Source organism: Lepus europaeus, chromosome 18 (genome assembly GCF_033115175.1).
Source record: "Lepus europaeus isolate LE1 chromosome 18, mLepTim1.pri, whole genome shotgun sequence".
NCBI lineage: Eukaryota > Metazoa > Chordata > Mammalia > Lagomorpha > Leporidae > Lepus > Lepus europaeus.
The window spans coordinates 16,166,735-16,310,913 of NC_084844.1; the positions used below are offsets into that span (position 1 = coordinate 16,166,735).

Consider the following 144,179-nt stretch of genomic DNA (forward strand, 5'->3'; position numbering starts at 1 on the left):
AGTTGCAAAGGGACATGTGTCAGTGTATGCGTGACTGCTAAGCCCACAACACACAATGCAGCATGTCTCCCATGCACCAGCTTACAAATGTGCAGGGCCCCCGAGGTCGGCGCTCAGTGCTGTTTTCTGCAAGGAGTTGGGCTTGTGCTGCGGGGGGGGGGGGGGGGGGGCATAGGGCTTCCGGGTGAGGGCATTGACTGAGGCCTTCCAGGGGAGAGAAATGTCTGGGAGGCGTTTGGATAAACTAGTTGAAGGTTCAAGAGAGAGCTTTAGCTCGTGACGGAGATTTGGAAATTATCCATGTACTTGGCGGCATTTAGACTCAGAGTGGATCAGCTTGCTCACTCTCTGCCAGTCTCGTGGGGTCCACACCTTTAAGCCATTCTGACCCGAGCTGCTCCCTCTGTGGGGCTGCTCCCCGATGCTCTCCGCAGGCGTGTCCCAGGTTCCGGCTTCTGTGCCCAGCCACACCGTCTTTCAGCGGGGGCAGGCTTGACTTTCTTCACCTTGGGGGCTGCGGTTTTCTCAGACCCAGTTCCTAGGTGACTAGGCAGTCACCCGTGCCCTAGCTATTTGTTGAACATCTGTGTGTCTGGTGCTGTTCGAGCTCCCGAGCAAAGTAGGCACGGTCCTTGGTCCCAAGGGGAAGGCACGAGGCAGGCACGAGACGGCACACGTCCACTGGGTGCCAAGGGAGCAATGAGGTCCGTGGCACGGACGGGCTGAGGACTCACAGAGGGACCGTGTCTTGAGAGGCCCAGGCTGGATGTGTCTGGAAGATGTGCCTGACCCATACGCGGAGCAGGGAGCAGACAGCAGAGAGCCTGGGAAAGGCAGGAAGAGCTGGAAGCAGCCCTGGGTCCTAGGGTTGGCTGTAACAAGGCCCACCCTAGATGGCCTCACTTGGGGCAGCCATGGGTCAGCAGTAGACATAGTGGGGAGGAGAAATACAAGCCAAAAGTCAAGAACAACAGGGGCTGTCTAAGGAAGAAGGGAGGGGGGTTCAAGAAACAGGCGACAGCAGCCTGTGTAATCTGTGGGGCCCCTTGTTAAAAACAAAACTATCAAGAGGTGGGTACTGTGACAAAGTGGATCAAGCTGCTTCATGGAACATGCGGGAGAGCTGGGAGCGAGGCCTGCCTCAGCTCCTGCTCCAGCTCCCTGCTCGTGTGCACCCCAGGAAGCAGCAGGTGATGACTCGGGCACTTGGGTCCCTTCCACCCACGTGGCAGACCAGAATGAAGCTCCTGGCCCAGTCCCAGCAGGTGCAGCCGTTTGGACAGAGTCAGCAGATTGCAGCAGCTCTCTCTCTATTGCTTTGACTTTCAAATAAATAAAAATAAAAATTTTAAAAATCTACCAAGGCAGTGACAGCAGAACACGGAGTCCATTGTGGGCATGGACCACAGCCCACGATGTCAGTCCCAAGCCAAGGCGGGCCCCTGGGGAAGATGAGGTGTCCCAATCCTCGTTCCCCTTGGTTCAGGCTGAGCTGAGTCTCACAGGCAGGGCCCCCACTTCAAGGTAAACGTGGGAGACTTCCATTTTCTATTTTGAGGAAAATGTTATAATCTGGACAATGTTGCAAAACATTTATGAAGACAATTCCACGTACTTTAAAAACTACCTATTTGAGAAGCAGGGGTAGACCGTCTCCCATCTGATGGTTCACTCCCCAAATGCCTGCAGCGGTCAGGCTAAGGTCAGGACCCAGAAACTGAATCCAGGTCTCCCAGGTGGCCAGCAGATTCCCGATCACTGGGGCTGTCTCTGTCACCTCCCCAGGTCCGCAGTGGCAGGAAGCTGGATGGGACGCAGAGGTGAGACCTGACCCCAGGCACTCCGGGATGGGTGCAGGCATGCCGAGCAGTGGCTTAACGTGCTACATCAAACGCCCTCCTCGACTTCATCTTTTTCAAATTATGATTTAAATTCATTTTATGTTTTTAAATATTATTTATTTGAAAGACAGAGTTCTAGACAGAGAGATCTTTATCTGCTGGTTCATTCCCCAAATGGCACAATGGCTGGAGCTGGGCCGATTCAGAGCCAGGAGCTTCTTCCAGGTCTCCCACATAGGTGCAGGGGCCCAAGTGTTTGGGTCATCCTCCATTGCTTTCCCAGGCCACAGCAGACAGCTGGATTGGAAGTGGAGCAGCTGCGACTCTGGCGCCCATATGGGATGCCAGTGCCGCAGGCAGAGGCTTAAGCTACTATACCATAGCGCTAGCCCCTAAATTCATTCTAAAGGAAATTTTAAATTGCTACAACATATCACTTGTCAGGAATAGATGTCACAATGAAAACAAGATAGTATCTGAGTTCTAGCTGACACCTTTGCCGCCAAAGACTGAGGACTAGGCCTGACAACACTGTTGGACGGAGCAAAGGCACAGCTTCCTTGGGGCTAAGGTTCGGGTGGGGAGATTCCAACAGTAAACCCGCAAATCGTGCCAGGTGGGTAGGTGCCAGGAATTCCATGTGTTGTACACTTAATACCCAAGGTCCTCTGTCACTGGCATTTGAGAGGTGGGGCCTTTGGGAGGTGACTGGATTGTAAGAACTCTGCTCTCATGCCTGGGCTCTTGTGTTAATAGATTAGTGGATTCATGGGTTACAGTAGGAGGGGCTTTGTGATGAGAGCTGCTCCCCTGGTCTGCTGGCTGCCTCGCCATGTGATGGCCTCTGCTCTGTCACCACGCAGGACAAAGTCTCTCAAATGCCAACCAGATGTCTGTGCCGTGCTCTTGGGCTTCCCGGCCTCCAGAACCTTGGGCTAAACAGACCTCTCTACTCTTAATAACTACCAAGATCGCGATGTCCCACTGTGGCAGGAGAAAACAGACCGAGGCCCTCTGAGATGGGGTAGGGACAGGGGAGTCCTCCGGAGAAGGCCGTGTCCCTCCTGGGACAGCTTTCAGGCGGAAGGCACAGCAGTGCCAAGGCCTGAGGGCCACCATGGCCTCCTCCACCCCCATCATGCATGTCAACTACTAGCACCACCTGCCCTCTCAGCAGGTAAGTGCAGGCGATGGCTGTGCCCTTGGCCCTCCCGTCCGGCGTCTGGTTCACCAGGGGCTGACGATGAAGCCAGCCCAACCCACACCATCAGGCTGATAAGGCAGGGTTATTGATCTACGATCTGAAATCTAATTGCCAAAGACAAGGGGAACTCCCCAGGAAGGAAAGCTGAAGTTTGTCATTAAGACCCCAGCAGAGGCCGGCGCCGCAGCTCACTAGGCTAATCCTCCGCCTGCGGCACTGGCACCCCAGGTTCTAATCCCAGTTGGGGCGCTGGATTCTGTCCCGGTTGCCCCTCTTCCAGGCCAGCTCTCTGCTGTGGCCCGGGAGTGCAGTGGAGGATGGCCCAAGTGCTTGGGTCCTGCACCCCATGGGAGACCAGGATAAGCACCTGGCTCCTGGCTTCAGATCGGTGCGGTGTGCCGGCCTTAGCAGCCATCTGGAGGGTGAACCAACGGAAGGAAGACCTTTCTCTCTGTCTCTCTCTCTCACTGTCTAACTCTGCCTGTCAAAAAACAAAACAAAACAAAACAAAACAAAACAAAACAAAACTGCAGCAGAGCCGAGGGGGTCTGATGGCGCCAGGAGAGGTTCCATCAGGGTGCGGCTGCCCAGGATGCCCCCTCCACAGAGTAACTGGGGCACACCTGTGCCCAGCTGGCCTTTGATCCTCACAGCGGCCCTATGAAATGCAAACATAATCATCTCCATTTTACTGATGGGAAAACCTGAAGTTCTGGGAGGGTAAGTAGTTCGCCAAGGTCAGCCAACTAGAGTTCACCTGAAAGTCATCAGCCTCAGGTTAAGGCCTCAGGTTAAGGTGGGTTCCTGCTACCCACCCGGGAGACCTGATGGAGTTCCTGCCCTCAGCCTGGCTGCGGTGGCATTTTGGGAGTGAACCAGCAGATGAAAGTTCTTTCTTTCTCTCTCCCTCTCTCTGCCTTTCAAAACATAAACAAATGAAACTTAAAATAAAACGATGAAGTAATAATGGTTGTACACTTAGCTGTCAGTGTTTGGGAAAACGAAACAAAGGCAGCTGAACTCTGGGAAACGTGTTCTGTGGATGCCTTCTGGGGACTCTGCCTGGCCTGTAAGTCCTTCCTGGAAACACCCACACCCACTGGCAGACACACTGTGCCCCCATTTCACAGGGAACTCAAACCTCAGCAGCCAGGCTATGGCTGCCTCCTGCAAGGGGACTGAAGGAAAAAACAGGCAGCCCTCAGCTGTGGGGGCACGAGGGCAACCAGGCACCCAGGCCTCCCCTGGAGCCCCTCTACCTTTCTGCCCCAGGGCCCAGGGGTCACCTGCGCCCCTCTCTGGTTTTTCAGTGTGCATCAGAGCTGTCAATAATTTTGCAACCAGAGTCCAGTACAACATACTCTTTCAAAGGGAGAGAACCTTCAATCAGTAAACAGTCAGGCTCCCGACCGCCCATGGCAGGAGCAGGAAGGGCAGGACAAGGCTCGAGTCACGCAGTCCTCAGCTACTGGCACTAACGGGCCCAGATGCTCTGCTAAGTGTTCAGGATACAAAGTCGGGTCCAGTGTTGTGGCATAGCTGCTGCCTGTGATGCTGGCATCCCATATGGGCTTAAGTTTGAGACCCGGCTGCTCCACTTCCAATCCAGCTCCTTGCTAATGTGCCTGGAAAAGCAGTGGAAAACGGCCCAAGTACTTTGGCATGGGAGGCCTGGAAGAAGCTCCTGATCCTGGCTTCAGCCTGGCCCAGCCCTAGCCATTGTGACTATTTGGGGAGTGACGAGCAGGTGGAAGATCTCTGTTTCTTCCTCTAATGCTGACTTTAAAATAAATAAATCTTAAAAAAAAAAAAAATACAAAGTCCGCAAAGAAACTCATACCCCACAGCTGGTGCTGTGGGGTAGCAGGTAAAGCCGCCACCTGCAGTGCCAGCATCCCATATGGGCCTGGTTTGAGACCGGCGGCTCTACTTCTGACCCAGCTCTCTGCTGTGGCCTGGAAAAGCAGTAGAAAGGGCCTTGGGCCCCTGCACCCACGTGGGAGACCCAGAAGAAGCTCCTGGCTCCTGGCTTCAGATTGGTGCAGCTTTGGCCATTGCAGCCAATTAGGGAGTGAACCAGTGGATGGAAGATCTCTCTCTCTCTCTCTGTGTAACTCTTTCAAATAAATAAATCTTTTTTTTAAAAAAAGAAACTCATAATTTGGTGAGCTGAGCCAACATATTCACCTAATAAATCTTGGGGGATGGGCAGTGCATGCAAGGGGCTCACAGAGAGTGGGTACTGCAGGCTTTCTCCATCCCGTCACTGCCTGCAGGTGTCTCTCCAACATGCTGCTGCCGCCTGCTTCCTTCTAAGGACAATTAACATTTTTTAAAAAGAATTACTTTATTTAATTGAAAGATAGAGTTACAGAGAGGTAGAACCAGAGAGAGAGGTCTTCCATTCCGCTGGTTCATTCCCCAAATGACCACAAAGGCCAGAGCTGAGCTGAGCTGAAGCCAGGAGTCAGGAGCTTCTTCCAGGTCTCCCATGTGGGAGCAGGGGCCCAAGGACTTGGGTCATCTTCTACTGCTTTCCCAGGCCACAGCAGAGAGCTGGATTGGAAGAAGAGCAGCCGGGACTCGAACAGGTGCCCATATGGGATGCCACAGCTGCAGGGTGGGGCTTTAACCTGCTGCGCTACAGCATGCAATACGGCGTTCACATCAGAGGGAGAGGCCCCGCTCGAGTCTTTGTGCCAGGCTACTGGTTCCTGTGTCTCAGGACCGAGGAGGGCACGGCCTCAGATGGTGGCTACTTGTCCTGACAGGAGGTCAGGCTGCGTGTGTGCCTGAAGGAAATTCATGGAGCTAGCCTGAGCGCGAGGCCAGCAGCTAACTGGGAAACCCATCATCAGCATTTCTTCCACCTCCTGACCAAGGTCCAGAAACAGGACGTGCGGACCTGATGCAGAAGCAAACAGAAATTTGTGAAGCATCGACGCCGCCAAGCCCTGGGAATCGCAGCTGCAGCCAGAGCAGAGAACAGGCCTTTGTGAACAGAGTGAAAGACACTGTTTGTCCTGAACTCATCCTTTAAGCCACAGACAGAACTCCCCACTCTTCTCGAGAGAGGCCTTGAAGTAAAGATAGGAATGGATTATGTGACAGCAGGATGCCTTCGTACAGCTGACTGTGCTTTGCCAAGGGCCCAGTTTCCCAACCTGAGCCTGAGAAAGCATGAGATCACTCACCAGCAGGCGGCAGGCCCATGGCAAAGCCTGGGTTTGACAGTATTCGTGGAGGCCACGCTGCGGGGGAAGCACACACGACAGGGGAATGACTTTCCCAGCATGGTTACACCTTGACTCTGGGCACTGCCCTCAGGGTCACAGTTTTATTCTAAAAGCTTCACTGGGGACCAGCGCTGTGGCTCACTTGGTTAATCCTCCGCCTGCAGCGCCGGCATCCCATATGAGCGCTGGGTTCTAGTCCCGGTTGCTCCTCTTTCAGTCCAGCTCTCTGCTATGGCCCGGGAGGGCAGTGGAGGATGGCCCAGGTGCTTGGGCCCCTGCACCCACATGGGAGACCAGGAAGAAACACCTGGCTCCTGGCTTCGGATCAGGGCAGCACCGGCTGTAGCGGCCATTTGGGGTGTAGACCAACGGAAGGAAGACCTTTCTAACTCTGTCAAAAAAAAAAAAAGAAAAAAAAAAAGCTCCACTGTACCTGTCTCAAATTGAACCGTCACTTTTCAAGAAACATTGATTTATCTCCTTAAGTTGCCCACATTTGGGAAGATGTCAGTTTCCAATACACTTCTCTTCCAGGGCCGCCTCTAAGCCACACAACCTCCTGAGCAGCTTCGCACCCGCAGCTGCCTCCCAAGCCCACCACCCTGTTGGCATTAAGAACACCAGACAGCTTTGAGTCAGACTGATGGTCCAGGCAGCCCGTGTTTTCTGGAGAGGCACTGACTCCACACGTTCACCCACTCCGGCCATGTGTCATGTCCTCTGCCTGCCATCAGCCACTGGGAGGCTGCAACATTATGCAAAGGCCCTTACAGGGCTCAACTCCGCCTGGCAGATAAAATGTCAGAGAGCTTAGCAGATGGCAGGGAATGAAATGGAGCAGAGGCAGGAAAAGGTTCATCTTTCCTAAGCCCAAAGCCCAAGCCAGGTGCCAGGAGGACGGAATACAAACTATTCCTGTTGCTTTGAAATGCTTGCGAGATGCCAAAGGATGGTCTCTAGTGGACCATTGAGCTGAATACAACCATTCTTCCTTTCAGAAGGCAAAGGTGACGTCATCCCCGATCACTTTCTGGCTTTAAGTAAACTTGATTAAGGAAAGGTGTGAGCTTCCTTGCCTGCCTCCTTCGGAAGCCCCTCACGGGGAGGAAAGCAAAGGAGAGGACAACACAGTGCAGAGGGCTGGCAGCTCCCGGGCCTGGGGAACCCAGTGCAGGGTGAGGAAGGTGTGTGTGGGAGCGATGGTAACAGAGGCTGGGTATGAGCGTCAGTGCCCATGAGGAGGGTAGCGGTGGCGACCAGACTGGTAATGCAAGGGAATGACCCAGCGACTGACAGCATTCAAGGTCATGGGAGCCTGACTATTTACTCATTGAAGGTTCTCTTTCAAACAAGTAAATAAATGAATAAATAATCAACCTTACACCCTCTCAATTAAGTCACCATTGGTGGAAAAATTCAAAGTCACCTATCTCCTAACGCTCTGATATTCCTGTTAAAAATCCGTAATCTGAGGCAAATCAGCAAACCCTGCGTGACAGTTTACCAAATAGCCTGTAATCTTAAAATGTCAAGGTTACAAAACAAGCCAGAACTGTTCCAAACTGCGGTCTGAGACGTGACCATTAAATGCACTGCCTCGTGTGCATGGGACAAGGACACTATTGAGGCCATCGGGCAAACCTGAACAGTGCTAATGTCCTCATGAGTTCCTGCCTGTGAGGCACACCCTCATACATGATGCTGCAGGAGGTCTTCAGTCACAGAAATCACCATCAAAATACACAGGGGCGTTTCGACATCCCCTTGCAGCTTAAATGGTTCACGAAAAAAAATTCTTTGACTATTCCTGTAAGGTTCCCGCAGGTTTCCTGCAAGTCGGAATTATTGAAAAGTAAAACGTTTTTCAAGGGTGGAGATTGCAGGGTGGGCTAAGCTGCTCCCTGGGTGCCTACATTCTTAACTGGAGTACCCTGGATTGAATCCTGCCTCTGCTCCCTATTCTAACTTCCGTTAATGCAAAGACTGGGAGGTAGCAGGTGATGTTAAGTACCTGGGTCCCTTCTACCCAAGTGGGAACCCGGATGAAGTTCCTGGTGCCAGCCTGGCACAGCATTAGCTACTGTGGGTATTTGGGGAGTGAGCCAATGTCTTTCTGCATTTCAGATAATATAAACTTAAAAAAATTGTTTTTTAAAAGGTAAAAGCAGCCATCACTTTGAATCTTAATTCTATTCTTTGTGGAAATTATCCCTATTTTTTGAAATTTTGGATTAAGGAGAAAAATTGCTTGCCTTGCCCATGTGTTCACATGTATAGCTGAAAATAATAAAGTAGGTGAATATTTGATCTGAAAACCTAAATACAGGAATGAAGAACTGAAAATTCTAAGAATATATATATATATATTTTAATTTTTTGACAAGCAGAGTAGACAGTGAGAGAGACAGAGAGAAAGGTCTTCCTTTGCCGTTGGTTCACCCTCCAATGGCCGCCGTGGCTGGCGCACCGCGCTGATCTGAAGTCAGGAGCCAGGTGCTTATCCTGGTCTCCCATGCGGGTGCAGGGCCCAAGCACTTGGGCCATCCTCCACTGCACTCCTGGGCCATAGCAGAGAGCTGGACTGGAAGAGGGGCAACCTGGACAGAATCCAGCGCCCCGACCGGGACTAGAACCTGGTGTGCCAGTGCCGCAAGGCGGAGGATTAGCCTGTTGAGCCGCGGCGCCGGCCAGAATATATTCTATAACTGTATGTATCAAGTGGGAAACATGGAGTGATAATAGAAAAAAAGCAGACCATGGAGCTGGCATTATGGTATAGCAGGTAAAGCCACTGCCTGTGATGCCATATGGATACTAGTTTGTGTCCTGGCTGCTCCACTCTGGTCCAAATCCTTGGTAATGGCCTAGGAAATCAGCGGAGGATGGCCCAAGGTTTGGGCCCCTGCTACCCACACAGGAGACCTGGATGAAGCTCCTGGCTTCTGGCTTTGGCGTGGCTCAGCCCTGGCCATTGCAGCCATGTGGGGACTGAACCAGTGGATGGAAGATTCCCTCTCTCTCTCTTAGTATATTTCAAATAAAATAAATAAATATTAAAAAACAAACAAACAGAGGGGTCAGTGCTGTGGCATTCTAAGTTAAGCCTTCACCTGAGGTGCCGGCATCCTTACTGGTGCTGGATTGAGTCCCAGCTGCTTCACTTCAGATTGAGCTCCCTGCTAATGGCCTGGGAAAGCAGTGGTGGATGATCCAAGTGCTTGGGCCCCTGCACCCACATGAGAGACCAGAAGGAAGCTCCTGGCTCCGGATCAGCCCAGTCCGGCTGTTGTGGACTTTTGGGGAGTGAACCAGTGGATGGGAGACTTTTCTGTCTCTCCCTCTGTGTAACTCTGCCTCTCAACTAAATACATAAATCTTAAAAAATAAATGAATAAACAGAGGCAGACCACATAAGTATCTGATGCTGATGACAACCACGCTCAGATGTGGAGTGGAGTGTGCAGCCTGGTGGTCATTATACCAGTATCCCACATTCAAATGCCTGATTCCTGGCTCTGGCTCCTGACTCCAGCCGCCTGTTAACGCAGGCCCTGGAGAGCAGCAGGAGACGGCTCATGTGGCTGAGGCCCTGCCACTCACATGAGACCTGGACTGCAATCTCAGCTCCTGGCTGAAGTGATGTGGCCAAAATTAAGCAGTTCTCTCGCTTCCTTCTGTCCATCATTTAAGGGCACAACAAGCTACCGTGTTAAAAGAGAAGACCCTTTTTTTGTTTAGACACAGATTTAAGAGGGAATGGTGTTTAAAAATCTCATGGAATTAGCCGGCGCCGTGGCTCAACAGGCTAATCCTCCGCCTCGTGGCGCCGGCACACCAGGTTCTAGTCCCAGTCAGGGCGCCGGATTCTATCCCGGTTGCCCCTCTTCCAGGCCAGCTCTCTGCTGTGGCCCGAGAGTGCAGTGGAGGATGGCCCAAGTGCTTGGGTCCTGTACCCCACATGGGAGACCAGGAGAAGCACCTGGCTCCTGGCTTTGGATCAGTGTGGTGCGCTGGCCGCATTGGAGGGTGAACCAACAGCAAAAAGGAAGACCTTTCTCTCTGTCTCTCTCTCACTGTCCACTCTGCCTGTCAAAAACAAAAACCAAAACAAAACAAAAAAAAAAACAAAACAAAAAAACAAAAAAACCTGATAAACAGTAAATTAAAAAATCTCATGGAAGATCATGAGCAACTACTCAATGAGATGCTCTTTCTAGGGACACTTTTGGGTCAGGAACATCCCGAGACAGACTGGATTCTTTTCTTTCTGGTTGCTCTCCTGATGACTTTAATGAAGCCTGTAGTCACCTCTGCAGGTATCAGGCACAGCTGCCCAGGCAGGAATTTGAATATCCAAACTACACACGTAATGGATGATCAAATGGCACTTAACCACATACAACATTCTTATGGAGATAAATTTCCCAAGTTTTAAAATTCATAACTCTCATGAAGAAAAGTTTATAGTTATTAATTATAAAATGGCAAGACAAACTGAGATCTCCAAGTAAGAAAGAACTTGAGAGAAAAGTACATATTAAAGAGCTTTACGCCTATGGCGCCGGCACCCCAGGTTCTAGTCCTGGTTGGGGCGCTGGATTCTGTCCCGGTAGCTCCTCTTCCAGTCCAGCTCTCTGCTGTGGCCCAGGAGGGCAGTGGAGGATGGCCCAGGTCCTTGGGCCCTGCACCCACATGGGAGACCAGGAGGCGGCACCTGGCACCTGGCTCCTGGCTTTGGATCGGCGCAGCGCGCCGGCCGTAGTGGCCACTTGGGGAGTGAACCAACGGAAGGAAGACCTTTCTCTCTGTCTCTCACTGTCTAACCCTGTCAAAAAATAAATAAATAAATACAAATAAATAAATAAATAAATAAAAGAGCTTTACAAGTATTCAGCACAATTGTTAGGATCTTGATAAAAAAGTAATCGGGCTGGTGCCGCGGCTCAATAAGCTAATCCTCCGCCTGTGGCGCTGGCAACCCAGGTTCTAGTCCCAGTCGAGGCGCTGGATTCTGTCCCAGTTGCTCCCCTTCCAGTCCAGCTCTCTGCTGTGGCCCGGGAATGCAGTGGAGGATGGCCCAAATCCTTGGGCCCTGCACCCCACGGGAGACCAGAAGCACCTGGCTCCTGGCTTCGGATCAGCTCGGTGCGCGGGCTGCAGCAGCCATTGCGGGGTGAACTAACGGAAAAGGAAGACCTTTCTCTCTGTCTACTCTGCCCGTCAAAAAAAATAAAGAGTAATCAGGAGCCGGCACTGTGGCATGGTGGGTAAAACTGCCAGCTGTGACGCCAACATCCCACATATTGCTGGTTCCTGTCTTAGCTCCACTTCGGATAAAGCTCCCTGCTAATGCACCTGGGAAAGCAGGGGAGGATGGCCCAAGTGCTTGGGCCCTGCCATACATGGGAGATCTAGATTAAGCTCCTGGCTTTAGCCTGGCCTAGCCCTGGCTGTTGTGACCATCTTGGGAGTGACCAGCAGATGGAAGATCTTTTTCTGTAACTATTTTTTTTTTTTTAAGATTTATTTTATTTGAAAGAACTACAGAGAGGTAGATACAGAGAGGTCTTCCATCCACTGGTTCACTCCTCAGATGGCCACAATGGCTGGAGCTGCACCGATCCAAAGCCAGGAGCTTCTTCCGGGTCTCCCATGTGGGTGCAGGGACCCAAGGACTTGGGCCATCTTCTACTGCTTTCCCAGGCCATAGGAGAGAGCTGGATTGGAAGAGGAGCAGCCAGGACTAGAACCGGTGCCCATATGGGATGCTGGTGCTTCAGGCTAGGGCTTTAACCCACTGCGCCACAGCACTGACCCCTCTGTAACTCCTTTAAAATAAAATTAAAGGTACGGGCCGGCATCCCATAAAAAAAAAAAATTAAAGGTAATCACTTTTAGGTTCAAGGTTTGAGTCTGAATTCTTGATGGACACAGCAATAAGATACCATCTATATAGTACTTTAAAAAATTTTTCAAAATTTATTTAAAAGGCAGCGATGGGGGAGGTGAAACGGAGGGAAGGGAAGAGGGAGTGGGGAAGAAAGAGAGAGAGAGAAAGAAAGGAAACACAAGTGAGAGGTTCCATTCACTGGTTCACTCTTCAAATGCCTGCAATCGCTGGGCCTGGGCCAGACCAGAGCAAGGAGCCTGGAACTCCATGCTTGTCTCCCAGGTGAGTGGCAGGGACCCATGTCCTTGGGCCACAGGTATTTTTGAAAAAGCCCTGAAACACAATGGGCTTGCATCGTGTCAGGAGCAGGTGCTTCTCAGCTGGGGCTGGACAGCAGCGGTCTGCGGTATTTGCACTGAATCCAAACCCGGTACATTGTGAGCTGCTTCCCTCGATTCACCTGCAGTCGGCGATCGACCAAGTTCTGAACCTTCTCGAGTCCAGCAGTGGTGAACAATGTGTCCAGTTCATCTGGTTCAGAAAGGAGAAGATATATAAACACTTACCCCAAGGGAAGGACATCTGTCTACTCTTTCTTATGAGGGACGGGGCTCTGTGAGACTGCTGTCACCATGTGCGCTATGCGTTTTAGCAGCTCCAGCAGTGCTGTCCAGTTACAAATGCAGTGCAAGCTTGGTGGCAGCAAGTTCATGCTTAGGGAGGGCAGCCCTGAACCCAGAAGGGGCTTCTCTAACAGAGAGCTGATGGCAAGGGATTTTTTAAAAGATGCGAGCTATAGGCCAAGGGTTTTTTTACCTTTCAGTTTATTATAGGCCTTCAGGGCTCTAGGAATACCTTTAGATTATATGCAAAAGTTAATTAACTTATTTTACCCACCTATGGGTCAAAGCAATTATTTTTAGGCAAAGGTTTTATCACTTTATCTGTGGCTCCAAGTCTGTGACTGAACAAAGGACCCGTGAATGCAGTGTTCCTAGGGCACTGGTGGGTGATGAGGCTTTTGGACAAGGCAAGGAGCAGAGGCAGAAGTTCTGGGTCGCACCTGGAACCCAGGGAATGACACACCCAGACATGGGCACACCTAAGCACAACCCAGCGTGCACAGGCCGAGTCAGGCTGGACTGGAGGCAAGTCTTACCAAATGGGGAGACTCCTCACTCTGGACAAAGTGACAAAGAGGAAAGCAGTGGACTGAAGGCACGCATGAGCCAGGGCTGTCTGAGTGCTCAGAGTGGCTTGGCAGTAGGGGTCGGGCGGGGACTGTTAGGGAAAAGGCTGTCTGGAAAGTCAGAGGGGCGGATTATTCCCCTTCTCAAGGTACACTGATGCCCATCTAACGTGGCGTTCGGGGGTTAGCACAGCCATACCCTGTGTGAAGAAGTAAACTCTGGTGCCATCACCTCTCACGTAGAAATTTCCAGACAGACACTGACCTGCAGAGTGACACGGAATGAATCAGGGTCATTGTAAGGCACTTCTTCCGATTTCATCACTAATCAAACGTGCATGGAGATAGCAGTTTCTTAGGTATACTCCTTTGTTGGGTGCCACTTGGCAGGAAGCTGAAATTTCTTTCCTGGAACAGTGCTTTGGAGAAGAGCAGCTCAATGGGAACAAGCAAATGTCAATGTTAAAGAGAAACGATTCTTGGCTCCCTGTTCAGAAAACAGCTCTGCTCACTACTCTCCCCTCCCTGACTACATCAGCAGCAGAAGCTGCTGATAAATAAAAGCCAGTGGCGCAATCGTTGCAGGATACAGGAGACGGTCACTGTCGTCACCACCACTGTCTTGGTGCCTGTCCTGTTACAGGCCTCTTTACATTCACAAACATGATTAGCTCATGTATATGTTTATTGTGGATAAGTGCTCCTGCCAACTCCCCAGCTGTCCTTTCACAGCTCCACGGGGGCCTGAATGTCCCTATCACCCCTCCTCCCACAGGAGCATGTATTCTCTCAGTGCCTGTGACACACGAGATCAAGTTTTAAATACTCACCTACCCACTGCCTTTCTTCCTTTGTAACATGAAAGAACCCCCAGATCAGCAGGCAGGGACCACCTCAGGTGAGGGGCACCCCAAGCCCCCACCTGCAGGCCCTCATGTGTTCTCCAAGATCCTGCTCATTCATGTGCCATGGACTAGCTCTTGGAGAGTTCCTAGGATTGCTGGATGGAATTAACACTAGGGTGCTTAAAAAAAGGCCACAACAATCCCTGTCTACCAGTGACTGAGGACTGGACCTTTTCCTTTGCACTGTAACAGGCTTACATACCATCTCACTTTCATTTCCTTGAAGGTTTAATAGCTGTTTAGACACGTTCTTCTGTCCTCTGAACTGACTACTCCCTGCCTGGTTTTTTGGGTGGGTCACTGATCTTTCCCTTATCAATTCCATAGCAGGCCCTGGGAGAGCAGATATCCAGGCCTTGTTTGTTATTGCACGGAAAATGTTTCTTTAGCTTTCTTATGGCATGTTTTGTCACATCATACTTTAAAATTATTTATGTAATCAAATGTGTTTCTAGAAATAGCTCTTCTAAAAGCAGCTGCCTTGGTTAATAAAAGCTCAATACCTAGATCAAACAAGCCTCTTTTCTCCAAAAATACACTCCCTTTGGGGATGGCACTGTGGCGCAGTAGCTTAATTGTCCGCCTACGGTGCCGGCATTCCATATGGGCGCTGGTTCTAGTCCCGGCTGCTCCTCTTCCAATCCAGTTCTCTTCTGTGGCCTGGGCAAGCAGTAGAAGATGGCCCGAGTCCTTGGGCCCCTGCACCCGTGTGGGAGACCCAGAGGAGGCTCCTGGCTCCTGGGTTTGGATCGGTACAGCTGCAGCTATTGCAGCCATTTGGGGAGTGAACCAATGGAAGCAAGACCTCTCTCACTGCCTCCCCTCTCAAATAAATCAATAAAATTAAAAGAATACCTTTTTTAAATCGAAGCTGAGCCATGTCGTAGCGGCCGTAATCTCGCAGAAGCATCATCCCTCCTGGCCTCAGGAGTCTGCTCAGCCTGCTGATGGCCTTCTGCATCCTTGGCGGAGGGGGCAGCGAGGAGGAAGATCAGTCTCCTTAGGGACAAGGCGCCTTCCCCTGTAGCTTATCTCAAAAACCTAGGGGACTTCCTACCTCTGCCACACCAACCCCGAAATCCTGGCTCCTCTGCCCTTGCTTTGGTTACAGCCGGAGCACACGTCAGCTGCCAACTGCCAGCTACTCCCAGGGGCCTGGCTCTCTATTATCTGACTTGCTTCCTCTCCATCCTGGGATGGCCATCCCTGACCTGTGCTCTCGTGGCTGCCTGAGCCGAGCCCTGACCACTCAGTGGGGGGACTGCTAATGAGGCACCTGTCTGCCCACTGGACCTGAGCATTCGGGCCAGAGCCCGTGTCTGTTTGCTAAATGAAGACCTGTCAGTCAGAACAGACACTGGACACAGGTGACACGACCAGCACACAGCAGTCCTGCAGGAAGGGGGCGCTACATTTCCCCTGCACTTCCCACTGCAGGCTCTCCGAAAGTCCTGGTCAGGTTTAAGCTTTCATAACTTCAGAATCAGAAATGCTAGACTTATAATAAAAAACATTTCAAAGTTAATTGAATTTTTGAATAGTGAACGCTGAATATTTTCTTTCCATCTGTGTCAATTCTTCCAGTTCGTAGCATTTAAACTTCTGCAGTTATTAACCCTCAGAACCAGGCCAAGCCTTTCGGTCTGTCCTTGACTTCACCCTCTCCATCTCCCTGCCAGGTGGGCTGACCTCAGTGCTGTTAGAGGAAAGGAGGGTTGCAGAATCTGATCCCTGAGCTCCTGCCCCGCGGAGCTAGCACCAGGTCATGTGGTGTCTTCAGCCATGGGATCCGGCTTTTTGATGATACCTGCTGACCTGGACCCCCTAACCCTATGGTTGGCTTTGATGGTCAGAGATGTTTGAAACTAACCCCATACCTTTGGGCTGTGGTCTACCCAGATCACTGATACACGCCAAGCCCCTGGCCCCTGTCTGGGCTCACTAGGGGTTCTCTGGAACTAGCTGATGGGGCCCGATCTTTCAGATCCATTCTGTTTCCTTTAGACATAGGATCTTAGGGACTATTGGCTGCCCGAAGCCTATGAGGTTTGTCCAGTATCATTTAGAGCACAGCACTTGACTTTCCTTTCCTCTAGATCTGATTTCACGGAATTCTGTTCTGCACTTTGCCAAACAACTTAAGCAGAGAACACGGCAGTTAACCTTCAACGTAAATTCTGCTCTGCTACTATACTTGTCTTCCTGAAAGCATTTACAAAGCCAATCATGAATCTCCCCTAACAAGTGCAGCACCCACAGTTCTGAAACTGCAAGCTCTGAGAGGCTCAGCTGGTGTCTGTTTTCTCACTAAATAGGGCACCTCCCACCAGAAGGCAAAGAACCAACTGCTACGTCCGGCAAGCAGAAGTTCATAGGCTGAAACAGAAGGGCAACTCGAAGACAAGTTGAGGACAACTGCTGAGATGTTCCTACCGATACAGAGGGTGCGGCTTTCCCATCTACCAGAACACAGAAAACCCTCTTCAGTTAGGGCCAACTCCAACACCAAGGTCTGGGACCAAAGCTCTGTTTTTGTTCCGCTGCTGACTAGGGGTCCTGAAACTTACTTGTCGGGAACAATTGCTGACAGAACAAATATGAGGATGATGACATCAAGAGTGCCTCCAGGCACTGGGTAACTCTGAGTTTCATCACACAGATCATGAACGAAGGCAAAACACCGGGAAGGATCATATTCCGGATGTGTCTGCACAGCAGCAAGAGATCGTGGGTTAGAAAACGTCCACATCATCTGGTGAAAAGCTGCCCCTGCTACTTCTAACAGGGGAACTGTTTCAGTCATCACAGCACGTGCTTTCCAGACAGGACTCCAGGGTAGGAATCAGGAAAAACACCAGGAAGACACCATGGAATCTCACCAGGGCTGTTCTTTTTTTTTTTTTTTTAACAGGCAGAGTGGATAGTGAGAGAGGAGAGAGAGACAGAGAGAAAGGTCTTCCTTTTGCCGTTGGTTCACCCTCCAATGGCAGCTGCAGCTGGCGCACTCCGGCTGGCACATCGTGCTTATCGGAAGCCAGGAGCCAGGTGCTTCTCCTGGTCTCCCATGCGGGTGCAGGGCCCAAGAACTTGGGCCATCCTCCACTGCCTTCCCGGGCCATAGCAGAGAGCTGGCCTGGAAGAGGGGCAACCAGGATAGAATCCAGTGCCCCAACCGGGACTAGAACCCGGTGTGCTGGTGCTGCAAGGTGGAGGATTAGCCTGTTAAGCCACGGTGTCGGCCCAGGGCTGTTCTTTTTTTAAAAGATTTACTCACAAGTCAGAGTTACAGAGAGAAAGGGAGAGGGAGAGAGAGATCAAATGATTTTCCATCCCCTGGTTCACTCCCCAAATGACCACAATGACCAGGGCTGGGCCAAGCAGAAGCTGGGAGCCAGGAGCTTCTTCTGGGTCTCCCACATGGGTACTGGGGCCCCAGCACTTAAGCCATTCCATGCTGCTTTCCCAGGCACATTACAGGGAGGTGGATTGAAGTGGAGCAGCCAGCACTTGAACGGTGGCCCACATGGGACGCCAGTGCTGCAAATGGCGGCTTAACTTGCTACACCACAGCCCCTCACCAGTGTTTTTCAAAAGGGGTATTTCTGGCCAGCGCTGCGGCTCAATAAGCTAATCCTCCACCTTGTGGCGCTGGCACACTGGGTTCTAGTCCCGGTCGGGGCACCAGATTCTGTCCTGGTTGCCCCTCTTCCAGGCCTGCTCTCTGCTGTGGCCCGGGAGTGCAGTGGAGGATGGCCCAAGGGCTTGGGCCCTGCACCCGCATGGGAGACCAGGATAAGCACCTGGCTCCTGCCTTTGGATCAGCGTGGTGTGCCAGCCGCAGCGCGCTGGTTGCGGCAGCCATTGGAGGGTGAACCAACAGCAAAGGAAGACCTTTCTCTCTGTCTCTCTCACTGTCCACTCTGCCTGTCCAAAAAAAAAAAAAAAAGGTATTTCCACTCCCCCTACTCTCACTCTGATGCCATTTCTGTATTTCTCACGTGTGAGGTCAAAGCTGACAACTGGAAAATCATCAAGAAAATAAGCGTCCAAGAGGGAAAAGAAAAACCTCCTAAGGAGGGAGACAATATTTAAAAACCATGACTTAAAACTCAGACATAACTCTGAATTATGAAATATTACACAGGATTCTCTAGGAAAATCTTGTTCTAAATGAAGAAAATTCAACCTATACCTTGTTATTATAAAATTAAGTAACAATAGCTCTCAGTATTTATCTGATCTTACCCTGTCAGAGCAGCTAACTGCTGGTCCCTCAGTGCCTGTGCCAGCAGCAGCTACGGGGTGGCAACAGGCATCCTCCCTGGCCCTGGCCCTTTCCTCTGGGACCGGGGTTTGCCTCCTCACTGGCCATGGCCAATTCAAAGACGCAGAGTCGTCAGCTGGGCTGTGTTACCCAGACTCATCCCAGGGCCTCTGCAGTCAGGACAGCCATGCCGGTGAGGCTCTGTGAAGCCCTGAACGGGACAGACTCATGAGGGGAAGCTTGCCAGGGAAGGCACAAATCCAGGAAACACCTACTAGAGAAAGCTGCTCCGCAAGGGGAAAACATACTTCCTGTGCTGGGCAGTGAGAGGCAAGCACCATGAACCTGGGCGGGAGCGATGGTGGCAAGGAGGGAGGCGGCACCTCCCCAGCCAGTCCTGCTTGCCTTGTATATCACACCTCTTCAGGACCAAGTTCTGGTCCTTCCCTGGTCTGGGCTACACTTGACACCCTAGGTACTGTGATGTTCCCTTTCATCGCTTCGGTCTGCAAGTTTGTTACTTGTAACTCAGAGAACCTTGACCGAAGCCTCTCATTTCAATCCTTAAAACACAAGCTGAGTGTCAAAAAACCTGCCAGAAGTTTCCCAGGTGCTAGGTGGCAGATTCGTCACCTGCGCCTGGATCCTGACTTCGGGCTGTTCCCGGGAATCTTTGATTTCCAGACCACTTACAACAGGAATACAGTTAGAGATCTTGAACTTTAGGAGCCCCCATTTTCCTCTAATTAGTGAGACAGATGAGAGGAGCCACTGCACTTACCTGGACCAGCTCCACAGCTGTGGAAGAAAAATCACAACAGTAGACAAAGAGTCCTGGGTCGCTGAAATGGGCAAAAAAAACCCAGAAGTTAGGCTACCAAAAGCTGTATGTCTATTCTCTTTCTTGTGTAGCGGAGTTAAAATACGGTACCATTCATGCAAGGAAGCCACACTTGTAAGACACAACATATTTCATTTCAGTAAAAATCCTTTTTCATTTTATACCCTTCTTTGTGCCCTGCAGATACAGCTAATATTAATTTTATCAAACTACCAGAGAGCTTCAAAACCATGCCCTCTCTTTTTCCTCTGCCTTCAAAAATCCTATTTTTCCTTCAGATCAGGCCTTGCCTGATGGCACCGTGAGAATTCCCCTATCAGCTCTTTGGGCTGCCTTGGCGCTTTCTCCATGCCAGGATCACATCTGTGCCCACCCGCCCCAGGGCACAGCGAATGGTGTGATAGCAAAGACCACATCTGTACCTGCCCACCTGCCTGCCCCACAGCACAGCGAATGGTGTGATAGCAAAGACCACATCTGTACCTGCCCACCTGCCCGCCCCACAGCACAGCAAATGGTGTGATAGCAAAGACCACATCTGTACCTGCCCACCTGCCCGCCCCACAGCACAGCGAATGGTGTGATAGCAAATTTGGTCAAACATCCACGGAGGGTCCCCTATGCACAGGATGTTACCCCAGATGCTGAGAGACAAAGATGAAATGACAAAGTCCCTGTGCGTATTTTTATTACCCCCAATGTCTAACAAAAGTCATAGCACAAAGAAACTATACAAAAAATTGTCATACTGGCATTAATCACTACCACAATTATTGTCAATTAGAAAATGCACTGTGCATTTATTCAGAAGACATCCTATCACAAAGCAACCCAGAGCTTCAGAACTTCTGGTTGGGGAGGACAAGGAGGTGGGGGCAGGAGAAGGCTATTCTGCACTGTTGGGCTTATTCTTGGAGCCAGCTCTACCTTCTCAAAGGCCCCAGCTCTGCTGCCCTCCAAACTGCTGATCTGCAGTTTCTGGGAGGTACAATGAAGACCAGGACTCGGTGGATCTGCTCTGTTCAGTATGGTAGTCACTAGCTACCTGTGGCTATTAAATAAAAATTTCGAGAGGCAGAGACCGAGAGCTCCCTTTCACTGGTCCACGCTTTAAATGCCGATGACAGCCAGGGCTGGGCTGACGCCAGAGCCAGGAACTCAGTCCAGGACAACAAAGGATTTCACTCCCCTTGCTCAACAGCAAGCTTTCCGTGGCTGCACAACACACTAACAGCCCATCAGAGTTCTGTGCCTTCCTGCTGCATATTAACTTACAATCCCATAATAGTTGCTTTTGCAAAAAAAAAAAAAAAAAAAAAAAAATCTTCTGATCCATCTTACCAGGGTCCCTGGAAGACTGGACAAACAGCTGCAGCCCGCCTTGTGACTGGAGCCTGTGCACGTCAGATCAGCCCAGGCCGACGGAGGGCCACCTTAGTCACTCTAATGTCAAATGACACACCTGCAATGACGTTTTAGCAGCCGTCTTTGAACATATGATGCACGTAAGCCATGATCTGTCAAGGTGCGTGCCCAAGGGACTTTCCCCAGCCCTTCCTCTGCCCCATTTGGTTTTGTAGCTTTGTCTCACCCAGTTCTGCCCCAGTCACCCTAGTCCCATAAATTCCCACACCTCTCTCCGTGCAGGGACATGGATCTGGGACTGGCTGTGACTCGCCCCTTTCTCCTACAGGCCTTACTCGATGAATGTTCCCTTCTTGGAGGTGAGTCCAGTGTTTGTGTAACAGTCATGGTGTGCGTGAGAACAGGGGCCCCTGTCCCAGAACATGCTTCTTAAGACACAGTTCTGTGACTTGTTCTAGCAAATTCTCAACCACAAGGAGGTGGGTGTGGGAACCCTGCGGGACAGGCACATACACGGGAGGCCTAGACATGCACCAGGCACCTGCAGTAGTAGGCAGTGTCGTGGGACTGAGCTCACTAACAGGATCTGAAGCTAACTCCAGGTACAGAGTGTCAGCATGGAACTGCGGCATGGCCAGCTAGTATTGGAGATTCGGGATTTGGTCAGTGTCGGGAAAAAACCACCCATCTGGTGGCAGAAGTGTTCTGTGTGGTGTACAAAACCAGTGTGCTTTCCTCAGCGCGTTCTCAGCTTCCTCAACACGACCACGGCCCTGACGACAGCAGAGAGCTGACGAGGGCAGGGAGGCACCCGCTGCAAGCACCTCAGAGGAGGCACTACGTTGCAACACCTTTAAATCTCACAAAGCGCCCCGATGACAAAGGTAACTCAAGCTAAATTAAAACAACCCATGAACAGATAAGGCAGAAATCGAAACTCCCCGTAATCCGTGCTTCAGGATAACCACCAGTGACAGTTTGATACAGCAAGAGTTTTGAAAAACAACATTCATATTTCTCTTTGCTGTCATGTAGTTAAACCTGACCACATACTTACTTGTTAGTTTGTAAAATTGGAAAGACTGTGTTTCCTACACCACAACCAACCTGCAGACAGAAACAAATTATCAGTCACAGGACTTCCTAAAGAATTAAGTTCCTGCAGCAAGATAAATAACAAACACCTAACAACACAAAACCTTGCCTAACTGCATTGAGTGCCATGATCAGAGTTAAACAGAACCCACAGCACTCCCTGATCTTGACCCCAGGAACCCTTAAGGGACAGCTCTAAGACAAGAGCATAGGCTTCTAGCACATGGTCCTGTAGATGAAATTTTTTCTTACTGAACTCCACTAAATTATTGGAAAACTATTTCTAATTGGCTGAGCTGAAAATTTAATGAACAGGGGACCACAGTAACCTAGCCTACAAAAACAGCAACCACAGGGCAGGCAGTGCGGTACAGAAGCTGCCTATGCCAGCATGCCGTGTGAATACCAGTTCAAGTCCCAGCTGCTCTACTTCAAATCCAGCTCCCTGCTAACGTGCCTCAGAAAGCAGCAGAAGATGGCCCAAGTATTTGCGGTCCTGCACCCAAGTGGGAGACCCGGATGGAGTTCCAGGCTCCTGGCTTTGGTCTGGTGCTGCTCCAACCATTGTGGCCATTTGGGAAGTGAACCCAGTGGACTAAAGATCTCTCTCTCTTTCTCCCCTGCCTGTCTATAACTCTGCCTTTCAAATAAATAAATAAATCTTAAAAAAATAAAATTAGCAACCACTGAGTGGGTATTCAGTCTAGCAGTTCAGATACCCATACCCCACTCTGGAATACCTGGGTTTGATTCCTGTCTCTGGCTGCTGACTCGAGCATTCTTGCTAATGCAGACCCTGGGAGCGGAAGGGATGGTTCAAGTGATTGATTCCTGCCATCCATGTGGGGAGACCTGCAATGAATTCCTGGCTCTCAGCTTTGGCTCCAACCTAGCCTTGGCCACTGAAGGCATTTGGGGAGTGAACCAGCGGACAGAACTCTGTGTCTGCTTCTGTCTCTCAAATAAGGCAACAACAAAATCCCCACACAAAAACCAGGCCATTTACTGTGGGATTATTGCATGCCAGAAAATGTTCTTAGCCATTCTATATATACAATCACAATCCTCATACGTATGAGGCAGAGGAAGAAATCCCATTGATAAGGGTGGTGGTGGTGGTGAGGTACTTGTTCAATATCATGTGACCAGTCTCAACCCCAGGGCTCCGGAACCAGCTCCCAGTGGAGGGCGCAGTCCCTATCAGTGAATTATGTGATGGTGCCCACCTCAGCGCTTTCCCCACTCTAGCATCTGCAGACCCATCCAAGCTAGAATCCAAGATAAGAATTCCCCCAGGTAGGAGATGTAGGCACCCTCCCAACTAGCACAGCCCACTTCCTTTGATTGTTACAAGAAAAGTAACCAGTCTTGGGGGCTTTTCCCCAGAGCATCAGCTACCTGGTATCCCGAGTAGCACCTCAAGTGATCTACTTTTGTCTGTCACAATCATCAGATGGGCACGTCGTTAATTCAACAAGGGAGGTGATTCCAGGCAAATCGAGACAGCGTCAGCAGACAGCAGTCACATTTCAGTCAGCCTTCATATGCTACCCCATGTGCCCAACATGACAGCTTAATTAACCAGCAGTACAAAACAAAGAAACAAGAACAAACAAAGAGAAAGAGGTCACCTCGAGTATTCGGTAGGTGGCTGAGCATCCAGGAAACTCATCTGCCCCAGCGCCCAGGTGGCTGAGTTTCTGAGCCACAGTCTCCTCCGCAGGAGGCACCTGCGTCTCATGCCCAAAGCTGTTCAAAGGACGCGCGTGCTGTTCTACTATTAACCCAGGGCCGTCCTCGCTGCTTCTGCTTCCAGGAACTTCACTCTTCACAGGAGTTTGGTTTTGGCTAGGTGCCAGCTCAGGGAATTCAGTAAAAAGCCAATGTCTATCCTTGAAAAACCCATTTTCATGGATTTTGTAGAAGTCATTCCAGTATTTATGTGCGTTGATCTCATAATCAACTGTAAAAATTTGAGGAAAAAAAGAATCAGATCTGAAATAGTTAAATCTAATGCCACTTAGCCCGATTCACCAAATGTCATTTTATACGCCAAGCACTCTCACGCAGAGTCACAGGCTCGGAGTTAGTCAGTCTTGCCACCATCGTTATACTGGAGTCCTCCCTTTTCATTATTCCCCAGGGAGTCTAACTTCTGCTCGAACTGTCAGGGAACTTACTACCTATCAACGCTCCCAGGTCTTTGGATGACTCTTAACTGCTGGAAAATTCTAAAATTAAGCACACATCTGTCTCATCGCTTCTAGTCAAAAGTCCCTAGACTTGCTCAGGGCCATCCAGACGCTTGCACATTGGAGAGCAGTCACCTTCCTCTTCTCTTTTGGAAACTAAATGTCCCAGGCTCTTCAGTTGTTCCCCGCACAATCTCCATGGCTACTACCCAGGCAGCTCTTCCTTAAATGAGCTCCTGTCTGTGGTTTTAAGAGCATGGAGCTCCAAAATGAACTAAATATTACTAACAGAACCAAACATGAAACAAGTCTGAAAGGAAAGCAGGAAATGCCGGCAGGAGGGAGAAGCAGGTGAGCAGTGGACAGGAGGACGGACAGTGGACAGGAGGACTGCTGTTCTAAGGTGATCCAGGAGCCTCAGGGCCTTCACTGTGTAGAAGAATAAAAGCCTTCAAGAATGGACTTTAGTGTCCCCAGTGCAACTACTAACTTCTTGGCAAAGCACTAGACTTGTACCTGTGTGCAAGTTTCTTGAACTATAAAGAGGAAATTTTCAAAATCCCTTTCAGCTGTAACTTGCTTTGATCTAGTCTCTGTCAAGCTAAGCAGGGTGAATATTTGCTTTCTGGAATCTTCTCGTTGTGGCGCAAAACCCTTTCAGTGGGTCCTACTTCCAAAATTGGAGTACTATCATCAATTGTCTCTTATCATATAGCATGAACATGCCCTATCTTTATTTTTTAAATCTATTTTAAAAGATTTTATTTGTTTATTTACTTGAAAGAGTTACAGAAAAAGAGACGGAGATGTGATCTTATGGCTGCCAGAGACTCACGCAGGTGACTAAACATACAACCACTAGAAAACGATAGACAGTTACTCTCCCCCAAACAGAAACAACCACGAAGAAACCCGCTTCCCGGTCAGAGCATCCTGCGTACCCTAACCAGGTTTCCAAGGCGCAGCCCTCTTGGCTCCTTCCCCATCCCCTCCTGGCGTTCTACTCCGGCCTCTCCGGCAGACGCGGCCGGCGACACCCGGGGCGCACCTTGTTTCTCCGGGCACACGCGCTGAGAACTGTTCTCCTGGACCTTCCTCTCCGCCGCCGCGGCCTGCTCTTCCGACCATTCCACATTGTCCCTGAGGAAACCAAATGGGCAGCTTAGCGGTCTCGCGGCCCGGGCGCCGGCGGGCTGCGTCGCTGGTCCGGGGGTGCACCTGCCCCGGGAGGAGAGCGCCTCCGCTGGGGCCAGCGGGCAGGGGCTTCTCGGAGCCCTCCGCGGTGGGGGACACGCAGACCGGGCGAGGGGCAGGGCGGCTACCAGGCATTGTGGTGGAAGACGCGCGCCGGGTCCTTCAGGAACCGGCTCCCGAACTGCTGCCTCTTCCCGCCGCCCGCGGCCGGCTCCTCCTCACAGCCGCTGTCCGCCATGACGCCGGAGCCGGAAATGCCTTCCTTTCCGCAGCGCGAGAACTTCCGGCGGGCCACGCCCCTTCCGGGAGGCCCTGGGGCAGGGCGGGAAAAGACGGCGCGCGCTCGGCGCCCGCGACGTGGGCCGGCCGTGGGGCTCGCTGAGAGGGGCCGGAGCTGGTGGATTTGTGCGCCGAGTCCCTTCGCTCCGAAGAGGCGCCGGTGGATGTGCAGCCTCGGGAGGATGCGGGAGCGGCCTTGGCTCCAGGTCCCCGCAGGCTGTGAGGCGGGAGTCTCGGGTGGCCACCAAGGGCGAGGGGAGCAGGCAGAGGGCGCCCACGCGCGGTTTCCCCTAGTGTGCGGACACGGGCGTGGCAGCAGTGGTGTCTGTGAAGTGAACGCCTAGGCCTACCCGTCAAATGGAACGGAACACTAAGGACACGTTTGAAAAAACAGTCTAACCGTCTTTTTGCGTCGTCCTGCTGGGCTGATTAGCGCAAACAAGATTATAATGTGGACATACAGTTTGTTATACAACCGCATTTCCAAGCTCACATTTCTGTTTTCTTAAAAAATATTTATTTGAGAATTACAGACAGAGGGAGAGGGAGAGAGGTCTTCCATCCGCTGGTTCACTCCGCAGTTGGCCGCAAGGGCCGGAGCTGCACCGATCCGAAGCCAGGAGCCAGGAGCCAGGAGCTTCTTCCAGGTCTCCCACGTGGGTGCAGGGGCCCCAGGACCTGGGCCATCTTCCACTGCCTTCCCGGGCCATAGAGAGCTGGGTCGGAAGTGGAGCGGCCGGGATATGAACCAGTGCCCACATGGGATGCTGGCGCCTCAGGCGGACCTTAGCCCACTATGCCACAGCGCCAGCCCCTTACGTTTCTATTTCTGTAATTACTGCAAATTGATTCTTAGGAGACCATAAGGTTGGTTGAGAAGCTTCCACTTGGCAGAGAGGGAAAGGACCTAGTTACCACGGCAGGTTCTATAGTGAAACCAAAGGGAGCAACGAGAGGAGTGGGAACAAGCTCCAAGTCCTGGCCTCACAAAGATATGCGAGGTAATGATAAAAGAAAAGAGAGATAATAAAGAAGTCGCATTTTATTTGGAAAAAAAAGTTGCATTTTTGTGGTCTTTTGAAACACTTTGCATAGAAACTTCTTTCCAGCACAAGTTAAGGATTTCTATCTTTTCTCAAGGTCAGTTGTTTGAAGAGATGATGGCTGATTTATATTTATTTTTGTCTTCTTGGTTTCTCATCTCTGGGTTTGTGAAATGTTCTAAACTGTCCTAACCTCAGTTTTATACAGTCATCCTTGGCCTGTAGAACTCATTTTTTTTTTTTTTTCTTTCCACCGTTTGAAGCACCTAAATGGTTTTCCTAAGCAGTTTAGAAGACACGGTGTGGGTTCTCCGTGGTACAGACTTCACACTGGGCTGTAGCTCAGAGAACACCAGTTTCAAAGGCGCTGAGGGTCCCTCTGCTGGTGAGTGGGGGATTACTGTTTTGAATGTTTGCTCAGGACAGGGGTAGTTAACTGTTTCATGTTTTTCTTTCACTTCTAAGAAGGGGGCATTCTGGGCTGGTGAAGCACATGCTCTTGGAATTGAAGGGCTGGGAAAGGAGAGCGGCATCCGAATTTGCTCTCCTTCAGGGTTCTCAGCTTTTCTGGCAGCCCTAGGTAGTTATTAAAAGGGTTTAACAACCTCCATCTTGCAGAAATAAATTGCGGAGCAAAATGTGTTTTGTAGAACATTTGGAAGATAAAAGAAAATGTCCATTCCAAGCATTCATTTAACTAGTAACACTTTGATTTATGTCCTCCAGTCTTTTTTCTCCCCTAATTTATTTACATAAATAATTTTTAAGTTAAAACGGTTTCAGAACAAACTTTGTGCCTTATTTTTAACAGTTCATTGAGTTATAATTTATATACAAATCTGTACAAGTAAAACCATACATCTAAGTGTACAGTTCTATAAGTTTTCATAAAAATATGTATTTTTATATCCATTGTCCTAATCAAGTTTTAGAAAAATACAAGAAAGTCCCCCGGTGCCTCCTGGTAGTTGTTGTCTACTTTTTAACTTAACCATAGAATATTATTTCTGGGAATATTATTTCTTTGTTTGAAATATACATTTATATTTTTTTAATGACCTTCTAGTATTGTTTTATATATAGCTGTCACATGCTTTATTAGACATTTAGGCTATTTGAAGTTTCTTACTACCAACAATTTAACATGATAAACATCCTTATAACTCAACCATTTGTACATTCACAATTATTTCTTTCTTTCTTTTCTTTTTTTTTTTTTTAACAGGCAGAGTGGACAGTGAGAGAGAGAGACAGAGAGAAAGGTCTTCCTTTGCTGTTGGTTCACCCTCCAATGGCTGCTGTGGCCGGCACACTGCGGCCAGCGTATCGCGCTGATTGGAAGCCAGGAGCCAGGTGCTTCTCCTGGTCTCCCATGGGGTGCAGGGCCCAAGCACTTGGGCCATCCTCCACTGCACTCCCAGGCTATAGCAGAGAGCTGGCCTGGAAGAGGAGCAACCGGGACAGAATCCAGTGCCCCGACCAGGACTAGAACCCGGTGTGCCGGCGCCGCAAGGCGGAGGATTAGCCTAGTGAGCCACGGCGCCGGCCACAATTATTTCTTAAGGGTTAATTTCTGGAGGAGGAATTGCTGAGTCAATGGATATAATTAGCTCTGATACCAAGCTCTGTGAGATCACGACATGCTATGTTTGTTCACTGGCCAGCACACGGTATGCAACTCAGTAAAGATTGAGGGAAGGAGGGAAGAGTACCAGTTGCTATACTGTGTTCATCAGAGAGATGCCCACTGATAACTGTCCTGATGGTGGGTGACAATGTAAAGGTGCATTCTAGATTTTCCTGGACAGATCTACTTAGAAACATCTGTCTTGTCATCCAGTAAACACAAGGAATATTCTAAGAATTCTATTATTTTGGCATCCAAATTATGTCTCTTACATTCCCTATTATACTCTAACTATTCTAAAAAAGTCTCCTGTCAAATCACTATTCTTGATTTTGGATTAGAAAATATGAAATATGATTACTTATCTATAAGGTTCTTTTCTCTAACATCGCAAGTTTGTAAAAAATGGCAAATATTTTTAGACTCTCACATATTCAGATAATGCAAAAATACTTCAAGGGTATTTCAGTAAATAGTTTTGGAATTGCTCACTATTTTCATTGCTTTTTCGTGTCATTTTATAATTTTAAATCATAATCTGTCCTCATCAGTATTGAACATTTCTGTTCTCTGGATCATACTTTTCGAGAATAATAATTTTAAAAGTGTGTGTATGCCAGTTAGGGTGGACATAGTCACACAACTGCAAACCAGTCTCTTGGAAGACTGTTAAAAATAGTTGATCTAACCCCTTACATTTTTAGATAAGTATTGACACGGGAGATGAAGCACTTTTGCTACCCTAACAATAGGTTAATGTGGATTACAACTTTGTAGATTCAGATTTCCTGAGTCTAAAAGTGCTCTGTCTGTGGTCAGCCATAAAGAACCATAGACAAATGTTCTAAGAACTCTTAAGAGTGGAGCTGCGAAGAATCAAAATGTTCTGGATAATACATACTTAAATACGATTAAAATACTAAATTTTATGTAACATATATGAGGGTTCTTCAAAAAGTTCATGGAAATATAATTAAAGATAGATATTGGTACATAAATTTTTGAAATTCATGCATAGTAGGCGCTTCAGAAGGTTCATTGGAAATGCATATTAAGAAAAAATTATGCATAGACTTCAAGTTTTTTCAACCAAAACAAGTTTTCTCTCTTTTTAAAGATTTCTTTTTTGGGGGGCCGGTGCTGTGGTGCAGCGGGTTAAAGCCCTGGCTTGAAGCATTGGCATCCCATATGGGCGTCAGTTCGAGTCCTGGCTGCTCCTCTTCCTGTCCAGCTCTCTGCTATCACCTGGGATAGCAGTAGAAGATGGCCCAAGTCCTTGGGCCCCTGCACCCACATGGGAGACCTGGAAGAAACTCCTGGCTTCTGGCTTCGGATCGGCACAGCTCTGGCCGTTGTGGTCATCTGGGGAGTGAACCATCGGATGGAAGACCTCTCTCTCTGTCTCTACCTCTCTCTGTAACTCTGTCTTTCAAATAAATAAAATAAAATCTTTAAAAGATTTCTTTCTTTTTTGAAAGGCCAAATTACAGGGGGTGGGGAGAGAGAGAGAGAGAGAGAGAGAGAGAGAGAGAGAGAGAGAGAGAATCTTCCATCTGCTTGTTCACTCCCCAAATAGCTGCAATGGCCAGGGCTGGGCCAGGCTGAAGCCATGAGCCAGGAGCTTTATCCAGGTCTCTCACATTGGTGCAGGAGACCAAGCACTTGGGACATTTGCAGGGAGCTGGATTGGAAGTGGAACAGCCAGGACTTGAACCAGTGTCCATATTGGATGCTGGTGCTGTAGGTGGTGGCTTAACCCACTGTGCCACAGTGTCAACCCCAGTTATGTGTGCTTCTATATTAAATGTGTTAAAGTACATCAACAACAAATGTGATGAGTGAGACCATCTATTTTTAAGAGTAATCCAAACAGTAGGTGGTGTGCAGGTGTGTGACTGAGGAACCTTGGCACATCTACTTTAGTTAAGGTTCCCGGGGCGCTGGTGATACTATTCCATGAACATGAAAGGTCTTTTTCATCTGTCGTCTCTGGTCTCTTTCACAGGGATACCAAAACCTCAGGTGCTCATGACTCGCAGCGTCCTTAGCTCAAAGGCCCGATCTCTTCCTTCCAGCCGAGGCTCCGGCAGTTTTTAGCCAGCTGGGGGCAGCAGACTGCAGCTGGTTGCTAGGCACCTATTTACCAGTAGAGACTTAGAAAAGGGAAACCATTTTATGACTTAAATTTTACTGGTCAGAATCCAAAAGATGTCAAAATTTCCAGCTGCAAAGAATGTACCAGACAAAATCAAGAAAGCATAATTTTGATAACTATGAAAAAGTAGTTTACGATGAGCTGTTTAAAAAATGTAGAAATTTCATTGTCGAAATCCTTTGAAACTTTTCCTTTTCCTTTTTCTTCCTGTCTCTGTGTCGCGCTCACTGATATCCGGTGAGGAAGAGAAGCCGGAGTGGTGGAAGGAGCTTCTGTTCATGTAGGCATCATGTAACCGTAAGTCCTTAGGAGAAAGCAATTCTTGGCAGACATTCCAGGACCATGTGTAAGTAGAGAAGGTGTCATAAAAGGACTCGTTATTAGTCTCTATCCCAATCAAATCCCCTCGGATCTTCCGCCAGAGGTTTAGCATTTCTTTTCGATGCTCAAGGGCAATTCCTAAATTATAGTTATCAGTAGCTCTCTTCACCTGCAGGGAGAGAAAAGAAGTTTACTGTAGTTACCTTAAATTATCTTTGATATATAGGCCACAGTTACAAATATCACAGAGTTATGTTCCCAGACTACTTGATAGTCACTGAGTCTGTATGTTGGGTAGTGCCTGTGGAGGAGGCTAGGAACTGATGGACAATCAAAATGTTTAGTTGCGAATAGTGAGAAGAAATTTTATAAGAGTATTACAAACATTATAGAGTAAAATAGAAAGAAATGTGTGATGGAGACAGAATCTGAATATAGAATTGGTATCCAGGTCAGCCAAGGACAGGGAGAACCATCAGAGAGAAAATGCTGATTAGATCACCAAGGATTGGGTCAAACTGAGGGAACGAGTGGTGATGGGAAGGTGTTCCAGGGAGAGGGACAGCGTAAGCAAAGGCTCAAAGACAGCAAACGTCGTGGACTTTGGCATTGTTAGATGTCCAGGTTAAAGTTGGAGAGAAACAATAATCACGGAGGAGAGGCAGGTCCCTGGACTTACTCTTGTAAGTCAGGGATCTCAGTGAGGCCAAGGACAGCCCTTTGCTCAATGAAAATCATGCTGCAGTGTAGACTGTTTGTGATGGATGTAGATAGTGTTCCCCAGTTGTCTGGAGAAAAATAGTTGCAAACCCCTGCTTTCCTTTAGGGAAGTGTTCAGTTCTAAGCAGGACAGTGAAATGGTTGACTCTCTTTGCTAGATCACTGGCAGCTGTGTGGAGAGTGCTTGGTGGGGATTAGCCACGGTGATTAGGCTGCTTGTCCAGCAATGAGGAGTTGTTGGGCAGGCAAGACCTCAAGAGGACCTCAACTGAGGCAGTGGAATAGGACTGGAGTGAAGGTAACACCTCTAGGAGAACGAGAGGGGCTGGCTTTGTTGATTGGTGGACTGAGAAATGAGGCAAAAAGCCTAAGTGAGGGATGGCTTCTGGCCTTGTAGCTTCAGCCACTGAGTAGAAGACTCTATCCACAACCATGGTATAGAATGCCCAAGGGAGAGCCAGTTTGCGCCAGAAGACAAGGAGTTTGGTTTTGGTCATGTTGAGCTTGATGTGAGATAGCGTAGAGGTGGGAATGTTTATCAGGTGGTCAGTGAGGTAAGACGGAAGTACTGTGAAGAATTCTAGGCCAGGGATGGACCTGAGAGTTATCACTGTAAGAGTGGCAGCTGAAACAAGGACGTAGATTGAGGGAGCTCAAAGAATACTGGTCCTGCTGTTTCTTGACCTGAAGCAGAGATCCCCAATATTCTGCAGCAACTGACTGGGTTATAGGGATGACAGACTATTGATCTGTAAAGCCTCTTAGCCTTATAGAAGCTGGTAACCCAGGGTTGGAGGCTCTGTCTGGAAGCAGAGTGACTACATGCCCTGATGAGACAGAGGCCTGGCAGCTCACTCTGTGTTCCTGTGGCTACAGTAGTGCACTTTTGTGGTTCCATTAACCCCATGTTGACCATTGCCAATTTCCTTCTCTATGCCTCCCACCCTCACTCCAAATTTATTGAGGGTATGATCTCCATTTTTTCTTTATGGTATCTCCTAATTTCAGATCTTCTAGATAAACAGTTACTGAACAAATGGGTAGAAGAGTGTATATGATAACAGCAGTAGAATGAGACTAGAAAATGAGGAAATATCAATACTAGAGAGAGAAAAGGATATAGAGCTACAATGAAAGCCAAAAAATGCATATTATAAAGCCAATGGGGCAGAAGTATTAAGGAGAGCTTGATCATTAGTGTCAAATGCAAAAGGGGAGTGGCATAAAATAAATACACCCTAGTGTATCTCTGTGAGATACAAACATTGCTAAGGGGCTGGCATTTGGCATAGTGGGAGGCCATGGACTTGGAAGGCCACAGTCCATGTCAGAGTGTCTAAGGCAGTGTCCTGGCTCTGCTTCTGAATCCAGCTTCCTGCCAGTGCAGACCTTGAGAGGCAGCAGGTGATGGTTCAAGTAAGTGGGTCTCTGCCACCCACATGGTAGAACAAAATTTATTTGAAAGGCAGAGAGACAGAGATAGAGATCTTCCGTTTGTTGGTTCACTCCCCAAATGCTTGCAATAGCTGGGGCTGGGCCAGGCTGAAGCCAGGAGTCCAGAACTCAGTGTAGGTCCCTCATGTGGAGTAGGGGGGACCCAAGTTCTTGGACCATCACCTGCTACCTCCATAGGATGCGTATTAGCAGGGAGCTGGAATCAGAAGTGGAGCTGGAACTTGTACCCAGATACTCCGATATGTGGCCCTCCATGTGACATCCGTACCTCTGGACCAAACACACACCCTGGAGACCTGGATTCAGTTCCTGGTTTCTAGCTTCGGTCTGGTACAGCCCTGGCTCTTGTGGACATTTGGTGGGTAAATCATCAGATGCAAGATTTGTCTGTCTCCTTCTGTCTCTGTCTCCTTGCCTTTCTAAATAAATACATAAATAAATAAGTAAAATTTAAAAAAATAAGAAGTCAGAGCACAAAAGTATATAGGTGGGGCTGGTGCTGTGATGTAGCTGCTAAAGCCACTGCCTGCCTGCCTGCAGCACTGGCATCCCATATGGGTGCTGGTTCAAGTCCTAGCTGTTCCATTTCCAATCCAGCTCGCTGCTATAGCTTGGGAAAGCAGTAGAGGATGGCTTAAGTCCTTGGGCTCCTGCACCTGCATGGGAGACCTGGAAGAAGCTCTTGGTTCCTGGCTTTGGATCGGCGCAGCTCTGGCCGTTGTGGCCATTTGGGGAGTGAACCAACGGATGGAAGACCTCTCTCTCTCTCTCTCTGCCTCTCCTTTTCTATGTAACTCTGACTTTCAAATAAATAAATAAATACATATTAGAAAGTATAAAGGCAGCATAGAGCTGTGGTTAAAAGTGAGTATTTTGGAGCCAAGCTGTCCTTGCGTCGAATCCTTGGTGCATTATAAGCTATGTACCTTTGGGCATATCCCTGAACATGTTTGTGCATCTGCAAAATGACAAGGCTGCCAACAGTGCTGCCTGCCAGGGTCGCTGTGATAACTAAGTGAATCTGTACCTGCAGAGCATTTGTAGAGTCCTTGTAGTGCCTGGCAGTTAGGAAGCACCCTTAAAATGTTGTTTTTAAAAAGATTTATTTGTTTATTTATTTGAAAGGCAATGTGACCGAGAGGAAGAGAGCACTTCCACTTGATGGCTTGCTCCTCAAACGGCCATAACAGCCAGGGCAAGGCCATGCCGAAGCCAGGAACTCCATCCAGGTCTCCCATATTAGTAGCAGGAATACAGCACTGGGCCATCAACCACTGCCTTCCCAGGCACATCAGCAGGAAGCTGGATTGGAAGTGGAGCAGCTGGGACTTGAACTGCTACCCTGATACAGGATGCTGGCAGTGCAAGCGGAGGCCTAACCTGCTGTGACAGTGTTGCCCCCCGCTTTAAGCTATTATTATTATTATTATCTTCCTAGCTGCTATAATAAAGACACTTTCACTCCTCATAATTGCCTGAGTACACCACTCACTGCAACAGTACGTTTACTGCCTTAATTAGTTTGCTATTTCCAGAGGAACAAATGTCCCAGAAATGATGCTGAGTATAGCTGCAGAGGTGATTAGCAGAATGAATCATCATACTTCACATTTGAATCCATCGGATTAAAGAGCAAAAAACGTCATTACAATGGATTACAATGAGAAGCTACCTTATCTCTTTTTAAAGACACAGAACAGGTAAAAATTTTCTTAGTTTTATGGTGTAGTGTTGAAGTGAAAAATACTTCTGTCAGCGCTTTCTGGGAAGGCGTTCAACAACAGATACTCACGTGCTGCTTAATGGCAGCTGCGTCAGCCACCGTCCATGTCTGCTTTCTCTTGAACATCTGATCAATGGCGAGCATGTCACTCGCATAGCCGGAGGCAGGGTCGATGGGCTTTATGTTTGCTGCCTTTGTGCACATTTGAAAAGGTTAGTGATAATTTTAGTTTGAATTATGTAACAAAGACATAATAAACAGAAGAATATTTTATTCTAAAATGATTTGTATAGGATTTATAAGATAATTGCTGGCAGGCTCTGTGGCTCACTTGGCTAATCCTCCGCCTGTGATGCTGGCACCCCGGGTTCTAGTCTCGGTTGGGGTGCTGGATTCTGTCCCAGTTACTCCTCTTCCAGTCCAGCTCTCTGCTGTGGACAGGGAGTGCAGTGGAGGATGGCCCAAGTGCCTGGGTCCCTGTACCCGCATGGGAGACCAGGAGGAAGTACCCAGCTCCTGGCTTCCGATAGGCGCAGCTCTGGCCATAGCAGCCATTTGGGGAGTGAATCAACGGAAGGAAGACCTTTCTCTCTGTCTCTCTCTCTCACTGTCTAACTCTTCCTGGCAAAAAAAAAAGATAATTGCCAAACTATTTGTGGCTGTTTGAGAGCCCCTAGGGTGTTCCATGTGTACAAGGGCCTTGAGTCAATTCTTTTTAATAATGAAGCCTGCACAGGAGCAGTGTCCACCACATAGTTTATGTATAGAATGGACAGGGAGGGCAGAGAGAGGCCAGTTCCATCCTGACCCCAATTTCCCAAGGCATCACAAAGCACTGGGAATGAATGTGCAGGGGCCGGCGCTGTGGCACAGCGGGTAATGCTGCCACCTGCAGTGCCTGCATCCCACATGGGCACCGGTTCCAGTCCCGCTGCCCCACTTCCAATTAGCTCTCTGCCATGGCCTGGGAGAGCAGTGGAAGATGGCCCAAGTCCTTGGGCCCCCATACCCACATGGGAGACCCAGAAAAAGCTCCTGGTTCCTGGCTTTGGATCAGCGCAGCTCTGGCCGTTGCAGCCAATTGGGGAATGAACCAGCAGATGGAAGACCCCCCTCCCCCGCCCCACGTCTCCTCTCTCTGTGTAACTCTTTCAAATAAATAAATAAATAAATATTAAAAAAAACTAATGTGCCTTCCACCAGACACTGCTCAACCTCTGGTACTGTCAGTCTTCTCACGGGGACTAGCTGTGTGTTTTCCCTGTTTTGGGGCTACTGAACAAGGCACATGGAAATCATATAACCACACTGACTGCTTTCTTTGAAAATGTGTATCACCTAATCTTAGGCCTTCAGTATTGCTTGATAGTTCTCTTCTTCATTAGCTATTGATTCTAGTACAGTGCTCCTAGTTGCTGCTGGAAAACCAGACCTTTAAACTGCCTTATCCCTTTAAAGCTATCTAATATAAATTTTTTTCAAGACTTTTTATTAGCAATAATTATACATTTTTATGAGCTGCAGCGTGACCTTTCAATAGATGTATGTAATGTGTACTGTTCAAACAGGGTAATCAACATTTCTCTGCTATTGACATTACTTTATGATTAAAGGCTCCCAGCTACTAGGTTATTGGGAATCATAGTCTCCCCACTATGCTGTGCAACACCAGGAACTTAGGATAACATGAATTCTCTCAGTTCTTCTTTCTACCTTTCCTTTCTCCATTCTTTAGCTAATTTTTCCTGCCTTGTTTTTTTTTTTTTTCTTTTTTTGATAGGCAGAGTGGACAGTGAGAGAGGAGAGAGAGACAGAGAGAAAGGTCTTCCTTTGCTGTTGGTTCACCCTCCAATGGCCGCTGCGGCTGGCGTGCTGCGTCCGGCGCACCACGCTGATCCGATGGCAGGAGCCAGGTGCTTCTCCTGGTCTCCCATGCGGGTGCAGGGCCCAAGCACTTGGGCCATCCTCCACTGCACTCCCAGGCCATAGCAGAGAGCTGGCCTGGAAGAGGGGCAACCAGGACAGAATCTGGCGCCCCGACTGGGACTAGAACCTGGTGTGCCGGTGCCGCAAGGCGGAGGATTAGCCTGTTGAGCCATGGCGCCGGCCCCGCCTTGTTCTTATATAGGAGAGTTTTTCCTGATTTACAAGGCCAAGGTCTCCTCCTTATTCTTTATTTACTCATTACTAGATATTTTCTCTCTATAGTGCCAGCTTCATGAGTGCCCGAACTGTAAAATTACACCTTGCACTTAGGAGTGCCCTGTATTTGGTTTAATGATCTGCTGTTGTCTTGAAATTCTTGGCTATTTTCAAAGAATGAACCTACAGCCAGTCCTGTCTGTGCCTTCTACATTCAATTTTTCTTTCCCTTGAGCAGTGATTTGCAGACTTGACTGCATGTTAGAACTTTACAAAATACTCAGGCCCGAGTCACATGCCCAGAGATCTGATTCAGTTAGAAAGGGCTGTGGGCCGGTGCCACGGCTCAAAGGCTAATCCTCCGCCTGCGGCGCCGGCACCCCGGGTCCTAGTCCCCGTTGGGGCGCCGGATTCTGTCCCGGTTGCCCCTCTTCCAGGCCAGCTCTCTGCTATCGCCCGGGAAGGCAGTGGAGGATGGCCCAAGTGCTTGGGCCCTGCACCCGCATGGGAGACCAGGAGAAGCACCTGGCTCCTGGCTTCAGATCAGCGTGGTGCGCTGGCTGCAGCGGCCATTGGGGGGTGAACCAACGGTAAAGGAAGACCTTTCTCTCTGTCTCTCTCTCACTGTCCACTCTGCCTGTCAAAAAGAAAAAAAAGAAAGAGCTGTGGTGGCTACAGATGTGCTCAAGTATCTCAAGTCCTGAAACCACTTTTTCTAAACTCTGATTCTACATCAAGCTGTATTTCCAGTTCCGTTTTCCTTAACAGTTAAGTTTCTTGTAGGAGGAGTTGATTTGCATATTCATTTATTTAATTTTGTCTGCTTTATCAGTTTCTGATGATACGTGATCAAACTCTTCCATTGTGATTATGGATTTGCCTATTCATTTAGCAGTGTCCCTTATATTTGGTAATATAATATATACATAATGACTTTTAAAAATCTAAATTTAATCCTTGTAATTATAACTATAGCCTTATCTGTCAATTTTCCAGGTGCATAGAGGGCTCAGAATATTATATCTTCTTTTTTTTAAGATTTGTTTTATTTATTTGACAGGCAAAATTAGAGAAAGAGACTATCATCTGCTGGTTCACTCCCCAAATGGCTACAACTGGGGCTGGGCCAGGCCAAAGCCTGGAGACTGGAACGCCATCCGGGTTTCCCATGTGGGTGGCAGGTGCCCAAGCACCTGGGCTATCTTTGGCTGCTTTCTCAGCCGCATTAACAGGGAGCTGGTGCTGAAGTGGAGCAGCTGGGACTTGAATTGTCCCAAACAGAACTTACCCTGCTGTACCACAACGCCTGCCCCAATTTTCTTATATTTTTAACACTCATAATGAAACCAATTGTAGGTTTAACAAATATCATAACGCTCTATCCAAATGAAAGGAATTCAGGAATCTCTCATTCTGAGAAGCCCCCAACCATCTTCCATATTGGACGGAGGACCTGAGGACATTTTCTTGTTATTCTCCTTATGTTTTCCATCTCCAAGTCCAAACCTACTGTTGCATTTTTCAGTAAACTTAACTATCTGTTGCAGTTAAATGAAAGAGTTACACCTGGATTTAAATTCAGGGTCATGGCTATAGAATCTGGTTAGAAATATGACTAAAAATACTTATAAAAAGCATAGTATTAGTTCTGCTAAGTACTTCAATTAACTAATGTTATGTAATCTAAATCTCACCTGTGCTTTCCAGTCTCTTTTATGAAAAAAATAGTCCTCAAAGAAATTCAGAGGCTCCTTTCTCCTTAGCATTTCTAATTTCTGCATGTCTTTGAATGGCTTTCCCATCACCACCCCGTCCACGTTAGGAAACAAGGGAAAGATGGGTATTTTTGAATATGGGCTATCTGAAGGGGAGTTGCATCCTAGAAAGAGCAAAACAAAAACAGTATCACAAACAATGTCAGAAGAAATTAACTTAAAAGACAAACATATGGTGCCTGCCCCACTCTCTGTTCCTTTCCTCAGGGGCCACGGCCCCTCTTCTTGGCGCTCTTGCCCCTCTCCACCCAGCCAGGCTTAGGCTTCCTCCAGGTGTCTGAGGGCTCAGAGAAGAGGCACGTTTGCTTTCAGATGATATTTGTGACTGGGACCAGCCACGCTTCATAGGCTGCGCTCCTGCTCTTGGCCTATTTGCTTCTGAATAAATCCTTTAGAATAGTGGGGAGACAACAAATGGTTCTTACTCTTGAGCTCTTCAAGAAATTTAAACAAATCCTTCTCTTTCATTATTGTCATGCGGGCAGCATTAGCAAAGGCAGCTGTGCTTGAGCTTGGAGGTGTGCATATATCTGGCCTGAGTCTCCTTTTTCCATAACCCATACTATAGGGATTCCAATATATTCCTGTGCCAGTGTCCTGGAATTTTCTTCGAAAATAGCTTAAAAAGAAAGAGTAATTCAGAAGTGGATAAAAAGAACTAAAGGACAACAAGAAGTAAACAAGTAAGATTTACATATGGGATAAATGTATCTTAAATTTAATTTGCATACTCGTTCAATAATACTTGAGTGCCTATTTCTATGACATTTGTAGAGTATACATACATATGCATATATAAGTATACATACATAATAATAACATAATATCTATTTGTAGAATATCTACTTTTCAGTAGATTTGACTATTTCATGTCTACAGCCCTTAGTCTTTGGTTTCCTTCTTCCCAAAGACTCTCAGTTGTATGCAGAAAGCCTATGATTCTTGACAAACCCTTAGGTGGCACCAGCTTGAATACATATGTTCATAATGCCGCTTATACTGTATCAGTCTGTGTTGGCTTAAAAATGCAATTTTTAAAAGATTTTTATTTGACAGGTAGAGTTACAGACAGTGAGACAGAGAAAGAAAGGTCTTCCTTCCATTGGTTCACCCCCAAATGGCTGCCACGGTCGGAGCTATGCTGATCCGAAGCCAGGAGCTTCTTTCCTGGTCTCCCATGGGGTGCAGGGCCCAAGGACTTGGGCCATCCTCCACTGCCTTCCCCGGCCACAGCAGAGAGCTGGACTGGAAGAGGAGCAACAGGACTAGAACCCGGCGCCGATATGGGATGCTGGCGCCACAGGCGGAGAATTAACCAAGTGAGCCACAGCGCCGGCCCCCAACTTTTTTCATTAAAAGAAATTCTTATTACAGAGAAATTAGGAAAATATAAAGAAGAAAATGCTATCAGTAATGTTACTGTTCAGCATAAATCACTACTGATGGCATTTCTTTCCAGTCTTTTTTTTTTTGGGGTGGGGTGGGGGGGGTGGATGCTGTATGTGTGTACGAACAGGTTTAGGAGATAGGTGACAGGGTACTTTATTCATCTTTAAGCATAAATTCAGCAGGCTATATCTGATAAGGTATTCTAATTCACAGTACACAGATACCAAAAAACGAATGCCTCAGACATCAACGACTCAAAGATGAGATCCTTGCTGCGAGAAGGGTGCACTTCACCGCGCTGGGGCAAGGGCCTGGCCGTGCACTGCTTCTGAGGTGGAAGGATTTGCTTCTCACTGCTGTGGTGGAGGAGGCTTCAGCACAGTGTGGCAGACCTGCCTGTTAGCTGTGCTGATCAGACAGCCATTCTTCCTGCTGCCTCAGAGGACAAAGGTCCCCGGCGTTGTTTCTTACTATTCTATGGTCAGATTGTTCTTTCTTTCTGTTTTGTAAAGATTTATTTATTTATTTGAAAGGCAGAGTTCCAGAGAGTTGAGAGGAGAGCTCTTCCTCTACTGGTTCACTCCCTAAATGGCTGCAGTAGCTGGGGCTGGGTCAGACTGAAGCCAGAAGCCAGGAGCTTCATCCAGGTCCCATGTGGGTGTAGGGGCCCAAGCACTTGGGCCATTTTCAACTGCTTTTCCTAGCCACATTAGCAGGAAGCTGGACTGGAAGTGGTGCAGCCAGGGACGCAAACCAGCACCCATATTGGATGCCAGTACTGCAGGCGCCAGCTTGACCTGCTACGCCACAGCGCCAGCCCTAGAGTTCAGTCTAGAACAGCATGAGGAGGCTTCGCTTCTCTCTGGGAAGATGACAGGCAACCTTTTTTTCCCCTTCTCAGCCTAGCAGGAAAGAGCTCATTCTAATGTGTGTGCTGCAGCCATGGGGGCATAGATGTGACTGTGGCATTCTGACTCTATTCTCATTTATAATCAGATACGTCTTTCCCTACCCTGAACTTAACTATCTACAACGTCCTCACTTTGAAAATAATTTTAGTTCTCTTAATGTCATTTAACTCACACCAGCTCCTTTGAGGTTCAGCTTTTCTTCCCTTCAAATTATGGTCTATATTCTATGTATATAGTTCTTGGCATCACTGGGAACTTACTAGAAATACAAATTCTACGGCCAGCGCCACCACTCACTTAGCTAATCCTCTGCCTGCGGCGCCGGCGCTCCAGGTTCTAGTCCCAGTTGGGGCACCGGATTCTGTCCCAGTTGCCCCTCTTTCAGTCCAGCTCTCTGCTGTGACCTGGGGAAGGCAGGGGAGGATGGCCCAAGTGCTTGGGCCCTGTACCCACATGGGAGACCAGGAGAAGCACCTGGCTCCTGGCTTCGGATTGACGCTGCGCACTGGCTGTAACAGCCATTTAGGGGGTGAACCAAAGGAAGGAAGACCTTTCTCTCTGTCTCTCTCTCTCTCATTGTCTAACTCTGCCTGTCAAAAAAGAAAAAAGAAAAAAGAAATACAAATCCTAGGCCATACTTGTAAGTCTACTAAATCATCAATGCTGAGTCTAATGTCTTAGAAATCACCCCAGGTGACTCTGACACATACTTATGCTAGAAGACTTCTTCTCTAGCCTATAGCCTTCCTTCTTTCCTGAAATTCTGATCTTTGTTTGACAGTTACATACCGTATTTACACTAATTGTTTCATGTATGTTTCTTTTTCTTTAAAGATTTATTTATTTATTTATTTGAAGGAAGAGTTACAGACAGTGAGAGGGAGAGACAGAGAGAGAGAGAGGTCTTCCATCCATTGATTTACTCCCCAGATGGCCGCAATGGCTGGAGCTGCACCGATCTGAAGCCAGGAGCTAGGAGCTTCTTCCTGGTCTCCCATGTGGGTGCAGGGGCCCAAGGACTTGGGTCATCTTCTACTGCTTTCCCAGGCCACAGCAGAGAGCTGAATTGGAAGAAGAGCTGCTGGGACTAGAACTGGTGCCCATATGGGATGCCGGCACCCCAGGTGGAAGATTAACCTACTGCGCCATGGCACTGGCCCCTCATGTATGTTTCATAATCAAGCCATCGTCTTATCTGTGCTTTTGTTCCTACAAGTTATATAATCCTACTATATTTGCATAGACCAGTTATGCAGAATTTTGGGGTGTATCTAAAAATATAGGAGAGATATTTTCAGCAACATGATATTAAGAAGTTTAATAAATGGAAATATTATATATATCCAAAATGAAAAATCGAGCCTGCATGGAGGCCCTGAGATATCCTGGGTGAGCCCACTCTTCACACATTTCCTTCACCTATCAACAGTGGTGCTGTCTCAGGTTTCACAGCTTTCCCGACATTCCAGTGAATTCATTGAACAATTCATTCAGTTCCATTTTCCGGGTGTTTGAGTTTCTCTCTACTTCATAGTATCAGTATGAGGAGTAAATGAAGTAACACATGCGAAGACCTTAGGACAGAATGTGAAGCAAAGTAAAAACTCAACACATGTAAGGTGTGTTGGTACCCTGGTTCTGGTGAGATCCGGATTCAAACACACCAGGATTTCTGTATGTTCCACTTTTGTATTGAAGAGATATATATATTTTTTTAATTTTTCTTTTTCTTTTATTTTATTTTATTATTTTATTTTTTAAAATTTTTTGACAGGCAGAGTGGACAGTGAGAGAGAGAGAGAGAAAGGTCTTCCTTTTTGCCGTTGGTTCACCCTCCAATGGCCGCTGCGGTAGGCGCACCACGCTGATCTGATGGCAGGAGCCAGGTGCTTCTCCTGGTCTCCCATGGGGTGCAGGGCCCAAGCACTTGGGCCATCTTCCACTGCACTCCCTGACCACAGCAGAGAGCTGGCCTGGAAGAGGGGCAACCGGGACAGGATCGGTGCCCCGACCGGGACTAGAACCTGGTGTGCCGGCACCGCAAGGCGGAGGATTAGCCTATTGAGCCATGGCGCCGGCCTGAAGAGATATTTTGGCTCTTGACCCAGACGTTTTCTTCACCATTCTTTGGGGAGGAAATCCTTCTACCTCTCTCCTATTTGTGTCTTCTGTTTGGTGGATGCTGTGCCTTCCAATTTATTGTGTATTCTTCCTCCTGGGGGAAGTTGTATCCTGTAGGAGCTTCCTGAGGAAGAATGTATCAGAAAACTCTTTGAGCTTTGATAATCCAAAATTTTCTTCACCTTTATACTTTGAACAGTTTGATAGGTTAGGTTGGAAATAATTTTTCTTCATGCATTGGTCCACTGTCTTTTGTATTCCAGAAGTCTTATGTTCCTTTTTTGTATAGAAAAATATTTTTTCCTTATTGGAGGCTTTTAGAGTTTTTTCCCTGGTAACTAAAATGATCTCTGTCCTTAATGTGTTGTACTATGTGAATTAACGGTAAAACTAGTCTTCAAACAGTACTTTATACTTTGTGTGTCTGTGTGGGTGCAAACTGTTGAAATCTTTTCTTAGTATATACTAAGTTGATCTTCTGTATATAAAGATAATTAAAAATGAATCTTGATGAAGAATGAGATGGGAGAGGGAGTGGGAGATGGGATGGTTTGTGGGTGGGAGGGTGGTTATGGGGGGAAAATCGCTATAATCCAAAAGTTGTACTTTCAAAATTTATATTAAATAAAATTTTCTAAAAAAATAAAAAAATTTCCTTCCTTCATTTGGTTTTCTCATTCACTGTCTTGAAAGATTATTATTTAATGTTGGATTGATTTTCTTACCTTTTTAATTTTTTCTCTGTCTTTAATATTCTGTGATATTTCCGGAATGGAATATTTCATTTGTACTCTCCTATTTTTAATTTCCAAGAGCTTCAACTTTATGTTTTGGTTCTCATTTGCATATTTATTTTATATAGTTTCCTGTTCTTATTTCATGAATGCAAACTCTCATCTCTTAGAAAATTTTATAATATTCTTCTATGTAATGCGTTATCTCTGGTTCCTGAATCCATTCTTCATCTCCTTCTTTCTTTCTGTTTTAATCTTTCTTTGACAACCTAGGTTTTCCTTAAATATCTCCTAATCCTTGAATGTCTATTCATATGTTAGAGCAAGAGTAGTCACTTTTTTGTGGTGTTTTTTTATTTTTTTTCTTTTTCTAAATTTTATTTATTTCGTTATTTGAAAGAATTACACAGAAAAAGAAGAGGCAGAGAGAGAGAGAGAGAGAGAGAGAGAGAGGTCTTCCATTCGCTAGTTCACTCCCCAGTTGGCCGCAAGAACCAGAGCCAGGAGCTTCTTTCCGTGTCTCCCACGTGGGTGCAGGGGCCCAAGGACTTTTGCCATCTTCTACTGCTTTCCCAGACCTTAGCAGAGAGCTGGATCGGAAGTGGAGCAGTGGGATGCCAGTGCCGTAGGCAGAGGATTAACCTACTGCGCCACAGGGCCGGCCCCAGTAGTCACTCTTTCAAGCCAGTTAGAAACTCTGCTATGTGGGTCTGATTGAGTGGGAGCTCCACTGTCAGCACTGTCTGGAGACTTGCTTTATTAAAGAGATCTGAAATTTTTAAAAGATTGATACATACTAATAGGACACACTGGGGCCAGCATTGTGGTGCAGCAGGTTAAGCTGACACTGGCATCCCATATCGGAGTGCCAACTGGAGTCCTGGCTGCTCTGCGCATGATCCAGCTCCCTACTAATGTGTCTGGGAAGGCAGCAGAGCAGGGCTCAAGACCAGAGTCCCTGCCACTCAGGTGGGAGACTCCTGGCTTGCAGCTTTGGACTAGCCAAGTCCTGGCTGTTGTGGCCATTTGGGGAGTGAGTCAGGAGACGGAAAATCCTCCTCTCTATGTCTCTCCCTCTTTCTCTGTCACTCTGCCTGTAATAAATAAATACACACATAAGTAAATCTTTTAAAAATAATTGGAAGGGAAATAACATTATAACAGGGTATAATGTGATATATATATATATATATTTTTTTTTTTTTTGACAGGCAGAGTGGACAGTGAGAGAGAGAGACACAGAGAGAAAGGTCTTCCTTTGCCATTGGTTCACTTTCCAATGGCCGCCGCGGCCGGCACACTTCGCTGATCCGAAGCCAGGAGCCAGGTGCTTCTCCTGGTCTCCCATGGGGTGCAGGGCCCAAGCACTCGGGCCATCCTCCACTGCACTCCCGGGCCACAGCAGAGAGCTGGCCTGGAAGAGGGGCAACCAGGACAGAATCCGGCGCCCCAACCGGGACTAGAATCCGGTGTGCCAGCGCCGCTAGGCGGAGGATTAACCTGTTGAGCCACGGCACCGGCCTAGTGAGTGATTTTTGAAATATAAAATTAAATGCTGTCAACCATAGTTACCTGACTGTTATATTAGGAATTTTTCCTCCTATCAAGTTGTACCCATGAGCCCATTAACTATCCTCCTTCCCTCCCCTTATTCCAAGCGTATTGCTATCATCATTCTATTCTCTGAGAGCAACTTTTTTTTCCGAAAGGCTTATTTATTTATTTTAAAGTCAGAGTTTTGGAGAAGGACAGCCAGAGAGAGAGAGAGAGAGAGAGAGATCCTCCATCCACTGCCATATTCCCCAGATGGCCACAATGGCCAGGAGTGGGCCAGGCTGAAGCCAGGTGCTAGGAGCTTCATCTGGGTCTCCCACATGAGTGCAAGGGCCCAAGAACTTGGGCCATCTTCTGGTGCTTTCCCAGGCACATTAGCAGGGAGCTGGATTGTAAGTAGAGCAGCCGGGACTCAAACTGGTGTACAAACGGGATGTCTTTGCTGCAGGCAGCGGCTTTACCTATTAGAAGTTCAACTCCGAGATCAACTCTTTTAGCTTCTACATAAAAATGAAAACATGCAGTATTTGTCTTTCTGTACCTGACTTGTTTCAATCAGCATAATGTCCTCCAGTTCAAGCCATGTTGTGACAAATGACAGAACTTCATTATCTTTTATGGATGAATAATATTCCATTGTGGATATAAACCATATTTCCATTATCCATTGATTTGTTGATGGACACCTATGTTGATTGTATACTGGGCTGCATTAGGAATCGGAGGTAATTACCTCTTATTTCTTTTCCTTTGGATATATACCTACTTTGGATCATATAGTCCTTCTATTTCTAGTATTCCTCCATACTGTTTTCCATTTGTACTAATTTACATCCCCATCAAGTGTATGTCCCTTTGCTCATCTTTGCCAGCGTTCATTGTTTAATTATGTTTGAATGGCAGATTGGGAGAGAGAGAGAGGCAGACAGGGATATCTCCCGTCCTCTGGTTCACTATACAAATGCCTGCAACAACCAGGGCTGGGCCAGGCTGAAGCCAGGAGCCTGGAACTCTATCCTGGACTTCCACATGAGCGGCAGGAACCTGAATACTTGGGATCATCTTCTGCTGCTTCCCAGGCACATTGGCAGGAAGCCAGATTAGAAATGGAGGCAGGACTCAATCCTAGGAACTCTGACGTGTGATGTGTGAGTCCCAGGCAGCAACTTAACACACTGTGCCACAACACCCTCATTGTGGTTTTGATTTATATTTCCCTGATGATTAGTGGTGTTGAATATTTTTTCATATATATGTGATTATTTATACTTCTTTTTTTGAGAAATATTTATTCAGATAATTTCCCCATTAATTTTTTTTTTTTTAATTTATTTGAGAGGAAGAGAGAGAGAAAGAAGGCAGAAACACATAGACAGAGAGATAGTGCTGCCATCTGCTGGTTTACTCCCCAGGTGTCACAAAAGATGGGTTGTGTGGGGCTGAGCTGGGAGCTGGGTCTTCCACATGGGTGCCAGGAACCCAACTACCTGAGGAATCTCTGCTGCATCCCAGGACATGCATTAGCTGGAAGCTGGAATCAGGAGCTAAGTTTGGGCATTGAATCCACTCTGTACAGTATTCTGTCACAGGGTGCAGGCATCTTCACCAGACTTTAATTTCTAGCTTCAATGTCTACCCCCATTTACTCATTTTTTAAATGAATTATTTCTTTTTTGATGAGTTTTTGAGTTATTTTGGGTATTAATTCTTTTTCAGATGATATTTTCTATTTCATTGGTTGTTTTTTTTAAATAGTTTTTTATGGTTGTTTCTTATTCTGTTGATTTCTTCCTTTGCACTGCACAAACTTTTCAGTTTGACGTAATCCCATTTGTCCATTTTTGCTTTTGTTGCCTATGTTTTTGGGTTCTTGTCCAAAAAATCATCGCCTACACTTATGTCTTAAAGTGTTTCCTATATATTTTTCTCATAGTTTCATATCTTTTGTTTAATTATTTAATACACTTTAAAAATATTTATTTATTTATTTGAAAGGCAGAGTTACAGAGAGGCAGAGGCAGAGGGAGAGACAGAGGTCTTCCATCTGCTGGTTCACCCCCAAGATGGCTGCAATGGTTGGAGCTGGGCCAATTTGAAGCCAGGAGCCAGGAGCTTCTTCTGGGTCTCCCACATGGGTGCAGGGGCCCAAGGAGTTGAGCCATCTTCTATTGCCCTCCCACGCCATAGCAAAGAGCTGGATTGGAAGTGGAGTAGCCAGGACTCGAACTTGCGCCCATATGGAATGCTGGCTCTGCAGGTGGCAGCTTCATCCACTATTCCACAGCAGGCAGCCCCCTTTGATCCATTTTATGTTGATTTTTTGTATAATGTGAGAGACAGGGATCAAGTTTTAATCTCTTCTATATGGATGTCCAGTTTCCCAGCACCATTTATTGAAGAGGCTATCCTTTCTCCGATGTGTGTTTTTGGCAGCTTTGTCGAGAATCAGTTAGCTGAAAATGTGTAGATTTATCTCTGAGATCTCCATCATGTTTTACTGGTCTATGTTTTTGTTTTTATGTCAGTACCAATGCAGTTTAGGTTACTAAGGCTTGGTATTGGGATGCTTCTAATTTTGTTTTTTGCTGTACTCAGTTGTTTTGTATTTCTGTGGTTCCAGGATTATTTTTCCAGTTATGTGAGGAATGTAATAGGAGTTTTAATGGGGCTTGCATTAAATCTATAAATTGCTTCAGGTGGTATGGACATTCTAACATCAGTTCTTTCAATCCATGGATATGTGAGGTCTTTCCATTCTTCGTGTCTTCTCCAATTAATTTCATCAGTGATTTATAATTTTCATTGTGGAGGTCTTTTATTTCCTTGGTTAAATTTATTCCTATTTAATTTTTTGTAGCTATTGTCAATGGGACTGCTTTTGTGATTTATTTCTCAATAAGCCCATTATTGATGTATAAAATGCTACCACTTTTTGTATGTTGGTTTTGTGTCCTGCACCATTACTGAATTTATCAGTTCTAGCAGTCTTTGGGTGGAGTCTTTCTGCAAAGAGGGACAATCTGACTTCCTCCCTTCCTATGTCTTTTATTTCCTCTTTCCCAATTGCTCTAATACTTTCAGTACTCTATTGGAGTGATGAGAGTGGATATCCTTGTCTTGTTACAGATCTTATCTATTTAAAAGATTTCTTTGTTTATTTGAAAAGCAGAATGACAGGGTGGGGAGAGAGGGAAACTGAGAGACAGAGAGAAGAAGGGAGAGGGGGAGAGGGGAAGGGGGAGGAAGAGGGAGAGGGGGAGGAGGAGGGGGAGGGAGAGGGGGTTCAATCCTTAAATCCTTAAATGCTGCAATGGCCAGGACTTGGCTAGGCCAAAGCCAGGAGCTAGAATTCCCCATGGGTCTCCCCATATGGGTAGCATGGGCCCAAGTATTTGAGCTATTTTCTGCTGCTTTTCCAGGTTCATTAGCCAGGAGCTGGACCAGAAGTAGAGCAGCCAGGACTTGAACTGGCAGTTTGATATGGGGGATGTCTGAATACAAGTGGTGGCTTAACTCACTGAGGTTCTAGTTCATAAAGAAAATGCTTTCAGCTGTTCCCCTTCAGTATGATGTTGGCTGTGGGTTTACAATATGAAAATCCATTACATTGAGATTTTCCTTGTATAACTCATTTGTTCAGGGATTTGTCATGAAGGGATTTTGAATTTTATAGAGTGCTTTTTCTGCATTTTTTTGATATTATGATTTTTATTCTTCATTTTGTTGATGTGATATATTATGTGTATTCATTTGTGTATGTTGAACCATTGTTGGATCCCTAGGATAAATTCTACTTGATCATGATGAATGATCTTTTTGATGTGCTGTTGGTATTCCTTTGCTAGTATTCTGTTGATGATTTTTATGTTTATGTTCATCATGGATATTGGTTTATAGTTTATTTTTGTTTTGTCCTTGTTTTATTTTGGTATCAGGGTGATGCTGGCCTTGAAGTATGAGCTTGGAAGAGTTCCTTTCCTTTCAATTTTTTTTTTGAAGAATTGGTATAAGTTCTTACTTAAAAGTTTGGTAAAGATTGGCAATGAAGCCTTCTGGTCTTGGGCTTTTCTTTGGAGACTTTTTACTACTAATTCAATCTTACTACTCACTGTTGGTCTGTTTAGGTTTTCCAAGTTCAATTTTGGTAGGTTATGTGTGCCCAGAAATTTATCCATTTCTTCTAGGTTTTTCTTTTCTTTTTTCTTTTTTTTTTTTTTCTGAGGGTAACTTAAATTTTTTCCTGTGGTAGGGTTTTCATATACCTGCTCATAGTAGTCTCTGGTGACAGTCATATTGTCTCCTTTCTCATGTCTGATTTTATTTGCTTGTACCCTTTCTGTTTTCCTTGATTAGTCTAGCTAAAGGTTTGTTAATTTTATCTTTCAAAAGGCCTAGAGTTGTATGCAGTAAGGGACAGAGATCAGTCATTCTGAATATGGATATCTGATTTTCCCAGCACCTATTATTGAAGAGACTGTTTTTTTCTCCACTGTGTGTTCTTGGTGCCTTTGTTGAGAATTTGTTAGATGTAGGTGCATGGCTTTATTTCTGGGCTTTCTATTCTATTCCATTTGTTTATGTGTCTATTTTTATGCCAGTAACATGATGCATCAAGGATCTTGTGTATTAGTGTTTTTTTTCTCTTGAGCTAGTGAGTTTGCCTAATATCATATAGCATTCCCACAATTGTCGTTCAAGGTGGCTAGTATTCTTTTCAGATGAGGAAATTGAGGTTAAGAAGCAAGAAGTGTGCTAAAACTGTATACTAACAGCAGGTATTTAAATAGTTGTCTTTTTTTTTGACAGGCAGAGTGGATAGAGAGAGACAGGGAGAAAGGTCTTCCTTTTTGCCATTGGTTCACCCTCCAATGGCTGCTGCGGCCAGCGCATTGTGCTGATCCGAAGCCAGGAGCCAGGTGCTTCTCCTGGTCTCCCATGCGGGTGCGGAGCCCAAGGACTTGGGCCATCCTCCACTGCCTTCCCGGGCCATAGCAGAGAGCTGGCCTGGAAGAGGGGCAACCGGGATAGAATCCAGCGCCCCAACCGGGACTAGAATCCGGTGTGCCGGCGCCGCAAGGCGGATTAGCCTGTTAAGCCACGGCGCCGGCCTAAATAGTTGTCTTTCAATTAGAATGAAAAGTAGAATTTTCTATACTCTCTGTTCTATATCTGACAGAGAAATTTGATAGAATAAAGACACTACTACTGAGGGGCAGAAGAACATTTTCATATTGTTGTTGATATTCTATAATTTTAGATCTAAGTAGGATATAAGAAGGCTTTGAAGGAGTATGTACAATTAACATTAACAATGATAATGTTTGTCTGATTTATTTAATACAATGATAAATATAACCTGCAGAATTTTATTTTTAGTGCTATTTGCTGGAGTAAATGAACATAATTAAGTGAGAGAATGTTTCCTCATCCTTTATTCTCAAGTCTGATTCTGGCTCTGCTCAATCCAAATGCTATTTTTGGAGGTCCTGACTTGCTGTTCTTCGTCTCAGAGTGAGAGGACTCATGAGAGTGGTGATAGCTCCAGTGTGAACGAGATTCTTGTATTCCAAACTGGATTTCCAACCCACCCAAAGTCAACCCCAGAAAAGTCTTTTTCTGCTGGGATTCTTTGGCCTGGGGCAGAAGAAACTTTATGGACTACCATAGACCCTCAGTGGGACCCTGAAATGATCTGAAGTCAGCCTTGCAATTTCCGAGCTGAGCAGGACAGTGGTGTCCTGAGTTTTGCTCAGATACCTTCTTTGTTTTGGACCACAGCCTGTGGAGTAGCTGTTACTCCATAGAGAGTACTCCACAGAGAGTAACAGCCATGTTACTGCCATGTTACAATCCTCATACTTTCTTCTGATAAGGCCATTTTTGCTTCTTTCCTTGCCACTTACCTTACTATTTCCATTATAGCCTTTCGCGGTAGGGCTGAAGTCTCTACAAGCTTTGATAGGATTTCAAACAATAGGATCCCTGGGTTGCCAGCAAAATCTGAGCAGATTCCCTTTTCTGGAACTATAGACATTAAAAAAAAAGAGAGATTTCAAAATGTCTTATGAACACATTGTCTATCACAAAAGTAATAAACTGACAGTTTTTTCCTGGGTATTTTTAATAATATCAAGTCACAGCCTAGTGATACAGTAAAGCATTAAAAATCTGTTCTAAGGCCGGCGCCGCGGCTCACTAGGCTAATCCTCCGCCTTGCGGCGCCGGCACACCGGGTTCTAGTCCCGATCGGGGCACCGATCCTGTCCCGGTTGCCCCTCTTCCAGGCCAGCTCTCTGCTGTGGCCAGGGAGTGCAGTGGAGGATGGCCCAAGTGCTTGGGCCCTGCACCCCATGGGAGACCAGGAGAAGCACCTGGCTCCTGCCATCGGATCAGCGCGGTGCGCCGGCCGCAGCGCGCTACCGTGGCGGCCATTGGAGGGTGAACCAACGGCAAAAGGAAGACCTTTCTCTCTGTCTCTCTCTCACTATCCACTCTGCCTGTCAAAAAAAAAAAAAAAAAATTAAAAATCTGTTCTACTTGGTAGAAAGGTCATTTTGATTGCTGAATAGACAGAATAATCATGGAATAATTAAAATAAAATGAAAAATACTTCCATCTCGATTACTTCTCCTATAAACATAACAAGGAACTATTAGGAAGGATTATAGTCTTGCTCTTCTATCTAGGCAATGGAATTGCTGATAAGCATATCTGAGGTGTGTAGGTAGTGCCCAATTACTATTGCAGTACTTGTAAGCAGTAACTTTGGCCTAAGGATGGCTCATGTCTTATGAGTAGGTTTTCCAAATGGTATACAGTAAGGGTATTTGGAATTTAGAAGGTATTTACCCTAGAAAACATGATATGAATAACAGATTTTCCTGTTAAACTCATAAACAAATCTTGAGAGTACCAGCAATATTTCAAGTATACCTGCCTATTATCTATAACCTTACCCAAGACACTGTAACCTCTGGCAGACTCTCTGAGCATTGAGGAGAGAGGCTTCACCAGGGTGAGGAGGCTATCCATACGCTAAATTTGCATGAGAAACAGCATTTTTGTTTTCCCCAAAAGAGTTGTTCCTTTTGTAAAGGGAAACGCCTCCCAAAGTGGAGCGTGCAGTTGGTAAACAATTCAGGCACTATGGAAGATCCAGATTTTCCTACACAACCACTCCTTGAGTGTTCTCTGAGACCAGAGGGCAGTGTCTTCTGTAGGAGGCCTTTAGGTAATGCCAGTGCCTGCTTGAGGTTTTTAAGTTAAAATTCCCAAACCATCAATTTGCTTCTAAATATTGTTTTGGAGGAGCAGTACAAAAGAAAACCCTACGCCAAACTACACCTTACTGATTCGTCTCCTGACTGGGTTCCTGAGTAATGTGTATTTACTATGTAGCTACCCAACTGCCTGCCATCCATTCAGTAAGACCTCTACTTACCTACAGCTTTGAGGAAGCGGTTCTTATCTGTTAGCACCTTTATGAAGTCTGAGAAGTTCACCTTCCCATCTCCTGTAACAGAAATCTAAGGTTCAGATCAAGGCTAAGATATGTTTTAATTATCACAACAGTTATTGACATAAAGATTGAAATACTCCAGACCATTTAAAATCAGATCATTATAGGGCTGGAGCTGTGTTAAGGTTAGCACTGGTTTTCTTCCTTTTTAAAAATTTTATTTAACAGGAGTGGGAGTGTGGTACAGTGGTTAAGTCACCACGGGTTGCCCATATCCCATATCGGAGTATCTGGTTCAAGTCCTGGCTTGCCTGCTTTGGATCCAGCTTCTTGCTAATGTGTACCCTGGGAGGCAGCAGGTAATGAGTCAAATGTTTGGGTCTTTGCCACCTATGTGGGGACCTGGATTGACCTGAAGGCATCTGGCTTCAGCTTGGCCCTGTCCTGCCTGTCGTAGGCATTCAGGGAGTGAACCTATGGATGGAAGATCTCTATTTTTCTGCCTTTCAAATGGAATGCAAGTAAATTTTAATTTTTTAATTTTAATTTTTTTTTTTGACAGGCAGAGTGGACAGTGAGAGAGAGAGACAGAGAGAAAGGTCTTCCTTTGCCATTGGTTCACCCTCCAATGGCCGCTGTGGCCAACGCACCGCGCTGATCTGAAGGCAGGAGCCAGGTGCTTCTCCTGGTCTCCCATGGGGTACAGGGCCCAAGCACTTGGGCCATCCTCCACTGCACCCCCAGGCTACAGCAGAGGGCTGGCCTGGAAGAGGGGCAACCGGGACAGAATGCGGCGCCCCGACCGGGACTAGAACCCGATGTGCCGGCACCGCAAGGTGGAGGATTAGAATATTGAGCCGCGGCGCCGGCTTGTAAATTTTTAAAAAGTTGAAAAAAGTTCACAGAAAATGGAATTTCAAATATGCTAAAAAAAAGAAAAAATATCAACAAAAGTTTTTAAAAATTCAATATTGGTGGGCCCTAAAGATGCAATGAAGATTTGTATTGTTATGAGTCAAACAGAAACATAGAGCTTAGATTTTCTTACACTAAGAAAATGTGTCAAATAGAAAAAACAAACACAAACAAAAAATAATAAAAAAAGAAAATGTGTGATTTTTGAAGTTGTCAATGCTTTTGTATCTGTTATTTCAAAATGCCCTCCAAAATATAATCTGAATTTCATATTGAAACAAGACAATCACTCTTAGTTTCCACATAGGATTTTTCAAAGAATAGTGCATTTTACACACACACTTGATCTTAGCCAAAAGGCCGAGAAGCGATAGAATAGTGCATTTTAAAAAATATTTTATTTATTTATTTATTTATTTGAGATGCAGAGTTAGAGAGAGAGAGAGAGGGAGGGAGAGAGAGAAGGAAAGAGAAACAGTCTTCCATCCACTGGTTCACTCATCAAATGGCTGCAATGGTCAGAGATGAGCCAATATGAAGTCAGGAGCCAGGAGCCAGGGGCCAGGAGCTTCTTTTAGGTTTCTCCACATAGGTGCAGAGGTCCAGGCACTTGGGCAATCTCCACTGCTTTCCCAGGCCATAAGCAGAGAGTTGGATTAGAAGAGGAGCAGCCAGGACAAGAATTGGCACCCATATGGGATGTTGGCACTGCAAGCAGAGGCTTATCCTACTACACCACAGCACTGGACCCAGAATAGTGCATTTTATAACTATAATTTCATTTATGACTTATACACATAACTCTCATTGATATTCTTAGGGAGAAACACATATATACATTCAGTAGTCCCCTTTATCTATGGAGGATATGTTCCAAGACCCCAGTGGTTACCCAATACCCGATAGTACTGAACTCTACATTTGCTATGTTTTATATATTCTATCATACATACCTATGATAAATTTTAATTCATAAATTAGGTACAGTAAGAGATTAGCTGATAATAAAATATAACAATTATAACAATGTATTGTGAGAAAAGATATGTGAATGTGGTCTCTCTTCAAAGAGTAAAGACAAATACTAACATTTTCAGATCACAGGTAATTGAAACCATGGTAATGGGGACTACTATATACTCTTTCAGCAAATAAATGAATTTATTTCTCATGTTTATATAGTAACAGGGGGATGGGAACATTTGGGGAGTAAAACAGCAGAAAGAAGGTCTCTGTTGGTCTGTCTCCGTCTTTCAAATAAAATTTTTTTTTTTTTTTTTTGACAGGCAGAGTGGACAGTGAGAGAGAGACAGAGAGAAAGGTCTTCCTTTTGCCGTTGGTTCACCCTCCAATGGCCGCCGCGGTAGCGCGCTGCGGCCGGCGCACCACGCTGTTCCGATGGCAGGAGCCAGGTGCTTATCCTGGTCTCCCATGGGGTGCAGAGCCCAAACACTTGGGCCATCCTCCACTGCACTCCCGGGCCACAGCAGAGAGCTGGCCTGGAAGAGGGGCAACCGGGACAGGATCGGTGCCCCGACCGGGACTAGAACCTGGTGTGCCGGCGCCGCAAGGCGGAGGATTAGCCTGTTGAGCCACGGCGCCGGCCTTCAAATAAAATTTTATACACACACACATACACATGGTCAGTGACACAAAATATGTATTCACAAAAATCTCATGAGAAAAATAACAAGAAGTCAAAATACTCACCATCAATATCAGCACATTTTAATTCATTGTAGACTTCATGCTTGGTTAGATTCATTCCCAACTTAGCTAAAGTACACATCATTCCATGTAAATCAATACAGCCAGTTTTATCCTTGTTGAAGAAGTTGTAGGCATGTTGGAAGGCTGGGTATAGAAGGTAAGTACAATTATTCAAGAAGAAATATATATATATTATCAATGGGACTAGCATAGACAACACAGTTGGCTAGAGATCATGTTCCGGAAAAATGTTGAGAGAAAAATGAAGAGTTAATAGACATTTCTTATAAAGGATAGTGTCCTTCCATGGAATTTGAACTGATTGGTAGAAAACCAAATGTGGTAGGCAGGTGGCCTTCCAAAGAAGTCCATACCTTATATCCTTGGAACCTGTGAATATGCTACAAAAGGAACATTAGACACAATTATGATAGATTATACTGAATTATGAGTGGAGCAGTCTAATTACATGATCGCTTACAAACCGAGATGCAAGAGAGGTACGGCAGACGAAGTCAGGGAGATTCAGAGCACGAGAAGGACTTGACCTACCACTTCTGGATTGAAGATGAAGGGGCAACACGGTGATGTGGAAAGCAGCAACTCTAAGGGGCTGAGAGAGGCTCCCAACTGATGGACAGCAAGGGAACTGGGACCTCAGACCTACAACTGCAAGGAACAGAATTCTACCAAAAATTTAAATGGCATGGGAAGCAGATTCTCTTTTCAGAGTTCCCAAATAAGAGCCTATATTGGTCAACACCTTAATTTTGGCCCCATATCGCCTGAGAAAAGAAACTAGCTGAGCCTACCTGGACTTCTGACCTGTAGAACTGTGGATTAGTAAGTTTGTGTTGTTCTAAGATGTTAAATCTGTGATCATTTGTTAGAGTAGCAACATAAATTTGACACAAATTATATGTATGTGTGTGAATGTTTTGTATAGACCCAATGCTTTTTCAGAGAAATACTCAAGATATTCTAAAATTAGTGAATGAAGAAATAAGCACAGATAAAGTATATCCCAAAAGATACAAGAATAAAACTTATTTCTTACCACATTCAAGTGTTAGCATTTCTATGTACAAAAGTGGCTAATCCTGTGGAGATAATGGTAGTTATCCTATAATATTACCTATGTGTGAAAAGGGAATGTTTTCCTCTTAATAAAAGATAGGCCAGAACCAAATCATCTCTAACTTCTTTCTATGAATATACTTTAAAAAGTTTGTGGAAAAGTGGAATCAAAAGCTAAGTTTATTTTGGTTCAAAATATTTGAAATCCATGTATGAAGTTTTTATAATACAAATTTTCCATGAACTTTCCAAAAGCTCCTAATATTTTCCCCAGTATTTCTTTCTATTTTTTAAAATTTTTTATTATTTTTTATTTTTATTTTATTTTATTTTTTGACAGGCAGAGTTAGACAGAGAGAGAGAGAACAGAGAAAAAGGTCTTCCTTTTCCATTGGTTCACTCCCCAAGTGGCCGCTACGGCTGGTGTGCTGCGGCCATCGTGCTGTGCTGATTCTAAGCCAGAAGCCTGGTGCTTCCTCCTGGTCTCCCATGTGGGTGCAGGGCCCAAGGACCTGGGCCATCCTCCACTGCCTTCCCGGGCCACAGCAGAGAGCTGGACTGGAAGAGGAGCAACCAGGACAGAATCTGGCGCCCCAACTGGGACTAGAACCCAGGGTGCCGGCGCCACAGGTGGAGGATTAGCCAAGTGAGCCACGGTGCTGGCCTCCCCAGTATTTCTATCATGTTAGTAGGCATTCATTCATCCTTCATTCATGCAACTTAACCAGCAAATATTTATTTCATGCTTTTCTATGTGCCAGGGGCTGTTCTAAGTGCTTAGGATTCATTAGTTCACTAAATAAACAAAGATATCAGCCCTCAAATAAATGTGGTATGTGCTATAAAAATATAAAGAAGTCATGCTGGGTAGGGGGATTGGAAAGAAAGACAAATACTCATAGAATTCTTACAGACTCCTACCTTTATATCTACCTCCCCACCAGCATCTGTACCCACGTCTTCTGCCTTCCTCCTGCTGCACAAATGAACTTCACACTAGAGATAATCCCCTCATTGTGCATTGGAGCCCATCTTTTCTCTCACATTCAGAGAAGTTACTAAGAAAGGGTATCCTTATTTCTAACACTAATAGTTTTTCAATGTTATGTTGGTGCTATTTTCATACAAAGGTGCTCTTATTTCTTCCTCAAAAACATTTATTATGATCTGATTTCTCCCTTTATCTACCACTATTTTGGTCATTTGTCTTTTCTTCACATTAAAATTCCACCATTTATTTCTAGCAGCATGGACTTGGGAAGATTTATACTTTAGGTTATGATGCAAACCTATTTTATTCTTTTTTAAAGATTATTTATTTGAAAGGCAGAGTGACAGAGAAAGAGAGAGAGAATCTTCTATTTTCTTTTTCTTTCTTTTTTTTTTTTTTGACAGGCAGATTTGCCATTGGTTCACCCTCCAATGGCCGCTGCCGCCAGCGCATTGTGCTGATCCGAAGCCAGGAGCCAGGTGCTTCTCCTGGTCTCCCATGCGGGTGCAGGGCCCAAGGACTTGGGCCATCCTCCACTGCCTTCCCGGGCCACAGCAGAGAGCTGGCCTGGAAGAGGGGCAACCGGGATAGAATCCAGCGCCCCAACCGGGACTAGAACCTGGTGTGCCAGCGCCGCAAGGCGGAGGATTAGCCTGCTAAGCCACGGCGCCGGCCGAGAATCTTCCATTTTCTAGTTCATTCCCTAAATGGCCACAACAGCCACGGCTGGGCCAGGCTGAAGCCAGGAGCCAAGAACTTCATCCAGGTCTCCCACATGGGTGGCGGGGGCTCAAGTACTTGGGCCATTTCCACTGCTTTCCCAGGTGCATTAGCAGAGAGCTGGATGGGAAGTGGTATAGATGGGACTGGAGTTGGCACTCCAATATGGGTTGCCAGTACTGCAGGCAGTGGCTTAACCCACTGTGGCATACCCGTTTTCTTATTTCTCTTTTGTTTAAATTGTTCAAAAAACTGGTAGAAGGCAGATTATATAGGCAAGGAGAGAGAGAGGAGGGGGGAGTTCATGGGAATTGATTGCTTCAGTTGTTTTCAAGGAAGTAGGAAAAACAGCCATCAACTGAGAGTGAGGATGGGAGATGTTGGGGGATTTTGAGGCATTCATTAAACAGTTACTAATGAAAAAATGAATTTTCATAGGAAAGCTGTGAGGATTAAGCACTAGAGTAACCACAATATCTAGTTTCTACATTTGAGGCTCTGACATCTGGGGCTCTGTTGACCTTAGAGGGACCATCTCCCCAAGGACTAGTCAGTTCCTAGAGATAGAAAAAACAAAACAACAAAAGACTAGCTGTGAGTCTTATGCAGACCCACCAATCTAGAGCTGATAGCCCCCAAATACTTGCTTTCTTGGACTCGTACACCCTGGGCCATTATTGGCCTGCTCTAACAATCCAGGACCAGGTCCTAGACAACCAGGGATCTCCCCTGCAGCCCAGGGCTCACTGAAATCATACAGACTAGCTAATACTAAACCTGTCTGCCCATTTCTTTCTGTGAAAACCATACTAAAGACTGTTTTCCACATTCTGTGCCCAAACCCTGACCCTTGACCCCATGTCTGACCCTGGTATGTCCTCATGTGGCTCTGTGAATAGTGTGCTGTGCCTCCTGATTCTTAGGGGTCTAATAGTATAACAATCTTCCTTCGTGACAGACGCTTCTGTGTCTGCATGTCTTACCACATCTGATTAAAAGAAATACCTTAACATAAGTGTCACCTTATATTAAGGCATTTTAGAAAGCTTAAAATTTTCTTAAAACCATAAACTGTTATTCCTAAGGAATTCCTCTCAGTTTTACAATTAGGAAAGCAAAGCTGATCTTGACCAGTCTTTGTGTTTTCCCAGCCATCTTTCATCTAGCAATAAAGGATAATCTGATTGTTCTCCTATGTTAATTTCTCAATTGGTTCCTAATTTGGAGAGGTGAAGCTTTAGCTTCCGCAGAATTCAAACACAACTGTGCTTGACTTCACTCGGCCTTTCCAGTGCATAATGCCTTCCCTTCCTCCGGACTTCAGATTCTGTGCCTTCTGCTTGGAACACTGTGCTCTTTGCCTGACACACCCCTGCGCATCATTCAGCTTTCTCTGGGACTCTCCTCTGCTCCAAAGCCCAGATAGGACACTTTCTTTTATGCTCCCACAACACTCTATGCTTCTTCTATCATAGCTTGCGTCACATTTCATTTACATGACTCAGTAAATTCATGGTTTAACTATCTTCTCTCTCCTTGTCAGGATGATGTCGGACGTATTGTGTTGCTCACATATAGGACACTGTTGCCTTTAAATATTTGTTATTTAGTGTAGCTCATTTTGTCGTTAGATTTTTTTTCTCTGAGAAACCCTGGAACTTTAGTTGTGTTCGTACTGTTTCATTACTTGACTCATGGTTGACCTTGGTTTTGTTCTTTTCCATACCCACAAGTTCTTTTTAGAGTAAAATATTTAGTCAGTTCTGTACGTTCTAGAGAAACACCCTCTCATTTCACAACATCTTTTCCTCCCTCTTTTTCCACTCTCTTAAGTGATGAGGGTAGTGTAGATAACCCTTGAAATTCCAGATCTCTTTTAGAGAAGAGAGGATCAGCTCTCTCAAGGGGCATTGTTTGTGCTTTAACTTTGAGATGATTCGCATTACCTTCCACTTGTGAAGGGCTCAACTTCTTCTCTTTGTGTTGTGATTGGCATTGAAGAGATTCTGGAAAATCTTTATACCTGAGAAGAGACAGGAAAATACTTGGATCACACACACCACAACACATGAAACCAGCAAATATCAGTCCTGTTCATCAGTTTTTGTTGACTGGGATGACTGTAAACATCACAACACACCCAGAGGCACATTACACAAGGGATCTGTTCCTGTCACTATCAGTGGCTCGAGTATAGACAAGTAGAACATTCTGTTCCTGTCACTACCAGTGGCTCGAGTATAGACAAGTAGGACATGTAGGCCACTGAGGGCCACCTCTGCCTATACTTGCCCATTATCCTTAGCTCCCTTAAAAAATTCTGCTTTCCCCCATTTTGCAAAACAGGAAACCAGGGCTCAAAGGGACTAAATAATTTGTCCCAAGTCACTCAAGTAATAAATGGAAGACCTGGGATTCAAACCCAGGTTTGTCTGAATCCAACACTAAAGGCTAAATTTGTCTGATTTCTGGTGTTAGAAACATATTATTTCACATAATTAAAAAAGTTTATTTCTTTTATATATTTGAAAAACAGAGTGAAGAGAGAGGGAGAAGGAGAAAGGGAGAAAAGAGAGAGAGAGAGAGGGAGAGAGAATCTTCCATCCATTGGTTCACTCCCTAAGTGACCCCAACAGCTGTGGCTAGACCAGGCTGGAGCCAGGAATCCCATTCAAGTCACCCATGTAGGTGGCAGGGACTCAAATAATTTGCCATCACCTGCTGAGCCATCACCTGCTGCTTCCCATGATGTACATTATCAGGAAGCTGGAATCAGAAGTGGAGTTGGGACTCAAACCCATGTACTCCAATATGGGACGTAGGTACCCCAAGTAGCATCTGAACTGCTGTGTCAAAGGCTTCTCTTGTCTCCTCTTTGTCATCTACTTGAACTTCTGAGAACTCAAGTTTGCCTTTACTCTGATAAGTTATCTTATATTTGTTATAGTTCTAAATATACACAAATATCTTTTGCTTGATGTAAAAGATGCATTAAGTGGGGAAATATGTTGTTCTCAAGAAGCAAGAGGAAAGTACAAGGCCAAGTGGTGTCAAGTTTTTATTGGTTACATCAAAAAAAGATATTGCACAATTTCAAACCTTTACTTGGATTGAACATTGGAGAAACTCATTTTATAATGTTTCAAAGAATTGAAGAATCTTAGATTTGTAATGAACCCAGTCAACCTCTCATCAAATGTGAGATTTTCCTAAAGATATGGTATTATGTGGTCTTTGCATGACTACTTTCAGTGATAAGGAACTCTCTGCTTCAAAAGACAGCTCGACAGGGGTGGGGGACATCTGGCCTGTGGGCCATAGAAGGCTGGTGAAGTCATTTGATTTGGCCCTGCTCTGGTGACCACAGGTAGGATTCAAAATTCAATAAATCAACAGCAGGCTAGTTTTTAAACTGATCATTTCGTATGGCCCACAAATGATTCTATAAGTATCCAAATGGCTCTTGACAGCAAAAAGATTCTGCAGTCTACAGCGTAGGGAAATGTGAGATCAAGGGTTTGATTGTTATAAGATCATCTTGTCCATTTCTTTCTTAGGAAAAGTCTGTAGGGGCTGGCGCTGTGGCGCAGCAGGTAAAGCCGCCGCCTGCAGTGCTGGCATCCCAAATGGGCACTGGTTCGAGTCCCAACTGTTCCACTTCCGACTGTTCTGCTATGGCCTGGGAAAGCAGTACAAGATGGCCCAAGTGCTTGGGCCCCTGCGTGTACGTGGGAGACCTGGAAGAAGCTTCTGGCTCCTGGCTTCAGATTGGTGCAGCTCCAGCCTTTGTGGCCAATAGGGGAGTGACCCAGTGGATGGAAGACCTCTTTTTCTCTCCCTCTCTTTCTCTCTTTGTGTAACTCTGACTTTCAAATCAATAAATAAGTCTTTAAAAAAAAAAGTCTGTAATATATTTCTTTAGCTGTGGCATACCCAAGGACACTAGGAAAAGTACTTCCAAACTGGAAAGGGAAATGGACAACTGTGGGGGAGGAGAGACTTGTGGGCTCTCACTTTCCGTCTTTAGCGGGTTTATTGAAAGCGGTTTTTGCTGAGAAAAAACCATTGCTAATGACACAGGCAAATCTCCCTCTCCAATTACAGCCCATGATTGGTCATGGTTGACTTACCAGTTTTCACTTGATTGGTCATACTTACGTATTTAGCTATTTAAATTTTGACTTGCTTAGGGGCTTAGATCTTCCTTATGATCTGATTCTTCTTTAAACTGGCACTCAAAATCCATACAACCGGTAACTCCTTGAGTATTAAAGGATATTCCGCATCCTAACACAAAAACAGCCTCTGGACTGGGAGAACAGGAAGAGCTCTGTTTCTCCAGTCAAAAGGCTGATTGGGGCAAGCATTTGGCCTTGTGCTTATGATGCCAGTTGACACCAGAGTCCCGTATCAGAGTCCTGGGTTTGATTCTTGGCTTTGGCTGCTGACTCCAGCTTCCTGGTAATGCAGGCCCGGGAGGCAGTAGGGATGGCTCAAGTGATTGCATTCCTGCCCTCCTTATGCAAGACTGGGCTTGAGTTCCCAGCTTCTGGCTTTAGTTTTGGTCTGGTTGTGGCTATTGCAGACACAGGAAGAGTGAACCAGCAGATAGGAGATTCTCTCTCTCTCAATAAATGAATTTAAAGTAAAAAAAGAGAGAAAATATATTTTTGAAATCTATCCTTGTTTTCATAAAAAAATCTATCTCAATTCAGAATATCTTCAGAATAGACATCTGAAGAACATTCTAACTTGTCTCTTCATAGCCTTCGTAGGTATTAAATATGCTCATCACCTTAATAATTCTTCATCATAATGTATCAATACATTTACCTACCTCTTGCTGGGGGAGAGAGGTACTTTTGTTAGAGGATTCAGCTTGAATTTTGATTTAAGTTCCGAAATTTCCATGTGGTCAGTGACTCTGTCTGGAATTCAGAAGACATCATTAAAGATCAACTCACAAATTGTTTTCCTCCTCTTCACCCTTCTCAGCCTCCACTCTACAGCCCTTATGTTCTTTCTCAACTTTCCCAGCTCAAGGCCTGAACTTTGAAAAGTCTGGGACCTCAAGGAATGGTAATACATGCAAATTCAAGTTAGTTATATGCAAAGGTGGAAGGCCATGTGGAAGAATACCTTTATTGTCCACATATATCTAAGCGAAATTTCTTGCCATTGCTCCCTTTCAAATAGTGCTAAGTGGAATGAGCCAGTCACACAAACACAGATACTGGAGGTTCTCACTTGGATGTGGAATCTTAGAGTCAAACTCAGGGGAAGATGGTGTTGTGCAGAGGGTTAGGCTGCTGTTTGGGATGACTGAATCTCTTGTCAGGGTACTGGTTTGAGTCCTGGCTCCTCCCTTTCCTACTCAGTGCCCTGCTAATGTGCCTAGGAAGGCAGCAGGTCCTTGGGTCCCAGCTATCCATACGGGAGGCCTGGATTGAGTTTTGGGCTCCTGATAAGCCTGGCCCATCCCTAGCTGTTGGAGCAGTTGGAGCTGTTGGAGCAGTTGGAAGATCTCTCTCTCTCTCTCTGTTATTCTGCCTTTCAAATAAATAAATAAGTCTTAAATAAATAGTCAAACTCAGAAGCAGAGAGTGGTATGATAGTTACCATAGGCTGGGAGGAGGGCAATTTGTGGAGACTCTGGTCAACGGCTACAAAGTTTCAGTTATGGAAGACTAGTGAATTCTGAAGGTCTAAGATACAGCATGGGGACTATAGGTAACCGAATTGTATCTGAAATTTGCTAAGGGAGTACAGCCTAAGTGTTCTCACTGAACCTTTTCCACAAATGCTAACTATGAGGTGAAGAATATATGAATTGACTAGTGATTATATTGCAATGGATATGTATGTCAAATTGTAGGCCTTAAATAATAAAAAAGAGTGTCACGTGATAGAGATAAGACATCCTAGATATGCATGGAACAATATTTGCATGTCATAATGGACAAAGAATAAAATGTCACAGAAATTCTAAAATATTTGCCTACTTGTTTATATCTGAGATATCTGCCTGGTGATAAGTCAATTCTCCCAGTTTCTTTCTGGGACACCCATCCAGACACTTGCTGTGTCAGTTCTAGTGAACCTGCTGGTCTCTCTTAGAAGTAGGGTCAGGTGGGATACACGCTGTCTTAATACTCCAAACCGCTTGAGTGGATCCTAACTGCTAGAGCTCCCCCTAGTGCTCCCTTTCGCCTTCTGTGTAGCTTGAGAAACAACAGGTCTATGGACCAGAAGCTTGGTGGGAAGGTCTCCCTGCTTTGTTTGTTGGTTTTCTCTTTCCAATTTGTTTTCAAATGTAGAGGTTATTAGGTGGTTCACTGACAAGAAAACTGGATGGCTAACTTAGGAATAATGGACAGTAAATACTGTTAAGCCATGAGGAAAAAAAAATTCCCTGCACATTTGGTTAGAATTCATTCCATTTTCTCAGCTGTTCACCTTGCAACCTGGAAAGCAGTTGTTTTTAAACAACTCAGTTATACGTGCTCAAAATCTGACACCTACCCAAGAGCTGGGAACTCCGGAGAGGCTCAACAATTTAGGCACTTGAAAGGTGCTGTGAAATCATCTTCGAGGTTTGAAATAATCATTACTTAAAAAAAAAAAAAAAACACCTCAATCTCTCATAAAAGATGATAATTTTTTTAAAAGGACTCAGCATAAGAATCCTACAAAATCCTGATATTTACCTACTTTTCAGCTGTGCTTCTAACTACTTCTGAGCTTCAATCAGATCCAGAATCCAATAAAGGGTTTGTTCCGTCATACAACTGTGACCTCATTCATTGCTTAGGCTCATTCCCAGGCAGAGAATGACCCGCAAGCTCTTTCTACCCTCACAGCATGTTTCCCATGGCTAGTGAGGTACCTTGGGATATGTGAGGGCATGAATACCAGAGTCAGAAAATTTTGATGCTGTTGGGATTTGGGAAGGGGAAAGTTTATTTTTCTTAATCTAAGTTTTGTATTGATTTATTGTCATTAGTGAGCTGAAAGTTATTCAAGTAAAACATTTTACCCAGATGCCTTAACTAAATGGTGATTAAGGATCATTTCATTAATTGCTTAGGCCTTAAAAAGGGACAAAAAGTCAAATTCTGTTAAGCTTGTAGTCTTTAGTTATTGTGGGGAAAATATTTTTAAAAAACAATTAAAATTTATTTTCTTTAAGCAGAAACCAATGTATTCATGATCTGACATGTCTCACCTAGCCTTGTAAATCTTGTAGCAGAATAGTTAGGAGTGCCTTTAGCCAATCAGAGCTAAGCTAGGTATGTACTGGGGCCCTTAATAGTTTTATTTTTGTTAAGATTTATTTTATTATTTGAAAGGCAGAGTTACATGGGTGGGGGGGGGAGAGAAAGAGAGAGAGAGAGAGAATCTTTCATCTGCTGGTTAACTTCCCAAATGGCCAAAATGGCTGGGGCTAGACCAGGCCAAAGCCAGGAGCCCAGAGATTCTTCCAAGTCTCCCACGTACAGGGGCCCATGCATTTGAGCCATCTTTCGTTGCTTTCCCAGGTGCATTAGCACAGAGCTGTATCAAAGTGGAGCCGCTGGGACTCAAACTGGTGCCCATATAGGATGATGGCGTTGCAGGCAGCGACTTAACCCACTGCACCACAATGCCAGCCCCTCAGTAGTGTTTTAAGCTTCACTTAGTGGCAGTAATTCTAAGAAGCTTCCTAGTCCTTCTCTAGGGGGTTGTTCATTATGAGTTTAATTCTCCTCTGACTTGGCCCACTATCTCCTGCTCCAGGCAGGAACACTCAAGGAAAGAAAGCAAGGTCTCATTTAGAGGTTAGTTCAACAAGCTTTTCCTAAGGACTTACTATGTTATAGACTTCTCCGGTTTAAAACGGGGACAGTGACAGTTCCTATTGGATGGCGTTATTGAGAATTTTTAAAGTTTTAAAGAAATATTTAATTAGGGTAACATACAGATGACATAAAATTTACTATCTTAGAATTTTAAATGCACAGTTCATTATTGCTAAGTGTATTCACACTGTGGTGAACCATCCATAGAACTTTAATCTTGCAAAACTGAAACTCTATACTTTCTAAGCAATAGCCTTTCATTTCCCCTTCTTCCAACCCCTGCCAACTACCATACTTTCTGTTTCTATCAGTTTGGTAACTCTAGTTGTTACATACAAGTAGAATAATACAATATTTGTCTTTTTATGACTGGTTAACTTTGTAGAACATCCTCAAGGTAATATGCTATAGCATGTCTCAAAGCTTCCTTCTTTCTTTAAGGCTGAATAAATATTCCACCATATGCATGTGCTTCATTTTGTTTATCCGATCATCTGGACAGACACTTTGGTTGCTTCTACTTTTGGCCATTATGAATAATGCTCTATGAACACCTGAGAATTGTCCTCACTGATCACTTTGAAAGTCAATCCAAAATGTCAGAAAATGTTCCATAGCATCAACTTTATAGCCAGTAACAGCATTAACTTACCTAATCCATGTTCTGCAAACCACTTAGTAGTGTTTTCTCTTTCCACTGGATCTGAGTTTATGTGACTTCACTAATTCAACAACACAGCAACCTTTATTCAGGAACCTGTTTACTTATCTATCTGGGGCGTGGCAGTTCCACCCTTCTAAAGCCTTTGCTCCATCTGTTCAGACCAAAACCTTTAGAATATGCTCTAGCCCTCTTTTATTTTCCACATCTAATCTCATCCATTTATTCTGTAAATACATACATTTTTAGTCCTTATTATGCTTCAGGATCTGGGATACTTCAGGGAATATATCAGAAAATCCTGTTGATTCCAGTTTCAACATATATGTGTAACCTTACCACTCTCACCATCTCCACTTCTTGTTCTACTCTGGATTACTACAAAGACCACCTAACTGGTCTTCCTGATTCTGCTCTTGCCTTATCAACCTATGCCAAGCTTATTCTATACATGGGAGCCAGAATAATCTTTTAAAGATTTAAGTCAGATCATATCATGTCTGCTAAATCCTCCGTTAGTTTCCTATGCCAGTCCAGTAAAAAGCCAACTTTCATAATGGCTTTCAAGGCTTGCATGATCTGCTGCTCCCCACACCTGTTCCATCCATCCTCTCCCCACAGCAAGAGATGCCCCACTGCACAACCCTGTAATTGCCTATACAGCTGAATGCGACGGCTTTGTGCCCTGTGTCTATGGATTTCTTTCTGCTACTTTGCCGTTGCTCTGCTCTGTTGGAGCCACAAAGACCTCTTTGTTCTTTTTCAAATACTGCAAGCACGCTCTTGTACATGGGCGTTTGCACTAGCCTTCCTTCTGCATGGAGTGCTTCCCTTTGGATTTCTGCATGGCTCACTCACTTAACTTCCACAGCACAGTGCTCTGGTTGGAAGCAAGGTGTGTTGAGGCTAGGATTTACGTCTGGAGCCATTCTTTTATTTTTCACTTACAGAGCTTGACTAGTAAAATAGGCACAAATTCTGAGTTCTTGTTCTTTTATTAGATATGTTTTTGGGCCAGTAGCCTAGAGTTTTTAGAAATTGAAGTATAATTTACATACCATTAAATTCACCCTTTCTAAAAGTGGTTTTTAATATATTCAGAAAGTTCTGGAACCATCACCACTATCTAGTTAGAAAACATTTTTATCATCCAGAAAGAAATCCTGCACCTATAGCCACTCCCCATGAGCCCTCTCTACAATCTCTAATCTACCTTCTGTCTCTATGGATTTGCCTATTCTGGCCTCTTTCACTTATCATAATGTTTTCAAGGCCCCTCTTTGTAGCACATATCAATACTAAAAATCTCTTCATGTCTGAATAGCCTTCCATTGTATCAATATACCACATTTTAGTTATTCATTCATTAGTCAATGGACATTTAAGTTGTCATCACTTTTTGGTTCTTATGAATAATGCTGCTTTGACAGTTCCTGTAAGACCTTGTGTGGATGCGTGTTTTCATTCCTCATGGCTATCCCTAGCAGAGAACTGCTGGGTCATGTGGTAACTTTGTTTTACATTTTGGGGAACTGCAAACTGTACTCCACAGCAGTTACATATATGTCTGAGTATTCTAATTACTCTGCATCCTTGTCAACACAGTGGGTGTGAAGTGGTATCTCATTGTGACTTTGATTTGCATTTCTTTAATGACTATTGATACTGAATATCTTTTCATGTGCTTTCTATCGTCTTTGGAGAAATGTCTACTCATATTCTTTGCTCATTCAAAAAGTTGAGTTACTATAGTCCCTTCATATCCACAGAGAATATGTTCCAAGATCCCTAGTTGATGCCTGAAACCACAGCTAGTACTAAACCCTAAACTCATCATATTTTTTCCTATCCATACATACCTATGATGAAGTATAATTTATAAACTTGGCATAGTAAGAAAGCAACAATAATAACCAATTTTTTCTTTCCTTAATAAAGTTAATAAACTTAAGAACTTTTATCTTTTCATTTAAAGGAAGCACCTATGGCTTTCCTTTTAGCATATCTGAATCGGCAGCATCACTGCTCTTGTGCTTCAGGGTCATTATTAAGCAAAATAAGGGTTACTTGAACACAAGCACTGTGATACTGTAATAGTTGTTCTGATAACTCAGATGACTTCTAAATGACTAACGGGAAGTTAGTAGCTACAACATGGATATGCTGGGCAAAGGGATGATTCACGTCCTGAGTGGAATGGTGTGGGATTTCCTCATGCTACCAGAATGACAAATAATTAAAAATAAAGAATTTACTTCTGGGGCCAGTGTTGTGGCATAGTGGGTAAAGCCAACTGCCTATGGTGCTGGCATCCCATAGGGACACTGGAGTCCTGTCTGCTCTACTTCCAATCCAATTCCATATTAATGGCCTGGGAAAAGCAGCTGAAGATGGCATAAGTGCTTGGGTTCCTGCCACCCACTTGGGAGACCTAGAAGAAGTTCCTGGCTCCTGTCTTCACCCTGGCCTAGCCCTGGCTATTGCAGCCATTTTTGGGGTGATCCAGAAGATAGAAGAATTCTCTCTCTCTCTCTCTTTCTCCCTCTCTCTCTGTAACTCTTCTTTCAAATAAGTAAATAAATTTTTTAGAAAAGAATTTTTTATTTCTGAAAGCTTCCATTTAGTATCTTCAAACTAAATTTGAAGGCAGGTAAGTGAAACCATTGATGAGGGGAGACTGTTGTAGTTTTCTTTTTATTGTTGCATTAAAACAGTTCTTTATATATTTTGAATACCTAACCCTTCTCATTGCATCATTTACAATATTTTCTCCTATTTGGTGAGCTTTTTTACTTTCTTGGTAGCATACTTTCAACCACAAAAGTTAGTTCTGGGACTTAAAAGCTTAAAGAGAACTACTAAATTAGCAATGGATTCACATCTTTCATTTTACTGATAAGGACATTAAAGGGTATGTATTGGATTAATTTTTTGGATTAATTTTTTTTAATGACACAGGAATACCTACTATGCAAATTGTATTATGACACTAAATAGGTTACAGGGTAATTAGAGGTTAAACACATCACAAATGAAGTGATTAAAAAACAATATAGGGGGCCAGCACTGTGGCATAGCAGGTAAAGCTGCTGCCTGCAGTGCCAGCATCTCATATGGGCGCCAGTTTGAGTCCTGGCTGCTCCACTTCTGACCCAGCTCTCTGCTATGGCCTGGGAAAGCAGTATAAGATGGCCCAAGTCCTTGGGCCCCTGCACATGTGTGGGAGACCTGGAAGAAGCTCCTGGCTCCTGGCTTCAGACTGGCACAGCTCCAGCCATTGGGTCCAACAGGGGAGTGAACCAGTGGATGGAAGACCTCTCTCTGCCTCTCCTTCTCTCTCTGTGTAACTCTGACTTTCAAATAAATAAATAAATGAATCTTTTTAAAAAAGAGAACAATATAAAATGTCTGATAATCACATTTGATGCAATGTGTGGGCTATAAAGGGAAATGGAACTTAGAAAAACAACTGGAGAGATAATGGTGTCCAGTCACTTTATGGACAAGTAGGCAGAAGGTGGAAACTGACAAGACAATTAAGAAAATAACTACGGGATTAAAATACTAGGTAAAACTATTAAAACCTGTACTATGCCTTCATATCAGGTTTCACACTCACCTTTAATACCATTTGCAGTTTCCATCAACTCATGTAGACTCGCCATTCCTTTTGCTTAAAGATAAGATTAAGAATAAAAACTATGTAAGTTTTTGAAATTACAGGAAGTAGAAAATATGATAAGGGGGCTGTAAACAAAAAGTACTGAGGTCATCTATTAAATTTCAGAGGTAGGTCATTAGAGATATTTATATGTAGTGAAGAATTTAACATTAGTATGAAAATGTAAGTGTAAATTTTGGAAGTCAGAATTGAATATCAAATACATGAAGTGGGCATTTGCGTAGTGGAAAAGATATTGCTTTGGTGTCTTACCGTAATGGACTGCCTAGTTTGTTTGTTTGTTTTTTTTTGACAGGCAGAGTGGATAGTGAGAGAGAGAGAAAGGTCTTCCTTTGCCATTGGTTCACCCTCCAATGGCCGCCGCGGCCGGCGCACTGCGGCCGGCGCACCACGCCAGGAGCCAGGTGCTTCTCCTGGTCTCCCATGTGGGTGCAGAGCCCAAACACTTGGGCCATCCTCCACTGCACTCCCAGGCCACAGCAGAGAGCTGGCCTGGAAGAGGGGCAACCGGGACAGAATCCGGTGCCCCGACCGGGACTAGAACCCGGTGTGCCAGCGCCGCAAGGCGAAGGATTAGCCTGTTGAGCCAAGGTGCCGGCTTAGAAGCCTTTTGTTTAATGAGTACAAATTTCATAAGCACAACTTTAGGAATGTAGTGATTCTTCCCAACGTACCTGCCTTCCCACCCCACTTCCTCCTCCCTCTCCCATTCCCAGTCCCAGACTAGAACCTGGTGTGCCGGCACTGCAGGCGGAGGATTAGCCTAGTGAGCTGTGGCACCGGCCCCCTCTTTTGATTTTAGCTTCTTGCTAATGCAAACCCTGGGAGGCAGCAGGTGATGGCTCAAATACGTAGGTCCCTGCTATCCACATGGGAGACCCAGATTACGTTTTGGGTTCTTAGTGATGGCCTTGCCCAGTCTGGCTGCTCTGGGTATTTGGGGAGTGAACAAGCAGATGAAGATCTTTCTCTTTGTATATATCTATTTCTGTCTCTTTCTCTCTCCCTTTTTGACTTTCTGACTTTTAAATAAGTGAAAGTAACTAAGTGAAAAATTTAAAAGTCAAAGGAAAAATTGTGTATGCATAGAAAAAAATTATGGTGATAAAGTTACAGATTATCATTAGGGGATATAATTAAGAATTATTAAAACTTTGGCTGGCGCCGTGGCTTAACAGGCTAATCCTCCGCCTTGCGGCGCCGGCACACCGGGTTCTAGTCCTGATTGGGGCGCCGGATTCTATCCCGGTTGCCCCTCTTCCAGGTCAGCTATCTGCTATGGCCTGGGAAGGCAGTGGAGGATGGCCCAAGTCCTTGGGCCCTGCACCCCATGGGAGACCAGGAGAAGCACCTGGCTCCTGGCTTCAGATCTGCGAGATGCGCCGGCCGCAGTGGCCATTGGAGGGTGAACCAACGGCAAAAAGGAAGACCTTTCTCTCTGTCTCTCTCTCTCTATCCACTCTGCCTGTCAAAAAAAAAAAAAAAACAAAAAAGAATTATTAAAACTTTTCTTTATTATTGTTTCATTTTCTAAACATAGTAGTTTTCTTTTTTATTTATTTATTTATTTTTATTTTTTGACAGGCAGAGTGGACAGTGAGAGAGAGAGACAGAGAGAAAGATCTTCCTTTTGCCGTTGGTTCACCCTCCAATGGCCGCCGCGGTAGGCGCGCTGCTGCTGGCGCACCGCGCTGTTCCGATGGCAGGAGCCAGGTGCTTCTCCTGGTCTCCCATGGGGTGCAGGGCCCAAGCACTTGTGCCATCCTCCACTGCACTCCCGGGCCACAGCAGAGAGCTGGCCTGGAAGAGGGGAACCGGGACAGGATTGGTGCCCCGACCGGGACTAGAACCTGGTGTGCCAGCGCCGCAAGGCGGAGGATTAGCCTATTGAGCCGCGGCGCCGGCCAACATAGTAGTTTTCTATAATACCCATATATTACGTTTGTAAGCTAGAGAGAAACATAAAATAAATATGCAATGTCAGATTACCAAATTTATAACAAGTTTTCACTCACATTTAACCTTCTTCAGGCCCTCCTTTATTGACTGCACAGTAACCTTTCCATTTCCTGGAATGGGAGTCAAATCAGAAACATAAAAATGGATGAAAGTTATTTTATTAATATTAAAATATTTTATCAACACATTATTTATCAAGAAATATTGAAATATAATTAAATGTTAAAATGCTATATTAAAATAACCTACTATGCTGAATTGCTTCCATGAGTTAGAAGAATAGGAAACACTGGTTTGCTTTGGAATTTGTATTCATTTTTCTCTCAGGTGAATATAACACAAAAAAGAATGAATTTTCTCAGGTAGACAAAAATCTCTACTTTTTAAATGTGCTTCCTTGTGGCTGAGGTCATAGTATAGCAGCCTAAGCCACGATCTATGACGCTGGTGTCCCATATGAGCACTGGCTGGAGTCTTGGCTGCTACACTTCTCATCCAGCTCCCTGCTAATGCACTAGGAAAGCAGCAGAAGATGGCCCTGCTGTCCACGTAGGAGACTCTGATGGAATTTTGGGCTCCTGGCTTTGGCCTAAACCAGCCTCAGCTGTGTGGCCATCTGGGAAGTGAACCAATGGATGGAGAATCTCTCTTTGTGTCTTCCTCTTTTTGTAACTCTGCCTTTTAAATAAATAAATAGAATTTTATGAATGTATATGTGTATATAAAGTATATATATATATATATATATATACACACATATATTTGTGTATATATATAACAGCACTCCTTCTCTGTGCTTCAGGGGATGTTCACGTTCCATAGGTCACAGACAGGAAAAGGACATTACAAATAGAACCAGGTCTCAGCTTGAGCAGCATCTTTTCCAAATTCACATTGACAACATTAAAAAAAAGGGAAGAGACAAAGAGAAATATGTTGGGAAATACTCAGAGTTGGAACTTCTGGTGATGCGGGAGGAATCTTGCTGTGTTTTCTGTTTTGAAAAGTATTTTTGAGCCAACACACTGGCAGTGGTGTGCTTGTCACCACTAAGGACAGAGCATGCTTCTCTTAGCAGAAGGATCTGTCCACACTTGTTCAGGTCTTCTCTAGGAAGCCCGGGGTGACCAAATGTTCCCTTAGCACCTTCGCATAGCTTCACTATATTTCAACATTAATTTGTTAATGTGCCTAAATTCTCTATTTGACTATAAGCTCTTTGAGGATATGGGTTTGCCTCATTCATTTTTGTGTCCTTAGCATTTCACACACAGCCTAGCACAGAAAGAGGTTCCCTTCTTTTAAAGACTTTATGCTGTTTTGGGCATCTGACCTAAGGAAGAGAGCAAAAGGGTGCCAGTGAGTACTGAAGGACATCGATAGAGATGTGCAGAACAGGACCGGAAAAGCAGGAAGAGAGTAGTTGGTACCTTAGAAGTTAACAAGAGGGGCCGGTGCTGTGGTGTAGTAGGCTAAGCCTCCGCCTACAGCACTGCACCAGCATCCCATATAGGCAGCGGTTCGTGTCCTGACTGCTCCACTTCTGATCCAGCTCTCTGCTATGGCCTGGGAGAGCAGTGGAGGATGGCCCAAGTCCTTGGGCTTCTGTACCCGCATGCGAGATCTGGAAGAAGCTCCTGGTGCCTGGCTTTAGATCAGCCCAGCTCTGCCAGCTGTGGCCATCTGGGGAGTGAACCAGTGGATAAAAGAACTTTCTCTTTGTCTCTCCCTCTCTCTGTAACTCTACCTCTCAAATAAATAAATAAAATCTTTAAAAAAATACAGAAGTTAATGAGAAATCTAGAGACTTATTTATTTCCCCATTTGTTTGTTTGACAGATAAAATTGTACATAGAGTATGCATTGCATTTTAGAAGTTATTTGTTTTTAAATTGACAAAAATTATGGTGTACAACATGATGTATATTATGGAATACCAAATGAAGCTAATTACATGTGCAATACTCACATACTTACATACTTAATTTTTTGTGCTGAGGACACCTATAATCTATTAGCAATTTTTCTTTTTTTTTTTTTAAAGAGAGAGACTATTTTTATTTATTTATTTATTTGAAAGTCAGAGTTACACAGAGAGAGGAGAGGCAGAGAGAGAGAGAGAGAGAGAGAGGTCTTCCATCTGATGGTTCACTTCCCAGATGGCCGCAATGATTGGAGCTGCGCTGATCTGAAGCCAGGAGCCAGGAGCTTATTTTGGGTCTCTTAGGCGGGTGCAGGGGCCCAAAGACTTGGGCCATCTTCTACTACTTTCCCAGGCCATAGCAGAGAGCTGGATGGGAAGTGGAGCAGCTGGGTCTCGAACCAGCGCCCATATGGGATGCCGGCACTTCAGGCCAAGGCGTTAACCTGCTATGCAACAGCACCGGCCCCAAGAGAGAGTATTTTTTAAAAAAAGATTTATTTTATTTATTTGTGCAGATTACATCCAGGGACTGACTGTTCACACAGGAGAAGGTCCACTGAAGGACTTGGCGTAAGGCCCTGAGTCCAAGAGTCGTCAAGGACGTTTACCTCTATAGCAGCAGACCTCCATCTGTTTGTGGTGCGAGATGAGGTGGCTGGGCCTTGACTGATAAATCCCCTGGAAACAAACCCTACTAGTAGGCATGTAGGCCTTGGACCTTGCTTGTTTTCTTAATCTGCTGGCTATGCTGTTTTGTACCATAATAGGCATGCTGAGAAATAAAGTTTTGGCAGTCTCTCTAAGAGCTGTCTGTGTCCTGTGTTTTCCAGAAAGAATCTCGCAGGTCCTGGGAGCCTAGAGCCCCCACAATTTGAAAGGTAGAGTTACAGAGAGTGAAGGAGATACACACAGAGAGAAATCTTCCATCCACTGGTTCACTCCCCAGATGGCCACAGTGGCGAGGGCTGTGCCAGACGGAAGCCAGGAGGCAGGAGCTTCATCTGGGTCTCCCATGAGGCTGCAGGGACCTAGCTCTTGTGCCATCCTCCTATGCTTTTCCAGGCACATTAGCAGCTGGGACTGGAACTGGTGAAGTGTTTGGGCTCTGTCAAGTTTGAGAAGCACTATTCTAGGTGATACAAAGATAAAGATCCCGGCCGGCGCCGCGGCTCACTAGGCTAATCCTCCGCCTTGCGGCGCCGGCACACCGGGTTCTAGTCCCGTTCGGGGCACCGATCCTGTCCCGGTGGCCCCTCTTCCAGGCCAGCTCTCTGCTGTGGCCAGGGAGTGCAGTGGAGGATGGCCCAAGTGCTTGGGCCCTGCACCCCATGGGAGACCAGGAGAAGCACCTGGCTCCTGCCATCGGATCAGCGCGGTGCGCCGGCCGCAGCGCGCTACCGTGGCGGCCATTGGAGGGTGAACCAACGGCAAAAAGGAAGACCTTTCTCTCTGTCTCTCTCTCACTGTCCACTCTGCCTGTCAAAAAAAAAAAAAAAAGATAAAGATCCCTTCTGAAGATCTTTTTAAATTGAAAATAATGAAAAATGTTATAATCTAATAGCAGACATATTATGATTGACTATTCATATAACAGGAAAAGTTCAGAGCACTTTCAAAGTTAGCAAGCCTAAAAACAATGAACAGAGTTACAATCTAAAAGCAGGTATATTACAGTTTGTTCACTGACTATTTACATTAAGCACAGTAACAAAAACTGCTTTATCATATAATAACCTTAAATTCAGAAAACTCTCAAAATTAAAAAGCCAGTCCAAGGTAGACTTAGATCTTTTTAAATAACTATTATGCATAATCTTTTGAAGTTTCAGGGCCTACTAAGAGATAGCCATTCCATTTACTCACTGCAAGGCTGGGAACTCTTGAGGTCAGGCAATCTGTGCCTAATTTTCAGATATGCCAGTGTTTTCAACTATATCTTGTTATGCGGAGAGCATGCTATTACAGAACTCATGTGAATGATCACATTGCCACAAATACCTTCATGAAAGTTTTTGAATTTTAGAGAAATTAAGTGGGGATGCAGAGGTAAATACCTTTGTTTACAAAATTATAATTTAAACCACAGAAAATATCAGGAAAAAGTTTTCCTGCACTCTACAAGATGAACCATTCAAATACAGAACCAACAATATTTTAAATAAAAGACATAGAAATCCACAACTTTCATTAATTCATTCAGCCTCACATAACTAATTCTTGTTTGATCTCCACTAGCGGTTTTATGAATTTTCTACTTTTTTTCCCCTTCTGAGTACAGGAACTTCCTTTTTTTTTTCTTTCTGAGGATCTTATATGCAGAATAACAAACATATACTTCACGGAAGGCAACAGATTTCTTTAAAAGAACACTTACCGTTATATGTCAAGTGAGGAATCAACTCTTTCATTTCTTCTTTTGTGAGCTCATTTCCCTCACTTGCTAGAAAGTTGTCTAAATCCTGGGTGTCAATCACCTCTCCTTAGAAATGGTGAGAAATGAGTTGTAGAAATATTACAGAACCATTTACAAAGAATTAAAGATACTATCTGTGCTTATATAGACCATCACCCATGTATACTCAGGATTATTAGCAGAATCAGAAAAAATTTCCATGTCTTTAATTCTGATTCAACGAGTCAGAGGTGGCTACAAAGAAGACAGTACAGGCCGGTGCCACAGCTCACTAGGCTAATCCTCTGCTTTGCGGCGCCGGCACACGGGGTTCTAGTCCCGGTCGGGGTGCTAGATTCTGTCCTGGTTGCCCCTCTTCCAGGCCAGCTCTCTGCAGTGGCCAGGGAGTGCAGTGGAGGATGGCCCAAGTGCTTGGGCCCTGCACCCTATGGGAGACCAGGATAAGCACTTGGCTCCTGCCATCGGATCAGCACGGTGCGCTGGCCACAGCAGGCCAGCCGCAGCGGCCATTGGAGGGTGAACCAACGGCAAAAGGAAGACCTTTCTCTCTATCTCTCTCTCTCACTGTCCACTCTGCCTATCAAAAAAAAAAAAAAAAAAAAAAAAAGAAGACAGTACATTGGAGGTTAGGAAATAGTTGGTAGGCTGTTGTGAAATCCATAGCAAATTAAACTACATATAGGGATTTACTTTTATTTTCTCTTTTCTTCCTATCCCACTTGAATATCTAATTTTTTTCTATACATCAGTTTTTAAAATTTAATATAAAATTTATTTAAAAATATATTTGCCTGTATTTATGCTTCCTGGTCATTACACATTCCAAGAATTTTATTCATCTTAACATCCTCAGAATGAATTGAATTCTTCCTCATTCAATGAAAAAATAATGCAGCAACATTAATGATTAATGTAAAAGGGACAAAATATAATTTTACCACCCTACACAAAAACCATTTTTAGCTTTTCATATTCCATTCTGGTCTTTCACAATGCAACTGTACTTTTACATTGTGGTAATCTAATACACATATAATTCTGTATTTTGCTTTTTAAATTTAAAATAATTCTGTTATAAACATGTTTTCATGTTGCTATATAATGTTCACAGTTAACACTCCAACATATAATTTTTTTTTTTTTTTGACAGGCAGAGTGGACAGTGAGAGAGAGAGAGACAGAGAGAAAGGTCTTCCTTTTTGCATTGGTTCACCCCCCAGTGGCCACTCCGGTGGCACGCTGATCCGAAGGCAGGAGCCAGGTGCTTCTCCTGGTCTCCCATGGGGTGCAGGGCCCAAGCACTTGGGCCATTCTCCTACTGCACTCCCGGGCCACAGCAGAGAGCTGGACTGGAAGAGGAGCAACCGGGACAGAATCCGGCGCCCCAACTGGGACTAGAACCCGGGGTGCTGGCGCCGCAGGTGGAGGATTAGCCTAGTGAGCTGCGGTGCCGGCCTGTGGTGACATATTTTTAATTTACTTTATAATCACAGATTTAATGCTCCACTAAATAAAGAGTTCAACAAGTAAAAGCAGAAAGACCACTGTTTAGCAGAAATATAGACAAGGCTACAAATAATTATCAAATCCCAAAGTGTCAATTTCACTCATAATACATTAAATTTTTTTTGTACTCTATATATTAGCTACCACAAATCAGAGAAAATATGTGATATTTTTTTTTTGGCTTATCTCACTAAGCATGTTATATTAAATAATTTTAATATTTACAAATTGGAAATATTGATCTCTAACATTAATTGCAAAGTATTATGATGCTATTTATAATATCTTTCCATCATAGCTCTTAACTTACCCTTGATGTAATTGACAGCATCCATCAATTCATTCAGATCAACTGTTCTATCACCTGTAAGGCAAGAGAAGCATACTTCAGAGCCAGAAAAACTGATGTTACTGAGACTAAAATTTATATTGTATAGAATTCTGAAATTGTGAATATCATGAGAATATTCTTTTTCTAATTTTCCTTATAATTTCATGTTCTTCATAAGATATCTCTTATCTTCAGAGTTAACAGGGTTATTTTAGAAACAAAGAAAGCTTTCAATCTACAATAATCATTATTGTATCTTCTTTTTTTCTTTGCTTTTAAAAATTATTTATTTTTAGAGAGACAGAGAGAGAGTCAGTCACATAGGGTTCTCCCATGCACTGGTTCATTCCCTAAATGCCTACAACATTCAGAGCTGGCCCAAGCCAAAGTAAAGAGCCTGGAACTCAACCCAGGTCTCTAATGTGGATGACAGGGACCTAAATATTTCAGACATCACCTGCTGTCTCCCAAGGAGCAGGTTAGCAGCTATTCTAGAGCAGAGCCAGGACTCAAACCCAGGCACTCCTTCATGTGATACAGGTGTCTCAAGTGGCACCTTAATTGGTATGCCAAGTGCTTGCCTAAATTAAGAAATGATTGGTTACACTAAAGTGTAAGGATATGTAATAAGTGATCCCATGCATTTTTACTTAGCCAGCAAATATTTATGGAGCTCTCTAAGTGCCAGGTATTTTGTTAGGCCTTGGGGATCCCAAAGTAAGCAAACTGACAGAGGTGAGCTTACAATCTAATGTGGAAGATAAACAATAAACACATAACCAAAGAATAAACTGAGTTACTGCTAAGATGCTACAAAAATAAAATAGGCCTGTATAACAAAGAGCAGTGGGGGATGGGAGTGCGGTAGATGGGCCATTAGACAAAAAGTCTCTCTGAGGACTATTTGGGTTGAGGCTTGAAGGATGAGAAGGGGAGTGAAGAACTGGAGGGTGAGCATTTCATGTGAGAGTATGTGCAATAGGCCTAGGATGGGAATGAATTTGTTATGACCGAGAGACCCAGAAAAGGCCCATGTGATAGGTACCAAATTATGAAAGGCTTTGTACACCATGATGATAAAGTTTGGATTTTATTCTGGTTGCAATGGAATGTCATTGGAGGCCTTGGAAAGGGGAGAGTAACTTGCCCTGACCTGACTTTGCCAAGGTCACTCTGGTTAGTATGTGCAGGACGAAACAACTGGAAGAACAGAGACTAAATCACTGTTTCAGTGGCCCAGGAAAGAGATGATGGGGCTCAGGTTATGGTTGCAGCAGTGAAGATGGTGATAAGTAGATGGATTTAGGACATAGTTTTCAGGAAAACCTAGATTTGAATTTGGAACATGGCTGAAAGGGAAAAATCAAGAACGACAGCTTGTTCTCTCCCTCCTTCTCATCAACAAGGTTCTTTGAGATGCCTTTACTGAGATGGGAAGAACTTGAGATTTTGAGGGGAAATAATCAATATTTCCATTAAATTGATGATGCCTGTTAGAAATCCAAGTGGAAGAGCAGGTGTTTGGCACCACGTTAAGATGTTGCTTGGGAAGGCTGCATCCCATATCAGATACAGTGCCTGACTTGAGTCTGGCTCCTCCACTTCTGGTACAGCTTCCTGCTGATTTGTACTCTCAGAGGTTACAGTGGTGGTTAAAGTTCTTGGGCACCTGCCATTTGCATGGGAGAGTTCCTTGCTTAGCCTGGCCCAGTCCTGGCTATTGTGAGCATTTTGGGAATGAACCAGTAGATTGAACATCTTTCTCTTTGACTTTCCATTGAAATGAGGAACAAATAAAAATTACACACACAACAAAGAAATCCAAGTGAATCAAACAGCTGATGTGAGATACCATTCCTGACTTAGGGAAATAGAGCTAGATATAAATTTACTCTATCAGCCTTGAGAAGGTATTTGACCCAATGGATGTAATATCCTAGGAAGAGGGTGTAGATAAGAAAAGCAGCAAAGGGACTAGTGCTGGGGCACTTCATTATTTAGAGCTTTTGTTGGGGAGGAAGAGTCAGAAATGGAAACTTAGAAGCTGTCAGTGAAGGAAGAAGTGAAAGGCTTCAGAAGTCTAGGGAGGGGCTGCTGCTGTGGCGTAGTGGGCTACAGCCTCCATCTGCAGGACCAGCATCCCATATGGGCACCATTTCAAGTCTCGCCTGCTCCTCTTCCAATCCAGCTCTCTGCTATGGCCTATGAAAGCAGCAGACGATGGCCCAAGTGCTTGGGCCCCTGTACCCATGTGGGAGGCCCAGAAAAAGCTCCTGGCTCCTCGTTTCCAAATCAGCCCAGGACTGCGGCCGTTTGGGAAATAAACTAGTGGATGGAAGACCTCTCTGTGTCTGTAACTCTATATTTCAAAATAAATAAATAAAATATTTTTTAAAAGTCTAGCAAAAAATGGTTCAATAAAGAGGGGAGGGGGCCAGTGCTGTGGTATAGCAGGTAAAGTCAGCACTTGCAGTGCCGGCATCCCATATGGGCGCCGGTTCAAGTCCCAGCTACTCCACTTCCGATTCAGCTCTGTGCTAAGGCCTGGGAAAGCAGTAAAAGATGGCCCAAGTCCTTGGGCCCCTGCACCCATGTGGGAGACCTGGAAGAAGCTCCCGGCTTCGGATCGGTGCAGCTCTAGCTGTTGTGGTCAACTGGGGAGTGAAACAGTGGATGGAAGACTCTGTCTCTCCATCTCTTTCTCTCTGTGTGTAATTCTGACTTTAAAATAAATAAATAAATCTTAAAAAAGAGGGGAGTTGTTACTATGTCAAATGCTGCAAGTAAAATAAAAACAGACAATTGACTATGAATATTAGCAAGGGGGTCATCGATGATCTTATTCAGAGCTGATTCAGTGTGTGGTGGGGATGAAAACCTGATTGGCGAACTGGAGAGTGAATGGGAAGTGAAATGGAGACAATGAATAAAGACAACTTTCTGAGGCAACTCTCCTGTGAAGAGGAACTAAGAGATGGATTGGTTGCTAGCAGATGATTGGCATCGTGGAAAAACATAACAGCCTGTCAATAGAAATAGGTGGAGAGGGAGAAAGTGATGGTACAGGGGAGAAAAAGTACTGCAGGAGTTGCCTTTGAAGAGGCAAGAGGAAGTGGGGTCAAGCACAAGTGGAAAGGTTGGTTCATGATAGAGACAGAGATCCTTTTCCCTTTATAGCAAGACAGAGGCAGGACATATAGATATAGCAATAGGTAGGTTGAGAGAAATGGAGGTAGGAAAATGAGGACATTCTTGTCTAAGTGTTTTCTCTATGAAGTCTGAGGTGATGTCATCAGCTGACAGTTGAGATGAGAGATGCTAGAAATTTGAATGGAGACAGTGTGGAATTGTCTCTGAGCAAGAGAAAGTCAACTTTTATCAATGTACAAGGACTTTTTGTACCTTTGGGGTATTAGTTCTTTGTCTTGCAACTATTGTCACCTTCTTCATCATTTTACTTTTGGTTTTCTTAATTTTTCTGTTAAATTTCCCTTCAATTCATTTTCCTTCCAGCTCCCTTAGGTGTGTGGCATTCCCAGGCATGGCTGGGTCCTGCAAGTGGAATCTCTAACATACATTTTGAAAAGTGTTTTGAAGATGGGATTTCTTCATAAGTTAGGATTCAGTCTTCCTATTTACATTTATGTCACTATGAACAAAATGGCTTTGAGCAATTCTTTTTTTATTTTTGACAGGCAGAGTGGACAGTATAGAGAGAGAGATAGAAAGGTCTTCCTTTTTGCCGTTGGTTCACCCTCCAATGGCCGCCGCGGTAGGTGCGCTGCGGCCAGTGCACCGCGCTGATCTGATGGCAGGAGCCAGGGGCTTATCCTGGTCTCCCATGGGGTGCAGGGCCCAAGAACTTGGGCCATCCTCTACTGCACTCCCTGGCCACAGCAGAGAGCTGGCCTGGAAGAGGGGCAACCGGGACAGGATCGGTGCCCCGACCGGGACTAGAACCCGGTGTGCCGGTGCCGCAAAGCAGAGGATTAGCCTATTGAGCCGCGGCGCCGGCTGGCTTTGAGCAATTCTAATTGTTCAAACGTTACTCTAGAGAATAGTGATGTCTGTAATACTCACCATCAGTCGATAGTTGGGTCATTAATTCCTTGTGTTCTTTATTTGTGATTTGAATTCCCATGCTTTCCAAAAGAGACTCAATTTTCTTGACTTTGACCCGTGGGCCTTTGGAGTAAAGGGCATGAAATAGGAATATGAATGATTATGCTTAAAAGTGAAAAATGTTCACACACATAACATAGCATAATAGACCAATATAGCAATTTTAATAATAGCTTTTAAAATCTTTAACTCTTTTTGTAGATTGCCAATTGATTTGAATTGCTTTTTGTTTTTAGTAACCTCAGTTAACCATACTTTCTCTCAGTTGGTACTGTTAATACATTATTGGCTTCGTCTGTTTACAGAGCCATCCCAAAGTACTGAATACAATAAAAGTGGCTGGAAAAAGTCCATAGGAACCTATAGGAGGACAGCTAAACACAGAACCAACAATGCTTTAGTTTTATGAGCAGCAAATCATATATAACTGTGGATGACAAAAGACTTTAAGTCGCCATGTTTAAAATTATAAACTCATCAGCCAACAAGAGGCACTTGCTTACTTCACAGTTTCTTTGAAAGCACCTGTAGGATTTTACAAGTATTTAACCCTTTAGGCCTCTGGGGCTTTCTCATTAAGATAACTATCATGTCTAGTAACACAAGATCATTAGACTTTTTAATTCTCAAACATTTGTATTAATAGCATTTTCCATTATAAAAACTTAAAATTTGGTACCACGTCACATCTTGACAGTACTTCTAATATAATCCAAATAGCCTGATTAGTTGGTGTCTCTATAAGATGAGAGATATAGGTCCTTCGATTTTTTCAGTTGGGCCCAAACTGGAAAAACCAAAGTCCAGGATTTACTGGAAATTTTAGAGTTCAGATTGTTTGAAACTTTGATTTTTTGAATGCCTGTCAAGAATGCCAAGAAGGCTCAAAATCCAAAATATCTGGTTGAAATAAGATTCCTTAAAATCATGACATAACATAGACCAAATTTGATCATTGTTACAAGGTGATTATTCAAATCTTTGAAAATAAGCACATATTTAAATAACCCATAGCTCTTAATAAAAATTCAGCTGTTTTTGAACAACTAGAATTTAACAGACATCAAGAGAACATAATAGATTACTTTAACACATTGCTTTAACAGAGCATCAGAGTTTAATTCTATGTCAAAGAGAAATTGAGCTTCCTGTGATCTTTTGCTGTGAGGTTTCCTTCCTTTACCTTCTTTCATATTGATGACCATGTTTCTGTGTTTCTGTGTGTAACACATCTTTAAGCATCTTTTGCAGGGCAGGATGAGTGGCAACAAATTCTTTCAGTTTCTGTTTGCTATGAAAAGTCTTAATTTCACCTTCATTCACAAATGAATGCTATGTTATGTGTGTGTACATATTGTATGTCCACATGGGGAAATTTTATTAAGAGTTTTATTTTAAATGGCTTATAGATAAGATTGTCCATAAATTTAAGCTGCTAAAATCAATCAAAGATACATTTTAATTTGTGTGACCTGAATCTCTGTATCATATGTTTTAAACTTATTGGTAGAAAGAAACTAAAACCGTTTTATATGGTGGTGCTTAAGTTTACTGGTTAAACAAACTACAACATGTTAGATATTTAAGAGGTGTTTTCAAATACATGATTCTTAAAATTTATAGAAGGCATTGGACCTTCTGGTAAATGTTTTCTTAAGTTGTTATCTAATGGTTGAAACGGTTTGCTAAGTATTCATGTAATATTGCTATTGTTAGCAAGTGATCTAGGACTTGCTCCCTCAATTCTCTATTCTAAGCCCAACTTGTTCTTTCATTTCTCTATTCTCTTCAAGGTAGGAAACTAATTCTATTATAAAGGAATCTGTAGGACGCACAATTTAATCTTTAGACCTTATAAAAGAGATGGCTAACATTTTTCTGTAATAGCATAGCCAAAATAAGAACTTAAATAATAATCTCATAGCTAGATTCACTTCGCCATCAGTGAAGTATACAGTAAGTAGAAAAAACCTCCCTTTCAGACCAAAGGGAAAGAAAGTTTTAAAGTGAGAATATAATTTTCCTCATGGGCATTGTCTACTTTAGAAAAAGTACTACAGAACATGCCTGTGACTATAGACTTGTAGTTCAGGCCACCGAAGATTAGAGATGGGACACGGGCACTCCCTTGACTTGCATCCTCTGGTCTGCTTTAACACAAACCAGGAGGAAAAGAAAGCTCGGCATCAGAAGCAATGGGTGGCAGGCCTATTAATGGCTGATCTGTACAGTGATCTGCCCTCAAGGAGACCCAACAGGCCAGTCCACTGCAGTGGCTTTCAATGTGGTAAGCCTGGGCTTCAGCAGAAGTCAGCTTGTGAAGAGCTCTGGCAGCTCTGCCAAGAGTTGGATCACTGGAAATGGACCTGCCCTGGAGTCAAAGGATGCCCAGGTCAGAGCCACAGATCTTATTGGCTCTAAGCTGAAAAGCCCTTCACTCAGCCCAACTTCCAAAGTGACCACTGTAGCTGAGGGGACGGCCAAGTAGGGTCAGCAACATTGCAGGCAGAACTGTAAATTTCTTGTTAGAGATGCCACCTGCATTTACCTGGCCAGCTCTCCTCCCAGGCCAGCCAAGTAATGAAAGTCAGCAGAGTGCCTTCCCCTAGGAGGTTCACACCTCCCTTAGGATATACCCCATGTGAAGAGATAGATAGGTCTGGGCCTCTTAACTTACAAGGCCTAAAGCCCACCAGATTATAATCAAGCCCCTTCTGTCAGGTTCTATTTGCCTCTCAATCAGAAAACTTAATTGTAGCTTAGACAGCACCTTTCTTAGCTCCTCTAATAAAGACTCTGTCCTTTGTTCTAGACCCTGACTAGCGCACTTGGGACTCATTCCTTTGTAATCATAACCTCTACTCTACCACCAATGGCTCTACTCCCAACCTGTGTGTACTGATGGTCCTCTTCCCCACTTAATGCTGTATAATTGTTCAGACCTGGTTAAGGCCACTCTTAGGATCATTGGTTACTATCCTCACTCTGTCTTTTATGACCTTGTCTAAATATGATCAGAGTGGGCAAACTTGGAAGGCTTCCATAGCCTTGGCAACTCATGACGACAGCCTAGGGTGGTTACTGGCGCCATAAACTAGAGTGTCAATTTGTTGGGTCAACAACAGGAGCCACTGTGCACTTGCTCCTCATGTGGGATCTCTGTCCTTAATGTGCTGTACATTGTGATGTAACGCTATAACTAGTACTCAAACAGTATGTTTCACTTTGTGTTTCTATGTGGGTGCAAACTGTTGAAATCCTTATACTAAATTGATCTTCTGTATATAAAGAGAATTGAAAATGAATCTTGATATGAATGGAAGCGGAGAGGGAGCGGGAGAGGGGAGGGTTGCGGGTGGGAGGGAAGTTATGGGAGGGGGAAGTCATTGTAATCCATAAGCTGTACACTGGAAATTTATATTCATTAAATAAAAGTTAAAAAAAAGTGAAAAATGTTAATCATAGTCATCCATCAAAAACCTCAATTGAAGGGTAAAGCACAAGAGCACAAAGAAACTTACATTGTGTGTCTCCCTAGTGTCTCATAACATTTGTGTATGTGTGTTTCCCTAGATTCAGATGTCTGTTAAAAGTAGGAAAAAAGTGAGAAAGATAACAACTGAATTGTTAGTAGTGCTTACCTTTATGGACTGGATTAGGGGGACTTTCATTTCATTATATTCATTTTTCAAGAGAATAATTTCCTTGTAGTATTTTTGTGTTTCTTAGAATATTTTCTAGCTCAAAACTAAAAGAATATTTATCTATACAGAATTAGTATGCAAAGTGGAAGTAGGATATTTCCCTAATACTGATCCAGGGGACTTTGTTTTGTTTCTGTGATGGGTTAATAAAGAGGAAGTTGGCGGGTCTAATGATTCATGGTTGATACAACAATCAATCTATATAAGTCTAGTCAGAAAAGAGTGTTAGAGTCTTCCTACAGTAATGTGACATTTATGTTCCAAGAAAGAATGCTAAAGTATAAGTAGTAATAATGAATCAATAAATTGGCAGAAAGCAAAGTTGGATTGTTTAAAAGAAAATGTTAAACATAAGGATTTTATACTTGTTTTTCACCATGCTTCTCACTCACCTTTGAGGGTTTTCACACCTTTTAGCAATCTATTCTTGGGTACCTTCCCACTAGCTGTAAGATAAGACATAATTCAGAACAGAGGTTAAAATGGTGGGAAGATGAACAAAAACATCACTGAATACTCACGGTAAAGGGACATAGACTTCAGCAGTTCCTTGTGTTCTTCAGCAGTGAGTACCAGCCCCATTTCCCTCAGCAAATTGTCCAGGTTACTGATATCAATCTTGTCTCCTTTGGAAAGATGGGAATTGGTAACATGTAAGAATATCAGGAACAATGATTATGAAAATAATGACCTATGTGGCATTATCTTTAATTAGAAGACTAAAACTGCACAGATATAAGGGACATGTGGATGTGTAATCTAAGTCAGAAGAAGAAATTATACTTTTGATTCATGAGAAAGAAAAGTTCATATAACTCAGGTGCAATTCAAATGCCATCATATTACCTGAATTATGGGGTCTTTGGACAAGAAACAATATTTTAATGACCATACTACAAAAGCTTCATCTTGAATGGTTTTGGCTAATGTCATGATGGCCTAAATAATGGTATGTGAAAAATATAATTGTTAAAAACTCAAAATAAGATAGGTCTACACAGGAAAAATCCCAAATCAAACAGTAAGATTATAAAACAAACATTTAACTACTAAGTTTAACTACTAACTACTAAGCATGAATGGCAATTTAGTATGTCATCAATAGCTTAAAGGGAGAAAATGACTGTAAAGTATCCTAATGTTTTTTCTATGAAGCATTAAGGTCTTGGTTAATGACTGTCCTTTTTACCAAAATTTCTTTCTCACCTGTGAATGTTTTTGCTTCATCCATCGCCACATTCAAATCAACCAGTTCATTCTCTGTAGGAAAAGACAATTCAGAAACACACTTAGGAAAATGGTAAGAAAAATTTAAGTTATAATGTAAAGGGATGGAATTCAGTATTTTTCATGATTTTCTCTGGAAATTCTTTTAACTAAAAATAAAAAAGAAACATAAGCTAGAAAGAGATAAAGACATAAATTTAAAGTCAACTTCCATTTAACTACTTCTACTGTGTATAAAGTATCAAATGATTCAACGTAGCTATGAAGCAAGTTTAACAGTAGTGCCTTCTAGTAGGCCTCTTCCTTCAAACTCATAAGGGGAGTATTTGTCAACTGACATGCTTGAATTTTAAACCTGGAAGTTATTTATTTACATAAGCAGCTAATCCTGGAACCTTAATGGCATGCCATCTCATCTCTCTCTTTAAATTTTGCGTATGTTTCTTCCCCTACCCCTCAAGACTGTAAACTCTTTGACAGCAGGGATCATGCTTTAATTCTTTTTCCACTACCAGATATTAATTGTCCACTTTGTTCAGTGTTTGTATGCAGAGCTTGTGCCAGCCAAACAAATAAGTGAATTCCAGTGACACAGAAAGAGTCACCCTGTTGGCGTAGAAAAAAATATTCAGTAATTTTTAAACAAAAATCTCATTGGTAACAATACCTTTATTAGTTGCAAACATTTTTAAAAAATATTTAATTATTTGTTTGAAAGCCTCTGTGTGTGTATGTGTGTGTGTGTAAGAGAGAGAGAGAGAGAGATGATTTTCCATCTGCTGGTTCACTTCCCAAATGGTCTCAACAGCCAGGGCTGTGCCAGGCTGAAGCCAGGAGACAGCATCTCTGTTCTGGTCTTTCTACGGGTGGCAGGGGAGCAAGCACTTGGATTGTTTTCAGTTGTCTTCCTAGGTGCATCAGCAGAAAGCTGAGACAGAAGCAGAGTGGCTGGGACTCAAACCAGTGCTGATACGGGATGCTGGTATCACAAGTGGTGGCTTAACTCACTGTGCCAAACGCCAGTCCCTGCAGTTGGAAGCATTTTTGAGGACTTCTAGCTAACATGAGTATGTAGGGGGAAATATCACAGTTAAAAAACAATTTGTGGCAATTTTTTTCATGATAAAAACAGGGGCCATATAAAATTATAAATAATTCTCAACATTCTTAAACTCAGGAAAGTGAGGTTCAAAATTATAAGCTAGGCCAAAATTTTTCCTAGTGTCGGCTACAGATAGGGATAGCATGGAAGATGTTTGCTTTAGCAGTGGCTTAACTTTAGTTATGCCTGCCAGTAGCTGATAGTAGAAACCTTGAGTTAGAAGAGAACTATTTATTTATTTTAGGTTGGCACATACTGGCTCTACCTGAGAGATGTGATATCTGGCTCTCAGATGGAAGTTTGATTTTCATTAGATTTGCATCTATTTAAAAAATGTATCTGAGGGAGCCAGCATTGTTGTGTAGCAGATTAAGCTGCTGCCTACAATGCTGGCATCCCGTATGGGTGCTTGTTTGAGTCCTGACTGCTCCACTTCAGATTCAGCTCCCAGCTAATGCACCTGGGACAGCAGTGGAAGATGACCCAAGTCTTTGGGCCCCTGAACCCATGTGGGAGACCCAGATAAAGCTCCTGGCTTTTGACTTTGGCCTGGCCCAGCCCTGGCTGTTGCGGCCATTTGGGAAGTGAACCAGTGGATAGATCTCTCTCTCTCTCTCTCTCTCTCTCTCTCTTTGTAACTCTGTCTTTAAAATAAATAAAAAATAAATATAAAAAATTATTTGAAAGGCAGGGAGGGAAAGGGAACACCCCCCCCCCACACACACACAAACGGAGAGAAATAGATAAAAATCTTCCACCTGCTGGCTCACTCCCCAAATGTCTACATCAGCTGGGACTGGGTCAGATCAAGTCAGGAGCCTGGGACTGAATCTGGGTCTCCCATGTGGTTGGCAGGGACCTCATCACTTGGACCATCAGTTGCTACCTCTTGGGGTGCGCACCAGCAGGAAGCTGGAATTGGATGATGCAGACACAGAACTCAAACCCAAGAACTCTGATATGTTTCCCAAGAGGTATCTTAACTACTTTGCAAACAACCTCTCCTTTATCAGGTTTTAAATGTGGAACCCACTGGCGCAGGGTTTGAATCCAAGAAAGCTCTAATGGGGCAAATCTTAGCCTGGGCTTATCCCTAAGCAGTTTCTTCATAATGAATTATGTCAGCTTTGACTGACATTTTTGTCCAGCTACATTGATCTGAGTTATTATTGAAACCTCATCCTAACTAAAAATAAAAGGTATACATGGGAAGGAAGGAAGGGAGAAAGAAAGATGTGTGAAGCCAATATGGCAAAATGATAACATTTGTTGGCTCTGCTTACCAGGCACACAGCGTTTGTCACGTTGCTCTCTGTTTTCATGTGTTCTTGTAATAGTACATAAGTTTTCAAAGAGATTAAAAAATAATTTCAGAAAAGCACTTTCAGGGCACCTAAAATTCCTCCTTGGTACAGTGGTATCTGAAATACTTACCATCAACTGGCAGATGGTTCAGTAGTTCCTCATACTCCTCCTTCTCAAGTTCAATTTCCATGTTCTCCATAAGGGTCTCCAGGTTACTGACATGGGCTTTTTTCCCTTAGGAAATAAGAAGGTGGAAACAAGAAATGCAAGTAATTCCAAGAAGCGGAAGATGCTAGCTTGGGGAGCATGTGTCACTCTAAGTGGCGAGTGAAACATACTAACCATTTAAGTGACCCACACAGTGTGGAGAGTTGAGAGAGAAGCTCACTCAACATTGAGCTATAATTTCCAATTTAAGTAATCATGGATAAAAAAGAAGTAGACACATCTGATGAATTGTAATAAAGCCAACCAACCTATATAAAAGTAGAATTTGAAACTTGCTATAGAGGCATAGTTAACGACGACTTCCTCAAATACAGTAAACCCCCCAAAGCATGAAAGATTGTGAGGCATAAATTCAGAATCAGAAAACTAGAGGAACAATGGGATAGCAAGATTTTAATAAGTGAGAAGTTTTAAAAAGCAAATGCAAAACAATACATTTTAGCTGCTGTTCTAATTAGTCTTACCTTGGAGAGGCTTTATACTATCCAGTAATCTTTTCTGATACACCTTTCCATCTTCTGTAAGATACAGTAAAATTTAATCAGAAAAAAAAAGAACAAGAAACTGTTCAACTTTATGAAACATTTATATCATTCACCTAGAAATTTATTCTGTTCTATCCTCAAATAATAAGTAAATATTAGTACTGCTTTCAATATGGCCAATGTCCCCTAGTTGGAATACCTGGCATTGGTTGATGTTCCCCACAAAAACACACATACATGCTTCTTTGTTTTGCTTTGCTTTCTTGTTGGTTGTCTTTTACTTTCACCCCTTTGCCTTTCCCTCTTTTCCCTGCCTATGCCCTGGGTATATGAAGCATTCCTATATGTCTAGTCCAAAAAGTAGACCTAATAAAGGGATAATATTAAAAAGTTACCAACATGAACAGAATAAAAATAAACATTTAAATAAAAATTTAAAAATTTCTCTCAACAAATTCTTTCCACAAATAGAGGTGAAATAACTGGAACAGAGAACATGGAGCATCTACTAGCCCGTCCATCCTAACGGACTCTATCATTTCGGGAGGCCAACATCCTGTGCCAGGGATGTTTGCAGTGTGGAAAGAACACTCAGTGGGGCAGGTGTGCAGTTCATGCTGCTGCTTGGGACACCTGCATCCCATATCCGAGCACCTGGGCTTGAGTTCTGGCTTTGCTTCCGTCCCAGCTTCCTGCTAATGTGCACCACTGGAGGCAGCAGGTGATGGCTCAAGTACTTGGGTCCTTGCCACCCCTGTAGGAGACCTGGATCAATTTCTAGCCTCCTGGTTTTGGCTTGACCCAGCTTGGCTGTTGCAGGATTTTGGGGAATGAATCAGCAGATGGAAACTCCTTTTCTGTTTGTCTCTACCTATCTTTCTGTTGCCCTGCCTTTTAAATAAAAATATTTAAATAAACAAACAAATAAAACTTAAAGAAAGAACTCCCAATGTCTGGCATGTGTCTCAAGTACATTACAGTTCGTGCATATCTCCTTCCTGCTTTCTCAGAATCAAAGCCCTAAGGAGGCTGTACTTCTCACACCTGGTCTCTTGAGAGAGCACTCTGGGAGGAATGCTAGACAAAATGAATGGCCACAGCCTTAGGTATATGTGGGGAAAATCCTGACAAGGATTGAACATTCGCTGCCCTTGATGCTACTTCCGCCTCTAGGGACACCACAATCCCTGGTGGTGTGGAACAAGAACTATGGGGACTGGGAGAATGTTTTTGTGATAGTGCCAGGGCAGGGCAGAAGGCACAGGAAGAGTACAGGTCGGCCTCTAAGGCCTTTGGGGTAAGTGTGCAAGTGTCCAGGAGGAGGACTTGAGTGGTTGACTGGCTGTGTCACTGACTGATCAGAACGGATACAGATGGTGTAAGTGTGGGATCCTGAAGGCCCCCTGTTCTCAGTTGTTTGTCTTTTGGTTGCTGTATTATGGTGAGATATGAGGGCTGGACTGGGGATTGGGGTGCACTGGGGATGACAGAAGAATCTGTGTAGTTTAAATACCCAGTGAGATCCCAGTATCTGAATGCAAAAAGAGAAGACTTTCATTTAAAAGTTTCTCACTTCTAAATTAAAACACAAATGACAAGGACAGGATTTTTTTTTTTAATTCCAGAACCATGTTTTTCTGAGGGTATTTCCCACAGTCCTTACCCAGAATTCCACAGTTTCCCTGAATGCCATGCTAGTGTGCTAAATACTCACTGCTGATTGGCAGAGTTTTTAATAGCATCGACTGTTCTTTTTCAGTGAGCCTGATTCCCATGTTTCCCAGCATATTTGTTAAGTCACTGGTTTCAATCTTTTTTCCTATGAGTAGATGAAAATTGTTTCAGTTGACAACACTAACATTTAATTACTGCAAATTATGAAAAACAGCATCCAGTACAGTGCTACCTATAACTGCAGAACAAAGTATAAATACATGAGCCAACCTCACTTACATACAGTTATTCTGAAACTCAGGATCTGAAAGGGTTCTTGAATCCAAATAAGACAATAACACTTCTATTACATGTATGGGTCAATGTAATCGTAAAGAGTGACATGGGGACTGTATAATTCCTGAAAGACTATGATAGTGTTAGGGTTTGAATGTTTGAATCCTCTTCAAAATTCACATTGAAACTTAACCTCCAGTGCAGTAGCACTAAGAAGTGGCACCACTGGGGCTGGCGCTGTGGTGTAGTGGGTAAAGCCACTGCATGCAACGCCAGCATCCCATATGGGCGCTGGTTCGAGTACTGGCTACTCCACCTCCAATCCAGCTCTCTGCTATGGCCTGGGAAAGCAGAGTAAGATGGCCCAAGTGCTTGGGCCCCTGCACCCATATGGGAGACCTGGAAGAAGCTCCTGGCTCCTGGCTTTGGATCAGCGCAGCTCTGGCTGTTGTGGCCAACTGGGGTGTGAACCAGTGGATGGAAGACCTCTTGCTCTCTCTGCCTCTCCTTCTCTCTCTGTAAATCTGACTTTTAAATAAATAAAAAAATCTTTGGGGGAAAAAAAAAGAAGTGGCACCGTTAAGAGGTGATGAGGTCATGGGTCTTCTCCCTCATGACCAGGACTCAGGCAATATAGCAATTGGCTCTTTTCTCCTTTCTGCCTTCCACCAATGTGGGGGCTCAGCATTTGGGGCATCACTTTTAAGCAAACAGCACTCCTCATCAGACACCAAGCATGCAGTGCCTTGATGTTGGACTTCCCAGCTTCTAGAATGATGAGAAATACATTTCTACTGTTTACAAAGTACCCAGTCTGTGGGCTTTTGTTATAGAAGCATGAGTGGACTAAGACAGATGGTGTATAGAATCTACGTAATTCCATCTGCATATAATATCTCTGTTACTACTTCATGGCCTGAATTATGGGATCGACTATTCATAGTGACTATATTTCCTGATGCAAAGACTTTCTACCGCGATATGCAGTGTTCAGTTACACTTTGGTTTATAAACAGTCAAAAAAACACATTACTGACCCATATATTGAATCAGTTAATACTTCATGAGAGTGTTATACGCTTCCTAAATGTCTAATAATCTAACTCTTATCAATAAGACAAAATGATCAACAGGTAAAAAAGCAGGGGGAACTAATGATTGATAAAAGGGGTAAGCTGCTTTAAAAAGGTAATTCTCTACAAAGATTAAGATCTCAATTTTATAAAATTTACAGAAACTCACAATCACCTGTAAAAGTGTTTGCTGCATCCATCAACACATTCAGGTCGACCTTTTTGTTTTCTGTAAGAAAATTCAGAATTTAAACCTAGAGATTAAGATACTGAGATTTAAAAAGTTATATAAAATTCTTAAAATGTATATGGGACTGGGATTACAGTAATTTTATGTTTTATTCTAGATTTTTAAAATTATTTTTAAATACATAGGAATATGTAACAGAGGAAAGAAGATTTAAGCTTTAAGTATATGTTTATTCAATGACTATAACTTCTTTATTTCATAAGCTGTTAGCTGTTTAAAGTCTTTTTTAAAATTTATTTTTAAGGAATACAAATTTCATAAGTACAACTTTAGGCATATAGTGATTCTTCCCACCATACCCGCTTCCCACCCATACTCCCACCCCTCCCCTTCCTCCCTCTCCCCTTGCCAGTCCCATCTCCATTAAGATTCATTTTCAATTAACTTTATACACAGGAGACCAACTCTATACTAAGTAAAGATTTCAACAATTTGCACACACACACACACAAACAAGTTTTACAGTTAATACTCATAATAAAACTCATTGAGCACAGAGGTCCTGATTGGAAAGTTAGTGCACAAAACTGATGAAATCTTTACTTAGTATATACTGAATCGATCTTCTGCATATAAAGAGAATTGGAAATGAAAAAAAAAACAACCTGGTGTTAAATTGGAAGTGGCATAGAAAATTAATTTTTAAAAAATATCATGTAGGATCTCTGTCTCTAATGTGCTGTACACTGTTATTTAATGCTATAACTAGTACTCCAACAGTATTTTTTCACTTTGTGTTGCTATGTGGGGGCAAACTGTTGAAATCTTTACTTAATATATACTAAACTGATCTTCTGTATATAAAGAGAATTGAAAACAAATCTTGATGTGAATGGAAGGGGAGAGGGAGCAGGAAAGGGGAGGGTTGCGGGTGGGAGGGAAGTTATGGGGGGGGAAGCCATTGTAATCCATAAGCTGTACTTTGGAAATTTATATTCATTAAATAAAAGTTAAAAAAAAAAAGAAATCAGTCAGTCAAAAAAAAAAAAAAGAAAGTTAGTGCACAGTGACTTCTGTTGCTAAATTAACAATTAACACTCTTATGTGTGATGTCAGTGACCACCTGAGGCTCTTTACATGAGCTGCCATGGCTATAGAAGCCTTCTGAGTCCATAAACTCTGTCAGTATTTGGACAAGGCCATAAGCAAAGTGAAAATTCTCTCCTCCCTTTAGAGAAAAGTCCATCCTTCTTTGATGGCCACTTATTTCCATTGGGATCTCACTCACAGAGATCCTTCATGTAGAACATTTTTTTGCCACAGTGTCTTGGCTTTCCATACCTCAATGCTTTTGTGGGCATTTCAGCCAGATCAGGAAGCCTTAAGGGCTGATTCTGAGGTCAGAGTGTTACTTAAAGCAATTGTCATTCTATGAGTCTGCTGTGTGGACTGCTTCCCATGTTGGGACATTCTCTCCTTTTTAATTCTATCTATTATTATTACCAGGCACTTGATCCTATTTATACAATTAAAATCTTTTTAAAAAAAGATTTATTTATTTGAAAGGCAGAGTTACAGAAAGGGTGGGGGGGAGAGATAGAGAGAGAGAGAGATTGTCCATCTACTGATTCACTCCTCAGTTGGTCGCAATGGCGAGAGAGAGAGAAAGAGAGAGAGAGAGAGAGAGAGAGAGATTTTCCATCTGCTGATTCACTGCTCAGCTGGCAGCAACAACAGCCAGAGCTGGGCTTCAGAAGCTTCTTCCAGGTCTCACATGTAGGTGTAAGGGCCCAGAGACTTGGACCATCTTTTGCTGCTTTCTCAGGTACTAGCAGAGAATTGGATCAGAAGTGGAGCAACTGGGGTCAGCGCTGTGGCGTAGTTTGTAAAGCTGCCGCTTGCAGTGCTGGCATCCCATATGGATGCTGGTTTCAGCCCTGGCTCTTCCACTTCCAGCAGATGGAAAATCTGTCTCTCCTCTTGTCCCCACTCTTTCAAATAAATAAATAAATCTTTAAAATTAGCATTAACATTATAATTAGGGAATGCACTTTTCATAGTCTGATACTGAGTGTCCTCTAAGGACCTTAATTCAACCATGTCCTAAACACATTTTTTCTTCATTTTGCTCTCTCTGTGGTTTCCCCACTGATCCCTTTTTCATTGCTTCCTGGCAATCATATAAGCTATAAATCTTTGGCTCATACTTTCAATACCTCTCTCCCTTTTCTCCACCACATCACATCAGTTTTCCCCATTTATGGGCAGGATGGTTCCCTAGGTAAGGCCCAATTCATGTCTCATCAGCACTGTTTTAAATTCTCTGTCCCCAGTTTTCCTTCCCCACCATGTCTTTCCTCACTTTAGCTATAGACTGAAAGTGTCTTAAATGCTTACCAGCAACTGGTAGGTTGGCCTGCAGATTCTCGATTTCTTTTTCTTCAAGTGTGAATCCAATGTTTTCTAGAACTTTACTTATGTCACTGACACTAACCCTCCCTCCTTAACAAAAAGAAGAAAAAGTAAATAAGGATGTCATAAAATGAAAAATACAGGCCATAAACCCCTACCTAAAAATGAAATCACAAAAAAGCTATTTATATCATGTGGGAGTCAGTGACAGAACATGCTTCCATTATTAAAATTGTTGGAGGGGTTTATATTGGGAAAAAGATATAAAGAAGTTGGCAACTCTGGCAAACTAGGAAAAAAGGACAACCAAATCATGTTATTCTGATCAAAAAGTAAGATTTGAAACTTGCTACAGTAACAATAGTCACCTCTGAAATGTAACTGTATATAAAGGAGGACTCTAGAAAGACTTGGTGTTTAAAATGTAAAAGGAGAAATAACAGAAAACAAGAAGAAATCACCAAAGAAATAATTGCTAAAATTAAATATATAGAAACCAAAAATGTTCATATATAAAAATACAACACAATGGACAAAAGACTTGTAGTTGCTTATGCTTAGGGAGGGTTGAGGGCTATAAATAATGACTTCTTGGGTACAGAGTATCTTTTTCAGCTTATGAAATGTACTAAAATTGAATGTGGTGATGGTTGCACAACTGTTAGTATGTTAAAAGTCACAAAATTATATACTTTAATTGAGTGAATTATATGGTATATGAATTATATCTTGATCAAGCTGTTGTGAAAATATAACAAAATAAAATGCAAATAGTCAATTGAGAAAATATTTACTATAGCTATGATGATGTGATAATATTTAATATGTAAAGACATCATTCAAATTAATAGGAAAAATGTTCAGACTCTAATAGACTAATGGACAAATGGCCTGAATAAAAACTTAAAGACTGATAGGCATACATAAACATTTTCTGCTTCATTCATAACAAAAAATAAAAACAACAATTTGACCCAATTTTTCATCTATCAAGTTAAAAAGTAAATAAGTTTAATACTTATTAAATCAAAAAACATGAAAATAATATATTTTGGTTAGGGTATAGTGGTTATAGGTATTCTCACAATGTACAGAGGTGTAAATTAATACAATCTTTTGGGGAGGCAAATTGAGGTATACATCAAAGTTTCAAACATGGTAAGGCCTTTGACCTAGTAATTCCTGCTGAAAGAATATGTTCAAAGAAAATAACTTTAATGTTGGATCAAGATATATGTACCAAGATCACACGTATACAAACAAAACCCTGAGATCACCTAAATGCTCAATGAGAGAATGATTAAATTATAATACAACCATATGATCTAGTCATTAAAAACAATGTTTATAAAAATGTTTTAAATGACATGGTGAAATTCCTATACTAAAAGTGTGAGATACATTAACTATCCTGTAAGAGTTTAATCAGAAATATACACATGTGCATAGGGAAAAGAGTTAACTATAATAAAAATTAATATTATTTGATTATCAATAATTACATTCTTGTATGCTACACTATATTCCAGGGTATCCCCAAATGTTCAGCACTTAGTAGACAACTAAATATTTATTGAATAAAGTGTATCATTTTCTGCTTGTTTTTTGCCAGAAAAAAAATGAAGTAGAAAAATCTCAAATTGGATTATCCTTATGCTTTTTTTCACTCACGTTTGAAGGATTTCACAGCATCCAGTAATTCTTTCTTGAATATCTTTTTATCATCTGTAGAACAAGACAATTATATTCTTGGAGTCATAAAACCAAAGCATATACTTATCAAGGGAAATTTAGAAACTTATCATATTTTATCCTTAATGAAATGAAAGATATTTGTAAAACTCAGTGCAATGAACCTAACAACCAGATAGACTACAAACCTGTTAGTGGCACCCAATGGTGCTGAAATATTCATAGCATTTTTTCCCCATTTTCTCCCCTCTAATTTGACTTTATCCTCTCTTTCTTCAGCCTTCTTACCTTTCTTTTTCTTTCAGCTTATGCTTTAAACCTTGTATTTCTCCCAAGGGAATATAATAGCTTGTTTGTCCTGTGATAGGACGTCTGACTGAAGAGGTCCCTGTTTCCTAAACCCAAATCTAAATGATAAGAACAGAATTTTTAGAAATGCTACCTAGGATTTAGTGTTTAAAAATATTTTTAATTGACATAAAATATTCAAATGTTAAAATTTCTAATACGAAACTCTAAAAAAAAGATATATATTAAAGTTTTATTTATTTGAGAGGCAGAGCAACAGAGAGCGAGAGAAAGAGCAAGAGAGAGCCTGTCACTCCTTCACTCCCCAAATCCCCACAACAATCTGGCAAACCAGGAAGCCAGAAACTCAATCCAGGTCTCTCATGCGGGAGGCAGGAACCCAACCACTGTCTCCCAGGGTATGCACTGGCAGGAAGCTAGAACTGAGAGTGGAGCTGGGACTCGAACCCAGGCTCCTGGGCTTCCCAACTGTTGTCTGAAGTGGTAGGCTAAATGTGTGCTTCTAAAAAGATATTTTAAATTGACACAAAATGTTACAGATATTAAGATTTCTAACACAAAATTTTAAAACCAACCATTCCTGAAGTTTAAAAGGGAAGGAACTTAAGGAAATACAGTCCATGCTTTCCCAAGATGGACGATGGAGCCATGCACACAGCAGATAATCAATAAAGCTTATTGAATAAAATACATTTTCACTCATGAGCCAAGGAAAATCCATTTAAATACTTACCAGACACTGGCAGCATTTTCAGAAGCTTTTTGTATTCCTTATTTGTCATCTCTATTCCCAAGTTTTTCAGAAAATCTTTCACATCCCCAACATGAATCTTCTCTCCTTCAGAAAAAGGGGAACAGTCTTAGGTGAGAGAATATAAGAAGTATGTGATATCTGTATAACCTGGTAACATTATAACTGCATAGGCAAAATGCTAATGTTGTCTATATCTATATGAGGGTACTTCAAAAGATCCATGGAACAAAATGTTAAAAAATTGTAAAATAATCGGGCCAGTGCTGTGGCATAATTGGTAAAGCTGCTGCCTGCGATGCCAGCATCACATATGGCTATCAGTTTCAGTCCTGGGTGCTCCACTTCTGATCCAGCTGCCTGCTAACATGCCTGGGAAAGCAGAAGATGGCCCAAGTGCTTGGTGCCCTGCACCCAGGTGGGAGACCTAGAAGAAGCTCCTGGATCCTGACTTCCGCCTGACTCAGTCCTGACTGTTGTGGCCATTTGGGGAGCGAACCAGTGGATGGATGATCTCTGTCTCTGTCTCTACCTCTGCCTCTCTATAACACTACTTTTCAAATAAATAAATAAATCTTTAAAAAGATTGTAGAATAGTAATTTTTAAATATAAGAAAAAGTTCATGGAAAATAGAAATAAAAGTTAAGTTTACCTTGTGTTAAAAATTTGAAATTCAGATCTGGTGCTGAGGCTCACTAGACTAATTCTCTGCCTGTGACACCGTCACCCTGGGCTCTAGTCCCAGTTGGGGCGCCGGATTCTGTCTCGGTTGCTCCTCTTCCAGTCCAGCTCTCTGCTGCGGCCCGGGAAGGCAGTGGAGGATGGCCCAAGTGCTTGGGCCCTGCACCCACATGGGAGACCAGGAGGAAGCAACTGGCTCCTGGCTTCAGATTGGCGCAGTATGCCGGCAGCAGCGTGCTGGCCGTAGCGGCCATATGGGGGGTGAACCAACGGAAGGAAGACCTTTCTCTCTGTCTCTCTCTCTCTCTCACTGTCTAACTCTGCCTGTCAAAAAAATTTGAAATTAATGCAGTTTTTTCATAAAAGCACTTCTCATGAACTTTCTGAAGACCTCCTCATAAACACACACAGATTATGTGCATATATGTTATAATGTTTGTATATTAAAATATATATATATAAAATCTTTCTCAGATGCAAGAGGAAGAGCAAAGCACAATGAAGTCTTTTTTAATACTTCTTTCATGATAATATAATACAAAGCAAACAGATTCAATGTAGTTCAAAGATAAAATTCTAAGAATCCAATGATATTCCTCCCTCTTTCCCAACTTTTCCCTCCCTCTCTTCTTCTCCCTTTCTTCCTTTATAATGAAGTCTTATTTAGCTTTTCAAGTCCAAAAGGGAGCCACCTAGCTTTGGCTTGGTTCAGCTATGGCCACTGAGGCCATCTGGGGAATGAACCAGCAGATAAAAGTTTCTCTCTCTCTCTCTCACTCTCTCTCTCTCTCTCTCTCTCTCTCTCTCTGTAATTCTTTCAAAACAAATAAATCAATCTTAGAAAAAAAATGGAGGCAGAAATTTTCTTTTAACCTAAAATAGAACCTCTGGCAATAATTAAACAATATGATAAATAAAATAGGGATTACATAATTTCTCAGTAATTTAGAAGCTTTCTGATAGCTAATATAACAAATTCAACTACTATAATAATAGCTCCAGTCTTCTTTGTCTTTTCTCCATCCTCTTCCTCTGGTTTTCCCTATCTTCTTCCTCTTCTTTTTTTGCTTGAACTGTGGGGCAAGTTTTTAAAATGACAAAAAGCTGGTAGCCTGAAAAATTTTAACCTTGAGTGAATTTATGTTATAGAATTACATTGTAAGCTTTGGGAAGGAGAAATAATGCTTTTAAATTTAGCTGTAAATCACATTTCTGCTTTGCCAGCTGGCTCCATGGTGAATTTTGCCAATGCAATGTTCTAGAAAGTCAGAAAAGCTGAAAGATGAAATTTCTTCTTGCAGAATGGAAGCCAGCCTTCAGTATTTCAACCTTCTGGAAACAGCTTCAAGATACTCTCAGGGACGTTAGCATCAGATTTCATAACTCCAACACAAAATGACAATCTACAAGTCCGATTCAGCCAAATTATGATTCAAGGATGCTCGTAGAAAGAAAAGATTTTCAAAGACTGACTTTTACTCAAATAACTAAACCCCAATAGGAGAAGAAAGTTAGAAGTAGTGATGTGAAAAGAAAATGGTGAGTATGTTTAAATCTTGCAGAAGTTTAGATTTAAATTGAGTTATCCTTGCTTTCAATATACTCACTTGAGAATACCCTGTTTCAGGTTAAATACAAGTTTCTGTTATTCGGGGCCTGCTGCCGTCCAGCTGAACTAGAACGGAAGTGAACAATGCTGACTGTTTCATTTTAAATTGACCATAACTTCAAGTGAGTCCGTAATGCTTTTGGCTTTATGTTTTGCTAATCCATTAACCTTCCCACTCTTCTTGATGACACCGTGCCTCTTTCTCTTCTTTTCAAACCACGGTTTCCTCTTCTTTCACTTGGTCACTATTATACTATTTTTTCTTTTATTTTTTTAATAAAAAAAAAAAGCCTTTTTGACACCCCTCTGCTTACCTGTCCTTTCACTTCTTTGCACTCCAGCAGAGAAACTCTTCAGATAGTCACACTGATTCTAAACCTTATCCTCCCATCCCTTTGAACTCACTTTAGTCAAGTTTCTTTCCCCATTTGCCACTGGCAGTTTCTCTTTTGGATACTGCCTATGATCTCCGTGAGCTAAATACAATGGTCCATTCTCAGTTCTTATTTTATCTGACCTATCAACAGCGTTTGTCTCTGTTGATTTACCCTCCTCTCTGGTTCGCACAGCAAATGCTGAAGATGTCCTCCTACTCACATCCTTTTGGCAATCACCATTTCAATGTATGCTAGTTCACTTTGTTGTTTTAATATTGAAAAATTGCTATTTCACCAAAAAATTTGAATTTAGTAAAAGAATGATGATCTACTAGTTCAAAATATTTTCACTAAGCACCAAGTAGAGTAGTTCCCAGCCTTTTAAAAAAGAACTCTTTTATTATTGAAAGATTGCCTACAATTTAGTTTGACTTTTTAAAAAAATATTGATTTATTTATTTGAAAGGCAGAGTTACAGAGGGAAAGAGAGAGTGTTAGAGAGAGAGATCTTCCATCTGCTGGTTCACTCCCCATGCGGATGGAAGAGGCCCAGTACTTGGGCCATCTTCTGCCTCTTTTCCAGGCACGTTAGCAGGGAGTTGGATGGTAAGTGGAGCAGCCAATTCTGAACCAGCACTTATATGGGATTCCAGTGTTGCAAGTGGCAGCTTCACTTGCTGCACTACAATGTTGGGCCCCTTATTTAAGAATGTAAACAAGAGATCTACAGTGGCCAAAGATTCTAATTAGCACAAAAGCATCAGCTTAACACCCTTAGATTGTGAGTAAAAACAACTTATAAAGATTTATTTATTTATTTTATTATTTGGAAGGCAGAATGACAGAGAGAGGGAGACAGGAAAAAAAAAGATCTTCCATCTGCTGGTTCACTTCTCACATGGCTACAATAGCCAGGGCTGGATCAGGCTGAAGCCCAGAACCAGGAACTCAATCCAGGTCTCCCATGTGGGTGACAAGGAATCAAGTGCTTAAGCCACCATCTGCTGCTTCTCTAGTGCATTGGAAGCAGAGCAGCCACAACTTGAACTAGTGTTCTCATAAGGGCTGCAGACACACTAAGCAGTTTTAATGTGCTGTGCCACAAAACTTGCCCCAAACAATTTTTAAAAGCTTTGTGTAACCTATACATTCTAACTGAGGGGGTTCATCGGTAATCATAGGTTCATGTGTCAAATGGCCTACTTATATCACTCCTCCTTTGGGGCTATATATATATATATATTTTTTTTCAAGATATTCCCCCTATCGGATTAAGCTCCAGGTATCTTCAAAGCTAACTTGCTTGCTCAATACTTTCAGCTGCTTTTGTTCATTTCTCACACCTCACCTCCCATCTTGGTTTCCTGGAGCCACTTTCTAAGGAAACTTCCTGCATATGTGATCCTTATCTCAGAGTTTGTTTCCTGGGACACTATATTCTCTTGGTTCATTTCAGGACATTATATTCTCTTGATTTTCCACTGCATACTCTTTCTTTTATCCTTTGCTTTAAGACCGCTTAATATTGAATTGCCCCCATTCATTACTTAGCTTGCTCCATTTATTCTTACTCCTTGGGTAAATTCAAACTCATGACTGAAAATACCATTTATATACCTATCACTTTCTTTTTTTTATTTAAAAATTTATTTATTTATTTGAAAGTCAGAGTTACAGAGAGATAGAAGGAGGAAGGTAGAGAGAGAGAGGGAGAGGAGAGGAAGAGGGAGAGAGATAGGGAAAATGGCTGCAACTGCCAGGGCTGGGCCAAGCCGAGGCCAAGAGTCAGGAGCTTCATCTTGGTCTCCCACGTGTCTGCAGGGGCCGAAGGAATTAGGCCACCTTTCTGTGCTTTTCGCAGGTCATTAGCAGAGAGCTGGATCAGAAGTGGAGCATCTGGGACACAAATTGGCCTCCCATATGGGATGCTGGTGTCACAGGCAGCAGTTTCACCTGCTGTGCCACAATGCTGGCCCCACAATTGCATTTATTTTTTATTTGACAGGTAGAGTTATAGACAGGGAGAGAGAGAGAGACAGAGAGAAAGATCTTCCTTCTGTTGGTTCATTCCCCAAATGGCTGCCATGGCCGGCTCTGCGCCAATCCAAAGCCAGGAGCCAGGTGCCTCTTCCTGGTCTCTCACGTGGGCGCAGGGGCTCAAGCACCTGGGCCATCCTCCACTGCCCTCCTGGGCCACAGCAGAGAGCTGGACTGGAAGAGGAGCAATCGTGACTAGAACCTGGCGCCCATATGGGATGCCGGTGCTGCAGGCGGAGGATTAACCAAGTGAGCCATGGTGCCGGCCCACAATTGCATATTTTTAAATCCAATACATTTTTTCTTGAATTCCTGTCTAGCTAGTAATTTTGTACTTGACATCTGAATATAGAGGTCTTTAGATATCTCAAAAAGTCCTAGACTGAACTCTTAATTCTCTTTCACCCAAATTTGTACTGCTGGCAACAGTTAGTGGTAAGTACATCCTTTTAGTCAGTTGCTTAGGACAACAGTCTTAGAGTCATTTTTAACTTCCTCCTTTAGCTCAGGGATGGGGAACGTCTGGCCCGTGGGCTGCACAAAGCCTGCAAAATCATTTGATCTCGTTCTACCAAGGCAATTGCAAGCAAGACTCAAATTTCAATAAATCTATAGTAGGCTAATTTTTAAGTTGATAATTTTGTATGATATGTGAATGATGTTATAAATATTCAAATAGCATTTGACTGAAAACAGGTTCCCACCCCTGCTTTATACAGTGCTTCATATATCTAAGCTGTCAAGAAATTCTGCTGACTCTTTTTAAAAAAACATATCCAGGGAGTGTGTTCCTAGCCTAACAGTTAAGATGTCAGTTAAAAAAAATGCATCTTATGTTGAAGTCCCTGGGTTCATTTCCTGGCTCTGGCTCTTAACTCCAGCTTCCTGCTCTTGATGTCTCCTGGGAGACAATGGTGATGCCTCAAGTAATTGGGTTCCTGCCACCCACAAGGGAGACCTGAATTGAGTTCCTGGCTCCTGGCTTTGACACTGGTCCAGCCCAGACATTGCAGGTATTTGGGGAGTGAACCAGTAGATTGGAGCTCTTTCTCTTTATTTGTCTCTCCATCTGTATTGCAAATAAACAAATTAAATTATTAAAAAAGTATATTCAGAGCCCAACTACTTTTTATCATCTTCATTGCTTGCTTTTTTTTTTTTAAAAAAGATTTATTTATTTTATTTGAAAGTCAGAATTACACAGAGAGAGAAGGAGAGGCAGAGAGAAAGAGAGGTCTTCCATCCACTGGTTCACTCCTTAATTGGCTACAATGGTTGGAGCTGCGCTGATCCGAAGCCAGGGACCTGGAGCTTCTTCCAGGTCTCCCACTTGGGCCATCTTCTACTGCTTTCCCAGGCCATAGCAGAGAGCTGGATTGGAAGTGGAGCAGCCAGGATTTGAACCAGTGCCCATATGGGATGCTGGCACTGCAGGCAGCAGCCTTCTCCACTAGGCCACAGCGCTGGCCCCATCTTCACTGCTTTCTACCCTGGTTTATGTCACCACTGCCTCTAACATCGGTGACTCTAAAGGCTCCTTAAATGGTCTCCTTGTTTCTACTTTGGCTCCTTCCTTCCACTTCTCCCAAGTCAATTCTCAACCTAAACTCCAGAAAGATCTGATTAACAGCTGGATCAGATCCCACCACACCTCTGCTCTAAACTTTGCAATGGCTTTTCATTTATCTCAGAAAATAAGCCCAGTCCTTGCAGGGCTTCAATAATCCTGACAGATTTTGTGTCTATTTCCTTTCTCTTCATCCTCTATTACTTTTTTTCTTAGCTACTTAGCTTACCTGATCTTCTTGCTGATCTTTCAATACTCTGGAAATGCTCCTGTCTATGGGCATTTGTCTTTGTCCTCTTTACCTGCAATACTCTATCTTGAAATCCTCACATGGCCCAAGTCCTCACCTCTTTCAAGTGGTTACTCAAATGTCACTTTCTCAAGGGGGCCTGATCATCTATTTAAAAACAGAAAAGGCTTCTCCCACATATCCTGCTCTCCCAAGATCCTTTACTGTATTCTACTTCCAGTTTTTCTTTAGCGTTCACCACTTTCTCACATACTGTACTCATATTATGCACTTACATTTTAGCTTTACCATCTATTGCTTGTTTCTCCTACTAGAATATAAGCTCCATGAGGGCAGTGCTCTTTGTTCCATTTACTATTGTATCTCAAGTGCCTAGAACAATGCCTGCCATGTAGCAAATACTCAACAGATGTTAAAATCAATGAATGAAGGAAATATTATTGTGTTGAAAATATAGTTTCTTATTAAACATAAATAACACACAGTATAATGCCCATTGTAACATCTCACTTACCTGTAATCTTTTTAACTTCATCCACCAACACATTCAAATCAATATTTCCATTATCTTTAAGACAAAAAAGAAGAGATTAATAGAAAAATGATATAAATCCTCCTTAAATTATGAAATAGAAACCCCAAATTCAATATTTTTAACACATTCTTGAGAAGTTTATTATTTTATCACATCAGATACTTATCAATTTAATGAATACAGCTTCTGTTATTTACTCTATAAACTATCAATATCCGGACAGCACAATGCAAGAGCAAAGCTCAAAGCACTCTCCTTTCCTTCAGGACTATCTATTAAGTTATTATTTTCAGGGGATAGGATTTATTTATTTATTTGAAAGAGAGAGAGAGATAGAGAGAGAGAGAGAGAGAGAGAGAGAAACCCTCTATTCACTGGTTTACTCCTCAAACGGCCGCAATAGCTGGAGCTGGGCTGATCTGAAGCCAGGAGCGAGAGGCTTCTTCTGGGTATCCTATGTGGGTGCATCCTTGGGCCATCTTTCACTGCTTTCCCAGGCATATTACCAGGGAGCTATATCAGAAGTGGAGCAGCCGGGACTTGTAGGCAGCTCATAGACAAGTCATAGACAAATCAAGGTCAATCTTGGCTTGTGGAATTCCTGGAATGAGAAAGTCCCATACTCCCATGTTGAAGGAGAATGATCAAACAAGAACACTCTGCTAAAATTAACTATGTTATGACTGTGTTGCAGAAAGCCCGATAAGTTGCTTGCCTGTGTTGTTAACTTCTGAGTTGCCTTGAGTTACAGCTGGTTATGCATAAATATCTCTGAGACACTGGAATAAACGAGCCTTGATCAGACTTTTGTCTTGGCTCCATTCTCTGCGCCCTTGTCCCTCTTTTCATTCTCCCTCCCTCCTTCAGGTTCTGTTCGACTGGTGTGGCTGGCCCGCACAGGAACTCCAACTGGTGCCCCTGTGGCATGCTGGCATCACAGGTGGTAGCTTTACCCATACATTATAGGCAGTGTACCTAGTTTCTTTAGTTAGTGTTTCTCACCCTCAAGTCTGAAGCCACTGAAGTCAATGGATACGTTTTAAACAATTTGTAAAATTACAAATTTGAGGGGCTGGCACTGTGGCATAGTAGGTTGAGCCTCTGCCTGTGGCACTGGCATCCTATATGGGCAGTTGTTTGAGTCCCAGCTATTCTGCTTCTGATCTGGTTGGTGGCCTGGGAAAGCAGTGGAATGTGGCCCAAGGACGTGGGCCCCTGTACCTATGTAAGGAACCCAGAGGAAACTCCTGGATCCTAGCTTCAAGTTGGCTCAGCTCTGATGTTGCAGCCATTTGGGGAGTGAACTAGCAGATGGAAGACCACTCTCTCTCTCTGCCTCTGCTGCTCAAATATATAAATATTTTTAAAAATTCTATTATTTTAATAGGCAGGATTATGTTTGGAATCATCAAGTTAACATTCTTTCATGATAAAAACCTTAAGTAAATTGGGAATAGAAGGAACATTTCTCAACACAATCAAGGCAATATATGACAAACCCACATCAGCATCATTTTGAAGGGAAAAGTCAGAAGCAATTCCACTAAAATTGGAAAGTGGACAAGGATGTCCACTGTCACCATTGCGATTCAATATATTTCTGGAAATTTTTTCCAGAGCCATTAGGCAAGAAAAAGGAATTTAAAAGGATAAAAGTTGGAAAGGAAGAAGTCAAATTATTCCTGTTTTCAGTTAACATGATCCTATATATGGTGAACTGAAAGACTCCACTAAGAGATTTTGGAACTTGTAAGAGAGTTGGTAAATTACAGGATATAAAATTAATACACAAAAATCAATAACCTGTGTATACACAAATAATGCCATGGCTGAGTAGAACTTATAAGATCAGTCCTATTCACCAATAGCTACAAAAAATTTAAATACTTTGGAATAAATTTAACCAAGGAGGTGAAAGCTCTACAACAAAAATTATAAAACATTAGAGAAGTAGAAGAAGACACACAAAAAATGGAAAAATCCTCCATGTTGGTGGATTTGAAGAATTAATATAATCAATGTCTATACAGATTCAATGTGATCTCAATCAAAATACCAAAATTCTTCTCAGATCTAGAAAAAAATGCCAAAATTCATATGTAAATAAAAGAGACCCCAAATAGCTACATAGCTACAGCAATCTTAAACAATAGAAACAAATCCAGAGACATCACAATAACAGGGCAGTTATAACCAAAACAGCCTGGTACTAGCACAAAAATAGACATGCAGACCAATGGAACAGAATAGCAACCCCAGAGATCAACCCACACACTTATGACCAACTAATCTTGGACAAAGGAGCTAAAATCAATCCTTGGAGAAAAGACAGTCTCTTCAAAAAACAGTGCTGGGAAAATCAGATCTATGTGTGTGGAAATATGAAACAAGACCCATACCTTCCACTTTATACAAAAACCAACTCCCAGTGGATAAAAGATCTATATCTATAAGTTGGTGCCATCAACTTATGAGGAAAACATTGGGGAAACTCTGGAAGACATTGGCATAGGAAAAGCCTTCTTGGAAAACACTCCAGAAGCACAGGCAATAAAGGTGATAATGGGATTACATCAAACTACGAAGCTTCTGCACTGCAAAGAAGACACTCGACAAAGTCAACAGGCAATGGACAGAATGTGAGAAAATATTTGCAAACTATGCAATTGATAAAGGGTTAATATCCAGAATCTATAGAGCTCAAGAAACTCAACAACAACAAAACAAACAATCCAGTTAAGAAATGGGCAAAGGCGATGAACAGGTATTTTTCAAAGGATGAAATACCAATGTTCCACAGACATATATGAAAATATGCTAAGGATCTCTAGTGATCGGGGAATTGCATATATAAACCACAATGAGGTAAGAATGGCTATCATCCAAAAAAATTAAAAAACAATAAATGCTGGCAAGATGTAATGAAAAAGGTACCCTAATCCACTGTTGATGGGAATGTAACCATTACAACCACTATAGAAGACAGTATGAAGATTCCTCAGAGATCTGAAAGTAGACCTACTATATGACTCAGCCATCTCAATCCTGAGAATTTACCCAAACAAAATGAAGTAGTAAGCATATGAAAGAGTTATTTGTGCATCCCTGTTTATTGCAGCTCTGTTCCCAATAGCTAAGATATGGAATCAATCCAGATGTACATCAACTGATGACTGGATAAGTAAAATGTGATATATGAACACTATGGATTACTACTCAGCCCCGAGAAGAATGAAATCCTGTCTTTTGTAATAAAGTGGATATGACTGGAAACCATTATTCTTAGCAAAATAAGCCAGTCTCAAAGAAAAATTTGTATCTTTTCTCTGCTATGTGGCAGTTAATATAGAATTAAAAAATATATAGGAATGAAATGGACATTTTGTGATATGATTATTATTTTTGACCCTTGTTTATACTCCTGTGAAACTCTTGTCTTCCTACTTTTTGCTTGTTGAATATTATGGTTGGAGGCAAATTAAGCCTTAATATAGAGTGGATTAAAATTATGTTTTTGCAAAAACTGATGAGTAGTTGGAGGGAAGGAGATTTGGGTGATGGTGCAAGTGAGGGAATTGTGGTCTACTTGGAGCTGTACCTATGGAATGTATGAAATATGTTTTATTTGTATTAGTTAAAAATTTTAAAAAAGAAAAGTACTATACACTGAGTTTCATTAATTTTATACTTTATTTATTTATTTATTTATTTTTGACAGGCAGAGTTAGACAGAGAGAGATAGAGAGAGAGATAGAGAGAGAGAGAAATGTCTTTCTTCCATTGGTTCACTCCCCAAATGGCTGCTATGGCCGGTACGCTGCGGCTGGTATACTGCGCCAATCCAAAGCCAACAGCCAGTCGCCTCCTCCTGGTCTCCCAAGCGGGTACAGGGCCCAAGCACTTGGGCCATCCTCCACTGCCTTCCTGGACCACAGCAGAGAGCTGGACTGGAAAAGGAGCAACTGGGACTAGAACCCGGGGTGCCGGCGCCACACGTGGAGGATTAGCCAAGTGAGCCACGGCGCTGGCTTTAATTTTATACTTTTGCTATTTCTTCTTGGGACAGGTATTCCTGACCATTTTCTGGTGATATTTTCTCTTTTAAAAATGCTTTATAAATTATTAATTTTAAAACAATTTATAGCATTTTGTCATATTCATTTTTGTTGACTTTTCCCTCAGTTCCAGTAACATAAAAGTTCTTTCTAATATGAGAGTACTTAAAAAATTCATGGAAAATGGAATTATATGTTTATCTAGGTGTAAATATTTGAAATTCATTCATAGTTTTTCATGATATTTATTTTCCAGGAACTTTTTGAAGTCCTCTTGTATGTGCCAACTTCAGCTAATTCTATTCATAACATTACTATATACATATCCTCTTAATTTTTTAAATTCTAGTAGTTCATGGCAGTATAGCACTATGGTTAAGATAAAGATTTTGGAGACAGATTTTCTGTCCTCCCACCACCTCTGACCCCACCACTTACTAGCTCTCTTTCACAAGTTAATGACTTCTCTGTGCTGTGGTTTCCTTACAGGCAAAATAGGATAAATGATAAATATAGAATATACCTTTTAGAATTGTTTGAAAGATTACATAAGTTAAAATATGTAAAGTGCTTAGAGTTGTGCCTTGCACACATCATAACTACATTTTATCAGTCATTGTTGTTTAATGCTGATTAGTAACGAGTACTGACAAGTTAATATCCTAAGTATCCTCCTTAGACCTTGGCATTTCCTGTGGTGTTACAAGAAGAGTTGACAGTTGCCATTTTTGTTAGCTGATTCTTGGTGATTGTTCTAAATGTTCTAAGCAAATTGAGTTAAATTTGCTTGCTGTGGTCAAGGTCTCATTTTTTTTTACACATACAAACTATCTTCACTTATTCCAACCTTGATATAAAGCTCATATTCAAAGTTTTACTAAGGAGCATATTGATATTCAAAACTCTCACCATCAATTTGTAGGTGGTCCTTAAGTATTTGGGTGTCTTTCTCCTTGAGGTCAATTCTTGCATTTTTCAGGAAAGTTTTCACCTTATCAGAAGACACCTTTGTCCCTTAGGAAAGAAGGAGATGGATAGGAGAAATATTTGTATGATGTAAAGAATGGGTAATTCTAGTGCATGTCTAAGCATCAATACCGTATATAGAGATTGAAGAGCAACAAATACTTAAACTATTCCAGTGAATCTGATTTTGGTGTCTAAGTCAGGAATTCTTAAACTGATCTGTGGGAGATTCTGTTATGGCTTTTAAGGGAACTTTTAAGAGAACAAAGAGTTAGGGGTTTCTGATAAGCCACGACAAAGACCAAATTAATGTCTGTAAATATGTCTGCACAACGTGATGTGAAACTTGCTAAATTAATGGAGAAAAATAAATAAATGAATTAATAAAATAAAGTGCATGGGTCTCACCATGAAGGGGGAGAGAGAGAAAGAGAGAGAAAACGCTAGCTCTTCCATCCCCTGGTTCCCTCCTCAAATGGCTATAATGGCCAGGGCTGGGTCAGACTGAAGACAGGAACCAGGAGATTCCTCCAAGTCTCCATCTGAGTGCAGGGGCCCAAGCACTTGGGCCATCCTCTGCTGCTTTTCCAAGAGCATTAGCAGGGAGCTGAATCAGGAGTGGAGCAGCCAGGGCTCGAACTGGTGCCCAAATGGGATGCTGGTGTTGCAGCAGGTGGTGGCTTTACCTGCTATGCCGAAATGCCGCCCCTGGAATTTTTTTTAAAGATTATTTTTACTTTATTTGAAAGGCATAGAGACAAATAAAAATATAGGGGAGATGTATAGAGAGATCTTCCATCTTCTTTTTCATACCCCAGCTGCCTGTAACAACTGGGGCTGGACCAGGTCTCAGTCAGAAACCCAGAATCCAATCCAATCTTCCTCATGGATTGCAGAGACCCTAGTACTCAAGCCTCCCAGGATGTGCATTAGGTAGTAAGCTGGTTTGGAAGTGGAGCCAGAACTAGACCCAGGCACTCTGTGAGATATGGGATGCTGGGTGTCTCAAGTGGCATCTAAACCAGTGAGTCAAACACTGTCCTCTACATCCTAAATTTTTAATATCAGATGATATTCCAGGTCCCATTTTTGGAAATTCAGGATCAATATGACTAGAAAAGGTCCTAATGATCTGAATGTTGAAAAATTGCTTTTCCTACTGATTCTGTTATACAGCTTTATTTTGGAACCATTTTTTGGGTCTACTGTACTTAAACCATTTTGATGACTATAGTGTACATAAAACATTTAAAAATAAATACTGAATTTATAAACAGTTGGGACAACAGGATAAATAATTTGATAATTGTAAAATTAGAAAGTTTTTAAAGACAATAGAAAAGCTCAGTTTTACCTGCCTTTTCACCATGCATCTCACTTACCTTGAAGATTATTCAATTCTTTCATCAATCGGTTCTTATATACCCTTCTTTTGTCTGTAAGACAGGGAAAAATTCAAGTCTCAGGCAACAATAAAGATATTTAAAAATAGCATAAAACGTGCATAATTTATAAAACATAGACTTTCAAATGTTTTATTCTAAAAATTTATATACTTTCACTTTCAAGAATAAAACTCAGGAATTAAAACAGCCCTCAACTTGGTGAAATCCTTTTGGTAGTGGGAGGGATGGAACATTTCTTACACACAGAGTAACAAAAGTTCATATGCTCAACCTTCTTCAAAGGCTACTATGGTATATTAAAGTAGTTATTTTATTATGTGAAAGAGAGAAAGAGAGAGATCTCATCCACTTATTTGCTCCCAAAATGCTTGCCAGGTGAATCCAAGAGAGAGTTTAATGGGTGGCAGGGACCCAAATACTTGAGCCATCACTTGCTGCCTCCCATGGTGCACACCAGCAGGAAGCTGCAGTCAGAAGTGGAACTCGGATTGCAGCCTGGGCAATCTAATATGAGATATGGGTATCTCAGGAAGCATCTTAACTTCCACACCAAGTGCATACCTTTATTTGAGTGGTACACACACACACAAAGTCCCATCCGCTGGCCCACTCCCTAAATGCTGACATAGCTGAGACCTAAGCTAAGAGTCAGGAACTCAATCCAGGTTTCTTGTGTGGGTTACAGGAAACCAACTATCTGAGCCATCACCAGGGCTCCTCAAGGTTCTCATTATCAGGAATCAGAAGCTGAAGCTAGGAATTGAACCAAGAACCAAGGTAATCTGGTGTAGGATGTGAGCTCTTTTCTCTCTCTCTCTCTCTCTTTTTTTTTTTTTTTTGACAGGCAGAGTGGACAGTGAGAGAGAGAGAGAGAGAAAGGTCTTCCTTTTCCATTGGTTCACCCCCCAAAGGCCGCTGCGGCCAGCATGCTGCGACCGGCGCACCACACTGATCTGAAGCCAGGAGCCAGGTGCCTCTTCTGGTCTCCCATGCGGGTGCAGGGCCCAAGGACCTGGGCCATCTTTCACTGCCCTCCCGGGCCACAGCAGAGAGCTGGCCTGGAAGAGGAGGAACTGGGACAGAATCCGGTGCCCTTACCAGGACTTGAACCTGGGGTGCCAGTGCCGTAGGCGGAGGATTAGCCAAGTAAGCTGCAGTGCTGGCCAGGATATGAGCTCTTAATAGGTATCTTAACTACTAAGTGAAACACCTACCCCTATGATTTTTTTTTTTGACAGGCAGAGTTAGGCAGTGAGAGAGAGAGAGACAGAGAGAAAGATCTTCCTTCCATTGGTTCACCCCCAAATGGCTGCTATGGCCAGCCTGCTGCACCGATCTGAAGCCAGGAGCCAGGTGCTTCCTCCTGGTCTACCATGAGGGTGCAGGACCCAAGCCTTGAGCCATTCTCCACTTCCTTCCTGGGCCATAGCAGAGAGCTGGACTGGAAGAGGAGCAACCGGGACATAATCCAGCGCCCCGACCAGGACTAGAACCTGGGGTACCGGTGCCGCAGGCGGAGGGTTAGCCTAGTGAGCCGCAGCGCCGGCCACCCCTATGATTCTTTTTAATACTCACTATCAGTTGGCAGATTATTCAGCAGGTGCATCTCTTTATCTTCTTTGAGTTTTATCCCCATATTTTCCAGAAAGTTTTTCAGGTCACTAACATCAATCTTTTCACCTTTAAAAAGTAAAAAGTTATTAAGTTTTAAAATTGGAAAAATAATGATTCTACATTATGAAATATACCTGTACAGCATTATTTATTGATTAAACATTAATTAAACATGAAAAGAATTCTGGCTATTGTTAAAACACAATCCTAGAGCTTTTTGGCTAAAAGAGTGATGGTTAAAGTTAGGCTGTGATTAAGATGGCAGAGCAGGGAGGGAGCTTGCTGCTCTAGTCTATGAGAAGATAGTTTAAAAAAAGTGGAGAATGCAGTCACAGGGAAGAGTTTGGGAGAAAACAGCAGAGGACACAGTGGACCTACTTGGAGGGCAAGGACACACACAACTCAGGACTCCATCAGCTGAGAGCCTCGCACTAGCGTTGGAGAGTGAGGTGAGACCAGACTGCAGCAGTCCAAGTTACCGGCAAAAAAGGAGCAGGAAAAGCCTAGAGGGAATCCAGCTTGGAGCCCTGCGGGGGATAGTGTACCTGCCAAACTAGAGAAAAAATAAAGAGGAGGCACGTTTTCTCTCTCCCCAATCACCCTGCAATGGCATCCAGTAACAAGCTGACAGGCAGCAGGCACCAGTTTGGACATACATAACAGCTGCACCCAGCAACCAGCCAAGCCTGAGTCTAGTGAGGAGAACAGACAGGAGGCTGGGTGCTCGTTAATGTGGGAGGTTTATGTGCCAGGACTGTGAAAACACCGAGGTTGTGTGAGAGGACTCAGGATGTGGCTGGGACTTTGGGCAGTCACTGGGGGAGGCTCCACATGATCAGGGCTCCCTGGTTACCTGGTGAAGGACATTGCTGGGGAATCTGAGCTTACACTGAGGACTGCACAGATCCTTTGTGTGGTCCTTGTGGCAGAGTGGGCAAATAATACACCCACTGGTGCTGGCGCCCAGGCACTGATCTCCTTTGAGGAGAGGAGCTCAGCTGAGTCTACGTCAACAGACAAGAACAAACCTCCCTTCTATTAAAAAAAAAAAAAAGAGATTTACCTCGCCAAACCTGGATGTGTCACCTCAGACATGCCCTTTACCCTGAAGCACTGAACAGAGCTCCTTGGCCACACCTACCACATGCCAGTAGGTATTCCCTGAAAGCAGACACGCCACTAATCCACTCAGACACAGTCCAAAGATAAAAACTGCCACAGTGAAAAAACAAAGAAGAAGCCAATGAGTATTTCCACTAGTGCTGAAAAAAAAAAATGCACCAATTCAAGAAACAAGAATAAGGAAGACAACATGATGCCCCAAAAAGAACACAACACTTCAATACTAGATTGTGAAAATGATGAGAATGAAGAAATGCCAGAAATGGAATTCAAAAAATTGATCATAGGATTACTTAGAAGTAATCAGAAGAAAATGCATGAACTAGTGAAATCCATACATGACAGGAAAGAAAATGTCTCCCACAAAACTGAATCTTTTTTTTTTTTTTTTTGACAGGCAGAGTGGACAGTGAGAGAGAGAGACAGAGAGAAAGGTCTTCCTTTTGCCGTTGGTTCACCCTCCAATGGCCGCTGCGGTAGCGCGCTGCGGCCGGCGCACCGCGCTGTTCCGATGGCAGGAGCCAGGTGCTTCTCCTGGTCTCCCATGGGGTGCAGAGCCCAAACACTTGAGCTATCCTCCACTGCACTCCCTGGCCACAGCAGAGAGCTGGCCTGGAAGAGGGGCAACCGGGACAGGATCGGTGCCCCGACCGGGACTAGAACCCGGTGTGCCGGCGCCGCAAGGCGGAGGATTAGCCTGTTGAGCCACGGCGCCGGCAAAACTGAATCTTAAAAAGAAAGCAAAATAATGTCTTGGAAATGAAGAATTCAATAGAACAAGAAAAATCAATGGAAAGCCTTACAACAGGATCTGTGAAGCAGAAGAGAGAATATCCAACTTAAAAGACAAAGCACATGGCCGGCGCCGCGGCTCACTAGGCTAATCCTCCACCTTGCGGCGCCGGCACACCAGGTTCTAGTCCCGGTCGGGGCACCGATCCTGTCCCGGTTGCCCCTCTTCCAGGCCAGCTCTCTGCTGTGGCCAGGGAGTGCAGTGGAGGATGGCCCAAGTGTTTGGGCTCTGCACCCCATGGGAGACCAGGATAAGCACCTGGCTCCTGCCATCGGATCAGCGCGGTGCGCCGGCCGCAGCGCGCTACCGCGGCGGCCATTGGAGGGTGAACCAACGGCAAAAGGAAGACCTTTCTCTCTGTCTCTCTCTCACTGTCCACTCAGCCTGTCAAAAATAAATAAATAAATAAATAAATAAATAAATAAATAAAAAGACAAAGCACAGAAAGTTATACAGTCAGGCCACACACAAGAAGAAATTAGAAAACTAAAAAAACACTGTTGGGAATCTGTGGGATACTATCAAATGATCCAACATATGGATTCTAGGAGTTCCTGAAGGCATGGAGAAACAGAAAGTATTAGAAAACCTTTTTAGTGAAATAATAACTGAAAAATTCCCCAATTTGGAGAAAGAAAGAGACATCCAAGTATAGGAAGCACACAGAACTCCTAATAGACATGACCAGAAAAGATCTTTGCCATGACACACTGTAATCCAACTCTCCATAGTAATCGTGCATGGGAGAAATACCAATTACTTTCAGAGGATCTCCAATTAGACTCACAGTGGACTTCTCATCAGAAACCCTACAGGCTAAGAGAGAACGGCAGAATCACTATACCACCCAAAACTCTCATTTATGAGTGAAGGTGAAATAAAGACCTTTCATGACAAACGAAAATTGGAAGAATTTGTCACCACCCATCCAGCCCTGCAGAAGATGCTTAAGGATGTACTGCACACAGATACATGGTCATCACTGTGGAAGAAGGTGAAGGTTTTTTGGTCCTCTCAACCCCATGTTATTGCACTATATGCCTCAAGACCACTCAATTCTTTCCTTTTTTTTTGTTTTTTTTTTTTTGACAAGCAATTATTTAATTTAAAGCCCCCAAATAAAGCAAGATAAGTCAAAATTATTTGATCTCAAGTTGCTGTTTGTTGGCTCTCCTGTCTTAACATTTTATTTCAGAATAGTTTTACCCTTACAAAACAACAAGTGTAAGGTAATGTTAGAAGGAGTTTCCATTAATGCTCACTCCACTCTCCCTGTTGTCAGCATCTCATACTAGCCTATCTGTCACAATTAATGAACCACACCCAGCTTCCCCTATTTTGTTTTATCCAAACTCCTTTTATTCTCCACTTCTAGCTTCTAGTAATCAATATTCTTTGTTCAGATTGAGGTTTTTTTTTTAATTTTAGTATTTAAGGAAGAGAATTTTCACATTTAAGGGAGAACATACAATATTTGTCTATGTCTAGCTTATTTCATTCAACATGATATCCTCTGATTCCATCCATTTTGCTACAAATGATAGGATTTTATTCTTTTTTATAGCTGAATAGTATTCCATTGTGTGGAAATAAAATTTTCTTTATTTATTAATCTGATGATGGACACCTTGACTGATTACATATTTTGACTCTGGTGAACAGTGCTGCTATAAACATGGTGGAGCAGGTATCTCTTGACTCAGTGATTTCATATCTTTGTGATATGTATCCAGTAGTGGGAATGTTAGATCATATGACAGGTCTATTTCGAGTTTTTAAAGAAACCTCCATGCTGTTTGCCACAGTGCCTGTGCTAATTTACAATCCCACCCACAGTGTATAACAGTGTCCCTTTCTTCACATCTTCACTGGAATTTGTAATTCTTTGCCTTCTAAAAATTAAAAAAAATTTTAAAATTTTATGTTATTATTTATACATTCAATTATTATATATAGTCATTGTCTATATTTCCACTAAACTAAGGTCTTTTAACTTTTTATTTTTTAAACCTCTTATTCGGTGAAGTATTAAGCCTTTTTACTGTAATGTAAATTTAAAATAGGTTTACTCAAAAACTAAAAAAAGAAAAAAGAGTAGAAGGAAGGAAGTGGAAAGGAGATAGAGAAGGAGGGAGGAGGGCAATTTCATTATGTTCTTAGACTTGTATCTACAAATCATATTGAATCTTAAAACTGATTAAAATTAAAATAAAAAATTATAAATTTTAAAAACTATCCATTTAGAACAGATTCAACGTGATTTGTAGATACAATTCTAAGAACACAATGATGGGGCCAGTGCTATGGTGTAGTGGGTAAAGTCACCTGCTTATGACTCTGGTAACCCATATGGACACCAGTTTGAGTCCTGGCTGCTTTACTTTCAATCCAGCTTCCTGATATTACATCTGGAAAAGCGATGGAAAATGGCCCAAGTGCTTCAGTCCCTGAATCCATGTGGGAGACCCAGATAAAGTGCCTGACTCCTGGCTTTGGCCTGGTCAAGCAATGGTTATTGTTGCTATTTGGGGAGTGAGCCAGTAGATTGAAGATTCTCTCTCTCTCTCTCTCTCTCTCTCTCTCTCTCTCTCTCTGTCTTTCAAATAAATAAAATCAATCTTAAAAAAAAAAGAAAGAAGAACACAATGATAGTCCCTCCCTCCTTCCCTTACTACCTCCCCCTGTTTCCCTTTTACCTTCTTTCCTTCTCCCTTTATTTCTTTCCTTTTAGTTTTTGAAATAAAGTATTTTAAAATTACATTATATAAAAAAGCTAATACTTTACCAGAAAAGAAATTTAACAAGTAAAAAGTAAAAAGTATCTAGTTTAGTGGGAACAGACAATGGTTATAAACAATTATTAAATGGAAAAATGACCATTTTGCTCATATACAGTAAATTTTAAAATAAGCACATATCATTAAAACTATAGTAGTATAACATTTTTTTCTTTTTTCTTTTTTTTGACAGGCAGAGTGGACAGTGAGAGAGAGAGGTCTTCCTTTAACCGTTGGTTCACCCTGCAATGGCCGCTGCGGCCAGTGCACCGCGCTGATCCGAAGGCAGGAGCCAGGTGTTTCTCCTGGTCTCCCATGTGGGTGCAGGGCCCAAGCACTGGGGCCATCCTCCACTGCCCTCCCGGGCCACAGCAGAGAGCTGGCCTGGAAGAGGAGCAACCAGGACAGAATCCAGCGCCCCGACTGGGACTAGAACCCGGGGTGCCGGCGCCGCAGGCGGAGGATTAGCCTAGTGAGCCGTGGCGCTGGCCAATAGTATAACATTCTTAACCACTGGTTTGACAGTGTTCCATTCTTTCCTTTCTCTGTAGACAGGGGCTTCTTAACCCAGCTCAGCTTTCTGTTGTGTCTCAGGATTCAGTGAGACTGCTTCTCTCTCCTTCGCGGCAACTAGCATGTAATCTACTTTCTCTGAACTTCTTTCCATAAAGGTGTCTAGGAGGTTAGGTGAAATCTCCCAAGCTCTTGTCTACTTTTCTGTCACAGAAAAACTAACATGTACAGATTTTTTATTCTAAGGACTTTAATATAAAGTATTATAGAGGATCAAGGCTCACTCAGCTCTCAAAAGTAAGAGTAAGACACAAAGCTGACAGGTGTGTTCAGTAATTGATCTGGTTTTAGTTCCTAGTTATGAGGATGGAAATCACCATTTATCCTTGCCCCTTGCAGCTCTTTCCATCTGCTTGCAGGATGGCATGCGGTTTTCCCTCACGGTGGCTCTTTTCTGCAGCTCATAGATGCAGCTGAGGCAATTTGGATGCCTCACTCATTTTCAGTTCCAGCATAGAAAACTCTTGCTTCCCATCCTCTAGAACCATGGTGCAAAACTCCCACTGTGAGGGAAACACCTGAGGAGTGAGCCCATCATCTGGAGAGTACCCAGGAGACAGTGTGTGCTAGGGTTGTTTCTCCCAAAATGCTTCAGATTCTCCTGTGAAGTCTTGGATGGTAGGTTTCTAATATTTTCCTGTAACCAGCTGAAGAGGAGGACTCTCCAGACACAGCAGAGTAACTGCAAACATTTGATAAGATATTGACCTTCTGCCTCAAGGGCGTTGGTCTAACAGTATGCTTTTCCCACACAACTCCTGTTTCCTAAAAGCCCTTCAAAATGTTTTTTCCTTTGCAGTCTATTTGCTTTACCACCTGAACTTTCTTTTCCATTGCTAGGCTTCATTTTGATCCTTCCCACACAGCGCCTCCATCAGATATGGATTTCTTTACACCTCATTTCTTTACAGGCTTTTCCTTTCCTTTCTCACAGGCTATACTTTGCCTCTTCATAACAGACTGTCCTATTGCCTGTTAGTGCAAGTTGCTCATTTTTATATACCTCATTGGTCTCAAGGCTTGACATTCTCCTAGGCTGCCATTGCTGCTTTGTACCCACACCAAACAATTCTTCTGAAGCTTAGAAAACTTGGTTTCCTTTTTTTGGTCACCTATTGACTTCACAGTCAATTCAGAAACTTTTTCTGTGACCCATAGTCTTTTTCTCCACCCAAACTCATGCCATCATTAAAGAATTCCAGCCTTTATATGGACATCTCATCCAAAAGTTTAGGACCCAAACTTCCTGACCTTGTCCTTACTGACTATCTCTTAAATTCTATATGAGTTAACTATCATGAACTCATCCCGAATTTTGTCATCTCCTAGAAGTGCTCCACTTTTTTAAAAAAGAGATATATTTACTTATTTGAAAGTCAGATATATATATATATATATATATATATATATATATATATATATATATATATCTTTCACTGTTTTTTTTTTTTGGACAGGCAGAGTGGATAGAGAGAGAGAGACAGAGAGAAAGGTCTTCCTTTTTGCCGTTGGTTCACCCTCCAATGGCCGCTGCGGCCGGCGCATCGCGTTGATCGGAAGCTTGGAGCCAGGTGCTTCTCCTGGTCTCCCATGCGGGTGCAGGGCCCAAGCTCTTGGGCCATCCTCCACTGCACTCCTGGGCCATAGCAGAGAGCTGGACTGGAAGAGGGGCAACCGGGATAGAATCCGGCACCCCAACCGGGACTAGAACCTGGGGTGTCAGCGCCGCAAGGTGGAGGATTAGCCTGTTGAGCCACGGCGCCGGTCTCTTTCACTGTTTTATAACCCAAATGGCTGCACCTGCTAGGGCTGGACTGTTCTGAAGCCAGGGTCCAGGAGCCAGGAGCTTCTTCTGGGTGTCCCACATGGGTGCCGGGGCCCAAGCACTTGAGAATTCTTCCATTACTTTCCCAGGCCATTATCAGGGAAGTGGATTGGAAGTAGAACAGCTGGGACTCGAAATGGTGCCCACATGGGATGCTGGCAGCGTAGGTGGTGGCTTTACTGCTATACCATGACACCAACCCCAGAACTCCACTTCTAAAATCTTTTTTTTTTTTTTTTTTTGACAGGCAGAGTGGACAGTGAGAGAGAGAGACAGAGAGAAAGGTCTTCCTTTTGCTGTTGGTTCACCCTCCAATGGCCGCCGCGGTAGCGCGCTGCGGCTGGCGCACCGCGCTGTTCCGATGGCAGGAGCCAGGTGCTTCTCCTGGTCTCCCATGGGGTGCAGGACCCAAGGACTTGGGCCATCCTCCACTGCACTCCCTAGCCACAGCAGAGAGCTGGCCTGGAAGAGGGGCAACCGGGACAGGATCGGTGCCCCGACCGGGACTATAACCCGGTGTGCCGGCGCCGCAAGGCGGAGGATTAGCCTAGTGAGCCGCGGCGCCGGCCCACTTCTAAAATCTTAAATTGTAACATATTAACTTCTGGCCATAACCTCACATTCTTCTATAGTATTTCTTTTACTTCCTTACTCATACCACACCTATTATAATCTCATAGAAACTTTAATTCACTTTTCTTCAAGTTCATAATTTCCACCAAAACTTCATTTCCTCCCCTATACACACTAAGCCATTTAACCACTCTCTTGACTACACATTTTAAACTCACTATACTTTCATTCTTTGTACATCAGCCTAAGTTCTCCTAAACTGGTCCAACTAAAGAGTATTATATAATCCTGTGAAAAATTGCTGTTATTATGATATCCAATTGTGATTAGTCTCTTGGTGCTTCTTGGAAATATCTTCATGTACTCCTGATAAACTCTAGTTTATATTCTTTAGCAAAGTTATACAAAATCATCAATGTTCTCCTCGAGTCCCTCATCCTACCAGTGTTCCTTTCCTTTTGATAGATGTTTCTGTTTCCTGCTGTTCAGAGAACATTGACACTTCTTTTAAGAATCAGCTCATGTGTTGGTGCCCACTCTATCAAATCATTTCTCAATCTTTATTTCTCAGGTGCAAGTGACTGTTTTGCCCTCTTTTTTACTTGCACAGACTTTCAACATTGTACCTACAATATTTTATTGCATTTATGTTTACATATATATGTTTTCTCCCGTGTCAATGATATAAACTACTGTAAAGTTGTTTTTTGTGGAATATAATAGACATTTAATAATCAGTTCATCAAAAATCTAACCAACCTGTAAAAAGACTGCCTTCATCCATTACTGCATCCATATTAACCTCTCCTGAATCTGAAAGACAAAGACAAGACAGAATTGTTTGCATGAAGATGATAATAGAAAGAAATATAGGTATAAAAGAAATATACACATTTTTATGATTTTTTCTCTACATTCATCCTGTTTTCATTCCAAATGGAAAATGTGAAAAAACAAGTATGATTATTCAAAAGGATACTTACTTCCCATTTCTAATATTACTTTTTATTCTAATCAGATAGTGAACTCCATCTAGTAGAATTCTAGACCAATACTCAAAGAGTAGCCCTCTCTGCATTGTCTGAAAGAACTCTATTTTAGGGTTATAAGACTAGAAAGCAACTTAGACCAGACATTTCCCAATAGGAATTATCTGACATAGAGCATTGCCAATGCATATTTTTATCCTGAATCCACAGGATAGCTTAGGCTGTTTTTCTTTCACATATAAAAGCTTTGATCAACCTATGGAACTTTAACAATATTTAAATATTTTTAATATTTATTTTTGATTTTTCTTTTAAATCAGGCCACTGCAAATAGACAGCATGACAGATGGTCAGTGCCTCAGAGGAAGATGTCTTATTCATTCTCATGTATCTATGTTTTGTGTATCCATTTGGATACTGAATGTCCCAGAGACCCATATGTTAAATGTTTGGTTCCCAATCTCAACTTCTTACATTAAAATTGTACTAAATGAGTGGAAACATTTCATTATGTCATTGGCATTTAAAAAAAAGATGTATTTATTTATGTGAAAGGCAGAGTTTCAGAGAGAGAAGGTGAGACAGAGAGAGAGATTGAGATCTTCCAGGTTCACTACCCAAATGGCTACAATGGCTGGGGCTGGGCTGGGTGTCAGGAGGTTTATCTTGGTCTCCTACTTGGGTGCAGGGGCCCACAGATATAGGCCATCTTCCGCTGCTTTTCCAGGCACATTTGCAGGGAGCGGGATTGGAAGTGGTACAGCTGAGACTTGAACTGGTGCTCATACGGGATGCTGGCGATGCAGATGGTGGCTTTAAACTGCTGTGCCATAGCACTGGCCATAGCATTTGTTTTTAAATATTTATCTTTACCTTAATGTGGTTTTCCTTCTTATCCTGCTTATTACATTCAAACTTTCCTTATCATATGTCCCCTCCATTTATTTATCTATTTGCCTTTCCTTTCAGCCTGCTAATAATTTCATCAGTGTTCTGACACATTGCTAATGCTTAGCTAAATTTGAATTTTTTTTAAAAAGAGATTTATTTATTTATTTGAAAGTCAGAATTACACAGAGAGAGGAGGGGCAGAGAGAGAGAGAGAGAGAGAGAGAGGTCTTCCATCCGATGGTTCACTCCCTAGATGGCGGCAAAAGCCAGAGCTGCACTGATCCGAAGCCAGGAGCTTCTTCCAGGTCTCCCACGTGGGTGCAGGGGACCAAGGACTTGGGCCATCTTCTACTGCTTTCCCAGGCCAGAGCAGAGAGCTGGATCAGAAGAGGAGCAGCAGGGTCTTTAACCAGCACCCATATGGGATGCCGGCGCTTCAGGCCAGGGCATTAACCTGCTGCGCCACAGTGCCAGCCCCTAAATTTGAATTATTAAAGTGTTTTAATAATTATTAAAGTGAATTATTAGATATCCAACTATCTTTATGTATACTTATAACTCAATGTCCTATAGATATATTGAATGCAACTTGAATGCAAAACTGAAACTATTCTCTTGAAATTATAACCTGCGGGGTGGCAATGTGACATAGTGGGTAAAGCTGCTGCCTGCAGTGCCAGCATCCTATATGGGCACAGTTCCAGTCCTGGCTGCTCTACTTCTGATCCAGCTCTCTGCTATGTCCTGGGAAAGCAGTAGATGGTGGTCTAGATCCTTGGGCCCCTGCACCTGCATGGGAGACCTAGAAGAAGCTCCTGGCTCCTGGCTTCAAATTGGCCCAGCTTCGGCCACTGTGGCCATTAGGGAGTGAACCAGTGGATGGAAAAACAAACTCTCTTTCTCTCTCTGCCTCTGCCTCTCTGTAACTTTGCCTTTCAAATAAATAAATCTCTCAACCCTTCCCCCCCAAAAAAAACCCCAACAATAAAAGAGAAATTGTAACCTGAAACTCTGTGTAAATTCTTGAAATAACCTGTGATTGATGACTTAACATCAAGACATCCCTTCCTAAAATTTTCCATTCTTTTAAAAACTGACATATAATCAGTTCTAAGCCTTGTTAATTTTGTTGTAAAGTTAAATTGAAAATTAATTAAAAAAATTTAAATTCTAAAATATTTCCTAATCATTCTCTTATCCATCAAAGTCAATTTCCTTTCCCATGCTCTCGCCATCTCTTTTTTTTTATCTTTTATTTAATGAATATAAATTTCCAAAGTACAGCTCATGGATTACAATGGCGTCCCCCCCCCATAACTTCCCTCCCACCTGCAACCCTCCCCTTTCCCGCTCCCTCTCCCCTTCCATTCACATCAAGATTCATTTTCAATTCTCTTTATATACAGAAGATCAGTTTAGCATATATTAAGTAAATATTTCAACAGTTTGCACCCACATAGAAACACAAAGTGAAAAATACTGTCTGAGTACTAGTTATAGCATTAAATCACAATGTACAGCACATTAAGGACAGAGATCCTACATGAGAGGTAAGTGCACAGTGACTCCTGTTGTTGACTTAACAAATTGACACTCTTGCTTACGGCATCAGTAATCACCCTAGGCTCTTGTCATGAGTTGCCAAGGCTATGGAAGCCTTTTGAGTTCACCGACTCTGATCATATTTAGACAAGGTCGTAGTCAAAGTGGAAGTTCTCTCCTCCCTTCAGAGAAAGGTACCTCTTTCTTTGATGACCTGTTCTTTCCACTGGGATCTCACTCGCGGAGATCTTTCATTTAGGTTTTTTTTTTTTTTTTTTTGCCAGAGTGTCTTGGCTTTCCATGCCTGAAATACTCTCATGGGCTTTTCAGCTGGATCCGCATGCCTTAAGGGCTGATTCTGATGCCAGAGTGCTGTTTAGGACATCCGCCATTCAATGGAGGAATCTGGAAAACATTATGCTGAGTGAAATAAGCCAGTCCCAAAGGGACAAATATCATATGTTCTCCCTGATTGGTGACAACTAACCGAGCACCAAAAAGGAAACCTGTTAAAGTGAAATGAACACTATGAGAAACGGTGACTTAATCAGCCCTTGCCCTCACTGTTGATGAACAACTTAATACGTTATTTCTCTATAGTATTTTTTTGTTTGTTCTACTTAATACTATTGGTTGAATTCTGTAATTAATACACAGTTATTCTTAAGTGTTGAAACTTAACTGAAAAGTGATCCCTGTTAAATATAAGAGTGGGAATAAGAGAGGGAGGAGATGTACAATTTGGGACTTGCTCAATCGGACTTGCCCCAAACGACAGAGTTAGAAACATACCAGGGGATTCCAATTCAATACCATCAAGGTGGCATGTACCAATGCCATCTCAATAGTCCAAGTGATCAATTTCTGTTCACAATTGATCATGATAGGTCTAAGAGTCAAAGGGATCACATAAACAAGACTAGTGTCTCACCATCTCTTACTGAGTCATGGAAATACCTTCTAAATTTGAGTGTTTGCTTCTAATAATGCCTTCTAAATTACCATTAGCATTGACTTTCCAAACAATAAATACTTTAGATATACCACTGCCTACCATACCTACAGTATGAAGGCTAAAACTGAAGACAGGAATAGACAATTCAAGCATAATAGTTGGAAACTTCAATATTCCACTCAATGATATATAGAGCTACTAAACATAAAATCAATAGGATAAAGAATATTGAAGAATATTATCTGCCATGGAACAAGCCTCATGCAGTTTGAAAGGACTGAAATCATAGAAAGTATGTTTTTTGACTACAAAGGAATTAGTAGGAAAATTTAGTAAATTTAGAAATTAAGCAGCACATCTCTAAGTAATCCATGGGTCAACAAATCATATGGGAAAACAGAAAGTATTTTGAATTGAATGAAATGAAATAAAAATATATGAAAAATCTGGGAATGTAGCCAAAGCAGTAGTTAGTGGAAAATCTGTAGTTATAAACACCTAAATTACAAAATAAGATCTTAAATAATCCAGGGCCAGCGCCGTGGCTCAACAGGCCAATCCTCCGCCTTGCGGTGCTGGCACACTGGGTTCTAGTCCCAGTTGGGGCGCCGGGTTCTATCCTGGTTGCACCTCTTCCAGGCCAGCTCTCTGCTATGGCCTGGGAAGGCAGTGGAGGATGGCCCAAGTGCTTGGGCCCTGCACCTGCATGGGAGACCAGGAGAAGCACCTGGCTCCTGGCTTCGGATCAGCGCGATGCGCCGGCCGCAGTGGCCATTGGAGGGTGAACCAACGGCAAAAAAAAAAAAAAAAGGAAGACCTTTCTCTCTGTCTCTCTCTCTCACTTTCCACTCTGCCTGTAAAAAAAAAAATCTTAAATAATCCAAACTTTTATCTTAAGAATCAAGAAAAAAGAGAGTAAGTGGAAAGAAGGAAAGATAAGAGCTAAAATCAATAAAACAGAAAAAGAAACTTAGTGGAAAAAATTGATTTTTTTTGCAAAGGTCAACAAAATTTACAAACCTTTATTTAGACTAAATAAAAGTTGAATCACCACTGACTGTAAAGAAGTTAAAATAATTATAAAGGAATATAATGAACAATGTCACAGCAACAAATTAGACAACTTAAATGAAGTGGACATTTTTCTAGAAAGGCACAAATTATTGAAACTGACCCAAAAGGATGAGGTTAAACTCCACAGCGTAGGTTAAGGTCCTCTCAGGTGTTCAGCTTTGGTAGCCTACCTGTCCAGTCTTTGCCCCATCATTGTATGCCATGAAGTCTATCTTGTAGTAGTGAGGACATACTTGCCCTCCTCCTATCATCCCATCACTTTCCATGTATTTATGTCTTTGTGTGTGTTGTTCTTCTCCTCTGGAATGCCTTTTTTTTTAAACTGGAGAATCTCTACCCTTCTTCTGACAAGCTTTTCCTCTGATCTCTTCCCTGGCAAGCTTAACGTTTTTACCAATTTGAATCCCACTGAAAACGTTTTCAGTATTATAGCATAACCACATGCATTATGATATCAGGCCTGTTGGCATGTAAAATTCTTTCTTATTCTATGAACTCTGAAAGTTAAGAATATCTGTTATTTTGTTTTTATAGTTTTAATAGCTTATTAGGTATGCAGTAAAGTCTACTGCATGAATTATGAATTCTTGAGGACTGGACCCCTCCTTCTCCCCTTCCCTTCCCCCTTCCCCTTTCCTTCCCTTCCCTTCCCTTCCCCTTTTCCTTCTTCCTTCCCCTTCCTTCCTTCCTTCTCCTTCCTTCCTTCCTTCCTTCCTTCCTTCCTTCCTTCCTTCCTTCCTTCACAGAGTTACAGACAGAGAGAGGGAAAGACAGAGAGAGGTCTTCCATCTGCTGATTCACTCCTCAAATGGCCACAATGGCCAGAGCTGGGCTGATCCAAAGCCAGGAGCCAGGAGCTTCCTCCAGGTCTCCCACAAGGATGTAAGGGCCCAAGCACATGGCCCATCTTACACTGCTTTCCCAGGCCATTAGCAGGGAACTGGATTGGAAGTAGAGCAGCTGGACTGGAACCAGAGTGCCTATGGGATGCTAGCACTGCAGTCAGAAGCTTAACCTACTAGCCACAGTGCCAGCCCCTGGACCCCATCTTTTAATTTTTAAAAAGTCTCTGTAAGTCTAAATATACTTTCAGAAGTTCTGATACATGAATCCAAAGTTTCATTGAAGGAGCAACTCACTGTCAATTGGCAGGTTTTTTGTCAGATCTTCGTATTCTCCTTCCTCAAGCACAAAGCCCATCTTCTTCATGAAGGGTTCTAGCTCTTTAGAATCAACTTTTACTCCTTAGAAAAATGAGGATGGGAATGAGAAGCAAATAATAATGATAAAATTAAAAATACTAGGCATGTCCTTATGTTAATCTGAGGGTGAACAATAGTTATTTAAATAAAAAGAGCTGTTATGTGACTCAAAAACAGGACATACTTCCTAATTTTTTCCCCAAAGGATCTGACTACAGCTGTCATGAGACACTTTCAAGGAAGAAACTAGGGTTAGGCAAGTCTGGTGCATTCCAGAAAGAAACTACCTTTATAATTCTATACAGAAAGTAGACTTGAAATATAGGGATAGTTAAAAACCATTTCTTCAAATGTAGTAATGTTCAAAGACATAAATGATGAGATACAAACAATAAGTAAATAGGTTGACAAATTTGTCATCACCCAAAATACATGCAATTTTAAGAAAGTAAATGTAGAACATAAGTCCTCTTATTTTTACCTGATTTCTCACTTACCTTTGAGAGACCTTATGCCATCCAGCAATCTATGCTTATACAACCTTCCAGCAGCTGTAAGACAAGGCAGGGTATAATGATTGATAAGGAGACCTGCTGAAATAATCACAAATTTCAGAAAGAATAACTCTTGAATTTTTATTCAATTTTTTTCTATTTACATGCAAAATAAGAGTTAAACCAATAGAAGAAAAGTCTTAAAACAATCAAAACAATGAACAGTAGTAACTCAGCATACTTTTCTCACATCTCTATTTTATTCTGCTTTCTGATATTCTACCCCTCTGCCTAATCTCATACATACTAGTGTTCCCTAGAATAACATTAACGAAAGTGGAATTTGTGAGTGAAGAGATTGCTGAGTCAAAAAACTTATGACCATGACAGTATTTCTTTAAATGTCAATATTGAACACTTCTATTTATTTTCCACATGCCATAAAATGTATATTGTTTTAGAAATTTTCGTTGATGAGACCATGAAAATAAACTCTTCTTTAAGGTAATCCTTTAATGAGATATTTTTTCTATCACAGGTTTCATATTTCACATAAATTCAAATACTGACTTCTAGTCCCACAGACAGTGAATTAGGATGAGTTTCTGGCTCCCTACGTACAAAAATCCAATCTGGAGTAGCTAAACTCTGAGAGAAACTTAGATTCCAGGACCTAAGACAAAAGCCACAACAAAACTTCTGGGAAATGGAAGGCTGGATGGGTATATGTGTAGACCAGTTTAAAATGGAGGACTGCTGGTTGTGGCAGTACAAGAATCAATTGGGGAAACTTTTTGTTTAATAAGGGCTTCCTAGAACTATTGTTTTTTAAAAATATTTATTTTTCTTCAGTTTTATTTGAAGGCAGAGAGACAGTTGGATAGCAGATACTGGTTCACTCTCCAAATACCTGCTACAGCTGGGATTGGCTTAGGTTGAAGCTAAGATCCTGGAATTTGATCCAGGGACAAAGAAGGCTGGGATATGTCTGTAAGAGGGCCAATAGAAAGAAAAATTTCATCATAAATATGTACATACCTAACAATATGACCTCAAAATTAATACATAAATCGGCAATTGACCACTACAAGCAGAAACACTTGTATTAGTAATTGTACCTGGAGATTTTTAATACTCCACTTAGAAACATTAAGGATGCAAACAAAAATAAAAGAAATAATGAGGGCCCAGCATCATGATACAATGAGCTGAGCTGCTGGTTACAGTGCTGGCATCCCATATCAGAGTGCTGGTTCAAGTCTTATCTGTTCCGCTTTTGACCCAGCTCCCTGTTAATGTGCTTAGGAAAGCAGCAAAAGATGACCCAATTACTTGAGACCCTGCCACACCTCGGGGAGACCCAAATGGAGCTCAGGGCTAGCTCAGGGTCCCTGACTTTGCAGAACAACCCCAGATGTTGTAGCCATTTGGAGAGTGAACCAGCAGATGGAAGATCTCTCTCTCTCTCTCTCTCTCTCTCTCTCTCTCTCTCTCTCTCTCTCCTCTTCAAATAAAATATTTTTCAAAAAAGGCATTAATAGAAGATAAACAGAAGTAATATTAAAACTTGAACAAAAAATACAATTAATGTTTAAGCACATTTACTAACAAAATTTTTCATTCTTTTGAACACTCATGGAACAACTCAAAAACCTTCATTTCTCAGGGATCAGATTCACAAAGAATGTAGTCCTTGACAATGACGTAATAAAATTAGAACTTAATAATAAAATAATTATTAAACATTAGAATATTTCAAGAGGGAAGACTTCACTAAAATAATTCAGCCAATCATTAAACAAGTAAATAATAACAAACCTTGGGGGCAGTGTGATCAGTATCTAGAGTCTCTATAATGTATTATCTAAAAAGTCTGATTTCCAACCCAAAACCATGGATATGAAAAGAAATGCCACTGCATCTTCTACACCATGTCAACATAAGATCAAACACGGTTCCCTAAACTTGCCATGGGCAGGTGCGCCTCTTGCCTTTTTTATGCTTTCCCTTTAGTTCTTGTCATCTCCTACTATCAAACTTCAGGCTGATCTGAAATAATATCCACTGTGCGACGTCCTGGTGTATCTAGGCATAGGTTGGTCAATCTCTCCTTTGTACTTTCATAGTAGTATGTATTTATTGATAATATAGCACTTACCATAGTGTATCACATTGCTTACACGTGCTGTCCATCTACACATTGAATTCTCTTAGGACAGGGACTTTGTCTTATTCATATTTGTGACTCAGAGCCTGATATAAGTCTAGTACCAATGAAAACCAATAAACATTTATTAGATAAGTGAATAATTAAATTAAATGCTTACAATCAATTGGTAGACTTTTCATTAACACATTGTTTTCCTTCAGGCGATGTCTTAATCCTATGTTTTTAAGAATGTTTTCCAGGTCCTCATGGTCAATTTCTTTTCCTTAATAAAGAATACAATGGTAAAAAGTCAAATTCCAAATTTAAATAATAATAAATAAAACTAACTATGTTTATGTAGCATAATCCTTAAACACAGCATAAAATGCAACAGAAACAGTGAACGTCATCCATTTAATAGAATTATTAGGGGGATTTCATAAGCACAACTTCTTTCTGGTAAAATAAGCTATTCAGTTTTGGAAACAAGAAACAATACAACAGAAAGAAAATCATTTGTTTACAAGACCAATGAGTGAGCTGGTATAAATAATTTTTCCAGCATGTAATATTTGCTCTACAGTTTTATTTTTTCCTGAATTATGACTTTGTTTACAGTGGTCATATTCCCTGTATATCTAATTTGCCTTGCCATCTTGCTATTAAAACAGCAGAAACAGAATTTTTATTATTGGGACAGGCATTTGGCACAGCAGATAAGATGCCTCTTTGATACTTGCATCCTATATCAGAGTGCCAAGGTGTAAGTCCTAGCTCTACTTATAATTCCAGCTTCCTTCTAACAAACACCCTGGGAGGCAGTAGGTGATGGTTCAAGTGTGTGTATCCTTGCTACCCGTGTGGGAGACCTAGATTGAGTTCCTGTTTCCTGGTTTCAGGCTGGCTCAATCTCAGCTGTTACAGGCATTTGTGGAGTGTTCTAGGTACAGCAAGATTTGTCTACTCAAAACTCATGCAGCTGTTTAAATTCTGATGTCTGAATGTTAATGGTTGATTGATTAAGGGTAGAGACTTGGAGCCGGCACTGTGGTGTAGCAGGTAAAGCTGCCGCCTGTAGTGCCGGCATTCCATGTGGGTGCCAGTTCAGGACCCTGCTGCTCCACTTCCGATTCAGCTCTCTTCTCTGGCCTGGGAAAGCAGTAGAAGATGGCCCAAGGCCTTGGGCCCTGCACCCATGTGGGAGACCTAGAAGAAGCTCCTGTCTCCTGGCTTCAGATCAGCACAGCTCCGGCCGTTGTGGCCAGTTGGGGAGTGAACCAGCAGATGGAAAAACTAATTCATTCTCTCTGTCTCTCTCTCTCTCTCTCTCTCTCTCTGTCTCTCTCTCTCTTTCTGCCTCTCCTTCTCTCTGTGTAACTCTGACTTTCAAATAAATAAATATTAAAAAAAAGAAGGGTAGTGACTTGATCTAATGGTGGCACCTGAGAGGTGGGACGCTGGGTCACTGGGGGCATGCTCATGGAAGGTGGTTCTCTTGAGAGGTTTGATTTATTTTGGTTCAAGGTCATAGTAGGTTTTCTGTCCTGCTTCCTGCCTTACAGTGTGATCATTGCCACTGCACCTGCCATAAATAGCCTCCATAAGACGTTAGACTATGGGGTTGCCTGATCCTGTAACCTCAACTGTAAACTGAAATACACCTTTTCTTTCCAAAGAAGCTCCTCTCATGCATTTCAGTTTAAGTAATGAAAAGTGGACTAGGACAGGGAGTGAACAAATGGATGGAAGATCTCTCTGTCTCCATCTCATTTTTTCTGCTTTTCAAATAAAATGAAGATAAATAAATAAAAATGTAAATAAATTATATTATTGAAAAATTACAAAGAATATATAGTTTGTTATTTAGGCATTACAGTGTGGCTTTGAAAATAAGATATAGGGGGCCAGTGCTGTAGGGCAGCAGGCTAAACTTCTGCCTGCCATGCCGGCATTCCATTTGGGCACCAGTTCATGTGCTGGCTGATGTTCTTTCAATCCAGCTCTCTGAGGTGGCCTGGGAAGGCAGTGGAGGGTGGCCCAAGTGCTTGGGCTCCTGAACACACATGGGAGACCAGGAGGAAACACCTGGCTCCTGGCCTCTGATCAGCCCAGCTCTGGCCATTGTGGTCATTTGGGGAGTAAACCAGTGGATGAAAGACCTTTCTGTCTCTTCCTCTCTCTCTAATTCTACCTCTCAAATAAATAAATAAAAATTTTTTAAAAAGTAAGATGGGGGCCGGCTCCGTGGTGCAGTAGGTTAATCCTCTGCCTGCGGCACCAGCATCCCATATAGGTGCTGATTCCAGTCCCGGATGCCCCTCTTCCAGGCCAGCTCTCTGCTGTGGCCCAGGAGTGCAGTAGAGGATGGCCCAAGTGCTTGGGCCCCTGCACTCGCATGGGAGACCAGGAGAAAGCACCTGGCTCCTGGCTTCAGATCAATGCAGCTCCGGCCATTGCGGCCATCTGGGGAGTGAACCAACAGAAGGAAGACCTTTCTCTCTGTCTTTCCTCACTGTCTGTAACTCTACTTCTCAAATAAATTAAAAAAATCTTCTTCTTCTTCTTTTTTTTTTTTTTGACAGGCAGAGTGGACAGTGAGAGAGAGAGAGACAGAGAGAAAGGTCTTCCTTTTTTGCCGTTGGTTCACCCTCCAATGGCCGCTGTGGCCAACGCACCGCACTGATCCGAAGGCAGGAGCCAGGTGTTTCTCCTGGTCTCCCATGGGGTGCAGGGCCCAGGCACTTGGGCCACAGCAGAGAGCTGGCCTGGAAGAGGGGCAACCAGGACAGAATCCGGCGCCCCAACCAGGACTAGAACCTGGTGTGCCGGCGCCGCAAGGTGGAGGATTAGCCTGTTGAGCCGCAGCGCTGGCAAAAAAATATTTTTTGAAAAAGTAAGATGTAGGTAACAATTGATTATAATAATAAATAACATTTAATTTAAAAAGTATGTCTTTTAGTTGTACACAGATTAATATAATAGCAGGATTAATATGCAAGGGACAGGAAAACAGAAAACACTTCAAAAATAATTTTGATTGCTAAGCAGAAAGAGATCAATTTTATTATGTCTTCTCATCATTTCTTCTTACTCACCTAAAAATTCATCTACTTCATTCAGAAGTGAATCCATTTGAACTCTTTTCTCATCTATAAGACACAATTTAAATATGGTCTTGTTATGGATTGAATTATGTTGCACCCAGATCCACAAGTTGAAGCTCTAACCTCCAATGTGATTATTTGGAATAATATTTTTAGAAGGCAATTCAGTTAAATGAACTTATGAGATGGGCCATAAGATTATGGTTTTATAAGATGAGGATCTGTATGTTTTCCTCTCCACCATGTGAGGACATTGTGAGGAGGCCGTGTCTGCCAGTCGGGAAGAGAATCTTCCTAGAAACCAAACTGCCCTTGAGCTTGGACTTCCCCGACTTCAGAACTGCGAGAAAACAAACTCTTGTTGTTTAAGCCACCCAGTCTGTGGTTTTCTGTTACAGCAGCAAGCAGAACCCCAATTACATAAATTCTTAAACTGTGAAGTAAAGTGTTAAGGATTTAACATTTGCCTAGGGTTTTTTTCCAGTTAGATATTTTGTTTTCATTGTGTAGAAGCATAGAATTGATAAAAGTAATCTAAATATGACAAATGTTATAGTATTTAGTCAAATAATTGTTTTTGTTCCTTACTTTTTGATATAGAAGAGAAAAAAGGCGAGAAATTGTTTTCATTTTTAAATTCATCAAATGTTTGTTGGATATCTGTTATATGAGAGGCCCTTTCAGTGCTGGGTATATAATAACAGACAACATGAAGTGGCTGTGGCAGCTGTCACTGATGGCAAAGCAATCACTGGATATGAAAACCTTCAGGCCCAGCAATGCGGCATGTCATTGGAACATGGAAATCTACTTTTGTCTAATTATTTGAAGTATTTTAAATATTTCTCTAGCTGTTCTTTCAATTCTTTTGGTTTATTTCTATATCTTTGCCTCTTTGGTTATATTTTTGAAATTCAGGTTTTTTTTAAACCTTCATGCAGCAAAACTAGTAATATTTACTATGAGATATTCAGCTGGTCTGCCTTCTAGATAATTTAGGGTGAGGCCATATTCTGATTCCAACAGAAGCTTTACAAAATCTTACTTGGCTCATATGTTACACAAAGTTGTGCAAAAAAGAATTAGACTAGGCAATAAATAAGAGACTACTTCCTTGGCAAGTAGAAAGTCTTAGGATTTCAAGCACGATCACATGTTAGATGAGCTTGGGTAAATCGGTAGTTCTGGGTTACGTATCAAACTATTAATCTATAGCATTATCTTCAGATACTAAAAATGTAGATGTTCAAGAAGAGTTAAACAGTATTCTAATCATGTTTTGTTGCTAAGAATCATGTAAAAAGCTGTTAAACCCAAATAAATATATCAATATATGTGTTTCTTTTTATTGTAAAGATTAGCTATTTTAACAAAAATAACTATAGCAAGATTGTTTATGTAAAATGAAGATTTGGGACCAGCATCGTAGCACAGTGGGTTAAGCTGCTGCCTGCAATGCTGGCATCCCCTACAAGCTACAGTTCAAGTCCTGGCTGCTCCACTTCTGATCCAAATCTCTGCTAATGCACCTGGGGAAGTAACTAAGAAGTTCTTGGGCCCCTGCCACCACGTGGGAGACCAGGATGAAGGTCCCGGCTCTTGGCTTTGGCTGGCCCAGCGCTGATTGTTACAGCCATCTGAGGAGTGAACCAGAGGGTGGAAGATCTCATTCTCTCTGTCTTTCCCTCTGTCTCTCTCTCTGTACTCTGCTTAAAATAAATAAAATAAAATAAAATAAAAAAGTAAAATGAAGATTTGTGGACTCAACCCCAGACCCACTTGATCACAATCCTGAGGGAGTGGGTGACTTCTATAGAATCTAAAGTTTGAGACCTAGGAATTTATTAAGTATAATTGTTAGATATAAGTTGTATACATTTTACTATCATACAAAGAGCATTTAACAATTTCCACTGTTTTCTTTTATTCTCTTTGTTTAATGCTCTGTGAATTTTTTCATTATTTTCTCCTCCCTCCCCTAAAATATGAATTTATTAAAAAACTTATCTACTTGACCCCAACACTGACCATTTTGGTATTTGCTGGCATGGAAACTCTGGTAGCAGAAACATAAGCAAGTGTGGATATTTTTTTATTTTTATTTTTATTTTTATTTTTTTTTAACTTTTATTTAATGAATATAAATTTCCAAAGTATAGCCCATGGGTTACAATGGCTTCCCCCCTCCCATAACTTCCCTCCCGCCCGCAATCCTTCCCCTTCCCGCTCCCTTTCCCCTTCCATTCATGTAAAGATTCATTTTCAATTCTCTTTGTATACAGAAGATCAGTTTAGTATATATTAGGTAAAGATTTCAACATTTTGCCCCTATAGCAACACAAAGTGAAAAAACTACCATTGGATTACTAATTATAGCATTAAATAGCAATGTACAGCACATTAAAGACAGAGGTCCTACATAATTTTTTTTCAAATTAATTAATTTTCTATGCCATTTCCATTTTAACACCAGGTTGTTTTTTTTTTTTCATTTCCAATTCTCTTTATATACAGAAGATCAATTCAGTATATAATTAGTAAAGACCTCATCAGTTTGTGCCCACACAGAAACGCAAAGTATAAAAATACTGTTTCAGTACTAGTTATAGCATCACTTCGCTTTAGACGACACATTAGGGACAGATCCCACATGGGGTGTAAGTACACAGTGACTCCTGTTGCTGATTTAACAATTTGACACTCCTGTTCATGGCGTCAGTAATCTCCCTAGGCTCTAGTCATGAGTTGCCAGGGCTATGGAAGCCTTTAGGGTTCGCTGACCTCGATCTTATTCCGATAGGGTCATAGTCAAAGTGGAAGTTCTCTCCTCCCTTCGGAGAAGGGTACCTCCTTCTTTGATGGCCCCGTTCTTTCCACTGGGATCTCACTCACAGAGATCATTCATTTAGGTCTTTTTTTTTTTTCCATGATATCTTGGCTTTCCATGCCTGCTATACTCTCATGGGCTCTTCAGCCAGATCTGAATGCCTTGAGGGCTGATTCTGAGGCCAGAGTGTTGTTTAGGACATCTGCCATCCTATGAGTCTGCTGTGTATCCCACTTCCCATGTTGGATCTTTCTCTCCCTTTTTGATTCTATCAGTTAGTATTAGCAGATACTTGTCTTGTTTGTGTGATCTCTTTGACTCTTAGACCTATTAGTGTGATCAATTGTGAGCTGAAATTGATCACTTGGACTAGTGCGATGGCATTGGTACATGCCATCTTGATGGGATTGTGTTGGAATCCCCTGGCACATTTCTAACTCCACCATTTGCGGCCAGTCTGATTGAGCATGTTCCAAATTGTTCGTCTTCTCCCTCTCTTTTTCCACTCTTAGATTTAACAGGGATCACTTTTCAGTTAAAATTTAAACACCTAAGAATAATTGTGTGTTAATTACTGAGTTCAACCAATAGTACTAGAACAACAACAACAACAACAAATACTAAAAAGGATAAAGTATTATATTGTACATCTAAAGTCAGGACAGGAGCTGATCAGTTCATTGTTGCTTATAGTGTCCATTTCACTTAACAGGTTTCCCCTTTGGCGCTCAGTTGTCACCGATCAGGGAAAACAAATGATATTTTTCTCTTTGGGACTGGCTTAATTCACTCAGCATGATGTTTTCCAGATTGCTCCATCTTGTTGCAAATGACTGGGTTTCGTTGTTTCTTACTGCTGTATAGTATTCTATGGAGTACATGTCCCATAATTTCTTTATCCAGTCTACTGTTGATGGGCATTTGGGTTGGTTCCAGGTCTTAGCTATTGTGAATTGAGCTGCAATAAACATTAATGTGCAGATGGCTTTTTTATTTGCCAAATTAATTTCCTTTGGGTAAATTCCAAGGAGTGGAATGGCTGGGTTGTATGGTAGGGTTATGTTCAGGTTTCTGAGGAATCTCCAGACTGACTTCCATAGTGGCTTAACCAGTTTGCATTCCCACCAACAGTGGGTTAGTGTCCCTTTTTCCCCACATCCTCTCCAGCATCTGTTGTTGGTCGATTTCTGAATGTGAGCCATTCTCACCGGGGTGAGATGGAACCTCATTGTGGTTTTGATTTGCATTTCTCTGATTGCTAGTGATTTTGAACATTTTTTCATGTGTCTGTTGGCCATTTGGATTTCCTCTTTCGAAAAATGTCTGTTGAGGTCCTTGGCCCATCTCTTAAGTGGGTTGTTTGTTTTGTTGTTGTGGATTTTCTTGATTTCTTTGTAGATTCTGGTTATCAATCCTTTATCTGTAGTATAGTTTGCGAATATTTTTTCCCATTCTGTTGGTTGCCTCTTCACTTTCCTGACTGTTTCTTTTGAAGTACAGAAACTTCTCAATTTGATGCAATCCCAAATGTTAATTTTGGTTTTGACTGCCTGTGCTGTTGGAGTATTTTCCAGGAAGTCTTTGCCTGTGCCTATATCTTGCAGGGTTTCTCCAATGCTCTCTAATAATTTGATGGTTTCGGGTCGTAGATTTAAGTCTTTAATCCATGTTGAGTGAATTTTTGTGTAAGGTGAAAGGTATGGGTCTTGCTTCAAGCTTCTGCATGTGGAAATCCAATTTTCCCAGCACCATTTATTGAATAGACTGTCCTTATTCCAGGGATTAGATTTGGATCTTTGGTCAAATATAAGTTGGCTGTAGATGTTTGGATTGATTTCTGGTGTTTCTATTCTGTTCCATTGGTCTATCCATCTGTTTCTGTACCAGTACCATGCTGTTTTGATAACAACTGCCCTGTAGTATGTCCTAAAATCAGGTATTGTGATGCCTCCGGCTTTGTTTTTGTTGTACAGGATTGCTTTGGCTATTCGAGGTCTTCTGTGTCTCCATATGAATTTCAGCATCATTTTTTCCAGATCTGAGAAGAAGGTCTTCGGGATCTTGATGGGTATTGCATTGAATGTATAAATTGCTTTTGGGAGAATAGACATTTTGATGATATTGATTCTTCCAATCCATGAGCATGGAAGATTTCTCCATTTTTTGGTATCCTCTTCTATTTCTTTCTGTAAGGTTTTGTAGTTTTCATCGTAGAGATCTTTAACGTCTTTGGTTAAGTTTATTCCAAGGTATTTGATTGTTTTTGTAGCTATTGTGAATGGGATTGATTTTAGAAGTTCTTCCTCAGCCGTGGCATTGCCTGTGTATACAAAGGCTGTTGATTTTTGTGCATTGATTTTATATCCTGCTACTTTGCCAAACTCTTCGATGAGTTCCAGCAGTCTCTTAGTAGAGTTCTTTGGGTCCCCTAAATAAAGAATCATATCATCTGCAAAGAGGGATAGTTTGAGTTCGTCCTTCCCGATTTGTATCCCTTTAATTTCTTTTTCTTGCCTAATAGCTCTAGCCAAAACTTCCAGAACTATATCGAATAGCAGTGGTGAGAGTGGGCATCCCTGTCTGGTACCAGATTTCAGTGGAAATGCTTCCAACTTTTCCCCATTCAATAGGATGTTGGCCGTGGGTTTTTCATATATTGCTTTGATTGTATTAAGGAATGTTCCTTCCATACCCAGTTTGCTTAGAGTTTTCATCATGAAAGGGTGTTGTATTTTATCAAATGCTTTCTCTGCGTCTATTGAGAGAATCATATGGTTTTTCTTCTGCAGTCTGTTAATGTAGTGTATTACGTTGATTGTTTTGCGAATGTTGAACCATCCCTGCATACCGGGGATGAATCCCACTTGGTCTGGGTGGATGATCTTTCTGATGTGTTGTTGCAATCTATTGGCCAGAATTTTATTGAGGATTTTTGCATCTATGTTCATCAGGGATATTGGTCTGTAATTCTCTTTCAATGTTGCGTCTCTTTCTGGCTTAGGAATTAAGGTGATGCTGGCTTCATAGAAAGAACTTGGGAGGATTCCCTCTTTTTCGATTGCTCTGAATAGTTTGAGAAGAATTGGAGTTAGTTCTTCTCTAAATGTCTGGTAGAACTCAGCAGTGAATCCATCTGGCCCTGGGCTTTTCTTTGTTGGGAGGGCCTTTATTACTGTTTCAATTTCTGTGTCAGTTATTGGTCTGTTTAGGTTTTCTATGTCTTCCTGGCTCAATTTAGGGAGGTTGTATGTGTCCAAGAATCTGTCCATTTCTGATAGATTTCCCTGTTTGCTGGCATACAAGTCCTTGTAGTAATTTCTGATGATTCTTTTTATTTCTGTGGCGTCTGTTGTTACGTTTCCCATTTCATCTCTGATCCTATTGATTTGGGTCTTTTCTCTTCTTTTTTTAGTTAGTTGGGCCAATGGGGTGTCAATTTTGTTTATTTTTTCAAAAAACCAGCTCCTCGTTTGGCTGATTTTTTGTAATGTTTTTTTGGATTCAATCCTGTTGATTTCTTCTCTGATTTTAATTATTTCTCTTCTCCTACTGGGTTTGGGTTTGGTTTGCTGCAGATTTTCTAGATCCTTGAGATGACTTGAAAGCTCATCTATTTGGTGCCTTTCCAATTTCTTGATGTAGGCACCTATTGATATAAACTTTCCTCTTAACACTGCTTTTGTTGTATCCCATAGGTTTTGGTATGTTGTGCTGTTATCCTCATTTACTTCCAGAAAATTTTTGATTTCTCTTTTAATTTCTTCTATGACCCATTGTTCATTCAGGAGCATGTTGTTCAATCTCCATGTGTTTGCACGTGCTCTAGGGATTCCTGAGTTGCCAATTTCCAATTTCATTCCTTTGTGGTCTGAGAAGCTGCATGGTATGATTCTAATTCTTTTGAATTTGCTGAGACTTGCTTTATGGCCTAGTATGTGGTCAATCCTAGAGAGGGTTCCATGTACTGCTGAGAAGAATGTAAAGTCCTTAGATGTAGGATGAAAAGTTCTGTAGATATCTGTTAGATCCATTTGGGCTATAGTGTCATTTAAATCTACTGTCTCCTTGTTGATCTTCTGTCCTGTTGATCTGTCTATCTCTGAGAGTGGAGTATTGAAATCCCCCAGTACTATTGTATTGGGGTCTAAGTCTCCCTTTAAGTCCCTTAACAAGTCTTTTAAATAAGCTGGTGCCCTGTAATTAGGTGCATATACATTGATAATCGTTATATCTTCCTGTTGAATTGATCCCTTAATCATTAAATAGTGCCCCTCTTTATCTTTCTTAACAGTTTTTGTGGTAAAGTTTATGTTGTCCGATATTAAGATGGCGACGCCCGCTCTCTTTTCATTTCTGTTGGCGTGGTATATCTTTTCCAGCCTTTCACTCTCAGCCTGTATGGATCATTGTTGGATAGATGGGTTTCTTGTAAGCAGCAAAAGGATGGGTTTTGTTCCTTAACCCAATCAGCCAATCGGTGTCTTTTAACTGGACAGTTCAAGCCATTAACATTCAATGTGACTATTGAGAAGGAGTAACTTTGCCCTGCCATTAGCCAAAGATACTTTCTAATATATGGTTTGAGATTCCTGTGATCTTTTGGTGTGAGGTTTCCTACCTTTACCTTCTTTCATATTGGTGACCGTGTTTCTGTGTTTCTGTATGTAACACATCTTTAAGCATCTTTTGCAGGGCTGGACGAGTGGCGACAAATTCTTTCAGTTTCTGTTTGCTTTGAAAGGTCTTTATTTCACCTTCATTCATAAATGAGAGCTTTGCAGGATATAATATTCTGGGCTGGCAGTTTTTCTCTCTTAGCACCTGGGCTATGTCTCGCCATTCTCTCCTAGCTTGCAGGGTTTCTGAAGAGAAGTCAGCTGTGAGTCTAATTGGAGATCCTCTGAGAGTAATCTGGCGTTTCTCTCTTGCACATTTTAGGATCTTTTCTTTGTGTTTCACTGTGGTGAGTTTGATTACGACGTGTCGTGGTGAGGATCTCTTTTGGTCATGTTTATTAGGGGTTCTATGAGCTTCCTGTATTAGGATGTCTCTGTCTTTCTCCAAACCTGGGAAATTTTCTGCTAGTATCTCACTAAAAAGGCCTTCTAATCCTTTCTCTCTCTCCATGCCTTCAGGTACTCCTAGAACCCGAATGTTGGGTTTTTTAAGAGTATCCTGTAGATTCCTGACAGTATTTTTTAGATTTCTGATTTCTTCTTCTTTTCTTTGATTTGATTGTTTCCTTTCCTGTTCTCTGTCTTCTAAGTCTGATATTCTCTCTTCTGCTTCGTCCATTCTGTTTTTAAGACTCTCTAATGTGTTTGTCATTTGATCTATTGAATTCTTCATTTCATTATGATTTCTAGTCACTATCACCATTTCTTGTTCCACTAGTTGTTTCAATTCATTTTGATTCCTCCTTAATATTTCATTTTCACGAGAAAGATTTTCTATCTTGTCCATGAAGGATTTCTGTAGTTCAAGAATTTGTTTTTGAGAACTTCTTAATGTTCTTAGCAATTTTTTGAGATCTGCTTCTTGCATTTCTTCAATCTCCTCATCTTCATAATCTTGAATTGGGGTGTCTTTTTCATTTGGGGGTGTCATAGTTTCTTCCTTGTTCTTGTTAGCTTGGTTTTTGCGTTTGTTGTTTGGCATGTTGGAGATATTTGGTTTCTTCACTGTGGTGTTTTTTCTTGTTACACTATGGCTCTATATTAAGTGGACTGTCTGCTTTCAGTGGTGCCTTAGAGGCTTGAAATGAGTGTGGACTGAGAGCTGTGTTTGGTTCCTCAGGGCTGAGGGTGTGTCAAAGATGACACTCCCAGGTTAGGTGTGGTAAATCTCTCTCTTTTTTGATTCAAAAGGGAAGTAATTCCGCACAGCTGAATGTAATTGGAGGTAGTTAGCAGGCAAATTATATACCCACAGGAGCCAGAGATCGGAAGCTCTTTCCCAAGGACCACACAGGGAATCTCTGCTGCCCTCAGTGTGGGCTCCAATTCTCCTGCAATCTCCCACTGGGTTGCCAAGTTAGATGCTAATCTCCTGTTATTTCGCCCCTCCCCCCAGAGTCAGGTTTTTCTGCTCGGCTCAGGGCTGGTGCAGACCTGAGGTCGCCCAGCTTATGACGTATGTCCAAAATGGCGCCTGCTCTGTCTTGCTCGCCTTTGAGAGGTGAGCGGAGAGAGAGAAACTTGTGTCCGTATCAGTCACTTTTTTTATTTTTTATTTTTTCTCTCTCTTCTAGTTAGCCTGGTGAACTTTTCCCCACGGAGTTTCAAGCCTCGTTCCCTCTAGCCTCCTCTTTCCGCTTGCTCGCTGGTATCTCGGGCTATGGAGGTTCGGCTCACCTCGCGTTCCAGCGCTGGTGCGTTGAGTCTGCTGCTGGTGTCCCGAACTTGGGCTCCCACGCTCTCCACGCAGGTCCACTGTGAATCACTAGTTCCGGAAGAGTTTCCTCTGCTGTTTCATCCCCTACTCTTCCTTGACCCTGCAGTATCTCCACTTATATTAAACTTTCTCTCCCCCCGGACTAAGTGTGCTTCTGCCTATTCCGCCATCTTGCCCGGAACTCCCCCAAGTGTGGATATTTTATCTAGGGTAATATTAACAGACTATATTTCTCAGTTCTTTAGTAATAGATCTCTATATACTTTTGAACTTTTGCCTGAAATTAACAAATATACTTGAGATGTTTCCATGGAAAAATAAGTTTTTCTTACAGGGTACTCTGTATATGGAATGCTCACCATTAATTGGCAGGTGTTTGCACAGTTCCTCAATTTCTTCTTCTTCAAGTGAGAATCCCATGTTTTCAAGAACATCATCTATTTTATCAACAATAACCTTTCCTCCTTAAGTAAAGAAGGGGATAAGAATAAAAGAAATTTGTATTCATGCCAACAAGAGAAAAAAAATTCTTGCTCATATCAATCAACAGAAATAGGAAGTAAAAATCAATGACATCATAAAGTTCTTGGATATTAGGAGTAGAAAAGTTCTCTCTCATCAATGTTCCAGGGGAAAGCTGTTTTAGCAATTTGTAGGATGAATATACCCAGAAGGAAGACAAGAGTAGAAAAGACTGATGAATTATAGCAAAGAAACAACCAATCCCCAAATTTCTTAACAGTAAATAATATATGAAATTTGTTATCTTGACAAAATAGTGTCGCTTATTAGCCCAAATGTGATTGAGAACAAGTAAGAATGCCATTACAAAGTTTAAAGAATACTATAACAAAATTAATCATCTGGGGCCAGCGCTGGCCTGAAGCGCCAGCATCT

At 42.7% G+C, this 144,179-nt stretch overlaps 2 protein-coding genes and 1 long non-coding RNA gene across 4 annotated transcripts; 1 reads left to right on the top strand and 2 right to left on the bottom strand.

Annotated features, from left to right (window-relative positions):
• Positions 1-12,234: 12,234 nt before the first annotated feature.
• METTL2A (methyltransferase 2A, tRNA N3-cytidine) lies at positions 12,235-25,469 on the bottom strand. Its single transcript, XM_062216064.1, has 9 exons — positions 25,345-25,469; positions 25,071-25,162; positions 23,462-23,793; positions 21,793-21,842; positions 19,311-19,371; positions 16,833-16,972; positions 15,121-15,227; positions 13,560-13,625; positions 12,235-12,702 (listed from the first exon to the last, which is right to left on the bottom strand). Exons 1-9 carry the CDS (start codon positions 25,452-25,454, stop codon positions 12,548-12,550), a joined length of 1,113 nt encoding a protein of 370 aa, XP_062072048.1. The 5' UTR covers positions 25,455-25,469; the 3' UTR covers positions 12,235-12,547.
• A 137-nt stretch (positions 25,470-25,606) lies between these two features.
• On the top strand, positions 25,607-29,539 carry LOC133746619 (uncharacterized). 2 transcript variants are annotated; one of them, XR_009864244.1, is made up of 4 exons: positions 25,607-25,701; positions 26,352-26,496; positions 26,802-26,923; positions 29,283-29,539. It is a non-coding gene; the product is annotated as an uncharacterized LOC133746619 (long non-coding RNA). The 2 variants fall into 2 exon arrangements; XR_009864243.1 differs by lacking the exon at positions 25,607-25,701 and having other exon boundaries at positions 25,734-26,496.
• A 944-nt stretch (positions 29,540-30,483) lies between these two features.
• EFCAB3 (EF-hand calcium binding domain 3) lies at positions 30,484-72,282 on the bottom strand. Its single transcript, XM_062175242.1, has 11 exons — positions 72,234-72,282; positions 70,156-70,209; positions 62,875-62,965; positions 59,984-60,060; positions 55,250-55,393; positions 52,607-52,678; positions 51,069-51,189; positions 38,882-39,075; positions 38,376-38,560; positions 34,609-34,731; positions 30,484-30,810 (listed from the first exon to the last, which is right to left on the bottom strand). The coding sequence occupies exons 2-11, from the start codon at positions 70,199-70,201 to the stop codon at positions 30,484-30,486; spliced, it is 1,380 nt and encodes a 459-aa protein (XP_062031226.1). The 5' UTR covers positions 70,202-70,209; positions 72,234-72,282.
• Positions 72,283-144,179: the final 71,897 nt, after the last annotated feature.

Coding starts and splice junctions, on each gene's coding strand:
- EFCAB3 (XM_062175242.1), bottom strand. CDS start 70,201: ATGGCGAGTCTACATGAGTTGATGGAAACTGCAAATGGTATTAAAG. Junction 51,190..52,606: donor CCGCTTCCTCAAAGCTGTAG/GTAAGTAGAGGT, acceptor TAATGTCTATAG/TTCCAGAAAAGGGAATCTGC. Junction 34,732..38,375: donor AAAGAGACTGGAAAGCACAG/GTGAGATTTAGA, acceptor ATGTGCACAAAG/GCAGCAAACATAAAGCCCAT.
- METTL2A (XM_062216064.1), bottom strand. CDS start 25,454: ATGGCGGACAGCGGCTGTGAGGAGGAGCCGGCCGCGGGCGGCGGGAAG. Junction 13,626..15,120: donor TCAGCTTCGATTTAAAAAAG/GTATTCTTTTAA, acceptor GTCACTCTGCAG/GTCAGTGTCTGTCTGGAAAT. Junction 12,703..13,559: donor AGTTTACTTCTTCACACAGG/GTATGGCTGTGC, acceptor TTTCTGAACCAG/ATGAACTGGACACATTGTTC.